The 144,179-nt window shown below is 38.0% G+C and overlaps 5 protein-coding genes across 6 annotated transcripts in view; 2 read left to right on the top strand and 3 right to left on the bottom strand.

Moving 5' to 3' along the window:
- The window catches only part of gabbr2 (gamma-aminobutyric acid (GABA) B receptor, 2), a 160,082-nt gene extending 123,880 nt beyond the window's left edge, over positions 1-36,202 (bottom strand). The window contains exon 1 of the mRNA XM_043218350.1: positions 35,303-36,202. Coding sequence (XP_043074285.1) covers positions 35,303-35,614 — 312 coding nt within the window. The 5' untranslated portion in view covers positions 35,615-36,202. The remainder of the gene's footprint in view (positions 1-35,302) is intronic.
- A 16,988-nt stretch (positions 36,203-53,190) lies between these two features.
- On the bottom strand, positions 53,191-66,873 carry galnt12 (UDP-N-acetyl-alpha-D-galactosamine:polypeptide N-acetylgalactosaminyltransferase 12). The gene is made up of 10 exons (XM_043217631.1): positions 66,194-66,873; positions 65,274-65,443; positions 63,893-64,082; positions 63,374-63,559; positions 62,697-62,814; positions 61,257-61,433; positions 59,148-59,279; positions 58,313-58,426; positions 57,393-57,548; positions 53,191-56,338 (listed from the first exon to the last, which is right to left on the bottom strand). The coding sequence occupies exons 1-10, from the start codon at positions 66,550-66,552 to the stop codon at positions 56,201-56,203; spliced, it is 1,740 nt and encodes a 579-aa protein (XP_043073566.1). The 5' UTR covers positions 66,553-66,873; the 3' UTR covers positions 53,191-56,200.
- Positions 66,874-70,100: 3,227 nt separating this feature from the next.
- poc1bl (POC1 centriolar protein homolog B (Chlamydomonas), like) lies at positions 70,101-104,121 on the bottom strand. 2 transcript variants are annotated; one of them, XM_043217838.1, is made up of 12 exons: positions 103,930-104,121; positions 99,266-99,455; positions 83,693-84,133; positions 80,086-80,255; positions 79,122-79,311; positions 78,839-79,024; positions 77,855-77,972; positions 76,497-76,673; positions 75,596-75,727; positions 75,387-75,497; positions 71,647-71,799; positions 70,101-71,485 (listed from the first exon to the last, which is right to left on the bottom strand). In XM_043217838.1, the coding sequence occupies exons 2-12, from the start codon at positions 99,388-99,390 to the stop codon at positions 71,357-71,359; spliced, it is 1,932 nt and encodes a 643-aa protein (XP_043073773.1). In that variant the 5' UTR covers positions 99,391-99,455; positions 103,930-104,121; the 3' UTR covers positions 70,101-71,356. The 2 variants fall into 2 exon arrangements, with proteins under 2 accessions (XP_043073773.1, XP_043073774.1); XM_043217839.1 differs by lacking the exons at positions 99,266-99,455; positions 103,930-104,121 and adding an exon at positions 87,736-88,012.
- Positions 104,122-105,707: 1,586 nt separating this feature from the next.
- Positions 105,708-118,951, top strand: c19h18orf21 (chromosome 19 C18orf21 homolog). Its single transcript, XM_043218058.1, has 5 exons — positions 105,708-105,962; positions 109,437-109,456; positions 109,823-110,022; positions 117,896-118,077; positions 118,179-118,951. The coding sequence occupies exons 1-5, from the start codon at positions 105,889-105,891 to the stop codon at positions 118,324-118,326; spliced, it is 624 nt and encodes a 207-aa protein (XP_043073993.1). The 5' UTR covers positions 105,708-105,888; the 3' UTR covers positions 118,327-118,951.
- Positions 118,952-119,599: 648 nt separating this feature from the next.
- rp9 (RP9 pre-mRNA splicing factor) lies at positions 119,600-124,318 on the top strand. The gene is made up of 6 exons (XM_043218512.1): positions 119,600-119,873; positions 119,998-120,028; positions 120,166-120,295; positions 120,451-120,542; positions 120,953-121,014; positions 123,268-124,318. Exons 1-6 carry the CDS (start codon positions 119,725-119,727, stop codon positions 123,464-123,466), a joined length of 663 nt encoding a protein of 220 aa, XP_043074447.1. The 5' UTR covers positions 119,600-119,724; the 3' UTR covers positions 123,467-124,318.
- The last annotated feature ends 19,861 nt before the right edge of the window (positions 124,319-144,179 follow it).

Raw genomic sequence — 144,179 nt, 5'->3', positions numbered from 1 at the left:
GTATTTCTGCATTTCCTTAAGATTGAAAAGTCTGAAGGTAATAACGTTTAGAGCCAGCTGTAATTATCATCAAATAAACCACCTAAAATTCATACCATCCCACCCTGCTCCATGTTCAGAGCCAAATCACCTTGTCTAGGATTACTTTACAAAAAAACAGAGTATCTGTACATTATGCTTGATGGACCTGCGTTGTCCCCTTTGCTTTTATTACAAGTGCAGTTTTCTGTGCATTCCACAAATGCTGCAGACTGAACCTAGCAGATTCCTTTAACTGTCTGGGTCAATTTTGGACCCAGAATCAAACAATCCTCCAGGGCCGGCTGCTCAACGAGAGTTTGGCAGAGGGCAAGTCTGTGTTTATAGGACTGAGCCCCAAAGTCCTGTCAGTCGAGCCATTAGCATGGTAAGTCAGCCCAGCACAGTGACCACAAGACTTACTGCTGTTGACACACCATCTCTCCTGTGACCGGACTCTAGACCTCCAGTAGACAAGCAAAAAAAAATATATAAAGCCAAATCTCAAGCTCTGAAGTACAGATTATGTGTAGATTCAGAGGATGTTTATTGAAAACACTAAATATGTTCTTCTAGAAGGAAGCAGTTCCCTCAGGAAATGCTTAACTATAACAAACTGGTTATTTATGGAAACATTAGTAATTAGGACAACTGGTAGGATTTACATATTACGTCTTTAACTGCATCTCTATGAACAAAACTGTAAACAAACATGTTTTAGTCAGATCATTCACTAGCTTGATTCGCTCATTAATCTGCATGTATCTGATGGAAAATGAAATAGAAGGGGACACCGAAATTTGCAATTGCAGAAGCAAATGACTCGGAAAGGACAGTAGGCTAAGGATTATTAATGAAACTATTTCCTCTGACATCTTCAGCACCATAAAATGGCCACCCGTGGTATTGTGGCAACAACAAGGGATAATCATGGCAAGCTAACCATGATGAAACGGCTTGTTAACAGTGGCAACGGCAGCAGCTGCACCTGTCGCCAGTCAATGGCAAATTACTGCACCCAAGTATGCAACCTGAAGACTTCAGTACTGGGAAAGACAGAGAGAGAGAGAGAGAGAGAGTGTGTGTGTGTGTGTGTGTGTGAAAGAGAGAGCAAGAGAGAGAGAGCAAGAGCAAATCAGGAGCAGAATGTATGTTAGTGTCTGCTTCTTATGAAGAGGCTTAATGACACACACAAAATGACCAAAGTGCATGCACGTACAACTGAAAGAATATGATATTAATTTAACATTTATTTTGTCACCTGCAGCCTGCACATCAATTTTTCTCCTTCAATCACTAACCCTTTCTTCCTCTTCATATTCCTCTATATTTATCTGCCTGTTTTTTAATCAATGGTCACTGAATATTTATCCAAAACTTTTATTTATGAAGTTCAATTTGAGCTCAAGTTTTAGGTTTCGGAGTTCCATTTGAGCATTCTTTCTGCTCTTAGCTTTTCTAATGTTAATAAAAACCAGTTCCTGGCAAAGACAAAACAAAAGTCTACAGTCTGACGTTCATTGGTTAATATTTATGGCACAATGGCACAAATGAGTCCTTTGGTGAGGACGCTGCTGAAGGAGGTTCGTAGAAATTATAACATTTTAGTCCACATTAAATTTGACACACTTATTAATAAATGGTTAGCTTTTTATATGGCCATTTTACACCAAAGGCGTTGTGGAAAGCACAAACGCTCTGAATCATTCAGGTAATTGTTGTAAATATTGTATTTTGAGTTAAGTGAGTGATTTACATATTTATGTATATGACAGATAATAATGAACAATATGAACAATAAATGGCATTTATTGCACCATAAAATATTTTTTATTTCTATAACACTGCATGAAACTGGTGGGCAGACATTTATTGTGTATAAAACCACTCACCTGTTATTTCTCTCTCTCTCTCAATAAATAAATATATATATCACGATAATAAAATTGTTTAGAAAAAAGTGTTGTCATAATACAGTATAACAGATTTAATAACTGTTATATAACAAAAATATATGAACATTTAAATACAATAAAGCAATGCACAAAAAACGATAATGTTTATAAAACAATTTTTTTACACGGATTAACTTTACAGTAAGATATCAGTAGTTAACCTTAGTTAATGAATTAACATTATCAATGAACAGAAGCTACATTTGCTACAGAAGTTATTTATCTTTGTTAAAAAATACTGCACCTTAGCTTGAGTTCACTTTAAAAAAAAAAACCTTTTATAACACACAGTTTATAAAAACTTTCCTAAATATTTGAATTAGCTCAGATTAATGAATGTTTAAAAATCAGAACAGAAAGTCGCACAGCTGCTTTGTTGACATGGTTTCCAGGGTAACTGCCATTGGGCTGCTCAGCGCCGTCTGCTGTCAGAGAGTGAGTAATAACGTGTGCTTTCATCCGGCTCGTCTCTCGTGTCTTCTGCCATGCGCTTCTCATCCATGCTTGTTTACATCTGAGTGCAAGCATGTCTTTCACGCAGCTTACAGCGGAGTTGGGAATTTACTCATTTAATGGGAAACATGTTCTTAAAACTCATTTAAAATTCTGAATAAATAAAAAAAATAATAATTCAGTATTTTGAAATGCCCCCAATAACTATATCGTGCATATTCATTATTGTGATATATCGCACTACCGAATACCCAGCACACGTCTAATTATAAATGAATATGTTTACTTAATACTATAAAAGGTTATGCTTGCCACTAAAAGTGATTACCCAAAAACCCAAAGCCTTTAAAATGTTTCCCCTTCGTGTTTGTCCTTAAGAAAAAGGATCAATTTTGGCTCCCTCCAAAGCAGGAACTGGCCTAATCCTACCGGCCACCAGGGTCATCACCCAAATCAAGCTACTGCCAAGATGTCTGGCATAAAAAGACTTCTAAACTGGAAACATGGTTCAAATGGATGCAATTTCAAAATAAGGCTATTATTCATACCACTGCTATTACAGATTCTTTGTTCTTAGATATTGTGCAATCTGATGGTTATCGTAAAATAAGGCCCCAAATTACCTTATGTCTAGGTGCAGCAAGTACAGTAGGAGCATCAAAGTGCTGACAATTAGGGTCACGTACGGTGTTCCTGTCCAAAAGCCAAGGGCTGAATTTCTCGTTGCATCTAGAGCACACAGGCATGAGGGCAAAAGCAGCCCTGTGCATTTGTTCCCCTTCACTAGGCTCAGGGATCCATCCAGCTCCACTCACGCGCATAAATCCACCTCGATTTTTAAGACCCCAAGACAAGTGGCTTGGGCTTTTGGACATTTGTGACTGCAAACCAGTACCATGCTTGCTGTGGGAATTTTTTCTTGAGATGTTCACACCTTTGTGTTGCGTGAAACTGAACCAAGTACTGTGGCTTTGTAAGGTAATACGGTGGAGTAGCTGAGAGGGTGCATTGACTGACTAATGCCAAGCACACGACACAAGACCACAGCCATTCTCCCTGCTATCATTGAAAATGTTTTGTCTTGTTTGTCTGTAAATCGAATTTTCCACCCTGACTACAGCTATGATCCAGAAATTGGATCAATGGCAAATTAGAACATCCAAAGAACATTTTTAACAAGTGCCAGGATTACTCATGTTGGTATCATATTTTTTGTTTGTACGAAAAAAATAATGCAATTTTCAGGGGGGAAAAAAATCGTTAATGACCCAATTATTCAAGATGTCATGTGGTGTTACCATTAGTTCAACAATTTATAACACATTTCTTTACACTTTGAATAAACTGATTGTAATTTTTTGTATAAATAAATAACATATACTTTTTAAGGTAAAATGTTTTTTATACATATGAGGAATTATTTATTAATAAACACATTAAATTTGGGGGGAGCTGCACAATTTGATATCTTACAACTTTAACTTTGCCTTATAAATAGTTCATATATATACTCAAATTTTAAAAAGATTTTGACCTTTGTACACATGTCAGGAAATATTAATTAATACATTACATTTTGGGGAAGTTGCACCATTTGACATTTTACAACTTTATATTCCTATTCCTTATAAATAGTTCATATACCTTCTGATATTTTAAAAAGAGTTTGACCTTTTTATATTTGTATATGACCTTTGGATATATTCATTAATTATTACATCACACTTTGCACCATTTGACACTTCACAATTTTAACTTTGCCTTCACATATATTCTGATTCTGTGATTTTTTTTCTCTGCACATTGGCAAAAACCTGGCACTACCGAGTGAATCAACCACCGCACATGTAATGTAGCAGCTAAAGCATGAACATGACACACTCGTGAACTTTTGTGGTAGTGCTTTAGGGGGCTATGCCAAGACTAGTGTTGAATTACTGCCATCTTTTCCAGAAGACTGAAAACAAAACATCCCTGAAACAGCCCATGTTGGTTGTGAACTGTAAAAGCCATATTGTTTTGAGTGCATTGAACCATTATTAGTGGTTTGGGGTTGTCAGAAGGTCTCAGTACAAAGCGGCGTGTTTGAGGGATGAAAAATGACAAAACGTATTAAAAATTCCCCCAATCTATCACCTCCAGAGGAAGCTGTGCTTGAGGCTCTGTTAAGCAAGAACGGAGCATCAAGCAAGTTACATCACTGTGACATCAATGTATTTTCAGACTCTGAGATTATCAAAGGTTCCCACCTGAAGATGAACGACACTGTATACAAACACGCAAAGGAGAGCTATTAGTATACTGCTCCAAAGAAGGTTTAAAACAATATATCTTTGTAATTGGTGGAAATGTGAAAAGAGACAGAGCTAGAAGGATGGCTGTGGAAAGGAAGGCCATTATCAAGTTAATTATTTCTTGGCCTGAGGTCCTCCATTCTCCCCAGGATGTCTCCTCTGGAGAGCCAGGGAGGGGAGGCGGGGGTAATTACTGCCATTTTGGATAATTGTGGTGATGTGGTGCTTGGTACAGCATCAGGCCGGGATAAAAGGCAGAACATAGTGAGGGATGAACACGGGCCAGCTCAGAGCCTGTGTTCAGGCCCTCTAGAGTTACTTTAAGTGGAACGCCATCTAGGTCCCTTTCCCAAAAGCCATTTCTTTGCAGTGCTTTCCTAAAGCAGTCCCATGCCCTGAAAAACCGCTCTTCAGATGGAAATCTCTTCCTCTTAAGTGGCAATTTAAACAAACGTGATAAAATGAAATTAAGTCAGCGGATAACTCCATGATTAATACAGTACGTTCATACATTAATTTCTTCCAGCGAAGACGATTTCCAGAGCACTTTTACTGCTGAAGTTGCCAAGAGTTGAACACAACTGAATTATCTTCCCAGCTGCCACAAAGAGATGCATTGCAGAGACCCTGAGTAACCCAGAACTTGTAGGTTCCTGCTTCTCGTTGACAGCTAACGTGCCGCTGATCCATGGCTCTGCTGGCGACATGTTATTACTTAGACTACCACTCCCTGTCTGCGCAGAAATCCCATTTCAAGAGCAAGCCTCGCCCTAAACGCTCATACCGCTTCCATTTATTTGTCATTACGCCTGGTGCCATGGCTGAGGCCATTAAACATCCCGAACAAGAAGAGAAAAATGTTTTGTGAGCAACGATATACATACAGCGGATCCTCATGCATGAAATCAGCGAGATGTCTGATGGAGCCTTGTTTCTCCGGCGGGACTTAATGATGCTGCGGCTTCTGATAGGGAAATGGCGACTATGAAGCATGTTCTGGTCATTTTGTGAGACAAGAGATCTCATTGCTATGTTTGGGGTAAAATACTGCTCTCGCTCAAGGCCCAAATACTCACCCATCTGCTTCAGCCCATAATGCTCAGAGTAATGGGAGCCATTCATCAACCTGACTGCTCTTGGACACGGAGCAGAGCAAAGGGTGGACGGCTGACTGACATGGTCATATTAAAGTCTGCTCTGAGACTTACATTATTTGGAATCTTGTGACAACAATGTCCTGCCTCTGTCCAACATAACTCCATTTAATCAGCTGCACGATCACTCTACGTCTAGACACTTGTTGTACTCATACTGTTAATATCCTCATGACAATCCTCAGATGTAAAGCACTGTAAAAGCACAGACATATGAACGATTTGAAGAGAGAGTGACACACAAAGGAATGGGTCAGTGTTTTGCCACAGCAAAAGGCATCGCATTTACAGTACCTGAATTGTGAATGACTTTGAATTGAACGTGATGCCATAAAGAGACAGTGTACAGCAAAATACTGGAAAGACAACATCTTGGTAATGAATGATTCTCACAAGCTGCAGGCAAAAAAAAAGCTAAAGCAAGACCAGGTCAACCAGGTCAACAAGGTCAACAAAGTTACGGGTTTGAATCCTTAACTGAATTTACTGAGTCACTGTTTCACAACTGATATAATATAATATAATAGTACCTTTCTACATATTTTAATACTAACTAAAAAGTACAGATGGTACTAACTTGACTAAATGCAACTACATAAGAAGTTGGGAATTCTCCCTAACAATTTATGGTGTATTATAACAAAATGTACTTTTTTAATGCAAATTCAGTTAAATCATTATTATATTCATGTATTTTGAAATGGCAATTTTAACAGATAACGACTTCAGTTGATGATGTGTAGAATCCTTTTTCACAAACATGTATAACATCTATTAATTATATAAAAGATTTATCAACATAAAATACAAGCATATGTTCAATAATACTGAAGCAAATTAATGAGCCATTTACTGATTATATATAATCTGGATTATATAATCAGATACTAGTAGATGCATTATTACATATTATTCACAAGCAATACATTTGTTGTTGTTGTTATCATTATTATTATTATTCAATTAAAATCACAAACCCCAGTTTTACTCTGATGTATGGTTATGTTTAATGCATTTTATATTGTTAATAACAACAAATGGAATATATTTTCTATCTCTTTTTATTAGCATATCAATATGAAAGTATGTTTTTTAAATCAATTTGATAAACAAGTTAGGTCAAACGTAATCTAAAAGTAATTAGAAAGAAGTCTATTATACTACGAATTATGGATTATGCTACTATAATTTGGAATTACAATTTGTAAGCAATCTATCCAGCTCTGATATTACAGTTACAGCTAAATAAGCCACTAGCAAGTGGTTCAGTTTACTGCTGTAATTAGTTTAATTATCATCATGACCATTTGTTTTTTCATCTTTTTTTTGTTGAGGAAAATCTCAAAAAGAAGAAGTAAAATTGACCGACACTGGCCTCAATCCTGCATCAATGGACCTGCATTAATGCTATGTTGCATGCAATGCACTATTTTTAGTAAAAAAAGACTCATGTTTCATGACAGCAGCCACACCGTGTGTGTGCCCATGACAGACGAGAAAGGAAATGGCTTCTCCTCCACACTGTGTTGGTAAGAAGTGTTCCTGGTGGCGTGCCTTCAGTCAGAGGGCAGGGAAATGAAGCGCAGCCTGCTGATGCTCTGAAGGAGAATTATGCAGCAGCATTGTGATGCGCAGTGCTGGAGTGCCTGTTCAAATGGAGAGCTTTTGAGAGCTGCAGCCCAGCTCTGATTGTGTGGCACAAAGCCGACACCACGAACACAGATGCATTAACCTGCGTGTTTACAGACAGCCAACAATGACCCTCGGCAATCACCAATCGGTTAACAAAGGAGCACAGCTTTATCCACAGACCAGGTGGCTAGCTAATATGAGATGGTAACCGTAAATGAAACAACGAGCCGGATCAAGTGTGAAATGCAAAAGAAAAAGAAGCTTGCTGTCTCAATATGACATTATCGTAAAGAAAACATCTCAGCACCCTTAATAATTAGTGTCCTTAGGGCTGCAAAAGCATGCTTGCGCAACACTAGTATGAAGCCTAATTTAAAGTTAACAAAATAAATATCTAATCTTTTAAACGAATTTAAGGAGAAAAATCATTGTGGCATTTTTTCCTCAGTAGGTCAAAGAAAGTTAATTGCTCTTCATTGTAGCCTGTAGCTGACAAACTTGCAGGAAAAGACTGATTCGTCTCTCCAAAGGAAATAATAAGCAAAAGCGTTTGACCTCATAAGCACCGTAGGCTGAACTGCGAAGCAAAATGGATAAACAGGAAAGCATTAAACCCTCTTGTGTTTGAAACCATTCAAACAGTAGGGCTTACTCCTTTTTTGGTGGCGCATTTAATCAAGGTGACTGTACAAATGAGGCCATTGTACACCAAACAAGTGACCACACAAATGCTGTGGCAGGAGCAGGTAGAAAATACTCATTTGAAGAGCTGATGTCAGACAAAGCGTTGCCATGACTACAGGGAATGAGCAGGGAGCCTCAGTCTTTAGAGAAATTATAGGGAAGGTTAGTCAGTTTTAACATTTTACTTCTCTTACGCTACCAGTCAGCTTCTCATTTAGGCCACAGTCTTTTATAAATGCAGCCTTGCTGAGCATTATAATATATAATTCTTTGAATACATTTAAACAACATTACAGATCCCAATTTGAACATCATGTGTGAGTGTAATAATAAAGGCTGTTGTAATTATTATTATTATTATTATTACTATTGTCTTCTATTTTATTTTAAAAATGCATGAAAATGTTACAGAGCAGCTTACTGTTTTAGGGCAGATTTGAACTATGAACCCTGGCTACATACAAGCTTGTATAGCTCTGCTTGAAAAAGTTACATGCAACTTGTGAGCATTTTAGAAAAACATAATGGTTTGCAGTTTATTTACTAATAATTTTTCACCATTTCATGAATTCAGTCATCAACCAGCAACAGCCACCCTTCTTCTTCTCCTTTTAATTGAACTGAGACGCGGTGCTAAACTGACACGTTTGTTGCATTACTGCATGACTATATTTTATCACATCATGTCATTGTTCAGCATAATTTATTTGTTCTTTTCGTTATTCGGTTTTTGGCCAGACAATTTACATCCGGTGCATCCCTAAAATAAAGGGCAAGGTTTACTATATCGATTGTATATTGTTATTTATGGATCATGGATCCTCTCTCAGTCACCTCTGAGTTCTCCACCATTACAAAAGGCCAGAACAATTAAAACAGAGTCAGTACAATTACAATAAAACTAAAAAAAGGACTACAAAACCAATACAGGAAACAGGAAAGTAAGAAACAACAACTGTGGCATAAAAGAGGAAATATTTATAGGCTATCACATATCTTGCAATGTGCTGAGTTGTTTGTGTATGTGTGTGTATAAACATGAATGAGATCTTACAGCATTTTTCAGTAGGCTAAAAAACATAAAACCTGTTCTGTTATCAAATGTCATATTATCCTTTGTGTTCCAGAGGATACTCTGAATTTGGAGTGACAAAGTTAACTATTCCTATAAATTCAGGTTACGCCTCAGAAACAGCACACAAAACAGAATAGGGAAATGTACAATGGCGTGCAGCGAGACCATGTGGTCTGTTTCCTACCTCCTGGAATGAACAAACTTTGCAAGTTAAAAAAAGAATCGCCTTGAAAATAGAAACACCTCATTATATGAGACCTTCTGAGCAGTCTAGGTCAGCTGTTAAGACAGTGAGACGAAAGAGAGATGATTAGTAAGAAATCTTCACAGGAACACCCTTCAGAGCCAAAATGGCTGACTGCTGCTTGAATCCCCAACTCATTCTTTGTGGTTCTGAGGCATGTCAAGAAGCATGCGTGAAAATCAACAACCTAAGTAGGTCACAAAGCCTTTCAGCAACTCTCTTCCGTATTTCATCAAACATGTATCAGTCTACAGCACACATATGCTTGACTACTGACTTTTTGATGGCTTAATTGTTCATGCGCTGTTTTTCTCGCATAGGCTACGCTGAATAAACACAGCAAAGCTATGCAGGCAGAAAAACAGCTATGGCTTTAACTCAAATACAAAATTAATGCGGGTATCTAATTGCTTCGTCCTGTTTTGCTGTTGTTTCGAAGTGTTTCCGCCACCTTCTCAGGGTCACCTTCCAAATTAGATTAATATCTCTGTTCCATACACTCCAAACACAGAGCTCTCAAGCGTACTGTATATAACAGCTGCAACCACTGACTCTCCTCTTTCAGATTAATATTTGACGAAGTGAGCCGCTTGAGTCTTGATTACACCAGAAGCCAAACCTGGAGAGAACGGGGCCTTGTATATACTGGAGCAGGTCAGATTTCATCATGTTATTCTACCCAGAATCCTCTCATCTCACTGGAGAAATTTCATAGAACCACTTCCTCATTTCCTGCTATACCGATCTCTTCCTGAGTAATGCAAAACTACATGCCGTTGTCCGAGACTCAGCTTGTGGGAACAACAGAGGTTACGTGCACGGCACATGGAGACAACAGCCTTAATTTCTGGAAATATTCTGACAGCAGGCCTTGGAAACTGACCTCTCGGTGTTATAGTCCTGCTGCCCAGCGAGGGATCAGGGATTTAATCAGAGGGTTCTGACGACATATGGTGACATGATATGATGCCACACAACACATTACTGTCGGATTACATCGCTGTCAGACACAGTTCATGCCAACTCAGTTTACAGATTTACATTTATTCTGTCAGTTCTATACTTATCAGCTTTAGACTACATTACCTGGAGAAATATGTTAGCATTTCCATTCGGGCCAGTCACTTCTGAGAGTCATACAATAACTAAAAGGCAGAGTTCATCCAGAAATGAAAATTCTGTCATAATTTAGTCACCCTCATATCATTTTAAACCTGAATGAATTTATATATTGCAGGGAACACAAAAGGAAAAGCTCTGAATAATGATCGCGCTGCTTTTTAAAGCAACAAGCCTATTAATCTAAAGAAAGAGGGTAAAATAAAATACTAAAAAAAACACTATTAAGTCTTTTAAAGCCATACAACATGCAGTTTTGAGTGAAAAATAGGCTGAAAATACATTTGCTGATAATCTCATTTTCACAAGCACTAGTTTTTACATGCACTAGTGTACCAGTTGAATAAGCATTTGGAACAACATGAGGGGAGGTGAACGATGACAGAACTTTCGTTTTTTGCTGAATCATTTAAATGACTTCAGCGTAAGCTGTTAGTATATTTGACATATTTTTAATAATAACATATGACACAGTCATCTACGCAGGCAATGCCTAACTTTGCAGGCCTTTATGCTGTTCTCAGTTCTCAGCTTTGCGAGTCGCAAATATGTCCTTCCTGGTTGTCAAAACCCAACTCCTATTACTCTGAGCTTCAGCATAACCACAGGGAAGCTAGTCTCTTCTATTTGATGAGAAAGAGCACCTTTTAACCCAAACAGTGAAATCTTAAGTGAAAGTGAAGTGATGCCTGACCCCACGTTGGGCGTCGGGCCACCACCCACAAAGGAACACAACTGATCCCACACCTGCTAGATTGACAGGTTTGGGAGAAAAAAAACAAGGCTGGTCTCTCTCAGGAGCATCTGACAAGGGAAACGCTCCACTCTACCCAAGCTCTATGCACTATACGCTGTAGCTACATATCAGTCCCTCACTGGATTACATAATCACTCTTTGATGCTGTATGTGAAGGTGATCTAACTAGAGCACTAAGATGACATACTTTAGGAAGTAGACAGCCATAACCAAAATAGAGTATAATACATGACTTTGGAGCTAGAAGTATGTACTATAACTCTTGAGGGCTCATATAAGCAGGAGAGAGACGTTCCACTTCCTCTGACTGAACCCGCTGGTCATCCAGCCAACGTTTTCAAACACACACCACATATACACAAAAACGGTGACGTTGTCCTATACTCCTGCTCTCTCTACACACAACCTACACACTACATGAGTACTGAAATAGAACGGCCGTCCGTATGAGCCTCCGCATTTTGAGTCCAAACAAGCCCAGGTTTTGCGCAGCTCTGCAGCCCAGGGGGGAGATGTGCAGATGTATAATTCACACAGTTTGCAGTTGGATTAAGTAGACGGGATATAAAATGCACAAGTCTAAAATGTTCTCTTTGCTCCAAGAAGTATAACGGCACCGAAGACACGGTGTAATCGTTATTAGTAACACTATATAACTACCGTCTTCTGCAACAATTAGGTAATGCACATTAAATTCTTTATACGCTACTGTTTATACAGCAGGTAAGTATTGAACGTGAACATTTTTAAAGTAAATACATGAAGTTTTCAACAGATGCATAAAAAGCATGTTAATAATCAATTAATTGTAATCTATGTATTTTCACATATATGCTTTTCATCAGCCTTATCTCAGGTGTTGCCGCTGGTTTGCTAGATGCACAGAGTTCCCTGGTTTTGACAGTTTGAGCGTTAGAGAGTTAGGCTGGGTTAGACAGGTGAAGCCTGCTGTGCACAGAACAGACCAGTGGAGTCTGAGAACATTTGGAAATGAAGCAAAGAACTCTGGGACATGTCAACCACTCTCCTCGTTTAACCTCACATCGGCACACACCGCAAACCGCAAAGGCTTTCCCTGTGCAACATGGGACGGGGGTGAGGGGGCGTGAATACACCCGAAACAGCCGGCTGTCTGTAATTGTGTGTTGCTAGAAAAAAAAATTATACAGTGAGAAACAAAGAAATTAGTTAAAAAAAAAGTGAGAGAGAGACAGAAAGGGGGAGGGGGTGGGGGTGCAGAAAGTGTCTGGCCTTTAGATGAAGATTTGCTGTGACAGTATGGGAACAGGATCTTGTGTCTCTTCCATCATTCTGTACTGAGTCTCACAATTTCTTTTTCACTCTCTACTTTTTTCCCCCCTCTGTTCACTCTCTCTCTCCTGCCCTTCTGTCTCCCCCTGGGGATCTGATGAGGATATTCCTTATATTTGATTTCTTTTTTTAAACAGCTCCGCAATACACCTACACTGCAAAGCACACGTGCATGTATTCAACCCTATTATTTTAATAATTCCCATACAGTACAACAAAATGCATAACAGATTTGTAGAAATTCTTGACACCCAACACAACTAAACAACTGAGCTGAAGTATATAAATACCAAACAAGATGAAATCCATTTAAGAACTTTGAAATTTGCTGGTGATGTACTTTGATGAAAAACAAGCACGTTTTAGTCCCACTTTACATTAGGTGTCCTTGATTACTACTGTATGTACTCACTTTTAAATTAATCATTTCATAAAATGCACTTATTTTCAAAAATACCTGCATGTAATTACATTTTTAATTAATTTCTGCAATTACATTCATAATTACACTTTTGACCCATTAATGCACCCTTAAATCTAGCAATAACTAAATTATTAGAATAGCAATTAAATAAATTAGCATGCATTAAAATAAATAAAAAACAAACGCCATGATACATAGATAACAATCTTAATAATATATAAGTATATTTTATTCAATTATGCTAATTAGTGTTTGAATGGAAACATTTTCTGATTTATTGTGAGAACAGTCAAAAAATATATATATTTTTTCTTTTGATTTAACGTTAAATAATGAGCCAGACATGTTCTTGACAGCTCTGATGAGATTTTCCCTTGCAGTACCAACAAAACATCATAGTCATGAACCCTTAATGGTTCCTGTGAAGGAATATAAGCGCATTTGTACATTTCAGTAATGGCGGGCACCCAGCACGCTGTAGTGAAGGATCTGTGAGGAGGAGAGGAGCGAGAGATAAGGAGAGAGAGCGAGAGGGTGATTGAGAGAGTGAGAGAAATCGCAGGGAGAGGTTAGAACTGCATGCGCATGATGTGGGAGGAAGAGCGTGGGCACAGGAGAAAGCGGGCGCCCGGAGAACCAATGCATCTCTGTGTTTCTCTTTCTTTCTTTCTCTCCTTTTGAATGACTTCCTCCTTCTCTTCCACTTCTACACTGCCTCGTCTCAGGGATTCGGGCTGTCAGTCTTTCATCCGTCTTTCTCTCTCCCTCCATCATCCACCTCATTTCAATAAAGACGGTAATCATTAAAGCACTCCTGCATGAGCCACGCATGGATGTAAAAAGAGCGAGCAAGAGGAAAAAGTAGTTGTCTATCTCGCAGAAGAACAAAGTGCGCAAAAAGATCGGAAGAACCCCTGCCAACTTACAGCTCGTTTCATCATCGATAGGGGAGGAAAGGGTCACGCATGTAGTGTGCGCTACTTGATGTTTGGCATATTTGTGGAATCTGAGAATTAGCCGGCATCCCATTTCGAGCTGTTGCCATAGCAACAGTATACCTGTTGTGGGGTTAAACGATTCAACTGTTTTAAAAAAAGAGAAGGGCTACGCATCAGCGAAACACAATTTTGTTGCCAAAACAAATAAGACAACAAAAGAAAGCTCGACGGTTGTATGCAGGAATGTAAACATGCCAGTATGTTTGAGTGTGTGTCAGTGTTTTTAAACACAATCCTGCTGTTTCTGCTCAAGTCTGAGTTGTTTCCATGGTTACGCCGCAGCTGAAAGTCATAAACGGTGCGCTTTTCTTAAATGACAATGTTTTAAATTGAAGGCAAGTGCTTGCAGTAGTTGTGTTTCTCCCACGGGAGATTCTCCCTCTGGCCTCTCGGTGTCAGACAGTGGGAAACCTCGGGAAGCCAAAACACACTCCGCCGTAAGCGGCCAATTCTCACATTCGAAATACTGTTACGATGCTGTTTCTCACAATCAGGTACCTCAATGAAACGCTCCAAACGCTGACAGACGAGAACAGACAGGGGAAAGACTAAACAAGAGATGCGTACACAAAACACTTTTGTACACAGCTGTGGAGATGCTGAAGTTTGCTAAGGTACGGAAGCCCTAAGAGGCTATGCGTTATTGTTTTGTTGTGTTCTTTACAGAGCAAAAGTTGCTTTCTCAAGATGCTATCCGTTTTCTTAGTTTTCTCTAGATCTTTAGCTATTTTTAATGATCTTGACAAACATTTTTCTTTAATGTATATTTTGCAATAAAACTGCAATTTTGTCATCAGTTACTCACCCTTGTGTCATTCCAAGACCTTTGGCCACCTTCAGAGCACAAATTATGACATTTTTAATGAAATCTGAGAGGTTTCTGTTCCTTTCTGGACATTGTTAAAATAGTCCATGTGATATCAGTGGTTTTCAGTGTGTGAAAAGAATACTAAAATAACAACTTTATTCAACAATTTCTTCTCTTCTGTGTCAGAATCTGACTTTATGACAGAACTTTAAATTTTCTTGTGATTCACAAAAAAAGATTCCCAAGATCATTATTAAAAGTGAAATATCTGTATTTGTGTCCCACAGAAAAAAATCATACAGGTTTGATATGAAGACAGAATTTTTCATGATCTTGATATAAAAAAAGATGTTTTCTTGTAATTATACCCTGTGTTGAGATCTCTTTCCGCTGTTTTTCTTTTCTTTTTTCTTACTGCAATATTTCAATGCTGTGGCTTGGATGAATGAATTTATTTATTTTTTTACATTGACCAGGTCCTGAATGACTAGCCCTAGTAATGCCCATGGTTAAATTATTATTTTCATGCAAAGTTGAGAAAACATAGGGCAAAGGTTCCCCACTAGTGTTTCCCTTCTGTATGAGCTGTGCTTTATACATCTACATTTAAAATACTAAACTCTGGCACGTATCTCCAATCAACAACAATGTGCTACGTCATCAGCGATGCCTCAAATAATGCCTCTTATTGAGAAGAAATTTGGTATTTCGGGACATGGGTAAACATTATTCAATTGTTTTTGTTTTGTTTTTTGCTTTAATTCCCATCTCTGTGTGTCCATAAAGTGTGCGTGGTCTTTAGTTGCATGTTGTTAAAAGTCCTAAGCACAACAGAGTTCTGCATTTCAATGTGAAGCTTTTCACAAACACAGCAACCACAATTGCCTGCATTTGTGTCTGTCATAATGGAAATGGTTGCAGGCAAGACTCCAGACGCACAAAACATCAAATGCACAACCTCACTGGGCTCCATTCATCTGGAGTTCCTGAATACAAAGGTCGAACAGAGGACAAAAAAAGAAAACATCTCTCTTGTCCAGGAGTCACTCTTTTACTCAAGAAATGAGTCAGCCTTCAGTGGAAGACCCCACCTTCAGGTCACACTGACTGATATTTATCAGTTGCTGGATTCGGTTTAAGGCATATCCTTAATTAGACAGGACCTCATTTGTTTTAGGACATGGTGCCAAAGAGCCATTTCGGAAAATAAAAAGGAGTCTTTTAATCTTTCAATCCGACTTCCTACCAGAGGTGCTAGTTCATTCTTACGGATCGAGATTTTAACTGAGCCCTAATCCCATAGGTCTCATTTGTGCTACAGACATGACTGATACATTAAATCATGAGGCTTGTTAAGGAAAGGTGTTTTGGTACTTCACAAAGCCATGAGAATTTCTTTCACCTGTTGGATGATAAAAAAACAGGCAAATTAAATCATCCTAGAATAAATCGCAAAAACATGCTGAACTGGGCCTGTAAGCAACCACCCTGAACAACTACTGACCGGTAAAGGGATAGTTAACCCAAAAATGAAAATTGTGTCATTAATTAATCACATTTACCGCATGTCGTTCAGAGTATGTGCGCTACGGAGTGAGAGAAGAGCGGATTTAAAAAAAAAAAAAAAAAAGAGCTCAAAGAGCACTCCACCACCGCTCCATCATAAGTACAATTCATGCCAACGACCCATAATATAACTGCATATTCACATTGTTAAACATATTTAGCTCGCTTGATAGACAAGGATCACCCAAATGTGAAGGATATGATGGCATGAGCGAGAAGTAATAGTGCGCTTTAAGGAATTTGTTTGCCCTTCTGAAAGCATATGATTTAAACAGGAACAACCCCAGATATCACAGGTACGTCTGCAAGATGTCTGTTAAAGATATTTAGTTTTCACTTCACAGACAGTTTGAAAACGCTTCTGTTATTTTATCTTAGTAAGTTATGAATGCAATTTTGATATTTCAAACATATTAAAATACTTCAGCTGCGGAGCGGTGTTTCTGGTCAGCTGAGCGTGGAGTGGAGCAGGAGCAGAAATACTGAACCCGGAGCGATTATTAAATGTTTGGAATGCAGAGAGGAAATTGTTGCCGCTCCACTCCGCTCGCAAACTCGTGTCATTTCAATCTCGTAAGACCGTTGTTCATCTTCAGAACCCAAGTATTAAGATGTTTTTGAAGAAATCTAAAAGATGTCTGACCCTGACAACTGACAAGTTCAAGGTCCAGAAAGGCGGTAAAACATTGTTAAAATTGTCCATGTGACATTAGCGGTTCAACCGCATTTTTATGAAGCTACGAGAGTAGTTTGTGTTTACAAACAGAGGAATGCACACTTTTGCGTCGTGGTACTCTCGTGTACGGTGGTGGAGACTGACCTGGAAGAGAAGCAATTGGTAAATTAAGTATTTTTGTTTTCTCTGTGCTCAAAAAGTACAAAAATAAAATTAAGGTTGAACCACTGATGTCACATGAACTATTTTAACCATGTTCTTACTACCTTTCTGGACCTTGAACTTGCTAGTTGCATTGCTGTATATGGAGAATAAAGGTCTTATGGGTTTGGAACGACAATAAGGGGGAGTATTTAATGACTATCCTATTAACAGTTTAAATGTCCTGGTAGAAAATTACCAGCACCTTTTCCATTTTAATTAAAGAAGAATAATAAGAAATGAATGATCAAATTCAGAACTAATATTTAATTTAAAAAAATTAAATAGCCGATAACTACTCATTTTTAATACAGTATGTCCATTTACTTGTTAATTAACATTTTTGTTTTTGAGCGAATACATTGATAATTGATTTCTTCACAGGCCTGCTGCTGCTCTAATGGACATTTGTATGAGTGTCATACCCATCCTCAAAACTCTCTCTGCATAATAAAAACAATTCCCCAGATGAGCCGAGCCACACAGAGCTGCAGTATCACTAATCACCAGACCTCATGGAATCTGCTCCTGTGGAATTCTGAAACATGCTGCACCTCTTGAATGTTCTTTTATTAGATGTTGCGCTGTACTGAACACGTCTTCATCTAATATATATGCACACGCCTTTGCTTTATTTAACACAAATTCTCTAAATCCAGTCGGCAGAATTATACTTCTACCCCTAAAATCTGCACAACAATGCCAAAAATCTGCAGGTGCAAGAGAGAGAGAGTGAAAATAGATTTAAAAAACAGAAATAGGGTGAAAAGAGTTTCTGCTTTCAATACTCCCTCAAGATTTCTTGAAATATTTGCTGCCTCACTTTATATTAGCCTCAGCTCATATGGACAAATACCACTTGGTCAGCAGAGCCGCACAACTCCTCTGTGTGCAAAACCCAATCGGAAAGTGAAAGAAAAGTTTTCACTTGAGCTTTGAAGAAGTCACTAGTTTCCAAAAAGAGAACTCCCCAGTGCCTGTGTTGGTTATCCGTAATGAATAAGTCAGTGAGAAAGACACTCGGGCCTTCAGCATTAACAGCTTACTATGAAATCTTAACGTCCTGCAGCAAGCTTCAGATCTAAAAGCTGCTCCAGACGCAGAGCCCTCTCTTTTCCGCGCAAGTGTCAGCAGAGTTTCCTGTCTCATGACGCACTCGTGTGGAACCGCTCTGCCCTGCATGCTGCCGTATGATCAGGTGGGTCTCTGTGTCCTACTTTCCGCTGCAGGGGTCAGGGGTCCCAAGCTGGGGAACTGAAAACGTAGGTTAACATCATTCTAACTCCTTCCTGTCATTTATGACTGGATTCAGCTCGCTGTGATAATAATTAACCTCAAAGTTATTCACGGCAAATCTGACACGGCTTTACACAGAAAGACACAAAGTGTCTATTAAAGTGCAAAAATTGCATTGCATGTATTTCTTGTTTTTGTCAGTTTTTTTCACTCACTAAAATATTTGAGTCACCGTATTTAATACTAATAAAAATTTATATCTGTATGATTAGCAATAGTAAATGTGCAGTTTGATATAAAGACCATATATCATATATATGGTAATATATATTATATATGGTAATACACATGGTACATATAATAGCAAAAAAGGTTGAAAATGATTCCTTTATGTATCAACTACACATATTCGCTTTTTACGGGGTAGTTTACTAATTGTATTATACTTTTATGCCGAAGAATGTCCAAGTGCTGAGTACACATTCTGGAAATAAAGTCCACCAAGAATAATACTCTGACAAAAGGACTGTAAGATCACATTAGCTAATATGAAACTGGAACTGGAGGTCCTGTCATAGAGCGGGGTTATTTAGAAAAGAGAGGGCTTTACTGAGAAAGAAAAGTGCTGCAGGCAGTAGAAGGGTGCTGTATTTGTACTATAAAGCACATGCGAGCAGCGGAACTAAGGCAGACGATTTGTGCAAATTGGACTAAAAATAAATATACAGTACGGTGAGTGAATAGGGCTCCAAATGAATGGAGCTCTCCGATCAAGACCGCACGATAACAGCCTGGTACTGCTCCCCATCTCCCTTTCCCCATTCTCCTGCGCCATTAATCACTCGCCCTTTGGGGAAGACCCAGGAGCACGATATTTAGCTCAACAGAACAAACAGACTTAACCACATCACAGCGAATTAGATCGGAGGAGATACAATACGTTGTACCTTCAACCTCTCGTGGTGTTGTTGCTTTCTGGCTTTTCGGGGCTGGCGATTGCAATGGCTGGTATCTGTGAGGGGGTCACCATCTGCAGAGGAACTTGGGATCAATGGTAATTTCTAAGGGAATGCGTCTGAGAGACAGAAGCCGTAAAGCTTTTAAGAGAGTGTAAATGAATGCTTCAAGGTCACAACTTCATTGCAGTTCCCGTTTGGGTGACGACCAGATATCTCCTGCTGTAAGCCAGCATATGTTGTGTTTGGGATGCTGGTGTGCAGCAAGGGGAGGATCTATCCATTGCCTTCAATGGCAGTTGCTAGGCTGGAGCATCTACATTAAAGGCAGCAGACAAGAAGCAGACAGTAATTAACAAGCATATTTTATATTTTAAAAAATAATGTATTATTAATAATAATATTACTAATAATAATAAAAAGGATTTTTAAATCATCAGATGGTGCAGTTATGGGGCCAGACCTAACCAACCAAACCATTTTGTTTTTGAACCCTTGCACTGCTCAGCATGGACATTCATCTTGTGGGTCCAAGCTGGTATTTGAAGCATGAACAGCTCGCATGAAACCGATCGTTTTGAGCTACTCTAGTATAAATTCTTGTCCTTCAGAAAGCAGCAAATCAAAAATTCCTCTAAGTTTTACCACTTGAGATCGAAGGAACGTACTAGTATTAAAAGGTCACTGGCAGAGTTCTGTTCAGAAGGCATTTGACCTTCAGAATTCAAGTATTCTTATTAACATAGTGCTGCTCTGAAATGTCTATAGTCGATAACTTGCTGCCTGTCTCATGTTTTCTTAATCCCGTTCTCCCTTATTTTTCACATTTACATCAGTGAGAAAGCTTCTGCGGTGCAACAAATAATAAATAAATTCACTAAGGCTCACCAGCTCTAAAATTAAATCATATAATGAAATCAGACTCATGACTACTGTATATGTGCTGTTCAGTGATGTCTTTGATCACTGGGTTGTTGTTGTTTATACAGTTTGACAGTTTCTGTCAACTTTAACTTTGAAGCAATAAGAGATGCACTGCCTTAAGCATTACCTAACAACACAAACCTCCTGCATTGGGTGTACATTCACCTTGTTTTGCCGATGTGAAAAGGGCATGCTGAATAATTGCCTGGTCTTTGCAGGCTCCTGTGGCGTCTTTAATTCTCTCTAACCTTTACCAGAGATACACTCAGCGACAATGAAGATCCCAGCCTGTATATGCCATAAGACTCTTTACACTCCCCATTTACTTTCAACATTCATAAACAGGAGACAGTTTGAGAAATAATAATATTATATAATAATATTTTTACTGTGATTCTCTTTAGTTATATTTCAAAATAAAACAAACCCAGGGTAAAAAAAATTATAAATCTGGTGGTGGGGATAAAATCTTATGAAAAAATATTTTTTAAAAAGTCAAAGGTGATTATTAAACAAAAAAGAGTAAAATAACAACAATCATAATTTCTGTTACTGAATAATTCTGTTTCTCCTTCTCCATTTGTATTTGTCAGCTAAATGAATACGAAAAACACAAAAATAAACAAAAATGCAAAAACAAACCAATCAAAAATTATTTTATTTTTTTTATGAATAAAATGACACCAGAAACAACAGCAATAATAATCTTTAGCTCTACTATTCTAGACGTCTTTTTTTCTCAATTTGTAATTATCAGCTAAATTAATAAGAGAAAAACTGAATGAGAATGCAAAAAATTAATGATGAAAAAGTGTTTTTTACAACAGCCTTTTAAAAAATATATATTATTTAAAATATTATATGCAATAAAAAAAATTAATAGGTTTCTCTTTCGTTTCCTCAATTTGTAATTATCAGGTGAATAAAATAAATATAAAATACCTGCTATAACACCCCTTGCATCAGGAAAATTTGAAATGCAAAAATGCATAAAATCAAGCTTGCCCAGATAGAAGCATTTGCTTTTACATACTGTCAAACAGCAGGCCTGAGACTCATATAAAACATTTCTACAGTCTGAATTGACTATAAATCTTGAATACTGACTATAAATCTTGAAATGAATTCCGCTTTAAATCAATACCAACGTACTAAAAACCGGGCAACGGACAGAAGCCGCCCATGTCAACAGAAGTCGAAGAGCACACGCAGCGTAAAACACATGGTTACGGACACGCACGCAGAGCCGTGATGCTCTGTGGGGGAGGGAGGCAGGAAAACAGTGAGAAGTGTGAACCGTGACTCCTGCAGGAACATGTCCACAGGCCCTATGGATTCTACCAGACCTAAAGAGTCACATGGGCCACGGTGATGCATTACACACTAAACTTACACACGCACACATCCCCTCCCATACACAAAAGCCAGTTTTCCTGCAGACATTTATGCAGTCTCTCTTTTTAATGTGGCACGGCTGCGACTCTGATGGTTAGTGGCAGCTCCATCTCCCTGTGTTTCAGTATTTCCCTTTGATAAAGCCCGAGGAGAGAGAAAGAGTGCCAGCCCGACGCCTCGGCGCAGGCCTCGCGTCCCAGTGGGTGGTGTTTTCCTCGCTGCTGCTGTGGCAACGACATGTGACAGCAGGAGCACATGGCAAGAGAGAGAGTCTTGGTAAACTCCCCCTGTGCATCTCCATTTGATCCTAGCCTCATTCCCAACATCTACACATCCACGTTCACCAAAGACCCAAGACAGTCGTTCACGTATGGAAAAAAAAACTTGGCTGCCGCGTCTGTTTTTTACCGAAAGCCTCACGCAAACTTGGGTAAAATTAGCTGAATGTGTGGGCACGCACACTGCAAAGAGCTTGCTCATAATACATCACCCAAAAAATCCCTTCCAACCAAAAGCCCTCCTACTCTGTATTCAGAAGATTAATCGTTTAGCTTCAACGAGAGTTTTTTTTTCCCCCCTATCGTTATTAGGGAGGGGAAATGAGTCTTCTTTGCAATTAGACGCAAAACAAGGAGGAAAATGTAAATTTCGGAGAAGTCGTTTCTTGTATTGCGCTAATAAGTATCATTATTAGACATCTTGTGTGGGACTTTAATGACGGCAGTACAAGGGTCCCATGCGTGTCGGAACAATGAATAGATTAACCTGTGCTGTGAAGCCACGAGTGGAGCATCTAAATAAAATATTCAGAGCAGAGTGTCGTGCGAACCGGTTCGGGTCCCAGCGCCAAGCCTTTGCCGTCTGCCGCCGGTGTTAATATTTCAATTATGCTCATGAATAAATGAATTAAATAGGTCCTAACATTGTCCCTGTTCCTTTTCTGCAGGAATTACTGCATTGTAGTAGATAAGTCTGGCGGCGGTGATAGCATAGTTTTTTTTGGGGGGCCTCAAAGTTCTGTTAGAAAGCAGCATGTTAAACATCTTTCTCTCAGGCACACTCCCACGCTGGCGGAAAAATAGCGCACATATGGCACCTCAGGTGCAGCAGTCGAGGTGTTTAATGACACGTCCGATGACCATATGATATGATAAGCTGAGCTTTACATATTCCCATTAAATATAACAGACGATTACTAAATAAGATAAATATCGCAAAGTTATTTACAGTAGGTGTGCGATCTTGACGAAGGACTAGAATCCCTCCTAGAGCACTTCAGTCATTCATTCAATTTAATTGAGTAATTAGTCTAACCAAGTCTAATTAGCTTAGTCAAAACTGTCGACTGCGTCTCTATGAGCTACGTATTTGTTCATAATATGCTTAATGACTAAAATAAAGGAATATCCATTTGTTAAATCTGTTACTCCTTTGCTTATTTCAATGATAATTGTTGTGTATTATGAAAATCCAGAAATAAGTGGTGCTCTTCACATTGACTGACACATGGAGTACGCTATAAATCACATCTCATGCCACTCAATATGGCAGCTGTAGGCAAGGACGTCTTGCTTTTGAGTTAAAAGAGCCAATCACTAACTAATCACCAGCTAATTCCATGATTTGAGTGGAATAAGCAACATTTATGGCACAATTAGTTTTTTTGAAATATACTGCTATTCAAAAGTTTTGGGTATGTTTGATTTTTTTATCTTACGCTCAACAAAGCTACATTTATTTGCATTAATACAGAAATACTGTGAAGCATTATTACAGGTTAAAAGAACTGTGAATATATTTTTTGAAATATAATTTATTTTTGTAAAAGCAAAAGTTAAATTAGCAGCAGCCATTACTCCAGTTTTCAGTGTCACGACGTGCCTTCAGAAATCACTCTAAAATGCTACTTTCATGCTTGTTAATGTTGTGCGGCTTATTATTTTTGTGGAAATCAAAAGAACAAAAATACTACGGGCCCCAAACTTTTGAATGCTTGTGTATATTGTCTTAAATGTCAACAACTAGATGTTGAAACAGTACTAATAACTGAGCATAGGCTCTCACCCAGAGAACACTTTTGGGGTGCACATGATATTTCGTGTATTTGAGTTCCTTGGCTGGATTTTCATGCCCTCCTCTGCTGTCAGAACTCATTTAGCAGTTTCTCCCAGGCTTCTAGACCTTTCCGCTGCCTGACATAACTGACATTTACATTTGCCCTCTATCAAAGAAAGAGAAACAAGGGTTTAGATCTCTCCACTCCCATAACAATCTCTCTGGAAAGGGCAGCAGAAAAATGACCATCCTCACAGCAATCTTATCAACCGCTATTTAATCACGGCGGTAAGAGCGAAAGAATCCATTTTCCAGGTTGTCAGCGTCACAATGGGCCAAACTGTCCATTTTGGCACTGGTTTGAACGCACTCTACAGTTCACTCGTCGCATCTTTCCCTTCGTTCGTTGTTATTGCGTAATTGTTTTCTATGTGCGCAACTTGACGGAAAAACACAAAACCTGACCACTTACTGATGTCGCGTTTATTGGTGCTTCACCTGCTTGGGGTATTTCCACTTCAAAGCGGTGTGTGCAGATAAAACAGAGAGCGGAGGAGAAATGCTAATTCATACAGTTCAAAATACAAGCATAAAGGACAGGCAGAAATCAATAGAAGCTCCCCTGCGTGAGGGAGAGTCAACAGAGCAGAAGAGTCCAGTGCCCGAGCACATAAATAATATTTATGTAGACGGCAGATGCAAACAACCACAGGGGAGCATGTATAATTCTGATTCATACATCTGAGAAGCAATGATCTGGTAAATGTGAGACTCGCTCATTTATTTTACACGAAGAGGCTCAGGGGCAACAGGTCGTCACCGCTGATTGTTAAGCCTTATCTGTGTGATAACCGTGGTTAAACGTAAAAGCAGTGTTGTGATGTTTGCGGGAAAAACGGTTTGGGGCTCTGAAAGCAGTTTGTTTGTGTCTGTGGGACAAGAGCAGAATGCATAATAACGCTGAGGTGAAAGTGAGCTCGTTTGTTAGACGCTCAGCGTTATGCTAGCTGACTAATTGCTGCTCTCTCACCTATTGTCTTCAGTCTACCTGATAGGACACAGAGTACATTTTGGAAACTGAGAGAGAAGGTACAGAGCCCCACTAACTGCTGTGGTTTCTGAAGAAAAGGATTTATGGACGTACCATAGTAATCTTGTAATCTTATTGGTGATTTTAAATCGAGAACATAATATTTCTAGTTCAATACAGCTTTATTTCAAGCCACATCTATTGTCCGTCTAACAAGAAGCTTTTCTTCGCCCAACAACCTCAAAGCTTAGTTCACCCAAAAATGAAAATTGTGTCATCCTTTACTCACCCTCATGTCATTCCAAATAAGTTTTTTATATAAGATATGCATTTTTTTTCTGTGGATTGTAAAAAGAAAACATTCTGAGAAATGTGTACTGTATGGTCAAAAAATATAATGCGACACAATCTGAATCAAAACTTTTTGCCTGTAGGTGCTCCATTAGACAATTAGGCCGCATGTCCACCAAAGTGTTTTTTGTCAGGCGCTGTGGTTGCTATGATGAATATACACTGAAGTAATGGAAGAGGCATCGCGAATGGAATGTTTCTCCAAACAATATTGTTATTTTTCATAACAATATTATGGCATTCCAGAAAATTGATCTAGTAAAGACATAAATGCTCAGAGACAAGCAATATTAACTTTTCCATTTTTGTTCAGCCGTAGAACAGTCCGTAGTCCTGCATGTCCTCTACTCTGATTGGTTAGCTGACTAGAAAGTGACAGTGATGAGCGCAGCATTTTATCCAAAGATGAGCATTCTTCAACTCCCAGCGAGTAAAAGGCGCTAAAAGCTTGGCACGTTCCTGCCGTTTTAAAAAATGCACCACTCCCATTGAGAACAATTGAAAACACTTTGGTAGACACGTGTCCTTACTCTTACTCTGTTGCACACCAAGATAGGATCTAAAACCTTCCCAACCATTTTTTTTTACAATCCTGTGCAGTCTTGCATTCAGATCTGTCTCCAACCAATTAACAATAGACAAACAGAAAAAAATGTAAACATATGTTTCTATTTTCATTTCTTTAACACGTAAAGTGAATTATCCAACTAATACTTTGTTTCTTTGGTCAGATGAAGATGATCTATACTAAATAGCTAAATATACTCTACAATAGGTCGCTAATGGCGCCAGGAAACAGCCATTACTAAAGTGTTGTGATGAAGAAAACAAGGCAAACCAGGACACCATATAATTGTCATGCAGGCATCTGGTATATGAAAATAATTAATATTGAAGAATGAACCCAATCTCTTTGTGAAGCATCTTATGTTCTGGAATGATCCTGAACACATAGAGTAATGAAATAACAATCACTTCTATTAGATTACAGAAACAGACAACCTTCATCTTCAATCTACCAGCAGAACCACAGCCTGTTTCATTTCAGATATCAATCATGCTTAACTGAAGAAAATCTGTTCATTTGGGCCACAATCTGGCCAAAAACTTGATCTGTGCCAGTGATAATAAAGGCTAAGAGGTTCTCAGCCTCAAACGCACCCTCAGGACTTCACTCCTCCGTTTAATACACCCTGTTCACATAAGAACTACACTGAACCAGCCTGTCCGCCTTTTCAGGACTTTGTTAAACGTTGTCAGAAGCCCATCTATACGGCGTCTCTGCAATTATTCATCCCACCATTTTGTGTAATTATAGACTGCGAGACAGGCGATATGTTTAGCTTATGGTTCAGTGCTTGTGCTCAGAACTTCTCCCTCCCAGTTGTGCGACGCAGTATGCCAAGAGCTTTGTGATGATGAACTTGCCAAAACTGTTGGTGTTCTGTGTCCTTGGCCAAAGCCCAAGAAACTGCAGGCATTCTGCCATTACTTTATCTGTAGTCATCAAATCAATATGAGCAGAGGGGGCATTTGAATGGCAGACCATTTCCCCAGGCAGACGTTAAGAGTAACATCAGAATTCACCTGACTCCAATAGCAAAGGTCTCGAAGCCCAGTTGTATTGTGAGGGTGTTTCCTACAGAATTCTGTTCAGATACAACAACAACAAAAAAAAAAACTTACTACGTGTCCCTGAAAATAACTTGCAGTTCAAGAAGTGAGACAGTTGTTGATTGAGTGAGTTCATTCAGTGAAAAATTATGCAACTTCTAAGTCTTTTTGATCGAGTTATTAAAAGATCCAATACTTAAGAGACAGTTTAGATTATATTTCACAAAAATTACCTGGCTAAAGAGTCAGCTGTTCATAAATTATGCTAAATTAGTCACGCAGTATGTTTCTGATTAACTAAACAGATCTACCTCAAAACAATCATTTCTTTATGAATCTGACTCTGACGCTGGTTACACTGTACTATTTTATTCAGAAAAAAATATCAGATTTGAATTGCACTGACCGAAAAAAGTATTACAGCTTAGGCTACACTTTCCATGCACGCTTGGATATACATGCAGGACTATGTTTTCTTGTCATTATCTATCTTACACTGACTCTCTGTCCCATTGCATACAGTCTATTGCAGTCTACGTGCTCAGTAAAACCATTTATATCTTGCTGTGCTGCTATAGATTCAGCAGCAGAGGAGCACCACTAACTGAAGTGCATGAAACACTGAGGACCTAAACTGCAGAGGATCTAATTTTGTATTCAAGTTGCCCTTAGACTGTACGTAAACCATCACCACGTACGATTCAATCTCAAAATTTTAGAGACACGAATAAAAATCACGTGCTTCTCTACCACTTGAGTTTGCCCTGTAACTGAACGGTGCAAGTTACTAAATCAGTTCAACCATCCTCTAAAGCCAAACCTGGGTACAAAGGGTAGAAGTGTGAAGCCCTTGAGTCATTTTAGGAAAGGGAGTTTTCGGGTTTAATAAATGAGCGAACTACATCGCTAACACTAGGCAGTCTGAGGCCTGTGGATAACAGCTTTCCAGTAATACTTCATTAGATAGAGACTGGCCTTCTTTCTCTCTACAAGCCACCCCCATCCATCAGCCACCACATAGCACTCTGTGCTCAATGGCCTATGAGATTGTCCATTTAAGGATGAACCCACTAAAGACATACTATGGCTGAAGATGGGACTGGAATGACTAACACTGAAGCTTTGCATTTCTTTGCAGTAACAGAACAAATGGACATGATAATGAAAATGTGTCAATTAAGGAGATTTCGTTTATAAACCTTTAACATGCATTCAAATGCATCTAACAGTGTGAGTAATCGGATCTTAAAGGGATAGTTCACCCAAAAAAATGAACATTTTGTTATTAATTACTTAACATCATGTCATTCCAAACCTGTAAGAGCTTAAATCTGAGAGCTTTTAGACCCTGCATAGACAACATTGCAACAACACATTCATGGCCCAGAAAGGTAGCAAGAATATCACTAAAATAGTCCATGTGACATCAGTGGTTTAGGCTGGATTTTATAAAGCTACAAGAAATCTTATAATAATGATAACGACATTATTCAACGATTCTTGTCTTCTGTGTCAGTCTCCACTGACATAGTAATTGATGAGTAATTCATGACAGACTTTTTTGGGGTGAACTGACCCTATAAGTACAGTAAAGAAGATTTGGGGTTCACATAAGACACATTCTTGACAAAGGAAGTTATATTAACTGTAGAATGTCTCGAGATTTGGACTATATAAGGTCGGACTAAGACTGAAAGCAGTTGGTTCTGCTGTGCTTTAAAGGGACTTTAATTAAAGACATTTTTTTCTGAGGGAGTACAGTTAAAGCACACTGCCAACATGCTACTTACAGCATCACAGCTTACTGGATTAAAATAGTGCTATCAAACAATTAATCGCATCCAGAATAAAACTTTTTGTTTTCATAATATATGTACGTGTGCTGTATATATCTCTTATATGAATACACACACGTGCATGCATATATTTAAGAAAAATATGTTATGTTTTATTCACATGAATATAAATATAAACATGTACACAAGTGTAAATAAGTGTAAATGTTTTCAAAATGTATGCTGCATGTGTGTGTTTTTATGTATACATAATAAATATACACAGCACACACACAAATATCACGTAATGGTTGAGATCAATCTTTTGACAGCACTAGTTTAAAATCATTTTATTTTGTTGATTTTAATTTAAATCTAAAAATAAATAACTAAATGACATTATATTTGCTTGTTTAATAAATTACAAAAGATGGTGTGAGCAGTGGATTTTCAGTGGTACTTGCCAGCATCTGCCTGTGGACCACCACGCTTGCACAGCTGTGACCAGACCGTCCGTCCATCCCCAGAGAGACATATCCCATGGGCTTGCTTACACCATTTATGCACACACACATTTTGTCTATGCATCAGTGGCTCCTTCTTTGCTGTCCAGGAATTACACAGGATTTAATGTAATTAGAGGACTGACAAGGGCAAACTTTACGCTTATTACTCAGCGCTTGCCCCTGGAGAAAGACAGCACTCACATGGCATTTGGCCAATCTCTAAAGACAAAACCCAAATCCTCTCATTTCAATTAACTTTCAGTTTGTTTACCGTTACAAAAGAAATGCACTAAGAGTCAAATTATTACAAAGGTGCGTCATACTGTCCATTTACTTGCATAAATCCACCCATATCAGTGCTCATATCTATCTCTGAAACTCAGAAATACGCAATCACTAGTATACGGTTTATAGTCTACAAAGACAAAAATGTGGTAAGCACACCTATCAGGTTTCCTTAGACGAGTCTCATGCATTCAGACACACTCTTCGAAAAAACAACACTCAAAATAACCGTGTGGGAGGGTCGAGGTTTGACGTTCATCAGTTCAGTTTCAACCAGAAGCCAGACTCAAGCTGTGTCCATTTTTTCCCACAGCGCTTTTGGAGGGCAGTGAGAGAAATCAGCTTGGAAACATCCCCACCCCCATTTCTCCTTTTCTGGCATCCAATCAGTCCCTTTTGCCACTGCCCTCAGCAGCAGAAACAATCGCTGGACGTTTGTTTTACATTTATGGTACAACCAGAAGTGCCAAACCTGCACTTTTTGGAACATTTACAAATATTGCCTGCCGGATAATTAAAGAAACGAATGCCACCTCTAAAAACAGCTGAGGAATGTGTCTGAAGAGCGTGTCCATGTGAACCCTTACTAAAATTAAGGAGCTGGTGCATTTTGTACTTTTCGAACCAAAAATAAACCGATCTGTCAAATAAAACACGACTCGAGTAATCTTCATCACTAAAACACTGTCAATAATTCTAGGATTACAGCTCTAAAATAATACCATAATACCTGCCAACATGCTACAGTTAGAGAAACCATAAACTATGCTGGGGAACCCAGTTCATAATTAAACACACTACAGAGTGAACATTGGTAAAGCAGAGATTTGCATTAGATATATATTACAGTCAATTAAAGTTGGCTAATATGTATAATAAGTCACAAGCTATTTACTTTCACATTATGACACATCTGAATGAAACAGGTTATCCAGTGAGGAAAAAAAGTAGGTTGGGACTTGATTCTATCCATCAGAGGTTGACTAGAAAACTCCACCAAGGCTTTTTGACTGGGACATGGAAACTGAAAGACAAGTTCACTCACACAAGTATCTTGATGCATCTTAATAGTAACGTTCCTTTCTACATTTTAAATAAAAGAGCGGTTTTCGAGCTTGAAACGAACCTGGCTGCCTGACCTGCCAACTTACCATGTTACTGTGCTTAAAAACCTGTTCAGCATCATGCTGCATAGTGACCTCAGTCCTTGAGATGTGACCGTCTATGTCAACGAGCAGCAGAACAGAATAAGACTAGAATAACTGCTGGCTATGAGTGTGACTCACTAAAAGGTCAGCAATTAGAGCCCTGTTTCACAATCCAACAACAAACATCAACTATTAGTTAAACAACAAAAAGTGATGTTTTAGTAAAGTAATACATCAGCCAAAATACATTAAATTATACAGCAGGTCAACCCACATGACTCACAGACCATTGACCTCCTGACCTCTGTGAAGGCCGAGGTCTCTGTTTATCAGCATGCAGAACAAAAAAGCACAGGGTGGCAGCTGTTTGAACCCACTGAATCACAACATGAGCTTGACATAATGCTGAATTTAGGCTCCAGCGTCTCTGTTATTCTCCCTCACTGTGTGATAAATGAAGGCCTCTGTAGAGATATTACTTTACACTTTAAACCTGTTAGTGCTCATTTTCCCCACTATATTTCAGAAAGGACAGAAGAACCGTTACAGGAACATAGCTGATCCTGTTCTCACGTGATGTAAAGTTATAAAATGCACACAGTGACAGTACTACAGAGCTCATAAATGTTGTATTGTGTCAATGGGCAGCGTAAAATATCAGCAGGATCCAACTGGAGTCTGTTAAGAGTAAAAAAAAAAATAAATCAATAAATAATAAATATTATAATAACTGGACACGGACATATAATACGTATATCATGTATAATATACTTATATAATGTATTCAATTATTAGAATTTATTAATAATAATATAATATATTTAGAATAAAATATACACACACACACACACACACATATATATGGGTAACTGTTTCCATCAATTAGAAAAATGGTAACTAATTTATTGATTCTTGCCATACAAATATTGTTACAGTTTTAAGAGGTAAAATATCATAGGAGCTTGAAACACCAACACATAATTTAAAAAAAATTCTATCAAATCCTTCCTGTGACCAATTTTATTTTACTTGAAAACCAAGGCATAGATGTTCAAACACACAATAAGCTGTCATTTTAAGACACATTACAGTTTCATTTAATGTGAGCTATTATGGCAAAGCTTTTTTAGAAAAAAACGTAACTCATTGCGACAACACGACACGATGCTTTACATAAGCTTGGGGCTTTTGGTCTTTTGAGAATAACAGAAATGTATGGCAAGGGCTCAGAGCTCTGCAAGGGTCCCTGCACTCTGTGTGCAAATCTGACAAGATGCATTTGCTCCTCTGTGAGGCGTAAGCTCCAGTGATATCTGTACGCATGACACAAGGGTGGTAGCATGAGATGGCCAGAAGAGGTCAAGAGTATCACTACAGCGGAGTCAAACCCCAACATGAATGGAACGAGCTTTCTGCTATTTTATCTGAATTTTAAAAAGACATACAGCACCAGATCTATAGTCACAAAGCTTTTAAACTGAGCATTAAGTGGCTGATCTTGGGCATTTTTTTTCACTTTCCTTTTGCTGAAACTCTATGAGGGGCAATTGTTGAAGTCACAGGCTTCTCATTCAACTAAAAGAGCAATAAGGAAGATGGCGATTTACTCCGAAGCGAATTAAATTCTCTAAATGTGAAGTATTGAATCCACGTTATCAATTATGTATCACAAAGAAGAAAAAAAACACTTCCATAAATGAGAAACTGAATCTACAGACCAGCGAGATATATCAGTATGCAGGTAAATAAGCACTACAACAGACAAGCATCGAGGCCTTTTCAAGATAATTGCGCAATAAAAGTACATCAATTCTTTTTCCATTTCTATTTGTGCCTCGCTCACTATTTTACCGGATGAAAACTACTCAAGGCAAACAATATCATTTACCGCAGATGAAAGTGGACCCCTACAAAAACGATGGGCATCCCTGCTGTCGGAATGATCTAAGACCAAACCGTGACCTTTTAGCACAGCTAATGATCTCCAGTCCACTGAAGATACTGAGGGGGTCCTTCGCAGTGCAAATGTTACGTGGGCTCCTCTCTTTAATTTCTCTCCAGATCTTTCAAGTGGATCTGTGAAAGGCTAAGCGCTGTGGGCACGGCCGGCAGCACCCAGGCGCAGGCAAGCGGATGGGTTCTGCCTGCCTGGGGATGCGTTGAGAGGGGATAAAGGGATAAAGAGCCTCTGCTCTGGGACTGATTACTTACATCTGCCCTGTTAAATCCTTGCATGCATACGCACAGCTACTACTGTTTGCTTTGTTTACTGTTTGCGAGTATCGTGTCAGTTTGCGTGTGGATAAATAGGTTTGGCGATGCTTGCGGTGGCTGAATGTTTGAAGAGAAAGCTGTAGAGCCAATGAAACGTCGTAAACTCTTAGGAGGACATCTGAAGAGCTCCTGAGTATTTGAGATGGTCGTAAATCTAACAGTTTAACAGCAAATCCAACAGTCATTCTATGTATCTATCTATCAATCTATATCTCCTTATATATATATATATATATATATATATATATATATATATATATATATATATATATATATATATATTAGGGCTAAATAAAATATTTTGTTTATTATATTTATTATGTATATATAAAGACACACACATGCATGTATATATTTAAGAATATTTAAGAATGTTTATATATTCAATATATTTATAATATAATATATAATAACATAAATATATGAATATATATATACACTAAGATTTTGAAGATATATACTGCATGTGTGTATATTTATGTATACATAATGAATATACACAAAACAAAAACTTTCATTCTGGATGTGATTAATGGTGATTAATCATTTGACAGAACTAATATATATATATATATATATATATATATATATATATATATATATATATATATATATATATCTGAAGTCTGAAACTTCAAGAAACTTATGCCGCCTGATTTTACAAAAGTTAAAATCAGGATCACACAAAAGCATGATTTTTTTTTTTTTTTTTTTTTATGCATGAGGCCATACATCATTGCTTATTGCTTTAAATGTTAGCTCTACAGATGTCTGACTGTTCATCTTCAAATCTGTTCATCTTGCTGCTGTAAAAATTAGCTGCCAAGTGCCAACTATTGACATATTCAGCTCATTATGACTGTGACAGAGAGTGTAGAGGAATATTATTCAAAAGTCAGACACATGAACGTATCATGGCCAAATCAAAGCAGAGACAGCAACAATGAGTGTTCGTAAGAGGAAACAGTTTTGTTTAACAAAACACTGGTAAATCAATATGGCAATCAATGCACAATAGATTGCCAAGGCACCACCAGACATCAGGGGTCATGGATCTTCATGCTCATCTCGAACGATTCAGCTTAAAGCATGTGCAGAACACGTACACGACAGTCTGTTTTAAATCTAGCTTCCAAAGATATTTTAGCGCCTTGGTAATTTACACTTTGGTAATTACACAAACATCCAGCTACCCGTTTTCCCGCGCTTTCTCATTTCCCTCTTGTCACACGTATGAAAGTATGGTGATAAATACCAATTGATTAGCTCCTCGCCTCCCCAGGTTATCACACCACCACAAATAGCACACGGTGAGGGGCCAAAAAGGGCCTTCAAGCACGATGGAGTAATTTTCACATTTTTCTCAGTCGTTACTGTTTAAAACAAACCATAGGAGCATGAAATTGAATATACACTTCATTAAAAGAATTACCTGTGGGTCTGCCCTTTGCCTACAGTGTTATTTAACAGGTTGTACCTTTGTAAGTCAATTAACGAGTTAGTCACTTGATTTATTGAGTTTCTCATTAACTAAGGGTAAATTTCAATATATGTTATCAATGACGCAGCGCTATGAACATCATATTAAAAGATCTGTGCTGCAGGTCGCACACCGATATGATATGCACAAAATCAAATTGAACAGATTCATCCCATTTAGAAATACAGAGATGTACAATTAGTATGAAGCGCTCAAAATTTGCATTCATCTTCGAAGACCTTGGGTCATACGGAGGAAAAAAAAAAGACAGGTAAATTAATTACTGCCACCTTCAGGTGTACAGGAAACCAACACTACACTGCTGGAGGGGGGAAAAAACATCTTAAACCAGCCTGATATACACTGCTGGTCTTAGCTGGTCTCTCCAGGCCACACTACTCACTCCTGGGCACTTTTCAATTGGTCAGATCGGGACTTGTAAACCATTTTAGGCTGGTTCAAGCTGTTTTTTGCGTCAGCGGGGCTTTAACGGGGGGCCCCCAATACAGTCCCATATGCCTGTTTACGCGAATCAACATCCTTGTGTACCAGTTTACAGCAATACAAAACTGGCAGCACTCCACGAGCTCCGATCCACTGACAAAACGAGGATTAATAGCGACCCGTTTATGCAAATGAGCACGACAACCGATTTTCCGTAAGAAAACGCGCAGCACTCCGCACGAGCCACCGTCACGTGCGCCGAGACTGCGCGCCACCTGTGTACACTTCACGAGCTCAAACTTGCTCGGTTTTTGCCTCCCCAAAACATCCGACGGGAAACAACCGCTCGGCGCCGCGCAGACCGCGGAAAATCGCGTTTTCCACACGAGCGCGCGCTGACCGCACGCTGCCCGCAGTTTAGCCCCGCGACACGCGAGCAGACGCCAACGCGCGCATTTACCTCCGTGTCGTAGATTTTGGTGATGAGCGAGAAGGAGTACTGCCTGGACTCGCGGATGTGCTGGATGGCCAGCTGAACGGCCGGCTCGATGCCTTGACTGATGCTGCTCATCAGCGCCGATTCATTCATCGGCATCAGGACCATGATGGGCAACTTCTCGCCATCCCTCGCGTACCAGTTGTTGTCCAGGCCGTGCCTTGTGTAATCGTTGCAGACCTTCGCCAATGCAGGATGAAATCCCAAGACGGACAGGAGTAGGCATCCCGACAGAAAGATCATGTCACATCTGCAGTCCCTCCGGGACGGAGCCATGCTACCGAACAACTGAGATCCACCTTCTCACTGTCCTGGCATCGCAATCTTTAGGTTCCTCTTGGACGGACGCTGCGATCAGTCAAAGAGAAATTACATGATATTCAATAGCGCGGGCTCTCGCGTACTCGATCTCTTGAGCAGAAATGACGCGTAAAACCAGAAGGTGTCCAGTCGCAGGGGTTATAAACTAAGCCGCTTCCCCTGTTACGGGTCCTTATCAAATCCTGCCCGATCCAATCCTTCCGTTCACCTCCAATACACCACCGAATGCGCACATCACAATCCACCGCCTGTGCGTTACGCAGAGGTGCGCGCTCTCCGATTTGAGTCGACACGCTATTGCGAATGCAAACGTAAGAGCCGAATATATTCCGAGCAGTTGAGGAGTCGCGTCCCCATGTGAAAAGGCGCATAGGTGAGCGCGAGCCCCGGGCACGTAAAAGCAATCCGAGTGAGGATATCCGTGCGACTCCGACGCTGCTGCCTCGGCGGATGCGCTTCACTTCTTTCGCGCGCTGGCCGAGCCGTGCATGTATGCGTGCGCGCGTGTGTGAGCGCGCGCGACACGGGCAGAAAACATTCTTCACTGCGAGCGATGCTCTCTCTCAAAAAAAGGAAAAAAAAAAACAGTCCGACAGACCGACAAGGGAGCTGTTTGCGCGTTCAATAACCTACATACTGTATCCTCTGAGGTGAAATGTGAAGTAAATTGCCCACCTGAGCCAAACAGAGCGCTTTTTAAAATATGTCAGAACGTAAACATAACCATAGTGGCATAAAAGCTAGTTAGGTTCGCTGAAAGATTCATAAGGACTTGACATTCTGCAGTTAATTTTTAAGTTATCATCACGCATATTGTTATTATTATTTTTTTTGTGGGTTGGGGGGTACAACGTTACAGCGTTACAGCAAAATAAACACTGCCACCTAGCTATAATAGCCCTGCATGTGAATAAAGTTCACTTTTCTCTCAACTTACTGCACGGCATTTCTAATGAAGCTGAACCTCGCCTTTCAGACATCTAGAGTTTAATTAGGTTTGTTTGGCTATGAAAATGATGACGGGCAACAAATTTCACAAGAGTTCAACAGAAATGATACGCTTCTCACCGGAAGTTACCTCTGACCGAAGATTAAACAAGGTGGCTTTATTAACATATTATAATTTTCAACAGTATCTGAACGTGTTTTTCACATACTTTTGACAATTATTTAAGCAGGAAACAACATACTACTTACATTAAAATAACTCTTTTTGTACTGTATTCATTGAAAACGTAATTTCTTATTTTTTTTTTTTTATTAAAAAGGTTCACATATTTAGATGTGCCATGCATGACATGCTGTACTTAATAGTTGCTGCTTTAAACAAAATGTTTTCCAATTTTTATAAATGATTATGCATGCAGTATTTCGTGAATAAAGATTAAGTGAGAGGCTACAAGGAATATTAATAATGCTAAAATTTTACGTGTCACACCATCAGGACTATTGAAGTGAACTGCAAAAATGTGTTGATTATTGTATGGATGGATGGATGGAGAGATAAATTCATGATGGTGGAAGCCTGACACCATTAACCAAGTATGATACCAATGATAAGAGCCCTATAAATGAGTACCATGCAGCCGTAATACAGTAAATCATAAAAGGAGCCCAGCAGAGGAGTGTGCTATCGGTGTATTGGTAAACTGAGGGCTCTTATCTTACGGCTTCGATCACTATACAGAGACTCTATACGTAGCTTTGCTGGCGTCTTTCACCACTGTCTGTGTAGCTTTCGGTTGTGTGATTTCCAGATGAAGAAATAGGTCAAGTTGTTGTCCCATCTGTTTGCTTTATACAAGACACCTCCCTCCTTTCTGCTAGAGAATATGATAAGAATCAGGCACAAATGTGGTGGATTAAAATACAGGGATGCTCAGTAAAGAAAGTGGGAAGATCAGGCCAGACAGTTAGAAATGTAGCCTTGTATTGGCATTCATATATACACTATGTGTGTGTGTGTGTGTGTGTGTGTGATTTTATAACAATTTAAATAGCATTATAATACTTAATCGCCAAAATAAATGTATTCAAGGTATAATAATGTCAAATAAACTTAAATACAAAGTAAAATGTTGAAAAATGTGTGAAATATTATTGCAGTTGTAAATGTTATATTGACTAATTTTTTGTTTACAATTCCTATGTAAATCAGTTTTAAAATGTAATTTATTCCTGTGATCAGCAGCATAGAGAATTTTTATAGAATTAAATTTCATTCTAATATGCTGAATTGCTTCTCAGAAAACAGTAATGCATTTGAATGACAATGAAAACAGTTGTGCTGCTTGAGATGTTTGGGAAAATATATTGCAATACATTTTTCACAGGTCTTAAAGTATAAATTTAAAGTATATAAAAGTAAAAGTAAAAAAAAAAAATATATATATATATATATATATATATATATATATATATATATATATATATATATATATATATATATATATATATATATATATATGTAGTGTATTTTATTGTGTAAATGGACAACATCATTACACAATTATCCTTGATCATATCAACTTACACACTATATTAGATAATAAGTACAACTGGAGATGTATATTTGTTGTGAAATGTGTCAAAGAACCTGGGTGCATTAATGCCCTGAAGATCCTGTGAAGTCCACACTTGATGCAGGTGAACACACAGCTATCTGCCAACTTGCCACACACACTCACGGTCCTGTCTGACATGTCTCCACTTAATAGAGATTAATGGGACAGCCCGAGGACATTCTTCAGTGCAGCACTGACAATGCATTCCTGCTGGATGCATCCTGAATTTTGAATGTCATATATTCAAAAAAGCGTAAATGAAAAATGAAGCCTTATGAAGTAGCTATGCCAAGATCTGGCCATTTAATAAGGAAATGGTGTCATAAAATATTTTCAAATGTAGGGGATAATAATTTCAACAAATATTCATCAAAACATTTTTTTCATGAAAATGTAAAGTTTGTAATAAAAAATTATAGTATAGTATATTATAACTTATATAACAGAATTTACACTATTGGTGAAAAGCTTAAAGCCAGTGTTTTTAATTAATGATTCTATTCAGCAACTATTAAGTAAATAAAAGCAACAGAAAACGCAAATAAATCAATTATGTTTTCTTGAACTTGTCATCATTAAACAATTCTGAAAAAAAAAAAAAAATATATATATATATATATATATATATATATATATATATATATATATATATATATATATATATATATTTATATATATATATTGTTGCTTTGCAATTTAGCCTATTAGAATGATCTCTGAAGGATCATGTGACATTCATTTTAAAATATTCAAATACAAACTGACATTCTACAAATATTAATTCTAAACTATTTTACAGCATTTTTTTAATTTAATGCATTTAAACCAGCACTGACAGAATTCTTGAAGCTTGCGTATGAAATCAAAGTGAACAATATGCCCCTTCATAGCACGGTAGTTATGGCCAAGTAGCGCACAACGCAATGAAATCTCGACAACGCAAAGAGAACCTGCAACACAATGACATTATACGTTGAGTTGTGTTGATTTTGTGGCGTTGTGCACTACTAAGCCAGCATTGTTTCTGACACACACTCAAGCGTCACCTGGGCATTGTCATTCTGGGTGAAAAACAGAAATTTTGCTCATAAGAGCAGAACTGGCAAAGTAAGCGCAGCTGAGCACAGGCTCAAATTTCAGTGGTTGTGCTCTGGTGAATTCTCTATGAGCTGCTGAAGTCATTCTGAAGGCCTCATACCTTTTTCTCTGCGATTCCACCGCTAAGGCAGCTTCCGTCTCAGGGGAAAGTCCCTCAAGTCTCTCACCAAAATTGAAAATGAAATCGCAGTGATTAACTTCTCCGGTCTCAGAGCTTTCAAACCTTTTTGAGCTCTGAGACTGCAGCTTTGGCACTTCCACGGCAGACCCGTGCTCAAAAGAGAAGGTGCTTTCAGGAGAACAAATAACGCACACTTTTAGGAACACTTCATTAGAGAGCAGAATATGAATGACGTTGACCTTGAAGAATACCAGCACAGGCCTAATCACAGTACAAACAGCTTCCTGAGACTTAGAGTGCTCTACTGAAAAAAAGGAGCCTTGCGCTGTGATGTATTTCCATGGGCAAAAAGGTGCAATTGTTCTTATTTGTTTCTGGCACGCATATGCAGTTGGGAAGGTTTCAGGGCTGTTGAAGAATTGCTTCTGCTTTGTGAGTCAGAAGTTCCGTTTTTGTGAATTCAATGCATATCAACTAGATTCTGTGTGATTGATTCTCAGCCCGTTTACAGCGGGCTGTGTAAAACACATACTCCGTGCAAAGCTAAACTGAATAGATTTTGCCAATAGATTTAGGATGTGTATTATAGATCCAGTGCACATCCACAGAACAGCTCTTTACTATAAAAAATAAAGAAGTCTTGTACACTATCAGAAATAAAGGTACTAAAGCTATCACTGGGGCGGCACCTTTTTAAAAGGTACATGCTTGTGTCTAAGGTGTGCATTTTGGCACCATAAAGGTACAAATCAGTACTTAAAGTGTACAAAATAGGTACAAAAGTGTGCCTTTTGCAAAGGTACCATCGCAGTGACAGCTTTTGTATCTTTATTTCTAAGAGTGTAGGGTGGTGCATAGACTTTTCTGCAAATCTCTTTCCATCAACAATGATATGAAGGACTAACCCTGAATAATGACACTTCCTGACCTTCTTTGTGGTTTCATTTATCCTGCTTCCAGACTCTTCTCCTACTGTTCTCTAGATTATATACAGATTAAGGATTAAATTGTTGGAAAGACAAGAGAGTGTCCTACATCTCAGCGTTGAGATTTAGAAGAATTCTTTTACATTCTCCATTTCTAGCCATAATTTCAAAAATTCCTGCTGAAATGTTTTGTGCTGTATATAAGTTAAGTTTTTCACCAAGTTAAGCTTTTATGTAGTTTTCGCGTATGCTTGTGACAAAATACATTTTGTAAATCATGTACATTTATTTATTTACTTATTATTAAATAAATTAAAAAAGTGATATTGCAAAAATATAGCATTTCTGTTCTATTGGAAAATGTATTTTTCCCCTTTTCAGCAGCCATTCAGTCTTTAATAATGATCCTTAATAAATTTACATGCAGATTAAGCTTTTTTTGATAAAAACAAATTTTAAAAGAATAGCATTTATTTGAAACTATTTTACTTTTTAACTCAGAATTGTATAGTTTTTTTAATTTGTACACACACAGTCAATGATATCTTAAAACACGACGATGCATGTGTCACTACAGTCTCTACACTCAAAAATTATAGTGCTTAAAAATTTCTTCACAACAATGCCACAGAAGAACCATTTCTGGTTCCACAAAGAACCAATCAAAGGTCAGCTTCAGATGTTAAAGATTCTTTATGGAACCGTTCAGACTAAAAAAGGTTCTTCTATGGCATCGTGAATCACCTTTATTTTCAAGAGTGTATATCATCCTCTTTGGCTCTTCTGTCAAGCAAAATAAAAGCTCTCAAATTTCTGGCCCCACCTTCGTCTTGTCGGAGGGAGATTGACTACCTCCTGAGGCCTGCTTCCCCACTGACTGTACAGCAACAACCCCCAACAAACACCGTGATCAATATGGTTAAGTGTCTGTGGAGAGTTCCAGTAGAGTCCAGCTCACTGTCACATCCATCACCTGCAAGGTTCAACATCAGTAAGAGACTTCCACTCTTCCACTGCGCTCAGACAGATGCTTGGCTGTCTTTAATGTGAGTGATATCCTGTCCAAACTTAAGACTTCAGTTTGAGGCTGATGAATTTGCAGACAACTCATTTTCCGAGCAACTCGTGCACAGAGGGAGCCAGAGGAGGTTGTAAATGTGTCTCGGTGCTGTTTCAGCATACTGAGCCTTCGACCTGTATGTGTTTGAGCAAACAGATGCTCTGTTCATTAGTGAATGTGCTGAAGGCTAGCCCTGTTTCATGCTGCTTAAAATAGAAGAGAACAACACTTGTTTCTTAGCCAACACTGTCCTTTCTGCTGTACTGTCTCACTTGTTCTGACCAGAGGCATAACTTTATATATATATATATATATATATATATATATATATATATATATATATATATATATATATATATATATATATATATATATATTCACACTTGACGGAGATGTTCACCTGCTCCTTCTGCTGTTTATGGAAGTTGGCAAACCAACAATAAAAGGTGCTTTTTTGCCACCTACTGGATTGGAGTGTGTAGTGCTACCTGGTGTGCAGGAGAGCAATCCTCCTTTTTCCAAAGCCCCATGATGCTTTGCACAAATTATGGGAACAATTTCCATTTTTAAACAATCATCAAAATGTTCGCTCTATGAACACAAATAACGTTGTTGATCTTTTTGCTCTAATAGTAGGCACAGCTTTGTGATCGTTTGTTTGCAGTTTGACTGACCGAGCCGTACCGTTTGAGTCAGGTTTTGTTTCTATTATTCATGCAAGTGGCCAGAGACTGCGTGAGGCTGTGAAAGCAGATAAGAGAGTAAATGAGTTTACTTGTTTAGAGTAATTATCTGTAATGTTCCTCCGTAGTCCCATTTAACCGCTTGTTAGCAGCCGCCTTTTTAAAGAGAAGTAAAAGCTTTTAAAAAAATATCACAAGGGCCATTGCTGATATATTTTATGTTGTAGAATAAAGTGTGGAAATATCTTGAGCCAATGACCTTATTTCAGGCATTTAACTAAAACACCATTTAAAAACCCATTGACTTTTGGATGGAGACACCAGAAGTGTTAAAATGCTTGCTTGGGGGTTTTGGCCAACCAAACTACATCATGCTAAATTTTAAAATGATTAGCAAACTGCATGTATTCATTGCTAATCATCTGGACAGCTTTAAAGTTGTCCTGCCATTATATTAAATTGGAGTTAAAATTAAGTGTTCAACTCAGTGGTAAAAGAATTTAAACCAAACCTGCAACACGAGAGTACTGTAAGACGCCTGCTATTAAGTGTAAACGGGATTTGAAAACTTTTTAGCAATTACCAAACTTTTTTTAAATTACAGCCTTTGTCTTGCGCGAAATGTTTGCATGGCTTCAAGAGGATAAGCAAACAATGAACCAGTAAAAAAGATCCAGGGAAAGAAATCGGAATATGTCTCACCCTTCGGTTTCAAGACTTTTCCAGCCAGCTGAATGATGACAGGTCTGAGCTGGTTGGGTGGGATTCAGATCCAGCTATGATGTGACTGACTTGAAGGCTCCTGAAATACCCCACGGATGTCACAAGACTCACAAGCTTCACATGGCATGTCGGAGTGAGTCGTGTGGTCTTCAGTCACTCAAGGTGGCTGTCGGTTCTGGACAATTAACCCTGCATCCATCCAGCCCACGCCACATATCTGTCTGTCAGCCCACCAGGCATTCGGGTCATCCTCCTTAAATCTCCCTGCTCTAACTACAAACTCCAAAAAACCCACTGCAAATCATGGGATCTGTCTCCAGATCTACTGTTTTCTCTTTGTATTCAGAATCAGTCAGGCTGGGGCTGAGAAAAAAAAACTAGGGTGGCTTGAAACAAAGGAGCTGAGATCCCCTCAGGGCCATGGTCACACCAGCATAGATGCCAGATTCATATTGCATGAGCATGAAATTATTATACTGTAGAATACTGTTCTGTGCACTGCCTTCATTGCGACTTGGATCATATCTGCTAATCATATCTGTCACTTTTACAGCACGTGAATAAAATGCTAACTTTTGATCCTTTTTTAAGGCACAACCTTGACCTTCAACTAAATACTTTGTTTACTATACAGCTCCTCAATTTGAGCAGATTTATTTTCTGCCATCTCTGCAAACAAGGTGCTGTTGAAGCAAGCCACGTGTGGAATTAACAAAGGCTGAAACACAAGGAAGAGATGCAGCGAGGGAAAGCAGGTAAATAACTCTTAGACCTTTGCTAAATCACTGCTTGTTCGAACCAATTCTGAACCAACTTCTGGAAAGTGAGCAGCACTACCACGATTTGCATAGTTCTATCTCCAAGGAAGCCTTTCACACCTGCACCATGAATGTCCTTCAATTTACACTTTGCTTCACGACCAGAACCATTAATTATGGAATGAGCTGAATCTAAGGAGAAGGAGTGTTTGTTCCAGAAAGGGCATCTGACTTAAATGGCTGGAATGAAATTTCATAGACAGACAGGGCTAATGACAATTTGAAACACTTAGCAGTATGGATTGGTGATGGAGTGCTGATGTTTTTGCTCTCTGAGGAGAGTGGAGCAGACCCAGACAGAAAGTGCATTAAGATCTCCTTTTCTGCTGTACATTAATAGAAATACTGGAATACCCCTAATGGCATGCATTATAGATGGAGTAATCAAAAGTGATTTAGCAATGACAAAATGAAAACGTTAATAATGATAATAATAATATACTAAGGAAAACATATAATAGAAATATAGTTAAAACTTATATTGTTAATTATTTATATACTTATATGTGCACTGCTACAAATCAAAATTAGCATTCATTGTAAGAGGCCTGTAATATATTCAAATAAATACACAAACAAATAGAAAAAATAAATAACAAGACTAAAGTTTCATTTAATTCTGGGATTTAAGAGTGCAAAAAAATCTAAATATTGAAGTTGTCCAAATTCCTTAGTAATGCATATTTAGTTTCTGATATATTTATCATATGACATTTACTAAATGTATTCATATAACATGATCATTATTTAATAATGATTTTTGGATTAAAAGAAAAATTGATAAATTTGACCAATACACTGGCTGTTGCTACAAATATACCCTTGCAACTTATGACTGGTTTTGTGGTCCGGGGTCACAAAATGTCAAAATGTACAATGCTACATATGCTACATACAATGTACAGTGCTACATACGTATTGCCTTCATAGTAAGAAGCATTTCTGCTAGGTGGTAAGTAAACAAATAAGACTAAAGTCATGCCAGATGAAAACAAAAATTGGTCTTTTCGTTCTTATTTAATGATCTGCCTAGAAAAGCAATATCCAACAAAAGCAAACAACCAAAATTGCAAGAGGATTAATTAGCCTGTGATATTTTATCTGAAACCAGATTTGTAGAGAAAATCTTTTAGAAACCCTGACCCATCCACATAATTTCACTCACTTGCACTCTCTTGTTGCCCACACAAAATTCAGCATTTGCCCGCTGCTGGAGCATTCTTCCTTCTCTCAGCACGCCACCCCATCATCCCATTAAGAGTCTGAGACACGCATCCAGTGACCAGGTCAATCGATAATGATGCAGACTTCTCTCATTAGGAGAAGAAGCCCAACTGCCAGGCAACCTGCCACTATCCTTCTCACCTCATCACAGATACAGTAATAGAGACTCCACGATGCACAAGCCCAGAAGCCTATGGTGATATGGAAAAACTTGACAGATGGAGTCTAGTATTCACATGGCTTAGATCTGTGAATCACAGAAGTATGTGGCGGTTGGCACTCCGAGTTATTCAGGAAAGGTAAATTATGTAGCCATTTCAAAGCAAGGATATTGCATGTTAAAAAAAAATTATAATAAAATGAATTATGTTTTGGCCCAAGGGAAGCCAGCAGTATAGCTGAAAATGCATATATAACAAATTTTTAGTTCATTCTCGTTAGAAGCATGGTATATACTTGTTATAGAAAATGGCTGCATTGATTCCAGAGACTCCCTCAAATGGAGACTCCGCATTACCACTTAGAGCTCGAATGAAGAAAGCCGCAGAAGATTCATTTACATACCAAAGAGGACCAGGGCACAAGAGCAACAGTACGGCGTTTGATCCAAGAGCATCGACCACTGACACAGAAAAAAGTCACTTTTCATCTTAAAAAACATTTTTTATAATACATTTGCAGACTTACGCTATTTATTTATTTATTTTTGCAAAGGAAAATCTATATATTTTCCTGGAAGGAATGAAAGTTTGTCATAAATAATAACTACACTACAGTTTAATCTAGTTAGCGGTGCTTTCTAAACTTAACTATTCTCATTCTGAAGAGCAGTAAAGAGCCCCTAATGTCATGTGTTAATTCAGTTTGCGATAAAGACAAATTGTATTGTTGAAGAAAAACGTGCTGTAGCAGAACTTTGCTAAGACGGGTGGATATACTGATGAATGATAAACTGAATGTGAGAGGAAAATTGTATTTGCTATCTTGCAATCTTATTGTTTGGCCAATTGTCTTCTTTGTAATGCAGCGGGGGGAAAAAGATTTAAAAACACCTTGCGTAAACCAAATAATCCATTCTATTGATGCAGTGCTAATGTTTGTGTTGATCTGAACAGACGCATTCATTCAAATCCAAAATTCAAACAACCGTTCATGCAAATTAAAATATATATCACACTGAATATTTGTCTTGGTGTGAACAGGCTTTTCACTGGACGACAAATTCAAGCCATTTCTAGAGACCAGAATATCATAGACCCTGTGTCCAAACACGCTTACTTCCTTTTTATATAGTAAGCAAAAAACAGTATGTGATGCGAGTAGTATGTCAGAAAATGATGACCCACTACTTCCAGCAAGACACTGAAGTGTGCATCTGATGGACACTTTACTATCCCCTGAGGCCACGGGAAAGGATTTGTGATGCTGATGCCGGGTAGTTACATGGCAGTGGCAATACGGTGGATGTAGAACATGCACATTTCCATATTCGCACTTAAACTACTTTCTGAACAGTGAAGTAAGGTTTTATCCAAGAGTGTTTCCTATGAGACAGTATGTGCTTTGGGTTGCAGCTTTTTCAGACTTGAGCTAGTAAGTTATCCGATTAGCAGCCAGCCATCAACCACCCACGACACTCCAGCACAGCAGCTTTTGTACAGAAACCTTACTCAATCTACAGTTTAAGCATCCGTTCTTGTAGTGGCACACGGCTACGTTGCTAATAGAGTGTCGGTTGTAGGTGTGGTCTCGTATGGAGATAAGCATGCTTTGGCAAGACTTCAGTGTGAAATTGTAGCCCCCCTAAGGCAGGTGTGGACACCACAGGGACACAGACCCTCACCACCTGCACCAAAACAGTGGGGGCGCCAGCAACCCCGAGCAATTAGCACGCCACCGCTGTCTGTATGAACTTCCTCCCACCCTCCTGACAAGCGTGAATGTTCCGGAGCCCCGGTGCTGGGCCTCATCGATTGCCTCTTTGAAAAGGTCGGTGTCTTGGCAAGACACCGGCACCCCCTGCACACAATCTCTTCACAGCCCACTCGCCTACTGCAGAGACAGCCGACCAATCTATTGTGGCAGGAAACAGCAGCCGTCCTGTCAGAGAAAGACAGGATGCCCTGTAGCAGCGATACCTAAACATTGGGTTTAGCGCACATGCAAATGTCTCAGCAGCGTCTCCCCTGGAATTTGAGGAATCCTTGACATTTTCAAAAGAGGGAATATGTAATCTATGCTATCCGACAACAAAGAGATTGTACTCCTGATGGAAAAATAGATGAGGGCTTTACAGTGATGCCACCATGCCTGTCAGCAGTGGATCTCTTCAAATCTTTGAGGTGGCTGTCATGCGCAAGTTATGAGTGACACATGAATTCTTTGTAAAACAGCTTTCAAAGCACTTGCGCTTCAGTCTCCCACCACAAAATAAAAACTGTCAGAGGATACTCCTCTTTCTTTGCCTGACACATCACAAATATCTTTTATCTCCCGTGTCTTGTTTGCTGCAAGCAACTGTCTCCCTTACAAAACACCTCTAAAGACATTAAGTGTGTCAATCTAGATAAAGCTTGACGGATGAACGGATGGATGGATGGATGGACGGGTCGATGCACGGATGGATGGATGGATGGATGGGAAAAATAAAATATAATAATGGATGGAAAGACTGATGGATGAAAAAAAATTGATATAATGATTGATGAACAAATGGATGAAAAATCAGCTGTAATGATGGGAAAATCAATAGATAAATGATATACAAATAGTTTGGACATGATGACGGACAGAGAGACAGAAAGACGAATAGATAAGATAGACAGATGGATAGATCGATGACTGTCATGAACAGACATGAGCTATTTCATATGTGTTGACTGGGTTTTTTTCCCCCTCTCGGAATGAAAGATTCTTGACAGGAAATGCCATGAACATTGGTTTTGGAACGGCAAGACGAGCAATTTCCATCCTTTGCCATGCAAGTGTGATATGTGTTCTGACTCTCCTCATCACACTGTCACCACGGACAGATCCTCCTCTTCTCAGACTCATCCTAAACAGGAAACTGTAATATTGTTTACACCGCAAGTAATCGTCTCTGAATAATTTTACATTTTGATGCAGCATCACAAAAAAAGCGGTGGTGCAATTTTTGGGGTTTTGATGCAACCTTGTAACTTTCATTCAGCAACCTAAACCGCATCTTCATTGTTATTCTATAATTCCTATTATTAATAAAAGGAACAATTCACCCCCTTCTTTTTGGAGCTTCACGGCCACTGTCCCTCATTGTCACTGTATTTCAAAAAGTCAAGACATTCAGCTATATTTCTTCTGAAAATGCAAACTGCAACAGATGCAGCCATAAACGTTTTAATGAAATCATTGCCAGCAACTTGACGTGCAGTCCTCCAGCCACCTGAACACCATGTCCAGCTTCTCCTCTCTACTGCGAGTCGAGGAGGCACTGAGCTGAGGAGCACTTTCAGAAGCCGCAGCTTCTTCTTCTTCTTCATACGTGGCCGGTAACTCCCTGCAGTCCTTCATGTCCTTCAGCTTCCGGTAGAACGCTCTACAGCTGTAGCCTTCTCTCCAGCCCTGCTCTATGTGCGTCATCAGCCGCTCGAGCTCATTGTAGTAGCACAGACAGCCTGAGCACCTGTACCTTTTAATCCCATAAACCGAGTTCGTCGCCGTCACACTTTGGATAAAACAAGAGTTTAGTCCCAGACTTTGAAGGTCTCTGGAAAGGTGGTTGATTCCAGTGCAGAACCTCAGGCTGGCGGCGCTTAGACTTGGGAGGATCTTTGAGCAGCTGGGCTTAATATCAGGTCTCTCCATGGTTTTGGTTTGCAAAGCTCTTCTGACAACAACCGTTATCAGATAAACTTTATGGTTTATTGCCGTGTTTGAACACTAACAGACGTTGACAAATAATCTGCAGCAAAAGAAAAAAACTGCATTTAAACCGAAAGGTCAAACATTTTTGAAAGAACACAAAAAAGGTGAAAAATAGGTTTAGTTCGCTTTGACCTTTAACAAGTCTGTAAATACATCTAAGATGTATGCTTTTCCCAAGACTGATTGCCCCTCAGTCACTGTGATTACATGCCATAGACAATTTCCTTTCTTCAAGTTGAAATGGTATGAAAGGATATGAGTTGCACTGTAAATCAATAAATCTGATGAAATACAAAGAAAGACTCCAACAACAACACAAAGCTTCACCCTAACAAACCTATTTTTTTTTCCTCCTTAAAGAGGTCAAACTGTGAGAAATTGAATTTTTCCTCAACTTTGGAAATAAAACCGCAGCTTCAAGAACTGAACACTTTCTTCCCGGTCCGAAAAGAGCATTTACTAACACTAGACCGTAAAAAAACAGCTCTTTCTGAATCTGTGAGATAATAAGGATGGAGTGAGATGGATATTGATTCTAAACACAACAATAATTAACAAAAGCGGCTGCAAAGAGGCTGTCATTGAACACTCAGAAAAAAGGTAAAAAAGCCATCACTGGCTGTGTCTCATGTAGAAGGCTGCGCCGTCCGGAGGTCGAATCCTCTGTAGGACGCCTATATGAAGTGTCCTTAACCTAGAATTAAAGAAGACGGCCTTCGTAGGATGGGCGGAAAATGAAACAAGAAGTATCGCGTTGCTATGCCAACAGAAGTTGCGCTCTCACACTATTTAAATGAAGAAAAACAATTTAGAAATTTGCTTTTACTCGTTTTATTCTGTGCAGTGTTTGAGGACAAGCAGCGTAGGTACAACAGGCATTTGTTAGAGAAAAAAGGAGGAGGATATTAAGAAAAAAGTTTGTTTTACTGAAGGCGATGTAAAATAACCAGCACGTTTTTATATTAATTTGTAAACACCTGCGCATCTGCGCTTGTGTTTACATCAGCCATCAACGGCATTATTAAAATTAACAACGGCTGTTTACGGTGATGCAAAGATTTGTGGGTTATCTCTAGCTGTACAGCCAGTGCATCCTTCGAATAAAAAGGAATCGAAAGGAAACTTGCTTTTCTGAAATGAGACATCCTCGATGACATATGCAACCTCCGTAGGGCGCAGCCTTCTAATTGAGACACAGCTAAGGTTTTACCTTTCCAAAAAGATCACTTTTTGTACATTTTGAGGTAATAATATGTACCTTAAAGGCAATATGGACCCTTTAAGTTTCAAAGATGTGACTTGCAGTGACCACTTTTCTAGGCTACTATTTTTTCTGACAGATATAAGACAGCACACGCCATATTGGGCCCAAGGCTGCATTTATCAGATTAAAAACATACAGTAAAGGATGAATGTTGTAAAATAAAATTAAAATGTAATTTATTCCTGCTTAATGTAAATTAAGCTTCATTTTCAGCAGCTGTTCCTCTAGTCTAGTCGTAGTTTATTTACTTCCTTCCAAGTATCAAAAATATGGTATTAAATGGATACATTTTTTGGCATAATTCAACCTTAGTACTTTTATGAATACCTCAATGACAAATAATAAATAAAGGACAAATCAAAAAGTGCAATTTCAATCCGCTTGATTCTCAGTCGTGCTTCTGTGACTTTGTGAGGAACAGCAGGCAGCTTCCATACAGATGTACCCAAGGCTTTAGTGCAAATAATTAAATCAATTCACTCCAAGAGCCTGTGTGTCTAGAATAGGCAACAATGTCTGTCACCTTAAAGTTACCTTCCGTTGTAGATCGCCCGGCCTCAGTGTCAGTAATGGCAGCGTTTCCAATGAAATGCTATGAATCCTGTGGTAGGGATCATATGAAAGATGACTAGTTTGAGATGAGAAACAAAGACCCGAGACAGGTAAAGGCAGCTGTCCATAAATAAATCAAATTAAACAAAGCTGCCAGTGAGGTAATTGTTTGAGGCATCCGGGTGTTTAAGAAAAAAAAAAAAAATTGCAAATGGAGAATACGAAAACATTGGTTTATTAGGTGAAAAATGAAAAAAATAAGTCATCCATTTACTGAAGCGACAGGAGAAAGGCAGAAAAAGAAGAAAAATAGGGAGCGAGTGTATGGGATGCAACTCCATCGGGAGATGAATTATACATAATAGTCCCAATAGTCATTTTCAAAAAGCTCGGAGGCATAACCTCTTACTGCAGGTCATTACAAAGCAAAGCTGGATCTAAATACATAATAGCTGCAATACAGCTACTCTCTTACCTTCAACATCCTTCACAAACATCTTCATCACATTTGCCATATTAGACAAAAGCAACAATATTAATTTCTGTTACTTTTTAAATGATTGTTTAGCGTTACCAAGGAAACCAGAAGAAGGTTCTAACTATCAGACATTTATAATTGATTTTTAATGAAACAGCACTCAAAAATATTCCTATTGATCGGCAGAGTTCCCTGAATTTTGCATTCTGAAATATATCAAGTGTCTCCAGTACTGCAAAAACAAAACAGAACAGCAGATTTGTACAGTGAATGAAAATGGTTTGAGGATGGTGTAGCAGGATGCAGGGAGCTTGGATATTCAATATAATTAGCAGTAGTCGGAGAGTTTCTCAATGGATAATTGGCTGCTCGGAGGTGGCATGAATGCATTTACACCACTAAAGGTTAATTTGCTAAATATTTTTAAAGCTTATGAATGATAATAATAACAACAGTACTAGGGATAATAATTAAATAATTTGATGTGTAATTTGAAAAGTGCAAAAACCGGCATAGTAAAAATCCCATTTGATTTCTCCGTAGGGAAACTGATTTTTAACAATACGTTATAATCTTATTGTCCTATACAGTCCTATTGTCAGCCATAAGGAACGTTAAATCAACGGTATATGCTTTTGTTGAAGCCACTAGCCCATATTATATTAAGTTAAAATAATAAACTTAAAATGATAGTCAATTTCCCTACACTCTGAAAGCTTTTAAACAGTGCAAAATGATCAAATATATTGCTTCTACATACAATCAACATCTTTAAATCAATAGTTTTACATTTATTCATTTTTTATTTTAAAATTCACAATTCTTCGTGGGATTGCGGATGTTTCCCTTAAATTACAAGCCTCTTTTGTCAGTTAAAATACTAAAGTCAGTTTGTAATGGTGTGATATATACTTTCACCTCATTTGGTTTGGTCCATGGATTCTCTCTCTTTAACAAAGACCTTTTTCATACCAGATATAAGTCGTACCAGAATAGATCTGTCAATACATTCATCGTGACTTTAAAAAACACTACACGCTACACTTGACCCTGGGCTAAGGTCACTTTCTGAACGTTCAGCTTTAACACGTGACTTCACAACATGCATGCGTCCGGGGGTCTTTCTGAAACGATCCACCCAACCTCCCTGAAAACCTGAAGAAACGAGAACGGGGCGAAATCTTCCGTTCACAGGCTGTGCGGTCATGTTCCTGACAACACGAGCCAGTCGAACAGACAGTGCGGAGAACGATAGCGTGTATCTGTCAGTGTCCCTCTCATCTCGCTTTGCCAAATCAAGCTTATTTTCATCTCTGAAAAGAGAAGCTCGGCATACAGAGAGACCCTGTCAAGCAACACATGGGATGTAGGCGAGCAAGCTGCCTTCATATCTAAGATCCCGAACGCATCCCAAGGAGGTGAGAGCCGTTTTCACCACAGACATCGTTTCAATATTTAATGCCCTTTTCTGAAGCTAAAAAGTGACGTGGTCGTAATCCCATTTGCCGATGACTACACCGCGGCTCGAGAAAGAGAAAGAAGTTGCAGCAAGACGAAAATAAGGTTCTCCACAGCGATTCACGCAGAAGGCACATCTAACGCCTCTCTGGCAGCGGAGCCGGCGTGATCTGACGGCTTCCAGAGCTTCGTTCCATGACCCTGTTTTCCTAAAGCCTGCCGGAGTGTTCCAAACTAATCCCATCCTGCACCCGGAGAGCGAGGCAGATGACACCACACAAAAGCAGCCCACAAACAGTACGAAATATCAAACAGACGCACATCATGAATGAGTAATTGAGAATGACTGCGGGGCAGAGCGCATAGTGAGGAGCATCTTGGCATGAGCGCTTCCTCATACTCAGCTGCACATCTTCAAGCCAATCAGATCGGCTGCCAACGACACCTCCATCGTCTCGCTGCGACTGGAAAGAACAAACGCGTTCGGAGGGCGAGCGAGATTAGCGCTTTATAAATGGGAAAAGTTTGCCATTCATTATTTTCCGCAGTTAAAAACCCCAGTGAAGCGGCGGGAGCGTGTAATACGGCGGAAAAAAAAAAAAAAAAAGATCGCCGGGGGTTGTCAGCTGTTGGGGAAGAAAGACCGGCACACATTGGGATGTTATTCAATGGCTTTAATGTGTAAAAAGTCAAACATGAAATCAGTTATAAGTTAAAGGAACTTTTTAGATCTAGAAAAAAAAATCATTACAATTTAAAAAAGGTGCACTCAATACATTTTTGTTTTTTAGCTCAATGATATGAAAAAGCAAAGCGTGCTGACATGAGATGAAGCCTGCAATCCTATCAGCAGTATTATTATTATTATTCTGTAGCATAACGAAAAAACACTGAGTGCATCTTTAAAGTTGGATATTAGACGACATTAACCATAATTAATGCAGAAAAAGAATAACTTCATTTCTGATGTTAAGGTCACTTACATAAGTATAAAGTTACCTGAATTTTCTTCCAGCTTCGATACCATTTCAAAACATCGTTTCAACATTCTACCATCAGCAAGATTAAACGTAAAATAAAATAAATTAATAAATCCATTCATTATTCCCAGAAAAGTGCATGTTGACTGCTGCTGTATCCAAACCAACAACATTTTGGCCATTCATTTTTTGATTTACAAACTTGAACCACATTTATATAGAGAATGTATCATTTTTGTGTGTTTTATATTTTCCAGGATAGAATGACCGTATAGTCACACTTGTCTATGTAGAACTTATGGCCATCCATACAGAATATCCTCTTTTTTTGACCTCTTCAAGAAAACCCACTGTCACTTCTGTGGCTTTGCCAGACAGGAAAAGCCCTACCATAGGAAACATAATGGGTTGTCATATTTTATCATCACGTAATCAATCTCTCAATCCTCTTCTTATCTATGGAGGCCCTGGACACATGTGTCTAGTATTGAGCTCAACATGCTCTCATAAGTAAACCAATATCCCCCATGACTATATTCAATTGGCCCATCATTTTATATATTAATGCAAAAAATATGTTCCATAAACCATACAAGAAAATGTCCCTTTCACCTATATTTTAGAGAATTTTTTTTTTTTTCTTTGAACACTGTGTAAGGCACATTAAAAACTCCTCATTTACTCACCTTTTAAAACATTGCTCTTTGCGAGACACAAAAACACAGAATTGAACAGAATGAAAGTGAATTGGTTGGTTTTGATATCGACTTATAAAAACACATTTCTACATAGAATATAGCTCATTGGCTTTTATGGACTGCTTTTATATTTTTTTAAGTGCCTTTTTGGAAAATATAAGCATAAGCGTTCTTCAAATAGTCTTTTTTGTGCTTCACAGAAGAAAGTCCTACAGTCTTGGAACAACATGAGGGTGAGTAAACGATGACGGAAAAAGTAAAAATCTACATCTTGTTTTTCAACATTTCATAAATTTTAAAGGACACCAGCAATTCCTGTAGTAATAAATAACCGAGAAGGCTAAGTTAATCAAATAAATCCATTATAATATATTCAGCATAGGAAACGCACCCCACAGATAATCAGAATTCAAAGAGGTTTTTATCCACGTATTGCAAATTAACGAACCCTATTCCTCGACAACTTTAGTAAAATATGAAGCAAATCACAGTAATTTGGCCGCTACAACCTAGTATTTGCTGTGACATCCAGCTCTGTTTCATCCCACAATCTATTCTCTACAGCAGGTAACTGACTAGAGGTAGGCTGCCATGCGCTTTCAAACGCAAGTGATGATCACTGCACATTTTATAACTGTATTAAAAGAGTAGCCCAGCACCTGCATAGCGGGCTACTGAATTTACACACGCTTAATAAGAGCTGATATTATAACGAGGAGCACAAAGCGAGGGAGGTGGAATAAAACGGAGAATTTGGCACCATCTAGTGGTTGGAAGGAGAACTGCAGGAGCGCCATCGCCAGCCCTGCTGCTTATCTGAGCCTAACCTCAACACTCAGCCGAAAACACACACACACACACACACACACACACACACACACACACACACAGAGCCAGTCTGCCTGACTTGCATCAGGTACCACAATACAGAGGACTTTTTAAAACCTGCTGGTCGTTAAATATACGTCGAGAATTTGAAGAAATAGAAGCTGCTTTGCAGAATAGCAGGGGAGGATGAGACACCAGCAGATGGAGCTGGCAGCACCGACCGACTAAAATAACTCAAATTACCATCTTGTAAAATGGTAATGATTGTAGATTGCGACAGAGAGACCCAGAGGTTATGATGAGCGCTTAAATACGGTGTTTATATCTCGCAGGGAAACTGAGGTGTTCAGCAATGACGTGTATGCGCGGGCCAACCAGGAAGACTAAACTCACCACGGCTTCCCTCAGGAACTGCCAGTTTTGGATTCACGATTAAAACAAGGTCTGCGGTCTGGAGACTTTCACATTTCACTACACAACATAAACTAGCGTTTAAGCACTCGGAGCGGGCGAGACATTTTTGTAAGTCTTTTTACGCTCACCGCATAAAACGGTAATATTGTGAAATATCACAATTTGAAATAACCGCGTTCCGTTTCAGTGTTTTAGAATGCAATTTGGAAAAGCTGAATATTCAATATCCAGTCTAATATTCTAAATGCGATGAATGAGGTTCGGCATTCAAAAGAACGGAATCTATTTGAAATGGTAATCTTGCGTAACATTACAAACGTCTTAACTGTCACTTATGATCAATTTAATGCACCCTTGCTCGGTAAAAAGTGTCTTGTTTAATAATAAAATCTTACTGACTATTGAACGGCGGACTCACACGTACAAAAATCTCAAAAATCCAAATCTCATTGCACGAAAATGGTAATTCTACTCAGCGTTTTAGGATTACAAAATAAACGACTCTATTATGAATGAGAATTTTTAATAAACTATCCAAAAATGTTCAAATCTAAGATGTTTTATCACTAAAATATAGTATAATTTCCTTGAATGTATCTGTACTGTGTATGTCGTGTAACAGGAAGGCACTATCAATCCTTAATCCTAAAGGAACCGGAATGCTCAGTAAGCTGGTGTGAAATCAGAGCGGCTAATATGAAATGCCCTTTGAACTGTAGTGCAGGTGAAGGGTGTCGAGAGAACCTCCGCTATGTTCTCTCTTCAAACAACCACTTCTGGGAGGCTGAGTCAGAGCAGGGCTGGAGAGCGGGGCCAGGGTTCCCCGTGTCGGTCCGGGCTACCGCCTCAACGCACTTCCGTGTCTGAACGTGGTAGAGAGAGCCGTCCTGCCAATGCAAAGATTGCGGATGTGTTACACGTCCAAGTTTAATACTCAAGGTCAGGGGTTTGTTCAAATACTAGAAAGGCCTTAGGTGGACCAGAACAGCAAGCTCAGTCAAGCCCAGCACCTCCTCCCCACTTTAATACCCCACAGAATCACGCTGACGTCACGCTGTACTGCCAAAGAGTTCACAGTAAGGCTTGCTTCTGAAATTTCATTGCAAGCCACACCGAAGCCTCTTGCCATGCTGTGTGACTTTCTCAAGTAACGCTTTAAACGGTGACATTCTCTTGGACCTTCCTTTGCTTCCAAGAACTGAAGTGTTCTGAAGTGTGTGTTTTAGTGCGTACAATTCTTGTTCTAACTGCCAAACTGTATGACGATCAATTTAAAGCCAATTGAAAATTCTAAATAGAAAATGAACTTTGAATTTGACTTTTCAAATTCAATCACATTTTTCGATTTAATTCAAATGCCACAAAAATATCTTAAAATGTATGTTAATATGCAAATACTCTTCAGTTTGGGGTCACTAAGAAGTGTCTTTGTTTCTTTTATTAGAGCAACAATGCAGTAATATTGTAAAACATCTATATTTATCTGTATTTAATATATATTTCAATATTTAATGTATTCATGTGATGTTTTTCATGTAATTTGTTCATGAAGTTTCAGCAGTCATTACTCCAGTACTTCAGTGTAATATGAAACATCTCTTATTATCATCAATGTTGTAAAACGGTTGGGCTCCTTAACATTTTTGTGGAAACGCATATTATGCACATTTTAGTATTCTTTCACGAATACGAAATTCAAAAGAACTGCCTTTATTTCAAATAGAAATCATTTGTAAAATTCGAAATATATTTACTGTTACTTTTGTTCAATTTAATGTGCCCTTGATAAACGAAGCTATTCATTTCTTTAAACCAAAATCGTATTCAATTTTTGAACAGTAGCGTGCAATTAATTAATTGCGGTTAATTAATAAAATTAATTTGAAACAATTCTATTTGCATTAAATCATACACCTGCAGTGACATGATTAGCGATCTCACCTCTCTGAACAGAAACTTCTGGTCTTCAGGCACAGCTTCTCTGGGTTTACTGCAGTGATGCATGGTAAGGAAAGTGGAGACAGGATCAGCCACGACGCAGCCTGCGGGCTCCCTCGTGTTATAACGGATCTCTTGGAGTGTGGAGTACTCAAAGAACTGTCACAAAAAGAGAAAAAAAAAGTTAAATACACATAAGGAGCTCAAAACATCATATTGAATATTACCGTACTCTCATTATGGCTAGAATAGTTTAGTAATAAATGGGTAAAAAAAAAAAACAATACAACCATACAGATTCCTATCGCAATGATTGTTTTTCGACGGTAACATTTCAACGCACACGTCTAAAATTCTTGCATTGCAAAAAAAAACGAATCGCAAATAATCTCACTATTTCCAAATGATGTATGTCATCACTACGTATCATTTAAATGACCAAGCTACAGTTGGATAAAGTTGCCTGATCTCACCCAGAACGTCTGCTATAAGCATTTATAGAAATACTTTCTTAAATGACAACATAAGCATCTCAAACCAGAGAGAAACGAGAGTATTTCTAGCATTCACAGAGAGAATCCATTAGCAGCGTGTTGTTGTGCTGCACGTATGACTGATATCGTGCGCTGATGAGTCTCCGGGGCTCATATGCCTCCCCACAGAGAGGGAGGAGACGAATAAAGTCACGCTGCTGTGCCAGGCGGGCTGGAGACGCTTTAAAAACAAGCGTGCTGTGGAGTACACAACACACTATTTACTGTGGCGTATTAGGATGCGCAGTCTTAATAATACATTAGAAGTGTGAGACACACTTTGATCTATATTCCTGAGGATGCATTACAATCTCTGTGTATCGTGCGGCCGCGGACGCTAATTGGAGCATTGTGGCTGTCTGGTGCTGCAGTTGAGAAAATTAAAGTTACCTGGTTTTGTCCCATGCCGTGACAGGGGTAAAGAATGACCCGGTGACCGGCCATATTATGATCATCAGGTGGGTTGTAGTCAAAGCAGTAGTTGGCCATTCCTTTGTTCTTTAGCTACAATTGAAAAAGGAAAAAGAAATATTAAAATGGGGTCCAAAAGCCTATTTTTAGTTTAATTTAAAGGGACCGTCTGCTCCAAAATAAAAGCACTATATTATAGTATAGTATATTATACCCTCAAGTTAAGAAATACGTTCATCTTAATTCACATTCCACTACATCGAGATGATGAAATGACAGAGTAAACCATTTAACCTTTAATAAAACATTTTTCACCATTTTTAACCACGAGTGAGAAAATTAGGTTGCACTTTAAGCGTCCTTGGTACAGTGTAATTATACATTTAAGTACTGGGTAATACCAATTAACTACATGAACTTACTAAATGGCTAGGGTTAGGATAAGGGTTCGGCTTAGTGTTACTTGCATGTAATTATGCATCATTTATTGGTATTACAATAACAAGTGCATTACGTGTAATAAAGACATCTGAAAATATAGTGTCACCAAAAATTACATGGACATTAATAACATGGTCTTTTAAGTATTTCCTTTTCATTTTAAATCATAATATGTTTGTTCAGAACTCTAGTTTTTTTCCACACTGTGGCACTCACTTGCCGGCTAGCTTTGTCGGCTACAAAGGAACTGACCTCATTTCATCGAGTCACACTATGCTTGCAGTGCTAAACCTGCACCGAAACAACCTGCCGCTGTGGAAAATAGCATTTTTACTTCCGCTTCTCTGCTGCTATGAAGTTGTGCTCTTCTTACCATGCCAAACATTCCAGGCCTGTCCTCCGGGACTTGAATGTCAGGGTAGATATTCTCCAAGAACCACTTAAAATCCTTACAGTCGAGACGCATTCTGAGTTTTCGTCTGTCCGTCACGTCACCATATGCCTCCTGAAACGAGAGTTTAAAAATATGGATCCTGTTGGGAGATATTTTACTACATTCGGTTGTTTTTTTTTTTTTTATTACTCACAAATACTTTGTAAGTGTTGGTAAAACTGAGCATACGTTAATGATTGTTCCAAAATAGCATAAGGTATTGAGATGCGTTAACATGCATTCAACCGTATGCATACAGTATACATTATATTTACAAAAAATGATACCAGATATAAATAAATGAATGAATAAATCGGTTTAAATCCTTAAAGTGTAAGTTATTAAATTATTAATACACTGCAGATTTGCATTTCCTAAGTGCTTTTGATGAAGTTATATGTAAGCACATTTATCATGTATGCACAAATAGCTTATTATTTGCACATTTTTAAAAGAGAATATTTATTTTTATAAACCGCAAATTTTTTATTTCTAGCATTTTTGTAAACACAGCAGCAGCGTTCGAGTCACAAAACATAAAATTGCTGGTTGGTCACACTTGTCTAAGACCGCTGAGGTTCTGCACTGAAATTTGAGTTATTTCTGAGAGGCAATACTTGCTTAATAAACAACCATACGTTCTAAAACTGAACTTTACAAAAAAATCATTTGCACACAGGCACAGCTGGCTGTTTCAATCACATGCATTCAGAGTTTATGTTTTTGATTCGTTTTTGTGTGCGAGATGCACAAGTATTCGGGCCCCAACGTGAATAGAAAGGGAATCCATCAAGAACAGGCAATAATAATTCCCGCCTTAGTAAACGCCACATGAACAGGCCGTTTACAATACTCTGTCTTCATACTAAATCAACAGTTTTTACAAAAAACCAAACATCTAATCAGATTTTGTAATGTCGTTTTATAAGCATTCTGGTGCAACTGCTCTACAGCGGTACACCACAAATTGTTACATGCTGCAACATCCTGTCGCAAAGTAATATTGTAACCCCATCTCGACAAACAAGACTGATAAAGGCCAAGTTCCTGTGTGTATGTTTACGACTGTGGTATCTCCTCATAATCACCCATCAGACAAGAATTACTAGTGAGTGATGGGCCACACTTATGAGGAACATCTGTTGGAGGTAAAGCTCTGGCAAAGCGTTTCATCAGATCTGCAGTAAGATGAACAACAAGAAGTGCACTTCTAATTAACTAACTCGATGGCGAATCATCAATAACGTACGGCCCCCGCTGCGAATGCCAGTCGGGTGGCACAACATCACACCCACTGATGATCGGTCTGTGATCAGGCTTCAGTCTCAACACGGTCCCGAGGCGGCACGTACCGTCCAGCTACGCGCTCGATCAGGCGCCTGTCAAATTAAGCTTTCTGATCATCGAGATCCATCACAGAGCCTCGTTTCGGACTCTCTGGCACAATCGACAGAGATTTTGGTCATAAATAAAATATGCGGTGAGACTCGGAGGCTGAAAGAGAGAGCGATCCTCTTACGAATTTGCGTGGAAGAGGAGTATGAAGGTTGTCAAACCTGATCCACGTTGGCAAGGCCAGTGTTTGCCTGTGGTTTATACCCAAAGAGAGAGAGAGCCTTATCTGCTGGCATCACATCAGATAGATTTCGAGTTAGTGGTGCCAACCTGGCAGCATCTCAAGGTTCAGAGAGAAAAGAGTTACCCGATCTGTCACCAAGAGCACCTCTCCCTTTAACTACAGGGCTTGGTGGGGAGCTGCCACAAGGGCGGCTAAATGACAAACACGACTGAAAGAGGTGCCACTTCTCGCTGTAGTAACTTCACACCGAGCACAGAGGGGACCAGCTCACCTGCTAAATGTCATTCATTTAGAGCATATCAGCGGATTCTGTCAAAGTGGGTGAGGATATATCTAGATTCGTGCGAAGAAAATGTGCGTCTCTCATGAGGGCCGTGTAAGATAGACAGTGCGATAAAACGTATTCTTTGAAAACATCAGACAAGCAAACAAAGGCAGAGTTATGTAACAGACCGCACAAGTAGGCGTACCAGACGAGCATGAGGGCTGCGATGGTAATACACTTCTTTGTATTCGTCCATCCAGACTTCTGCCGCCCGCACGCTGTTGGCCAAGGCCTTGTTTCTTGAGTATGGCGCTTTCTTCGGGAAGACGTGACCCACGTGAGAACAAGGATGGATTTCCAGACTCCCTCCACACTGCCAGATCTGAGAAACACCAAGTCCGGAAACAGATTAGCCATTCATATTAATACTTAATATAATTCCACCGGTGCATATTTTGTACTACAGACCCATTTATACTCTGTGATATTATAATTAAATTAAATAATTACATAAAATGTTTGGTTTTGCCATTAAACTAAAGCTAAAGCTAATTATTCTTAAAATATAATCCGGTAAATATTTACTTTGTCTTAATATTTCTGTGAAGCTTTTGCCCAATTATTATAGATAGCTATGTCATGCTGAAGATAAACATTTTTCATTTTTAATTTAACTGGAAATTTATTTGGATAGCACTTACATAAAAGAGTAAATATTGCTTCAAAGCCACTTTAAAAGCAAAACTGAGCCAAAATATTCTCAGGAAGCAAGCTAAAGGTCATTACTGACCTCTGTAGATTTGACCTGTGCAGATTTGGTTTAGATTTTTTTACTGTTTAAAACTATGAAACGTCACGATTAATTCAGTCAGAACGAGAACATTTTAGTTCCCCTGAAAATCTACATCTATTCAAAACCTATATACATTTCTTTCTTATGTTAAAAACAAGACATTTTGAAGAATTCTGAAGAACCAAAGAGTTATTGGTCCCCATTGACTTCCAAAGCAGGGAAAGAAATACTATAGACTTCAATAGAGACCATCAACTGTTTGATTACCAGCATTCTTCAAAATGTCTTATTTTATCTCCAACATAAAGAAACTTATACAGGTTTAGAACAACGCGAGGGTGACAAAATGATGACAATTTCAACTTTTGGCTGAACTATTCTTTTACTTTGCAAAATTTCACGGCTGTAAAATTAATTTCCTTCCTATAGACAGACGCAGAGCTACGAATCGGGCCGATCTGTCATATTGAATTGACAGAGCAGCTGTCTGGTCCTTGTGACGTTCCTTGCTGAAATCTGGTTAAAAACACAGCTCTAGACACTAAAAACACAAGCGAACCATTTCTGTCTTTCTGACAGTGCTGGAAACCTTCAGGGGATGAGCTGAGTAATCAGAGGAATAATGAGTAAGTAAATGCTGCATAAACACTGAAGGTCGCTTTAGTCATCATGCTAGCTGGCAGACACTTATAAAGCCGCCGACTGACCTCTTAACCTTGTATGACTCATCACACTGTTTTCAAACTAGGATTTTGACCATCTGTCCAAAGGCTTTCTCCCCTCAGGAAAGCTAAACTTGGGAGAGAAACTAGAGGAACATTTTTACAGAAAAGTTCAACAAAATGCACTTACTCTGAAAGAGAACTCCAGGTTCTCTCCACCCCACACCTCCATCCCCGTGTCATATGTGCCCAGATAATGGAAGTACTTCTTATTGACTGCGAACAAACCCCCAGCCATTGTAGGAGACCTGGATCAAAACAACAGACAGGAATATTTATGTGTTTCCAACTTTTGGTAAAAACAAACTTTGTTCTGGCCTTACCACATATTTGCATTGCTATGACCATTCCCTATAGATCTTCTTGCATGCGATTGGTCAATGATGTGCAATGCTCGCACAGTAGGGCTGGGAACATTTGACCGATTCTCAATTTTTTTAAAACTTTGAATTTAACTAGAAATAACTCAACTCTTTCTTCATTAATCCTCTAGTTAAAGAAAATTCTATGTGCCACACATGGTCATACTGCCATCCTACATAAATGCATGGTTCACTGTTGTTTTATTACGCTTATTTGCAAGAACGTTTTTCATTTGGAGGAAAAACATTAAAATATCATCTAAATGGTCCGGCTTCCTGAAACAGGGCTATAAAATGGTTTGCTCTGCTGAGTGCTTTTTAGTTCTTTTAGATGATAAAAAAAATCGCCTGACATGTCAACCAAATCAATGGAACGAGACCAAAATGTTCATTTCCCTTTGTATTACAAATTGTTTTCCAATCGGTGCATCCGTGCAGCACAGACCTGATGACATCGGTGGCAGAACTTCTGCGTTTCTGCTCATGTTCTGGGACCGTGTGCCACGTGAACACCAATCGCCAATCGAACCCTCCGATCTGAGGTTCTCCAGGGTTGCCCAGGTACTGGAAGGTGTTCCAGTCGATAACATCGATCACCGGACACACCACAGCCGAAGGCTCGTCCTTTATTCTACAGGATTTAGAGATTTTTTAAAGGGGGAGATAAGCATTAATTCCTTACAAAAGGAAAACAAACGCCATTCCAGCTTCTGTGGCTATTTTCATGGCAAGAAACATTCTGACCGAATTATATCATGTTTTTATAATTTACTTTTTCTTTTTAAATTCCAAAACTCTGTTGCAAAAGACTTAAAAGCGTAATACAATTTCCAAACACCGGTGTAGCATATAGCTTAGGTGTGAACTGAAAAAGGATGCACATTTTGTAATCCCAAGAAAAATGCAAATTTATATACAAATTTATGAAAATGGTGCACGTTTTAGGTCGCTAGATCGGTCTCACCTCTGGAGCAAAGGCTCCAGCCAGCCTTCGTGACTCTCACAGTGGCAATCGAGGAAGGTCAGCACTTCACCTGTGGCGATGGAGGCCCCCAGGAGCCGCGCTCGCACCAAACCCTCTCTCTTCCTTGCACGGATCAGACGCACCTTTCTGAGACTGGCGATGTAGTTCTCTAGAGGCTCCTTTAAATGATCTGTGGGTCAGATTCATGAGAAGTGCTCAGTGACAGCTACAGCTACAAGAATTTAGGACGGAAGTAAAGCATGCTAATTGGCTTTTGCGCTAAGGAACAACTTGCCGTTTCACCACAGGGTGGAGCTGAGAATATGTTATTGCTGTGGTATTTCACTGATAAGAATCTCTTTTCAAACCTTGATTAACAGTTAAATTGATTATTTTTGTGATCAGGGATGTGCGTTTACACAGGAAAAATAAATCTAATACAGGATTCCTGCTTTTATATACTTTAAAATACAAATTAATTCTATAACAAAGTGCTGAATTTTCATCAGCCATTTCTGCAGTCTTTTGGGTCACATGATTAATCAGAAATCATTCTTTCCGATGTGCTCATTTATTATGGTTGTTAAAATCACTGTACTGCTTAATATTGTTTGAAACTTGCGATTTTTTTGATGAATAAAAAGTTAAAAAAAAACTGCATTTATTCAAAAAATAAATCTTTTTTAACAGCATAAGTCTTTACTATCACTTTTGATCCATTTAAGACGCCCTAGCTGAATAAAAGTAATAATTAATTTAAAACAAAAGGATAAAAAGAAAGAAAAATTTACTGACCCCAAACTCTGAATAGCATATACTGTAACTCAAAATTTATATTTTAAATGAACACTAATTCTTTTTACTGTTTTTATTTAGCAAAGAATCCTTAAATAAGTATGACAGGTCCCAAAACACTATGCTTATCTAAAAAAATGTGTAAAAACTATTTTTTAAACGGATGTACTGTATGTACCAGTGTATATATAATCATTTAATGTTTAAAGAAAAACCCCATCTATTTACATTCGTCTGTCATTGTTTGGTTAGAAATTAGCAAACATTTGACTAAGCAAACAACAGTACTTTTACATTTTTCTGAAGAAAATGAGTTTTGCAGGTTTATACAAGCAAAACTTTATGGTAGCGATGTCGCCCGTGAATATGGTATCTATATTTATTTGCTCAAGTGCTTGTTTCATGTGGTTCCTAGGTGTCTCAAATCAAAAAGCACCGAGCTTAACCTAATGTTAATTACGTTTCAATGCATATGATCTTTCCTCCTTGCTTTATTTTGTCTTTCTCCACAGTTATCTGTATCATATAATTACAGATCGGCCATATCTTTAGTATGTCAATGCACGAGCATGAGTAGTTTTGATACCTCGGTCACTGTAGTCGTCCACCAGTATGATTTCGGTCAGCAGCAGGTCAGGCGAGGTCTCCAGGACACTGTGCACTGTCCTCAGTAGTGTGGACCAGGCCTCATTGTAAAAGGCTATCACTACCGATGTCGACGGCAGGCTCAGGTAGTCATATTTCAGGTTTCTACATCTGAATAGACAGATCTCGTTAGATAACGCCTTGCTGGCTGTATTGTCACACTGCATTCTTGTCTACAGTGGCACTGCACTAATCGAAACGCGCTCAGTGTTTATGCAAGATCACCTGATCTTAATAAGTATAAATGAAATAAACCTCATGGGCTGTGATGGTCGTTATATAAAGAACAATAAAGGCAACACATTAGAACAATTTAAGAAAATAGCAAACAGTAAACAATAAAATAGTCAAGTCAAGTCGTTATTTTTTTAACCAATCAGAATTAAACACAAAGGCAAATATTTCTCTAGGTAACTATAACAATGCACACCCTTTGGATAAGGGATGGGCCATCTGTATTTTAGTTGCAATGTGTTCACAAAGAACAATTTCAGTTTCGAATATAACCAGTTAAACGAACACAAAAGGTTTTGTTTAATTCATTGTAATTTATTATTATTATTATTATTTATTATTATTATTATTATTATTATTGTGTACAACCGTGTTCACCTCTGTGACAGAACCAAACTCTACGTTTTTTCTCACCACTATGTTACTTTTTCAGACGATCCCTGGGGCACTATAGGGACTGTTTACAAAGCCTTCCCAACTTCTGCGCTCTTAAAACGGGTTAAAACTGACTAAATGTCACCCCTATCTTCCGTCGCACGACCATACATCCGTATCACCGTTGCACCGCACGGCTGACGATCCGTTAAAGCGCCAAACAAACTTCGCACGTCTCTCCCGGGCACTTACAGTGGATTCCATCTTTCAGGCAGCCTGCGATGCAATGATATCCTATCACTCACATAAGTGTTTATCTGGTGTTTTTTCACGCTCTCCTCCTCCTCTCGCTTCTCTTCCTCGGTCAGGTCCAGTTTAACGGCTCTACCCATCTCCCCCAACGCATTCACGTCTAGAGGAGGCTTGTCGTAAACGGGCTTCTTGAGAAACTCCTCGTCCACGTTTCCGCGCTCCTCCGCGGGGGCTTCCCTTCGGCTCGCCGGCCCGACGTCGCCGCGCGCGTTCCTATGAAACACTAAATATCCCACCACAAACGCCCCGAGGACGTACAGCACGAACTTGGGCCGACCCCGTCTGCCACACACTGCCATAGCGCGTCCCTCTCGGCTTCCTCGATCTGTTTGTCATCCAAAGTTCAAACTCGCGGAAAGTTGGCGAAAAGTTGAGAGGGTCGCGTCCTCGCGGCGCCGGATTTCATTTTAAAGGTCGACCGCGGCGGAGGGGAAGCAAACGGAAAGTTGCTCGTTTAATCTGTGGCAGAAACCAACTGTTGAGGCGCGAGCGGAGCCGGTGGCAGGCGGGGGAGGAGTCGGAGCACATCCGTTAAACGCGGACGCGTTCCGTGCGCTCGACGTTAAACGCGAGGCGCTTTTGCCGATCGGATGCGATAGTCGGCTGCAATCGGGGAGGAGTTGAAAAGAGGCGTAAAGCGAACTCTTTCTGCTTCCGTGTGTCTACACGAACCATATCGTCCGGAAGATACGCGATCCGGAAAGTGTATATATTTGCAGACAGCTTACGCAAAACAGGAAAGCAGCGTTTAGGCGGTTAGCTCGCTTTTTAATTCAAATCGGATTTACTGCATTTAACTCGATATGAGTTCTGATTGTGGAAGAAAAACAAAAAAACACGTGGTGGCCAAAATGATAACGACGCTAGTGCTTTCGCGAGCTAATTCTATCATTAAATTAAATGTATCGTAGCATAAAATCATTAATTGTATGAATCCAGTGAGATTTTTTTCAAGATTTTTTAGTTTGCACGTGGAGTCTGACAACAGCCAGTGACCCACACAGAACAAATCGAGACGGACACAATACAGAAAAACTAATATACTTAAAGAAACCTACCTGCAAAGTTACTGTACTTAATACTAAAATACTTTAAAATGAGGATACTGGTAAAATAATGCCATTAATAGATTTTCTTTGTCAATTAACTAAATAAAATCGGCGTGCATTTAAAACTGATTTTGCCCTGCAAGGTCTTCCAGGTGGGCTTCTTGAAGCATCTTTGAGACGTTGTCCTTCTGGATTCAATGAGCCTCAGTTTGTTTTGTTTCTTCATGTCACTACATACAGACTGGATGACGGTCGGATCAGATCTCTGTGTAGGGCACTGGCTGCTATTAGACACCTTGTGCAAACGCAAATCTCACTGGATCGTTGCGATTAATGGCAACATGCATGTTTGGAAATTGATAGGCCACAGAAAGACAGAAATAAGTGACTTAAAAGCATTTTGAGCTGGTGGAAAACGGAAGACACTGTTTTTCTTTGGTCAGTGCCGTTTGTGTCGTAAAATGTTTTATCCCTGGAATAGAACGATTCAGTGAATGTGCATAAATATTCTTTTTGTTGAATACGCTGGGCCCCGCATGTCCTGGTTTTGAGCCACGGCCATAGAGCGGCACGTCCTGCGGGTCTGAGCACCGAGCAGGGCTGTAGATTGATGTAGAGAAGGATTTGCGTGATCAGATTAGCAGGCTTGTTTGTCAGATAAGGCCAGCAGAACTGGAAGAGGCATAAAGAAAGAAATCCAGGTCAAATCACAGAGAGTCTTAGGGGTCACACACTGTGACAGAGCGCTAATCCAAATCCATTTAGTGCATGTCCGTTTTATAAACACTGTTATGCCAAGATAAACGAGCCTGTGAAAGTTTGTACACGCCGTTATATGTGAAAATCAGCGCTAATGGGTGAAATCTGTAAAAATGCGAATTGTACAGTTTAAATAAAACAACCACAACCGGCCTAATTTCATGATAAAACACCTTTGACAAAAAGCATCACACTTTTTTTTGGCTATTTGAAATGTATTAATAGATAGATACAGTTCTGCAAAGCTAATATTTGTTGTGTACACAACTTCAGTTGTGTAGATGCATCATATAACACGGTCATACTGTATATTTGTTATCTCACATCACGTTTCTCACAGAGTCTGCCATATTAAACTATTTAGTTTCTTTAAAGTGGATTTAAGTGTTTGTATTAAACTATTGAATGTTTTATTGAAATAAAATCGAACCCATATAATCACTTGGATGCGGCTCGTGTTCAATTTTTTCAATTGTTTTTGTGAAATGAAGCATGCATTTTGTGCATTACATTTTGCAAACATTTTGTGTCTCTGAAACATAACTTGGGCCTGGAAGAGTTTATGTCATGCTACAATTATACATTTTCTATAGTGACCTGATGGATACTATCTAAAGAAATACTACTAAATTACACAAAAAAATACTATAGCAGTGATATTTTGAAAGAGCTTATATGGGATCTCTATGTTAAATTAAAAGTGGAGTGCTGTATTAAGATACATCAGTCATATTTGGACACATTCTGCTGAAAAAACAGGTTTTGAATAAAATTTAGTTTAGTTTTCAGCATTCTTGTGGGTTATTTAAAATTTAAATTATAGGAAAATACAATTATGCCAAAGTTTCTGTTTTGAAAAGCTGATTTAGAAAGTTGTTTTAATTGGACTACTCCCTTTAAGTTCATAAAAAAAAAAAAGGATTAAAAAAAATATATGAACTAAGAAAAATCTATTAAAAATCTGATTCCAATAAAGCTTTATTTCAAACAATATAAAAATAATTGCATTTTTTTAAAAAACTTTATGAATTAAAACACAATACTATAATTTAATCAGTAGTTTCTTTTTTAACATCAATACTTAAATCTACATCCGCAAAACTATAGTAAATTTTTTCCTCATCCATTCGCTTCTTACCAGCAATATTTCATAATAAATATGTAAGATGATCCATGCAGAAAGCAAAATGTATGTTTATCCAAATTAATGTGTTTAATTATTGATTAGGCCGTCAGAGATGCGAGATGGTAACTTGAGTGCCACGGTTTTTTGATTGTAAAAGATCCAAAGAGTGTTGTAATAATCTATGGTACACTGAGCACGGTGTTGCACAGTCATTTACCAAATACAGTAAGAACACACAACCGCACAAAACGGCTTCTCTATGTTTAATCAGACATCTGTCTAATATATAGGACGATACGTCGCATTTTTATGAGATTAATGATGAGGGTCGTGTCCCTTTTATAGCAAACTGCCACCTACAGTAAATAAACCGAGCAGGAAATCAAGTTGTTTGGACTATCACTGCATGACCTCAAGGGAAATGGGACGAGTCCTTCATGTCTAATTGCCATCTTACTCATTGCTGTGATATTAGCAGAGGAACAACAGAAACAAACATAATTGGTATCTGTTTAAGGGGATTTATCACGCACCTATTGCCCACAATCCAATCATAAATCATAGGAGAAAACGCAGCCTTATTCACGGATGCAGCATGACAATGCTCGGCGACCTCCAGCTTTATTTATGCAGTTGCGTGGCACACCCGGAAAGTGTGCCCTTAAACATTTGAGCCCGACTCGGCAGAACCTCGTGCGATTCCTCGTGATCTAGTTTATATAAGAGGCTCAGGTCACAAACTGTGCAGGGAACACTTTATTTTAAGGAGATGAGGAACGTTACCCGATCAGATCTCAACTGAATGCATTTAACACGGAAATGAAACCGTTTAAAACATCATACTTTACCACCACTAGATGGCACAGCATCGGAGAGGTCACACGGTCGAGGTAAACAAACCAGCAAAACAATGTAACATTTAGAGTTTTAATTTAATTCGTTGACAAAAATACTTTGTACTTTTTCCATGTTCCAAAAATACTTCATTACAGTCGATCAGCAAAACACACGATCACCACAAACTGTGCTTTATCAGTAGTAATTCAAATTTCATGTTCACTTTCCCACAATCCCTTTAATTCCCACGAAACCATTTAATTACAAAGAATGAGACCTAGAACAATTATGTTGCCATTTTGAATTCATTTTAGTGCAAAAATAAGGTGTTATTCATGTTCGGTTATTTACGATATAGTATTTTCAATGTTTAGCAAACGCATCGATATTCAGCTGGAAGACCCGTGATAAAAGCACTTAGTTGATTTTCTGATTTTTACTTTGGCCAACAACATGATAAAGTACAGTAATACTCTGATTTGTGAAGGAAAATGCCCATTTTTGAAAAAAAAAAAAAAAAAAAAAAAAAAAAAAAAAAAAAAAAAAAAAAAAAAGAATTAGGCTGAAGAGGCACTTTATGGTGAGTTCAGAAACGATTCGCTTGTAAAGTGGATCATTCCCAAATGTGAGAAAGACCACTAAAACGGTTCAGGATTTGAAAAATTTGGTCCACAATTGCTGTACATTTTATACCAATTCTGAAGTATCTCCTTCGAATTGAAAAGGTACACACGTCATTACCAAAAGCTACTTGAACACTGCTGTTAGTGCGAGACCTAAATTGCTGGTACAGTTCCATCGACACCAGTGTGCCAAAACGGTCCGTGCAGCTTGCACGAAATCAGGTGAAAAGACCCTAAATACCCTAGTAATACAAAAAAACAGCCTCAAAATGACAAAAGAAGAAAGACAGCTGACAATCAAGGCAAACCCACTCACAACATCCTCAAATCAATCACTTCTGGTACAATTAAATAAAATCGCTGTGCAGTAGATCTACAGATTAGTTACTGCTGAGTCTAAAAATGATTCACTAAAAGCGTATAGTGCACCAATGTAAACACAAGAATGCTGCTCCAACATGTTGGATTGTTGAATTTGCTACAGTTTGTTATTAATATGCACTTCGGACTTGTAATAGCACACTGAACGTCTCTAACAAGGAAACGCAAGAATTGGCACCACATGTCCACTTTGGTTTGCAAAGGCACTATATGGAGGGATGGGTCCCATTTTTTTTGCCTGTTCTTCGCTCCTTTTTTTAATGCCAAGTCGGACGTGGCGTTCTGTTTGATAATTGCACTTACATCCAAGTTAACATGGGGTTTAAAGTCACTCGAAGCTCCAGCGCTGGTGTTTGTCTCCAGGAGAGCAACTTCTCATCACGATATCTGCACGGCCGTCTTCGGTGCGGTACGAGGTGAGGCACATGTTTGAATGAGGGTGATATATGCTGCCATCCTGAAAAGACACAATGGAAAATCAAAGGAGTTTTTGGCATGGAAATGCAAAGCCGGAGCAGATCTGATATAACCCGGACAATAACGGTGTTTGTTTCTCATCTCGTCGTGTTTGCTGATGGCACGTCAGTGATAATGTGAGCTGTGGGCGAGCAGACTCACGTCTCTGAACTCCCAGATGATGCCGGGGGGTCTGGGAGCACCGTCTCGCGGGCAGTGCTTCATCCCTATGTGTGTCATTCCATCCTGAACCTCGGCACACAGCTCAGTCACCGAGTTAAACCGAATCTCCTTTTGAGATGTGTACTCGAAGTACTGAGAGACAGAGAGAAAGAAAAAGAACATTTCGTTTGAAAAGTAATTTGGTTCTCACGTATTGTTGATGGTGAACAGCCATATTGCAGTTAATCAAATCATAATTTTTCAACTATTTGTTTACTTCCCCACTCAAAAATGTTCACTGGCACATCAAAATTGTGTGTGTGGATAAAAATGTATATATATATATATATATATATATATATACAGACGTGGACAAATTTGTTGGTACCCTTTGGTCAATGAAAGAAAAAGTCACAATGGTCACAGAAATAACTGTTATCTGACAAAAGTAATAATAAATAAAAATTCTATAAATGTTAACCAATGAAAGTCAGACATTGTTTTTCAACCATGCTTCAACAGAATTATTTAAAAAAATAAACTCACGAAACAGGCATGGACAAAAATGATGGTACCCCTAGAAAACACTGAAAATAATGTGACCAAAGGGACATGTTAATTCAAGGTGTGTCCACTAATTAGCATCACAGGTGTCTACAACCTTGTAATCAGCCATTGGGCCTATATATATGGCTCCAGGTAATCACTGTGTTGTTTGGTGATATGGTGTGTACCACACTCGACATGGACCAGAGGAAGCAAAGGAAAGAGTTGTCTCAAGAGATCAGAAAGAAAATTATAGACAAGCATGTTAAAGGTAAAGGCTATAAGACCATCTCCAAGCAACTAGATGTTCCTGTGACTACAGTTGCACATATTATTCAGAAGTTTAAGATCCATGGGACTGTAGCCAACCTCCTGGACGTGGCCGCAGGAGGAAAATTGATGACAAATCTAAGAGACGGATAATCCGAATGGTAACAAAAAGAGCCTAGAAAGACTTCTAAAGAGATTCAAGGTGAACTTCATGCTCAAGGAACATCAGTGTCAGATCGCACCATCCGTCGTTGTTTGAGCCAAAGTGGACTACATGGGAGACGACCAAGGAGGACACCATTGTTGAAAACGAATCATAAAAAGCAAGACTGGAATATGCCAAACTACATGTTGACAAGCCACAAAGCTTCTGGGAGAATGTCCTGTGGACAGATGAGACAAAAATCGAAGTTTTTGCCAAGGCACATCAGCTGTATGTTCACAGACGAAAAAATGAAGCATATCAAGAAAAGAACACTGTCCCTACTGTGAAACATGGAGGAGGCTCTGTTATGTTCTGGGGCTGCTTTGCTGCGTCTGGCACAGGGTGTCTTGAATCTGTGCAGGGTACAATGAAATCTCAAGACTATCAAGGAATTCTAGAGAGAAATGTACTAGCCAGTGTCAGAAAGCTTGGTCTCAGTCGCAGGTCATGGGTCTTGCAACAGGACAATGACCCAAAACACACCGCTAAAAACACCCAAGAATGGCTAAGAGGAAAAAATTGGACTATTGTAAAGTGGCCTTCTATGAGCCCTGACCTCAATCCTATTGAGCATCTTTGGAAGGAGCTGAAACATGCAGTCTGGAAAAGGCACCCTTCAAACCGGACACAACTGGAGCAGTTTGCTCATGAGGAGTGGGCCAAAATACCTGCTGAGAGGTGCAGAAGTCTCATTGACAGTTACAGGAAGCGTTTGATTGCAGTGATTGCCTCAAAGGTTGCGCAACAAATATTAAGTTAGGGGTACCATCATTTTTGTCCAGGTCTGTTTCATGAGTTTATTTTTTTAATAATTCTGTTGAAGCATGGTTGAAAAACAATGTCTGACTTTCATTGGTTAACATTTATAGAATTTTATTTATTATTACTTTTGTCAGATTAAAGTTATTTCTGTGACCATTGTGAGTTTTTCTTTCATTGACCAAAGGGTACCAACAATTTTGTCCACGTCTGTATATATATATATATATAAATTATTCATAAAAAACACTTTCTGGATCAAATGATATGTCAGATTGGAGCACTTTGGATCATTTTGGGACATGGTTTAACTGACTCAACAGCTTTTTGAAACTATACTAACATACCAACCATAACATTAACATTAGGTTAGGCTATAATTAACCTTACCCCAGAGAAAAAAAAAAAAAAAAAAGTTTTCAAAAGTATCCACACCCCTCTTTTATTCCCCCAAAAAAAAAAATTCGCACTCTGCATATAACTCATTAAATACAGGCCTCTAGAAAAACAGCCTCTGTGGAAAATGTCACTTAAGCAACAGATAAAGATGTTTGCATGGATTTTGCTAACAATCAAAGTTGGGTTAATAATTCATAAGCAAATTTCTCCAGGCGGAAGATCAGAAGTAGATCCTTCGAGGTTCGAAGCTCAGCTGGAATAAAAACGAGGATGGAGGAAAAAAAAAAAGTGTAGCTATTTAGAGAAATGACTCCTCTCCAGCAAGTTTCAGATGGACAGATGTGACCTCAGTGAAGAGAAGGCTCCTATGCGAAGGTTCATACTGCAGTCACCGTCACTGGCCACATGTATATTTCATACAGACGTCTCTCTTTGAGCAGAAGTGGCTAAGGTTTCCTTTTCAGCCTTGGTTGTGGAAACATTGATTTTCACTCACACATGGTGCTACTTCAGAAGCCCTTAATGCACAGCGGTGACATAAGCCACCGGACACATGTGCAGGCTTCCCTTTCCATTAAATATACATCCTCTGCAACTCATTCATTTCTCCAACCGTGACACTAGATAAATAACAAACCTCAGAAGGGCAGCACATCGCGGGATGGATTATATTTCAGCACAAATAAAGCTCGCTTTGTTTCACTGCAAACGCAAAACAAACGGGGTCTGAAGGATCTCCTGCGTCTGCTGTCGTAGGGGTTACATAACTGGAAGTGAAATGCACCTCATGCTCATTTTTAAAGTTACTCGATAGCTCTGGCATTAATAGAAAGCCCCCTTTAATCCATTTTAGGGACGTCAGGCTGAGGGGTAACAGCAGCTTCCAAAGTGTGAAGTGAAGTCCCTGTGGGAGGCTTTTCTCAAATCGCATTCACTTTCTCATATTCAAATTTGCCATATTAATGATACGCGTGAGAACCAATTAACTTCAATTAAATTCTGCTCCACTACATTCAGCTCATACGGATTGCACTTACATAAGCATGTACCACAATGTCCTATTGGATCGAATTTTCACTCTATTAATCAAATAAAGCTATGCCTATCATAAGACTACAAATATATCATGAGTCATGAGAAACATGCTGCTGTTACAGTATATGCTAGTAAGCAACTAGATAATAGTTACTAATAGTTAATAATATATTAAAATGTTATCATGTAAACAATTGGAAACATTGTTAAGTGTTCATTACTCAGTACAAAGTGCTCAGAACATTCTGATCAAATTATGGCTAGAATTGCAAAAAATGGTAATAATTATTTTAAAGGAGTCCTTGTTACAAGTTACATGTACTCACTATTTATAATAACAATAAATTATGCTTAATTACATGCAAGTAGCCTATTAGTAAGATCCTAAACGTAACCATATAGTATGTAGTTAATTAATATTACTCAGTACATTAAATCTATAATAAAGTGTAACCCAAAAAGGTTCGCAAAAGGAGAGAAACTGAAAACCACTGAGGTAAGAGAACTTAATATTGATGATAGCTACCTGGTTACCACCTTGACCATGGCAGCCAAACAGGGACAGGTGAGCTCCTGTGGGGTTGTGGTCCGGGGCGTTATAGTCCAGACATTCAGAGTGGACTCCGGCACTACGTACCTACAACAGACACCAGAACATATAAAACCAGTAGCGCCAATGATAATAAAAGCACTGCGGAGGCAATTAGGTTCGATTTGATTACATTGGTCACTTACCGCTCCATGCCAGCCAGCCCTGTCCTCTGGGACATGCAGGCCAGGATAGACGTTCTGCAGGTACCATTCAAAACTTTTACACTGAAGCCGATTTCGCAGCACAATCCTTTCAGATATATCCCCATACGATTCCTACAGGAGCAAAGAAAAATCAGGCCTCGAGGCAAAGCTGACAGAATATTTAAAGGGGAACATATGTAGCACGTCTGTGAATGCTATCAAAGCACGGCACGATTAACTTTATTGAGCTTTGTTACACTTTAGTTGTTAGGCTGCATTTCTATCAAACAGAACGCCACGTAGGTACTTCCTGTTAGCTGTCCTGTAATGTTGACACAACAACTGCCATGAAACACTTCCAACTAGTCAAGTGTCAACTCCATCAGGTAAACACAATAATATTAATTTAGGCTTTTATAGGGCATGTTTGTATTCAGACTATATGTACACTGCAGTCAAACACAGAGGACCAGTATTCTTACTCGGGTGTCACGGCTATAGAGAGTGATTTATTATTTGATCACAGCTCTGCGTCATTAATAATGTAAATTGTCTACAAAGTAATATGGAGTTACATGCCAGATTCATGTCAGCCAGGGTGATATAATATATGTCTGGCCTAGTTTTATTATCTTTGTCAGCTAATAAGCTTTTCAAAGACAGCCAAAGGAAGGACAAACACTGTAAACCGATAGAACAGGAAGCGCTCAAGCAAAACCTGAACTTCATTTATCTCTTTCACAGTTTTTCCCCTTTAGGAGTACGCAAGCAATTTTAAGAACAGCAACCGAAGCAGTTAAATGAGGAAATAACACAACGGCTGTACACCTTAGATTACGCAACGGCACAGAATATGAAAGAGGTGCCGCCCAATCAGGCGCCGTGGAGGATGGAGGCGTACCTTGCGTGCTGGAGGGTTTCGGTTGTAGAAGTGCTGCTTGTAAGAGTCCATCCAAACCTCCGCAGCACGGACGGTGTTCTGAAGGAAGTTGGATCGGGCGTAGGGCGCTTTCTTGGGGAACACGTGGCCCACGTGGGAGCATGGGTGAATTTCTAAAGACCCACCGCACTGCCACACCTGCAAGAAATTAAATATTTTTTTAAATGTATAAAAAGGAACAAGATTTAGCCAATAAAACTATTTTCAAATAGCCAATCAAAAGTTCAAAGACAATATAGGTACTTTTCTCTCAATAAATTCATAAATTTCTGCTAATTAATAGTAAGTAAGGTAGTTTTTATTAGGTAGGATTAGGAATGCAGAATAAGATAATGCAGAATAAGGCAATAATATGTGCTTAATTAGTACTAATAAATTGGTAATATGCTAGTAATATGCATGCTAATAAGCAACTAATACGTGTAACCGTAAAATAAAGTGTTACTGGTGTTTTAATTAAGGAAGTACTGAACAAATATTCTTATTAAAAAGTAATAAATAGCAATAGAAAATGATTTTGTATTACATGTATTGCATATAGTTTTATTCATATAATAATTTATTCTAAAAAGTTGATCATTTCTACTGTATATGACTAGTGTCACAAAAATAATAATAATAATGTAATGTATAATGTATATTAAAATACATTTATGAATAAAAACAAGTAATTTTCAAACATGCAAACAAAAGACAATTTTTTGGAAAAAAAAAAATCAACCTATGACTGATTTATATTTCTGAATATTAAAATAGACAAAAAAAAGTATTTTAACATTGAAAAAAAAAAAAAGTCATTTAAAAATAAAAGCTAACCCCACAGCATTTTTCTAGAACATAATTTATTTATTGAGATTTAACTCAAAAATATCCTGCGTAACTTTTTTTGCTCAAAAAACCCAACATTTTTAGTTCACAAATGTAAATTGTCTGATTTGCACCTACTGTCAAAAATAAAACACGACTTACAACAATGCTTTACATCTATTGAGACGCCAACAAAATTCCTTTTTTATCTATTTTCCAGCTTTATTTCCCAGATGCGCCTGTACACCAATTCACAGCACATCAATTATACATGAGCGTCATACGGCTCTGGAAGACACAGCATTGTATTCCGTTTCCATGTGCATAAAAGATTACTCCATGGTATACACTATCAACCTTCGTTTCTAGGTATAGGCTAAAAAAAAAAAGAAGAAATCCAATATGAGAGATGCGTCTAATTATAAATAGCAGCTCTCAGTCTCTCAGGCAACCGAGCCTATGCAAATGAGCAGTACAAAAAGTAATAGAATACAGTATACAGGGAGCCTTACCCGGAAAGACAGCTCCAGATTCTCTCCTCCCCAGACCTCCATGCCCATGTCGTAAGTGCCCAGATACTCAAAGTAGGCCTTGCTGACGGCAAATAGGCCTCCTGCCATAGTGGGAGACCTGTGAAATGAAAAGCAGCAGAGCATTGGCAATTCATCAGAGATATTCCCTAGCACCAATTTTCTAGCAGGTAAGTGCTTCTTAGTTTTCGGTGAGCGCCTCTGGGTCTGCCTTCGGACGAGCCTTGAGAGAAATCTAGTGCAGTATTTGAAAGAACCCCTGGGTCGGAGCATTAAAATATAGTCTCTTCAATGCACTCCAAGTGAATTTAATCAACACGATATCACTGCAATCCTATTTTAGTCCATTTCCTTCTTGAAATAACTTCCTGAAAGTTTTTACTGGAAGAATGGCAGACTCAAATTTATTTAAGGGATAGTTAAATCATTCCAAACCCTTAGAATACAACTCAGGATTGCTCCAAAATTGATAACTGTTTTATGATTACGTTATGGATGGCATAACAAAAAAAAAGCTTTTTTGTATAGAATAAAACCCACTAAAATACTAAATTCAATGAATTAAAGGTGCTGTATGTAGGACTGACGCCGAGTGGTTGAACTAGGCATTGCAGCCCATATTCAAAATATCGGAGACACACACAGGTTGCCAGATCCGTACAGTAAGATTTCATAATATTACATTTACCAGTGTTATTAAGTTTTAAAATGAACAGCATATTAAATGTTAACATTCAGATGTGGATTAATACATTTACAAAATATAAATTTTATATCACTCTAAACAGTCGTAACATGCAACAGTCTGATTTCTGCTTTTGTGTTCCTCAGAATAAATAACAGGATTGAAACAACTTACTGGTGGGCATGACTATCCCTTTAAACATATCTAATCTGTTTCTTTAAACCGGCCAAGAAAACCACACACAGCAAAGCTGGATTTGGGCAAGTTGCGCAGAAACCAACCTAATGGGGTCAATTCTGGATTTGCGTATCTTGCGATCGATTTCAGGCACGGCGTGCCACTGGAATGTCAGCCTCCAGTCAAAGCCGCCCACCATCGGCTCGTCTGTCTGCATGTAGAACTCAAATGTGTTCCAGTCAATGGTGTCAATCACCGGACATATGATGGTGCTCTCATTCTCAGCAATTCTGAGGGAGAAGACCATTTTAAAACAATGATTAAGGTCACAAGTGTTTCTATGATGCATTCGAATTCAACTGAATTAAAAAACAACAACAGGCGCACCTTTCCAGCAGTGGCTCCATCCAGCCAGGCACACACTCACAGTGGCAGTCAAGGAAGGTGAGAACATGTCCCGTAGCGTAGGTGGCGCCAATGAGCCGGGCCCTTACCAGACCTTCTCTTTTTTTGGTGCGAATGAGACGAACGCGCTCCAGGTTACTGACATACTGAGCCAGCTGCGTCTTCAGATAGCCTGTAATTCACACAGAAGCTAATCTGAAACTTTTCATCCAACACACAATAGATGACAGGAAAACAAATGATTCACTTGAGACATTTGGATTGAGTTTTAATTTCAGCAAATATAAAAGTGACATGGAATAATATATATATATATATATATATATATATATATATATATATATATATATATATATATATATATATATATATATATATATACTAACTTACTATCCAGAGCTTAGTAGAGAAAGCGTTAAATACGCAAACGTGTGAGCATACGTCAATGCAAATACTGTTCGTAGCTGGTTGTATTTAAATGAATTCAATATTTACATATCAGCTTCCTGGACTATTAGTTATTACTGCCGTTAGAGAGTCAATATTTAACGAAAAATAAAAAGTAATTCAAAAGAGAAGAACTACTTAGAAACACTTTTACATATAAAAACGAAGAAAAAAAAAGTAAAAAAAATAAAATGAGTCATTTAGGTTTGTTTACCATTAAAATTGTTAGTCTTTTAAAATGTAAACCAACATTATATAAAAGTAAAATTAGACACATTTTTGTTTTTTGTTATCCGTCAATATTCATTAATCAGTGTAGCACCTACAAAACTCAATATCTCTCCCTTGCTTCCAAAAAGATGATTTGGATGTTAATTGGTTTTGGCAATGCTGACCAATCAGGATAAGACAAACACTCTAGGATGGAGAAGGCTTTATGTGAGTCTGGTGGAGCTACACATTCACAGGTGTGCAAGCCGCCTAGAAAGCGTCCCATCACCTCTGTCGCTGAAGTCATCCACAAGTATGACCTCCTTCAGTAGGATGGCTGGGGTCGTCTCCAGCACACTGTGGATGGTTCGGAGTAAAGTGGACCAGGCCTCGTTGTAAAATGCTATTACCACTGACGTCGTAGGCAGGTGACGGATGTTGTACTTCTTAGCTTTGCATCTGACATTGAAAAAAAGAAAAAGAACTAATCAAATGGTTAAACAAATTATTATTCAAAACATGCGGCTCAGAACAGTTTCCTGAAAGTTACAGACTGCTCATGATAAAACAGAGGAGTCTGACAACACTGTGAAACTCACACCATATGCTCATTCTGCAGTATGACTTATGAATGCTTAGAAATGTTCCCAGTGACGATTATTAATTATTATGAAGACGGAATCTGGCTCAAAAACAATGCATGTGGAGCCTATTAATAAAAGTCACATTCAATTCATAAAACCCGTTTTATCCTCTTTTCTTTGACCTTCATTCTTCAAACCCAGAATGTGTAATGACAATTTCTGGTTGAGAGACAGATTCTCTGTAAACAAACATTGAATGGGAGGTGGGAGATGAACAGAAATGACAGAGATGTCTTTACAGCATTCTGAGAAACAGCTTTAGACCTTTTAGGACAGGGGTGGAAGGACAGTGAACTGTACTGGACATTCAAAACAGAAAGACATTAATACTTTTATTCAGCAATGATGCATGAAATTGATCAAACGTGACAGTAGGGCTGGACGGTATGGCTAAAATTTATAAATCACAATGTTTCTTAATTTTGGCCAATACAATATAATTCATTTTCAATGTAAAAATATTAAAAATGTTACTGTTTTTTGCTGTACTTTGTATCAAATGCAGCCTTGGAGAGCGGAAAATAATACAATAATTTAAAAAAACAAAACAATTGAACTGTTAGCGTAGACTGATTATTCTAATAGTGCTTCAAGTCGCTGCAAGAAAGTGCTTCAAGTCGCTGCAAGAGAAAAGAAATTGAACAACAAAAACGTAAAATTGTGGCTGCAGACGGGCTTATTGAAAATGCAAACTCATTCTCTGGCAGCAGGAGGCGCTAAGTGTTAAAACTAGTGGCTTCTCCAGTAATAACTGTAATCAAATCAGCTCCACTCAATGAACACTGCTTTATCAGACGAAAATAAAAAAAAGTCTGCAAAACTTTTCTGAAGACAGTTGGTGCCCCTCAGAGATGCATTCGCATAAACACTCCAGCCCACATTTGATTTTGAAACATGCAATGCTCATGCTTATTCAACAAAGGCAAACGCCACAAATAAAGCAATGTATGGAAAACACTGATAATGTATATCGAAATATCTGAAATGTGTTACCATATATCACAATACATACTGATAATTGCCTACCCCTACGTGACAGTAAAAACACTTCTAATGTTTTTTAAAAAAAGTTTAACAAAACTACCACCATTAAACGCTGGTCTTTTGAACTTTCTGTTCACAGAACAATTACTGAAGGTTGGCGTGACACCAAAGACTAGAATAGTAGCTACTGACATTCAGCTTGCAATAATACATTACTCTCCAAACAACGATTATTTTAAATTGCAATTATTTCACAAAATTACTTTTTCAAATATTTCTGATCACATAAATGCAGCCTTGAGAGCATTAGAGAATTTAGCTATAAGCTTTAAGCTATTTTACCAACATACCAGCCAAAGCAAATACACATTTAACTTCTTAAAAAATAATGCTGATGAGAAAATTTAACAATGTTTTGCTACCAAAAAGACAACCTAGTGACTAAAAAAAAAAAAAAAAAGTAAATGATTGTTAACGGTTCAACAGTTAAAATGTTCAATTATCAATCCCTTTTTTGGAGCTTGCTATATCAGAAAAGCTACAGCATTTTAAAATCAGCCAAACTACTAAAAACTATAAAAAATACAGTCATATGTTGGTAACGTTGCTGCTTGTAGTTTAAAGGAGACCGTATGAGGATGGGGTGTTGAAAACTAGATTCAGCAGGGATTCTGTATAAAGTGAGTCATGATGTTCCACAGAAGGATCGTGAACTCTCTTCAAACTCACCGCAAATATTTACAGACAGCAACTACATTTAAGCAAATATTCAATAATTATCCCTACAAAGAGAGAAGGAAGAAAAAATTGAGCATAACATATCTGGCAGTAATGCTTAAGTCTTCGACAAGAACCGACTTGCCTGAAAGTTATTTCAGAAAAAGCAAGCAAAAGAACTTCACATCAACAGATAAAAATCCCCGCCGATGCCAAGAAATGCTCCACTGCCGTGTGTGATCTCCAGAAGAGCCTGTGATGTGGCAACCGGAGCGCGGTTGAAAGACTGCGGGGGGAAAAAAAACGCATCCAATTTGCTTCACTTCTCATCTTCCAAGGGGACACTTTCTCTTTTCTGAGAAGCAGCTCGAGCCCTGCTCGTTATTATGTGACAAGAGCCATGAAACAATTATTCTCATACAAAAGCGCTGCTGTTTGGAGGATCACTCCCAGCTCTGTTTTCTATTGTTGTTGGTTTTTTAATCATGTTGTCTAGCTGCGGGCAATAAGTTCATTTCAGACAACATTTGTAAACAGGTGAAGTGTAGAAATCGCCTGAGGGGAATCGCCATTCAGAACATCGTTTCAATTATTGGGGAAGTGGAAAAGTGCCTTCTCTATTTATTTTTATGCTTATTTGTAATGCAGTAGAAAAGCATTTATTTGCCTTGATAAACATCATTGCGACGGCATAAAAAAAAAATGAAGGATTTGCTCAGGAAAATATGGGTTGGTATCGTTCGTGGTTGCAAGGGCTTTGCTATGCAGTTGCTAGGGCGCTCTGGGTGGTTGCTATGGCATTGCTAGGCAGCTGCTATACAGTTATGAATGTTGTGCAGCTGTTTTTGCTAGAGATCTCCAGAATGGAACAACCTTGGCAGTATATGCAGTATAGTTGTTCAGCGCGCTATCAAAATGTTGCTGAGCAGTTGCTAAGTGTTCTAGTTGGTTGCTAAGTAGGGTTGTGACGGTGAAGAAATGAACCTCACCGGTTAATCGACGTGTGGCAACCGTGGTACGGGCTCGTTTGACTTCTCCATCTTTTCCTTGCTTTACTACAGTTTTAAGTAGCCTGTAAGGCTAGCCGTTGGGGTGTTTCAGATGATCGCCAAGTGGTTTCCAGGGCTTTTCTATGCAATTACTAAGGTGCATGCTGCGTTGAAGTTGCTTAGATGTTCTGGATGGTCCTAAATTGCTATGTGGTTCAAGCTCAGGATCATTGCTAAGACATTGCTAGGTATTTGTTAGGGCTTTGCTATACAATTACAGTTTCTATTGTTGTGGCATCACTACTTTGCTATAGTTATTAAGATTATCTAGAAGTTATTCTGAGTGATGTTGCTAAGCTGTTTCTAGGGTGCTCTGAAATATCAACATGACATCGCCACAGCATTCTGGATGGTTGCCAGTGCTTTTAACATGTTTCTCTGTGTTTACTAGGGTGTTAACCACAGTTGCTATAGCGTTTTTACTAGGTGATGCATGTTACTATGATCTGTACTGTGTTGCTAGGTGGTAGGGTGTGCAAGCTCCTCGGTGCGGCAGACATACTCATGCATCCTGTTGTCTTGAATATGGCGATGAAGAGAGATCTTGTCGCTGGTGAAGATGTTGATGGCGTAGCGCTCAATGCTGGCCTCCTCCTCTTTCTTCTCCTCAGTGCTGAGGGTCAGTCGAGTGGCTCGGCCATATTCTCCAGGAGTGTTGGGGTCTGGCGGGAGCTTCTCATAAACGGGTCGCCGGAGGCTCTCGGGGTTCTCCTCCTCCTCCTCAACGGATGGAAGATCACGGGCCAGGATGTCGTGTTGGCCATCTTTATCGGGAAGAGAAGAGGGGGACGAACGGACTATGAGAAGGTAGAAGAGCCACAGCAGAGAGAAGAGGAAGCAGACCTTGGCCAGGAGAGCCAACTTCCTCGACCAGCGGATCTTCATGACCTGGCAGCCAGCACCAACAACAGGACCAGTCAAAGAGCCCCAGACTCCCAACTTACTGAAGGAGGAGAGAGGAAAGACGAGCGCAAGTTAGTGACAGACTCATACTTAGGCCAGAATCATGCGTTCACAAAAATAAACCACCTCTGTTACTATGCTTATTTATTGCCTTATTTATGAATATAAAAGTAATTTCTTGACTGTACTATCTCATTATACGTAACTTGTATAACAACATTATTTTTATACAGAAAGGTTGCATTAATTAAAAAAATTTATAAAAAAATTCAATGTTACAAATTATTTTGTTTCAAATAATTCGTCAAAATATGAAGAAATCTTTTTTAAGCAAACTAGAATATTAGAATGACTTCTGAAAAATGATGTGACACTAAAGACAGGAGCACCATAGGATCTAAAATACATGTAAATTAAAATGTAAATGTAAAGAAAGCAGAAATTATTAATTGTAATATTTCACAATATTCCTGCGTTTACTTTTGATGAAATAAATGCAGCTGTGGTGAGCAGAAAAGCCACCTTTACCTATAGTATAAATACATATATACGTTGGTATTGCTTTATTTATTTAAACAACCTCATATTTTACTTATTATTTTTTAGTTATAGTTATTATTTAGTTTTAGTAATGCTCAGGTCTCAGGCTTTAGTTCTAAGATTTCCACACAGTAATCTTAATAAAAACAAGGTATCGTTTTTACAGCACTGCATGTCACTAAGTAAAAGTCCAGAATTAGAAAAGTGAGTAAAACAACAAATTACAATTATTTCATACGCACTCAAATAATAACAACAACAAAAAAACCTGTCAGAATTATTAAGCTGGACCATTTCTACTTTTTTTATTATTATAAATCGCAGGCCGTTTAGACCAAAGCCTCACGCTAGCCGCCACCTCCAATCACTGAAGCTGAATTTGAGGGGTTGAATACAGAATACAGACGATCCATCATCAGCTGAGGGTAACGGAGTAATCACATAATTGAGCTGCATTAATATTTCAGCGGGCAGGGATTTAGCTGAACAGTGGTCTTGACAGACAGACAGTCTGAGACAGTAATCCCATTCCTCAATCACAACACTTCAACCTTTTAACCCTATTGAATGATGAATGTCGCTTATGCACACAAATATATGCAACAAAACCGTACGCTAAATAATGGACCGTCGATGCACTTCAAATATTTGTGAGACTGTGGTTAAAATGTTTGGCAGCAGACAGCTACTGGATTAACTGCTCTATGAACGGGGGCAAGAGCAGGCAAAAAGAGGGGAAGACATCCATGAAAACAAACTCAGAACGTTCTGAGAAGATCCAACTAGATGCTATAAATATCTATTGGCTTGTTTTAAATTGCTTTCACTGCTCTATAAAAATAGCATCACGCGTATAGGTTTAACTGTACACCTTATGTTGAAACCATATGCCCGGTATTGAATATACGCTCATTAAAAAATAAATAAATAAATAATAAATGTCAGGTGCATAACTTTTCTGTGCATGCCATCATTGCAACACAAATGAATATATTTTATATATATATATATATATATATATATATATATATATATTATTTTTTTTTTTGTGATGGATACAACACTAATAAAACAGCCCCAAAAAGTGTTTCAACACACAAAATTGTACTGATTTTAACAAAGTTTTATTTATTTCCTTACAATTAATTTTCGATATTTATATATTTATATATTAAAGACTCATTTTTTTCCCCCATCATTTATGACAGCTATAAGAGTTATGAAAAAGTCTTTTCTTCTGCTGCTCAGACCAGATCTTTGGGAGATGTATAGCTGCCCTTTCCAAAAGACTGGTCACAAGCCAAGGGACAAAAGCTTTCCGGGCTCACAAAACGGAGAGCTCTTTGAAAGCAACCCTTGACTGGGCAGCCGTAAAAACCTCCGTATTAAACCCGATAGGCTGGAAGGATGCGGGAAAGCCGAGGAACTTCGGCTCTTCGGGGGTTGAGAAGCCCGAATATCACCTTTGTGGCATTATTAGCTTAGAATTATACGGTTCAGAAAGTGGTTTAGTGCACAAAGGGTTCGAAAAACAACAGCGCTGCTTCTTCTGAAACTCGTTTTACCTTCTTACACGAAAGGGTAAATTCACAGAATTGACGTGAGCTGTCGAGAGCAAACCGTCAGAGAATAACGGTTTACATGTCACACGTAAATTTCACTGCGTGGAAGAGAGAAGCTAGGCATTTGCTGAACAGCGTTCACGCCGGTTTTGAGCATCACGAGGAGGAGCAAACGATGAAAGAGTGGTTATTTTTGCGCTGTATTAATAAGCAGGCGAAAATGAGACAGCCGGGGCGTACAGTCATCCAGGAAGAGTTTAGTCATAACGCTGTTTACAGTAAGGTGGATGTTGCTGTTACACGTGGATCAGCAGTAAGAACATCTGTGGATTAGTCTGCAGCTGCGATACGGCTCCCGCCGAAAGCAGTGGTGGCTCACCAGGAACGTTTCCTACAGGACTTGAATGATTTGATGCAGGCCAGAGTCCTCCACAGATTCTGCTGTACTATTACTGTTACAGAAACATCCTGATTTACTTGTCTGACAAGCGTTCTCCGTTCGAGGCCTGTCCTCTTTCGTTTGTCTGAATTTTTTCAAAACATACCTCCACGTCCACTTTCAACTGAATTTGTGACAATCACCAGCTCGCAAATGCTGCATTTCCTTCTTATAATTTTGACAGAGACGCATGCGTTAACGCGCTAATTATAACACTAGTATTTTTATATATACATACTACACATACACATGTATTTATTTATTAATTAATTAAACAAAACCTATTTTGGATGCGATTAATCGTTAGACGGCACTAGTTTATCTAACCCAAAAATGTAAATTCAACTGCAAATATTTTAATTTATCATTAATTTTTTTTTAACCAGTTTACTCTTGGCCATTTAAGCCGTCCACCCAGCCAGGCTGGACTAGTCCTCTACTGGTTTAGCTGGTTCACGCAAGAAAAAAAAATGGGAGAAGCAGAAGATTGATATTGGAATTTTCCTAAATAATAAGCAGCTGCGCCAAACAACTTACTGGATCTCTCAACATCCTTCATGTAATCAGACCAGACGCGCGCAACACACACACACACACACACAAGCACCCAGAAGTATCGCGGTAGGACTGAAAACATGGTGGTACCGTGATGCATGAACCACGATAGCACAATGCCATTATTCAGAAGATTAAATGACTATTTGTACGCAGGCACCGTGGTATCACTATCACCCCATCATGGTACCACCGCAGTGCTTTATTTAAGGAGAAGACAGACACGCTGCAATCTGAGATCTAGATCTTTTCGTGAAGATGCGGTAGACATCGTCAAACTATCAATACTAGCGGGCTCGTAACTCGTAACCCACGGACTGCACGGAACTTATGAACGCCTGCGATCCAAAACACACCCGAGCAGTGGCTTTCTGGGTAAAAGCGCGCGCGTGGATGGACCACGAGCCTCCAAAACAACGATCATCGAGTGTATCGGTGTTGTGACTGACGACTCGTTGACATGCAAAACAACTTTCTATCGCGCGCGCGCGCGCACACACACGCACGCACAGGACACTGGAGTAACTAAATACCTGATGATCTTACCTGATCTCTACATGCCGTGCTCTTCCACAGATATAAGGAGCTGCTGGTCTGCCGCTCGTGCCGCTGTCAGCACACACACATCCTCCTCAAACAACAAACCCTCTTTACTCCACACACACACACACACACACAGCACTGCCCACGCTAATCGCTTTAAGTAGCTTGACTCCTTACGAACGCGCGATCCTTTGACGAGTTACATGGCTGAGGTAAATGTCACGGTCTGGCATGCGCTGCATCGCAGCCCAGGAAGTTTCAGATTTGACAGTCTGGCTTCATAAAGTGGGCCACGTGACTGGAGCATTATGGGAAGTCGGGGAGTTCAATGCGCGTGCATTACAGCTGAACACTCGAGAGCCTCTGTGCGTCATTTAATACTCGCTTCAGTGGTTTGAAATGATTTTACAAGTACAAATTATGTTTTAGGAGCCAATATTGTTTTATTTAATTCTTTGTTTTATTTAGGCTATATAAATTACGCAAGTGTTTATTTGCGTCATAGATTGTTTTTTAACTTGTCCAATCATGCCAGGGTTTTTGTTTGTTTGTTTGTTTGTGTGACTGTTGATCAGTCTTATTATTTGTTTGTATTATTTATTTGTTGTTTTTGTTGTTGTTTTGGAATAAGTCGTCACTTGTTTCTGTTTGGCTGGTATAATCGTGTGGGTTTGTTGCTATGGATGTAAGTTTAAAAAAAATAGTTTATGCAATATTAGAGAGAAATAAACTATTGTAAATCAGAAATCCAACCGCTGTGTGCACCAGCGGGGTTTTGCTGTCATCTAACGGGCGAAAATTGGTACTGCGCCCAAACAAAATTTTACCAAAAGCTAATTTTTCGGGGGGATATCGTTCTCAAATTTGGAACAGAACTGATTCAGATTTATGTCTTTCGTTTTCTAGCGGGTTTAGAGTTCAACATGTTTCAGATAATACCACATTTTATATAAAATGCTGTTCATAAATCGTTGTCATAAACTTAAGACGTTAATCTTTTTTAAAATGAACCAAACTTAAGTCTGCGCTATCCAGCTTCGAATTTTTATGACAATTTTTTGTCATTTTTTTCCCGCTATGGGTCTATGTGCAACTTTTTTAAATGGATATAAATATAAGTATTTGTCAGAGAAGGGCCCGTCGTGGCCTAATGGCCAGCGCGCTTATAACCCGGTCGTGTTTATAACTCTGATGTTGTGGGTTCGAGTCTCACAGACTGTCCCTGCTGTGCTCTCAAAATGCAGAAATGCACAAATTCCCAGTATGGCTCGGCCACAAGTCACTTCCTTCCTTCCTGTCCTTCCAAAATACGTTCAGACATCATCATATAGCAAACTCTAACATCTCGTCGGTTTCATTTGAAAGTCACAGACCAAAGTAAATAATATAAAAAGCCTCAAAAAGCCATTTAAAAACAAAATATACGAAGAGAGCTTAGCAAATAAGACAAACGGTGCTCGCCGAAGCAATACTGCAGGTTTTTAGGGTTTAAAAAAAGTCAGCATCGCGCACGATTATAACCAATCACCATACCGTAAGTATGCTGTAATTCTTCAGATGTTGACTCAACAACGCCCTGAACGCGAAGACGCCTCCCATCTGCAACGTGGCGAGGCTTTTATGTTCAAGGTTAGACTGCGAACGACCCTCTGGATCTGGAGACAATAGGGTTAAGTGTGCTTAACTATTACCTTTCGGCCGTACAGGTGAAACAGGTATATCTGGGCCCTGGTATAAGTCACTCCCGGCTCTGCACACAAACCACAATCCTGCTGCTTCTGTTCAGCGTGACTCGACTAAATGCAACGCGTTAAACAGCTCAAGCCCAAAGCGGACTTTTCGTGCAGTCTTTTATTTGACTGCGATGTCTTGCTCTGCACGTGATCGCCGCCGTTACTGTAACGTCTAGATCAAGAGTAATTACTGACGAGGACGGAACATGGCCGGTGTAGAGCCGCATGTTGAACAGAAAGCTGAGCTGCTCTGCCCTGCCAGTGCACTGCGTGACTCTTGTCTGAAACATTTATGCTCATTCTCATCTGTCCCAAGGCTGCCATCAAACTAAGAACCACGTCTCAGATAGTTTTATACGCTGCATAATTCAAACGGACGCCGAGACGCTACCTTTATAGCCAGGATGTTGCCGCTTCGTTCATTTAAACGGCCACATACGGGGTTTTTAATGTAAAAATCATCTTAATTCTCCAGTAAAATTTCTCATAAAAAAAAAAGGTTTTCAATTCAATTTCAATTTTCAGAATTCACTTGTAAACAACCAAAAATTGAAAAAATGTTTTTTTTTTTTTTTTTTTTTTTTTACAAATTAATTAACTACTCTCTTATAAATGCATGCATATTGGAATATTTTGAGAGATCCGTGAAGCCGGTGGGGAATGGCATTTCAAATGACATGAAATAAATTTGCATAAAATTTACAAAGAGCAATTTTGATTTCGATACTTTTGCAGAAAAGCTAGAAATTTATTTAATTCAAAATTTTAATCTATTGTAAATAGCAGTCGCTTGTTTTGTTCATTTGTTCGTCTATCTGAAGCAGAACAGTTACCGAATTACTAACATTTTGATCATTAGTCATTAACAATCGGATCATTAGTCAGAAAACGTAGATAAAACTTAAAAACAGCATTGCATTTTATTTCAGTTCTGTATGTTTTACGGGTGACCTTCGGGATATTTATTTACCTTTATTTAGCCATGTAAGAGTTTATAGCTGTGTGTAAAGAATATATATATATATATATATATATATATATATATATATATATATATATATATATATATATATATATATATATATATATGTGTGTGTGTGTGTGTGTGTGTGTGTGTTACAGAAAAAGTTAATTTTGTAATTAAAAAGCATTTAATTTATGTGTACCTTTCTTTTTTTTACTGCGGTGCATGATAAAGAGCTCTTTGGTTCATGTAGGACTATGGCCTCACAGCTACAAGGGCAATCGCAAGATCCTTATCTTATGAACCGTGACATTTCTGTACACGTTCCGCACCCAGTTTGTTTTCTTTGGAAAGGATTGGCGTGTCCTCCCCATCATGTCCTGCTAGAGCCGGACTCCATCTGGTACTTGTGAAGCGTGACAGCTTTTAAAGACACAGCCCTTCGTTTCATTTTTTTTTTTTACAGAGCACCAAAGAAAACACCGCTCGATCTCTAATCATGTGATTTTGACATCTAATATCTACATATGTAATTATTGGTGTGGCGTTAACGCCGTAACGCGCGCCGCCAGCCGTTTTCATTCTGGGGTTTTGGATTGCACCTTGAGGTTTTAACGCTTGCCAAGAACCTGTGGAGCTTGATATTTTGCCGGTTGCGTTGCAGTCTTTTCCACGCCAAAACCAATCGATTTTTCTTTCTGGTCTCGTTGCAAGAGAAGGAGCTCTATTTCCACGATAAGATCTCCGGCAACCTTTGCTAGATAGGCGCACACATTGTACAGTGTGTGTCTTACATTACCGCTTTTCTTCAGTGCGCGCACTTAGTAAGCCTGCGGAGTCGAGCTAGGCCTTGAGGTGTGCTGTTTGCTGAATATAGGGGGCAACATCATTGTACTAAAACCTGTAATCATCTATATCAAATGTTGTGCGTGCGTTTACGTGCTTCGTAAATTTGTTCTCAAACTAACACACACGGGACACACACACACACACACACATTTTTCTATTCATTTAGAGCACTGTGTAAACCTGCATAAAGGCCTACAGCATGAAATCATTTATTTGTTCAATATTTGTATCTTGTTTTATAGCGCAAATGTCTAAAATTCGATGTATTTGAGAATCAAAACAACACAAGATATAAAATCTTATTTTCAGGGGGTAAATTTAAATAAATATATATTGTTTTAAGCATTAAATGGTACATTTTAAGTAATTTTGCTTAAATTTGTCTTGATTTTACAATGTTTAGATATTTAAACAAGACAAAAATGCTAAGTGAGAAATATTTTTGCAGTGTAAATAAACTTTATTGCAGTAAAGCTCCAGCAAATGTAAACGATCAATTTGTATGGTCTCTCCTCTCCTGTCTTGATGAAGTGAAGGCTGTCACCTAGTGGTTATTGTACGAAACTCATGGCATTTAACAGATTTATCATATAGTAGACCAGATCCGTTCACCTCTCACTACAAATGCAATTAGCATAATGTGAGAATTTGGCATCAAGTATAAGGTAAAAGCGAAAAACTTTATTCCTCAAAAACCTTACCGACGTAGCAATAACTCCATAGCTCTGCAAAATCGACCATCAAGTTTTATAGTATGCGCATGAGAATATTCCACTTTTTTTTCGGACGTGTTATCGGACATGCTGGGAAATGTAAGGCCGCAGGCGTTTTAAAAGCATAATAAATCGTAGTCAGACTTCAAAACGGTGTCTCCGGCTGACGAACTCGTTGAAGATTTACTCGTACGGACTTTGGCTCGTTCTCACGAAGAATAACAGCATTGAGTTGAGGCTGCGGCGGGTCTGAAAAGACTCGTGGTTATCAGGTGAAGGACACAGTCCGGGTGAACGACTCCGATATGGATTTCCCAGAGGAGCGCACATTCACACATTAATGCATATTAATGGTCAGGCCTCATTGTACAATATTTCCCGTTTTTTTTTTTTTAGAGAAAAGCGTTTCGTAGGCGCTGGTTCTGCTTCTAAAGAAAGGGTCACTGGGGTGGCTGTGGTGCTCTTCAGCTCCAGGGTTACAGAAAGCAGCGCGCCATGCAGTCGCTCTCCGAGCAGGCTTGTGTAGAGCTGTCTGCACCGATTATTGTGTGTCATTGTGTAGATTCTATGTAGGACCAGCGTAGTTTACCCCTTTTCTTACTTTATTCTTGTTAAAGAAAGCCTATAATGGCTAGTAGATGGGAACAAATAGAGAGGCTGCGACAAAAGCAGTCCTCTCAGGGTGTTGGGCTCAGGCATCGACCCCCTCCCCAAACCCTATCAAATACCCTAGAAACCTGAACTCGGCATCCTGGCAACGGCCACAACTGTTTGTTTGTGCTGAATTATAGACAAAGGGTGAAAATGTAGATGGAAGGAGGCATGACGCTAAGAGGAAGCCTTGCTAGGTGGTGAATGAAGGAGGCCGTCTTGTTCAGCTGTCCCTTTCATTTCATAAAAAAATGTTGTGAGGTGAAAAAACTGGTGCAAATAACAGGAGTTGAAACAGGTGGATGATTCAAATTAGAAGCAGTATTACAAAAAAAGAAACTTTTTATAAACACACACACACTTTATTATATATTATATATTGCATATATATATATCCATGCAGTAACTAAACATTTTTTAAGTGTATACCTTTCTAAAACTATATATAAACATATAAACATTATATATATATATATATATATATATATATATATATATATATATATATATATATATATATATTTATAGAGAGAGAGAGGAGTTAAATTTATTATTATATACATTATGTATAATAATAATTTTTGTTATTATATTGTGAATTAGGATACTTTGCTGTTGAGTTAACTGGGAAAACATATCCCAATTAACATGTATTCCCTTGCGTATTTGTACAATTACATTATATTCATAAATACACATCTAAAATATTTATACATTTGTATTCATATCTACGCGTGATAACATACATCTATATATAAATGGGCATACACGTTGGTTATATTTGTGGGGGGGATAATGGGAAAAGATGATGTCGCTGATTAAATAGTGTCACTTGTCTTTATCAATAAATAAGTAGGCAGTGTAGAGATGCTCTGAGAATGGCCTTCCCTCTGCCAGCCGAATGAGTCACGGCCCGTCGACGCTCGCGCAGGAAGGCGATCAACACGGCCGCGATCTCGTTCCTGCAGATGGGGCCCCATGACTCTGCCTGTTTGCTCCTGATAACACTGCTGGAATTGTTCCTTGCTTCACTCCCCCTCACATTTATCAAAAGCGAGTACAATGACATCCTTCAGTGCTGCTGCACGCTGAGGTGCTTTCATGGCTGTTGGCCATCAAACCAACATCTCCAGCACTCGCACAAATATCAGTCTGGAAAATGCTCCGAGTTTACGTGCGACGACGACATTCAGACGAAAGCGCTTGTTTCACCAGCAAAATGATTGCGAGGCATTTGTATCCGCCTCGGCTTCGCTGTGTGGTTGCTAAGGTGTTCTGAGCGGTAGCTAGGGTGTTGCTAGGTCCGGATGCTGTCTAGCGTGCTTCTCTAGAAAGCATTTCTGGACCCTACTGGCGTTTTTTTGTTAATAAACTAGTTTTTGTGAAATCGTGCAACGTCAATTGTAGACATTTTTGCACAGTGACAGTTAAGGCAAGTAAAAAAAGAGACTTTTTTTTGAGAACCTTAAATAAAAGTATGCATGAAGGACTACCCCTAAACTTTAATTAGAGAATACAAATTCACACAGTTTTCCCAAATCAAAAACTGATATGAATCGCCACGATACTGTGTTGGTTTATAAGTGTTAGGGCTGGATCTTTTACGCTCAGTTTTTTTTGTTTTTTTTTTCCGAATGATATCCCAATTATTTACATGATATAAAAATCATACAAAAACACCACCAAATGATAATAAAAAAGAAAATTCTTGACATCTGGTTGGTCTAAACTAAGCCGCGGCTTTACTGAAGAAGATACAAACAACGAACAAGATTCTGGATTGCTGTACACAATTACACACGCAATGAAAACTTTATTTAATGCATTTGTTGTCTGTTTCGGTAGCAGATCGATTTAAGCAAAACATGCGATTCATTTCATCTGTAGCACAAGCTATAGAAGAACAGAACACTCCATATTGCTTCGTCGGCTCAATTAACAGATAACTTTTGGCACTAAGCATATTTAGGCTACTTCTTGACACGTCTGCAGCAGAAGTTGTCCCTGCCCTGGGGTGAGGAATGAATAAACCATGATGGAGAAAAGATAGAGAGAGAGAGAGAGAGAGACTGGCACAGATAGTCACCTTGTCTGGTTTCCCTGTCCTCCATTTCACCTCCCCGTGTTTCCTCTACGCCTCCCGCCACCGTCTTTCCACTCCGAGTGTTTAATGTTTTAAGATGACAACCGGGACGATCGTTTGATATGAAAGCCTCTTCGCTGCCTTTAGGACAACGGAGTCACTTCATTACACGTCACATAAACGGCACATCCTTTATCGCCCTTTCCTCACAGAGAAACTGCCTTTAGTTCTTTGTATCGGCGACCATGTTAATGGCTTCGCTGTTATGACCTAGACGTAGTCATTGTCTGTCCTTTATAAGCTCACAGCATCTGGCTTTTCTAAGAGAATTTGTGTGCCAAAATGATACCGTACAATAGCGGGTTGTTCGGCTAAATCAATGGCCATTATTTCTCCCATTACTGGCATAAGCCCCTGCGAGGCGGCCGTGGGGCGATGTTTGTGTTATCAAAGGCTGACTCAAGCGCTCGGCTTCGGCGTGCAGAGGTAGCAATAAAACTCTCTCAGTCTGTGCGATGTGTCACAGCTGAATGCTTTAACAGAGACTCACCCACACATCTGAAATGCTCAGCGCTTTGTCAAGGACATCCAGTCATTCTTCTCATTTTCTCTCATGCTTTAGTCTTTTTTACTGCACCAGAAGGTCTTAGCACTCTGACAAGAGACAGCTATTATAGAAACAAATGGAGTAGAGATCTCTTTTTAATAACCCACATCACTCTCTCTCGCTGTTATTTGAAACTATTATTTTTTCCAGGCTGTTTAACTCCTAAAAACATGCAGTCATTGCCTTAAAGAAAAATGGTTCAACTAAAAATGAAAATCCTGTCAGTCGTCTGCTAACTTTTCACTTAAATTCATTATGACTGTATGGAAAATAGCGGTTATGATAGTCTTCGAAATGTCTTCTTTGAGCTTGGAAGAGCACGAGTACGAGTAAATGATACCAGAATTTTCATTTTTTGGTGAACCGTCCCTTTAAGAAGAATTTTCTACCCTTAAAAGGATATAGTAGCCTGATATGAAAGCCAGTTCCAACCATAGAACAAAAATAGAGTCCCTAATTTAAAAAAATGTCAGTATTGTGAGATTTAAACTCAAAACTGTGAGGGATATATGCTTTAAATTTGGAGTAATACAGAAAGAAATGGTTGATAAAAAGTCTAAATGACCTTTTTTTAATTCCATGGTGGAAACTGCAAAAAAAACATTTAAAATTTTCATTTATTTTTGTTGATAACCAAACGCTATTATTGACTTTTATTGAGAAAGAAAAAACAGACTTTTTAAAAAATATAATCTATAATGTAAATTATATAGATTTGGATATGTAAACCTAAAATCAAAAGAAGAGTTCATTAACAAAAACAAAGTTTTTAAATCTTTTCAATAATCATGTTTTTTCATTGTGTCTTCCAATTAATCTCAATCAAACTGCATTTGGGTTATTTTGATTAATTAAGTAAAAATAACAAAAAACACAGCAAACGCAATAAAAATATGATAGCAAAATCCATGATAAAAAAAAAACTGTTATCTGTTTTTGCATATAAACTCTTCAAATGGTGATGATTTCAATTTTGGGTGAACTATCCCTTTGAAAATGTATTTCAGTAAGGTTGCCAAGTAGATTCGGCCATCGTGAATATTTTTGTCTTGAATGAACCAGCTCAGATGTTAACACCAAATATTTAACAAAGCTGAGATAAACTGATAAAGCAGGGCTCCTTCTGAAGGTCACTAACTTAAAATGCAATATTGACCTTGAATGTGTAAATAGATACGGACGAATATCGCTGATAAAGAGCTTGATTTATAGATCTGCTGAGCGGAGACTTGGTTTTGTGCATTCACACCAGCACCTGGACGCGGTTTGATGAAATGCAGCTAGAGGCTCAGGTTAAGTACAAATCTAAAGGGCATGGCGGAGAGCCAGCTACCTGACTCTACCAATGAGAGCGATGCGCTTTCTAGTCCATGCTGCAAGGGTAATCAAAAGAACGGGCATGACAAAACCAACCGGTGTGCCCATTACTTACACGGTCTGTCACAGTAAAGCATTCTGACTGGATGTACTGTCAACTGCCAGGTGCAAAGACGCACATTCACTCTCCATTCACACCGAGCAGAAAACTCTTTGATATGCAGATCACTGCTTGTCACATGTGGCCTTTGTCTCGTCTCTGGCTGATGGCTTGTGCTCAATATCCGATGTTCTACAAACTGTGTGCCTCATACAGACATATTTTCTTTTGTAGTTGTTTTTGTTGTATCGACCATTACAATACTCATAAAAGGAACTATTGCTGGAACTACCTTGTGACGGAAAGAATCTGCTGGGACATTAAAAATGATGATGGACTGGCCTCTTCAAAGTCCAGACCTCGACCCTATTGAGGGCTGCATTTTTCATGAACATTATGAAATTAAATAATGTTTTGGAGAAAAAAAGGTGAATATTTTCTGGTCTGTCAACCATATATATCTATATCTATATATATCTATATCTATCTATCTATCTATCTATATATATATATATATATATATATATATATATATATATATATATATATATATATATATATATATATATATATATATTTATTACTTATATAATATATATTAAAGTACATGTTTAATATACAACTCATTTCATATCCATTTATTTATGACATAATAAGATACTATGTATTAAGTACGTAAATGCACTAACTGACTCTAATAATGATAAATTGAGTATACATTAACTCAAGATTGATCACATAAAAATAAAAAATGTTGTTTATATGATATACGTTATGCGTACTGTGTACATTTATTATGCATATATAAATACACACATATTATATATATTTAGACAATATTTCCATGTATTTGTATATATATATATATATATATATATATATATATATATATATATATATATATATATATATATATATATATAGAGTTCATAATTTATATATATTGTTCATAATGTTATATATAAACATATATATTTTTAATATTTATTTATATATGCATACTAAATATACACAGTACACACCCATGTATTGTGTAAACAAAATCACGATTTAGCGTTTGACAGCGCTAGAAAAAACGCATCGTTTCTGTCAGTGTTGGCTTTTATATCATGTTAGATGATGTAGCTCACTGAGAGCATTGTTTGTTGTAATGCAGTTTTGTCCTATTCCAGATAAAAGCACAGTCAGTCCTGTCACGCTGCATTCAGAATTCAGCCCATCACAATGTGTTTGACACAAACAATTCTCTTTGAGCTACTGCTGGATTTAAATTCCAATCAAATGACATCCCTGACAGAAAACTACTTCATTTCACAAGTTTAAATGGGCAGCGCCGCTCGCCTTTCTTCAGCTCTGGCAGGTCTCAGTTTGCATGAGCCGAATATTTATACATTATTCTTTCTCTATGAGCGTTTCTATCTGTATATAAGACTGAGAGTGAAGCCAATCTGTGTTATTCGTGCATAACCTTGAGGAAGATGAAAAAAACCATTAATAAAGAAACAGACAGCAGATAGAGTGTTTTTTCTAAACTAATCACATGTGCATCAGTGTTAACATGCTGCATTTACTAAAGGGGATAAAACTGATAGTTCAGTTTAGGAGTGCCTAAGATGATAAAAAGGAATTTGTTAGTTGAATACATCATTAAAAAGTTATTCGTTTGTTGTACAAACAATATTTGACATGATTTTTCTTGTAACACTGAAAACTGGAGTAACAGCTGCTGAAATGTCAGCTGCTGTACATTTTAAATACATAAATACACACATACATACATAAATGTGTGTGTGCACCAGATATAGGGACCGAATGTCCCCACAAGGATAGGAAAACCAGTGAATTTTGAACTTGTGGGGACATTTTTGTAGGTGCCCATGAGGAAACGAGCTGATAAAACATAGAGAATTAAATGTTTTGAAAATCTAAAAATCTCAGTAGTTTTCTTTAAGGGGTAGGTTTAGGCGTAGGACGATAACACATACAGTCTGTACAGTAGGAAAACCATTACGCCTATGGAATGTCCCCATAAAACATGGAAACGCAACATACTTTGTGTGTGTGTGTGTATAGCCTTATACTTATCCATTGTTATTTCAGTCTTCAGTGTCACATGATCCTTCCGAAAGTATTTTAATATACCGATTTGCTATTCAAGAAACATTTCTGATTATTATTAATGTTGAAAACATGTGTGTTGCTTAATATCTTTTGGAAAACTCGGTACATGCCTCGAGTGCATAATACTATAATATTAAATGCAATGTAAAATATTAAATAAAACGAAATAAATGAATACAAAATGTCATTACTATTTTATACTTTTTGCACCAAAAGGTGTTTTCCAAAAGAATGTTGGCCTAATAAAACAACCGTTTTGAGTTCCACTTTGAATGTTTCTTTAAATAAATGAGTGTTAGATCTTTTACCCTACTACAAAGAAGTACTTGCCGCTTTTCCTCTGCACTTTTAAAAGCGGTTTTAAAAGCTATTATGTCTTTTATTCAGAAACTTACACACTGCGCTTTCTCTTCAGCCCCTGTAAGATGGTGCAGCGCTCCTTCCGTCTCTGATGTGGACAGTGCAGCAGTTCCACTGGCTGCAACACAAGACACGAGCGGGAGTGAGAGGCAGCTCCCATGTCCTGTGTTGCAGCCCCCGGCCCGGCCACAGGTCACCTTCAGCTCTCCCGCTTCTGCTGCCTTGCTGCGCAAAAAAAGACACGAGAGCGTAAAGGAGAGAAAGAACGCTTCCATGCCTCGAACGCCACATCCATCACAAACACTGAAAATAGCCTCCCTTGTTTCATCTGGCGTCGGAGTAGCCCTGCCCCTCTCAGGCGTGTGACCACGCCGGGGGAACGCAGCCACTCTGGCCCAAATTGCTTAAAGTGAGGTTAATGACATCGTAAGGCACCTTCCAGCAAAGACGGAGAATCTCTCGAGAGTCTTCCTCAGATATCGAACAAAGTCAGAGCAAGGCATTTCCATTTTTATCACAGGTATGTAAATCCCACAGGCAAGAGGCAGACGGGTCGGTGACAAATTTGTAATTTAGAACGTACAGATATTCAAAATGCTTTTAGAAATGCATGATAAAAGGTGCCGTGCCGATACCCCATTTTTAGATGTACCATGAAAGTCTCTTAAAGTACAATAAACCTTGTCAAATGAATAAAACATCAGCTTCTTAAATGAACAGTTGACCCTGAAAAATGTCATTCCTGTCATATCAGTTGGGTGAACATTCTTTGACGGAAAATAAAATCTTTTGTGAAGTTATTAACATCTTACTGATCCCAAACTTTTGGAAATAGTGCAAATGACATAAAATGCTATTTTTAAAATACAAAATATATGTAAAATGTAATAATAATGCATTTATTTTATAAAGCGCCTTTTCAACAAAACAATTAAATCAAAGGAAGTCTATTCGATATTATTCCATATTATTTTTGTATGTGTATATGTTGTACTGATATACATATATATAGTTAGATAGATAGATAGCTAGATGTGTTTTTTTGTGTTAGTTAGCTGTATTTTTCAGTTGTTTTTTTAATCTAATCAAAATAACTAAACTGCTGTTTGATTGGAATGCACAATGAAAAAATGCATTTATGTAATTATATATATATATATATATATATATATATATATATATATATATATATATATATATATATATATATATATACACACACATTTTTGGGTGAACAATCCTTTTAATTTCCTTGCTTTTAAATTTTACATTACAACCTCATATATCTCCCCCCCATTAAGGTGAGAGACGGCAATCAGTGAAATCTCGCAGCTCCTCGTGTGAAAATGGGTCCAACCTACTTCTGAAACTGCAGGGAGACGCACTACATGGCGCTTCAGCAGTCAGTCCAAGGACGACCCAGCAAGGTGAAACCGAAAGAAGAGCTGGCAGGAAAAACCTACGTGCTGACAAAATGGTGAAATTCAGTCTGGACCCGATCAGATAAAACGGACCTGAGAGAGTCCGGATGTGTTCTGTGGAGCACGGTCTGGCACTGTAAGATGAAAAACGAATACCCTATCTAACGCAAAAACAAAACTAAAAATAATAATAAGAGATAGTTCTTCAGTTGATCTGAGTGTGGATTACGGCACCCGGGGGAAAAGGAAATGTCAAAAAGTAGAGATTGAATTGAAATCATACTTTTGTCTCACAATAAAGCAGAGTTATTTTTAAGAAAAAAGTAGGCCATCTATTTAGGCTTTTATTCCTTTGCTTACCTGAATTGCTTTTTATCGGCGCCTCAATGAAATGGATTCAAACGAGTCTTCATGGTTTGCTGAAGGAGCTGAGGGCGATTAATGAAATTTGTAATTAAAGAATTGATGTAAGCTAATGAGAACCACTTACACAGTAAAGAATGAAACACATACGTGTTCTGCCTACTAAGTACCTATTGCCTCCATCGAAGACCACAATGGTGTACTGTACACACCGAAACAATAGCCAGACCCCACAGAGGAGGGTTTAGGACGATATCAATGTGAAAGACGCGCTTTAAACACCCTTTCCTGCATTATAAAGCCGACACGGAGCAGTGGGCAGTGACCTCGGGGTCAGTTTGAGGGTCCATTGTGCTCGGTCCCACAACAAATGCTTACAGTCCTTCCTGTGTGCAAAACAATGGATGTCCAGTTTTCAATAAGCCCACTGCAATCCGCAGGCCAACAAACATCCTTCTTCTGTGCCAGGCTCGGCCATCCCGCAATGTCAAGTGACAGGAACTGTACTTCAATCGGATCCATGAACAATCGGCCAGGAGAAGAGCAGAGCCGCCTGGTGAGAACTAATTCACAGGGCGGCCAAACTGAACACATTCGCTTTTAATCAGAGCAAACAGAGCCTTATTAAATCAATTTGGAGGCTCAACGCGACGGTGTCAAGTAGCACACCGCAATTTATCAGGACCTGCTTCAACTGGGATCGTGAATTAAAAGTTTCACTCGGAAAGCGAGCGCGTTTGAAGGGCGGGTTGCGGTTGTAGTGCTATCTCTGTAGAGGCGACCCTCAACGCCTTTTTGAAAAAGAACAAACTGATTACGCTGGGCGACCTGTGACAAGGCGTCTCATGGTTCGAGACCGGTTGAAACGGTTCTCGATGAGCTTCAATAGGTTTGCTAGCTGCGGCGTATGCCGTACAATTAATTACCCTGCTCAGAAATGTTCTAGTGGTTTTGAAGAGTCTACTTGAGTAAGAGGAGAATAAGCGAGTATCGTGAAACCCACAAAGAGCCGCTAGACTGTTACCCGCTGCAGTTTTCTCTTGGCTGTCACGGCAGCAGCGTTGTCCCTTGAGATGCGCGCTAGACATCTGAAGAAGAAGAACTTCTAGTCCTCTTTGTAAACCATTCGGTTCAGAGGTCAGGGCAATATCAACATTCTGGTGAACAGCAGCGTGCACAGTTCCCTTTGAGGCAAAAACCTGATAAAATCGATGTTCAGTTGAAAAAACGGATAAAAATAAAGAATGAATCGTCTCATGTTTTTTTAAAAAAAAAATCACTGTTTGTTGGGGAAGAAATAAAAGCAATGTAGGCAGAGCTCAGACCTGGCGTTCCTGAGACCGAGTCCGGCTCGTGGTCGTTTTCTGACCTCACCTCACCTTCTCTCCCACGTCCCATCTGAAAAATGTTCATTGTTTTACTGAGAAAAAATATTACGTTATAGTAAAAAATGCTTAATTGCATACGTGTAAGTTACCTCATAAAGCGAAGAAGTTTACTGTACAAAAAAAAGTAAGATTTAAATGTTCAATATTATTCAAAAGTATATAAATAAAAATAAAAACTCCTAAGAGTACATTATCATTGCTATGCATCATATTTAGTTATATTAAATATTAATGCTTCTATTTACCTTCTGATATTTTTTGTTACGTTTTATATTTAACTCTTTATTGCATAATTTTCACGTCTTAACCAGTTGCTTTTGGTTTGTCCTTTGCGCCGTCAGGACTGTAATCTATTTCCTCAGAAATTCATCTCGAAAGGCAACCATGTTTTGTTTTTTTTTGCTTGTTCGCTTACGTAGTTTGCACCGAAACTATTCGATGAACGACATGTCATTTCCAAACCTAGCTTTAATGCTGACTTCAGTTCTCGTTGAGCGATCGCAGGATTGAACAGAGCAAGGGATTTCAATGCGTACGAAAAGTCAGGGTTTCAATCAAATCATTTCTTCATCGTCAAAAGTAAACGAGGAAGCAAAATCACCATAGGGGGAAAAAAAAAATCAACTACCTAGAGGCTTTTTAAATTGTTTCTGCATGATATGACAAGTAAAACAGGGACAGGTATTATGGTGCCAACTCTCTCCTTGCTCTCGTATCCATCTGTCGTCTTGCCAGCGAATGTGAGCACTTTAGGTGCAGCGACAGAACTATAAGAGGACTTGCGAGTTTTAACAGAGTGGCTCACACAGACCTCTGCACCTCCTAAGCCCTGGTTCGCAGGTCTCAGCAGAATCAGAGTTGGTGTTGCATTACATATTCGTTGAGAGACTCACTCAGCTCTCTGCCTCCTACAAGCCGGTTTAGCGTTTCCAGTGTGCTGACAGCACACTTCATCCCCCTCAAGATTTTCGACCTGCGAGAGGGGAAAGGCTTTACTCGCCACTGCAAGCGGGTTTCTTCACTTAAAAAGGCACGGCTGACCGAGCCAGAGCAACATTAGGGGGGGCACAAGCCCTCCTGCATGTAGTTTCGCAGTCGGTGACATCCAAGGCTTTGAGCTCCAATAAGCAAAGTCAAGCAAGTCCCTGCCAAATGTCTGCATCGCATGCAAATAACACATGTTCAAGGACAGCAGAGTTAGAAATTCGTGAGCTAAAATATATATATATATATATATATATATATATATATATATATATATATATATATATATATATATATATATATATATTATGCATTGCGGTGATATCTGCTTAACTTACTTACAAATTGAGAAACGAGTGGAAAACAAACGTTGCAGACAAAACGCACGTAAATAACAGCCGTCGCCTGGTTCCAACACACGCAAAGAAACGGTGGCGGGGGATAACAATGACAAACGCAATTCACAAACGAAAGACAAGCGGTCGCAGCGGGACAATTAAACGTTTAGTAACGAGAAGAAGCGCGAGCGCGGTCTTCACCTACCTGCAGCTGGAGTTCGGTGGCACGCGCTCCTCTGAAGCGCGCGCTCGCGGTCGTCCGCCGCGCTCCGCGTTCGGCGAGCGCTCGCGGAGTCCGCGCCTCGTTCTCCTCCCGGTCACGTTATGCGAAGCGTTGGCAAGACCGGAGCCTTATATTGCTCGCCGGGGCGGCCGCAGAGCGCCTCTCTGGCCGAGCGCCGCTGAGAGTGAACGTGAACCGCTTTCCGCGCTGCCTTAAATATCCAATTTCATCGACGCAGCGCCGCGGGCCATCTGAGTCCGCGCGACGACGATGATGATGGTGATGATGAAGATGATGATTTCCTCTCTGCGATCTGGGGAAGAGACGCCGCAAACGGTCCAGGGGCAGTCCGCTCTCGTGTAACGTTAAATGGGTTATTTGAGTCCCTCGACAGTAAAACAATCAATCTTGCGTCACTATGCACAGATAGCTGAATCTTTCGCAGGTTATTATTATTATTTTTTTGTGAATTCTTTTTTCTTTTGACAAATATTAATCAATACACTTAGCCTACATTTCAATGCAATTAATTACATTTACATTACAATAATGACTATTACTTTATTATATATATATATATATATATATATATATATATATATATATATATATATATATATATATATGTGTGTGTGTGTGTGTGTGTGTATATATATATATATATATATATATATATATATATATATATATATATATATATATATACTTGTTATATTACAAAATAATTATTCATTATGTAATTAATAAGTAATATCATTATTATTCATAATATATATCATAATACAATTTTATATAATTTTAATATATCACATATATAATAGGCATAGTCTATATTTTGCATTTCTAGATATATTATATCATAATAATTAGCCTAATTTACCTTATTATCATTAGTATCATACAATGCTTATTATTGTCATTATCAATATTATTCTTTGTCAAAAATGGGATCTTTAATAAAATGTTACAAAAATAATTAATTCTATAATTCATAATTAATATAAATAATATAATAATTCTAATATAACAACAATTCTAATATATGTAATATAATAATTCTAATATAATTCTAATAATTATTTATTATGAGATAATATAATGTACCTTGTAGGTATAGCCTATATTTTGCATATTTATTGTATTGTTTATACATAAAAAGACACAGAAAATAATAATAAATACAATGATATATCTGTATATATTATATTATTATAATAATTAGCCTTATGTACATTATTAGTATTAGTATTATTGTACAATGATAATTATTGTCAATATTAATATTCGTTTGGATATTTTTATAAATGTTAAAATCAATTGTTAAAATATATTAATTCATCATTGTATAATTAATCATTAACATAACATAATAATTATTATAAGTTACTATTATAAGATAATCTATCTATCTATCTATCTATATATATATATATATATATATATATATATATATATATATATATATATATATATATATATATATATATATATATATATATTGGATGACGTAATAGTATTGTAACGCTTTATTATGATTTTGATTATTATTATTTAAGATTTTGCTCTTGATATGTTACTGTTACAATAGTGCAGTGTAGCACTGGATAAAATAATCTTCCTCAGCAATAGATATAGTGTAAATGAAGTCCATTGGATGCCGTTATTGGGGCTTTATTGGAGCAGTCAACCGCTGGTGACCACGCGTACAGTGCGAGTTGTTCAAAAAAACTCACACTCCCATAATTCCTCGCCCGCATCGATGCATTATGGGTAATATCGAAGTAAAGACGCTGGTCTGGTACTATTTCCTGTAGTCGCGCTGGACTAAGAAAATAGGTTCCTTGCGCTCTTTTATTACTGACCGCAGTTATCTTCTAAGGCCGGTTTTGTAGTAAGTTGAAAGCTTTTTATCGCGAAGGTTTGGCTGTTAAAGTAGACGCGATGACGCAGATGTTCTTGTTCAAAGCTTCTTTACTTTACAAAGACCTTTGCCCCGAGCAGTCGCGCTTTCTCATGTAAGTACCTTTCAATCGACCCTCAACTGTACACACAATGCGGCTCGCGATCGGTGTGGTTTTTTAACACGCTGCTGTGCACGTGCTCCTCGCCATGCTTTCTGCTGCAGTGCCGCGAAGTTACCAGTAGATGGCAGGCTACTCCTCTTTAATACTTCATACGCGCTCGTCTTACACTTCTAGTCGTTTAGAGATAGAGTGGTATTATAAGAAGTTATTTTAGATCAGATAATTGATATGCAGAACAATTTTTGTGTGATTTTGGGCTAAATAAATTCAGGCTGTTAGCTACAAATGGAAAAAAACAGCAATAAAAATCTTTTTTTTTTTAACAAGTAGAGGTTTGTTTTTATAATGAATTTTAAACAGCAACAACAACAATAATCATAATGATGATAGTGATTTTGTTATTAATGTATTTAATGATTATTTGTTAATATTGCTACTATTGTTGTTGATTGCAATATCTGTAATAACATTTCCTTTTAAATAGTTGCATTAATGGTATTGTTGGGTGCTGTTCTTTAACCGAGTTCTGGTTCCTTTCTACGTTGTTCCTTAGTAAGTATGCTCTTCCTGTTATCTCAGATAGTGTCAAATACTTTAGGGATGTTTTCAAGTGCAGTAATCATATTTACGCATTTGTGGACACAATAGCATCATTTGTTAGCATCAAGGTAATGTAATAATGTAATGTAATAAACACGTGCACTCAAATCTCATCAGCTAAATAGCGTGTTGGTCAGTTGTTGTTTACTGCGTTTAATCATCATTAAACATTTGTGCCTTTCATTTTGAAAGTGGATGAAAAATGTCTCATCTTTGGTGAAAAACCAATAGTGATTAACCGCCACATATTAATGATGCCTTTTAAAAGGCTTGTACCAGGGTTTTACTTTAACAACAGGATTACAGCTTTAGTTAAAAATTATAAAAATATGATAATTATCAGTCGTACTATCTAGAAAGTACTGTAAGTGTCCATATATATATATATATATATATATATATATATATATATATATATATCTACTGCATCACACAGAATAGTAAAGTAATGAGTCTAATATGATTGTAGTAAAGATTTGTCAAGGTCTCTTGCTTTGTGTAATGTTTCTGAAGCTATGAATCATGATGTTTTGGGTAGTGCTGGCGGCAGAGTGAGTGAAGATACATGACGCTTGTCTTTGGGGCTGCGGCATGTTTTTCTTGGATTAAATGTTTCCCAGCTCCATGTTGAGGGTCAGCGTGCTGCATGCTTTAAGCGTTAGTTGAGGTTGAGCTCAGCGAGCGCAGAGGACATCTGCACTGACTCATGACATACATGTACGCAAGTTACTGGAATCCTTTGTCTGAAAGTATGTGCGCCATGAGATCCCTTCTGGATGAAGTGCACAGAGGTTGTGGTCTTATTTATGAAGCGCTTGTGTTAAGCTCCCTCTCAATTTCTCCCACAGGTGTCAGCGTAAGTCACGTTTATGTGCCTGGCACGTCGATAGGGATAGGGATAAGCTGTTGCTTCCCCTGGAGTGTTCAGTGGACTGTAATGGGGGCCTTCTTCTCTTTCTTGATTTTTATCTCAAGTGATTTAGCAAGAGTTTAGTCTTTGTTGATATTGTCGTGCTGAGGCAGCGCATTGTAAAGTGAATTTAAAGGTTCTTTATCTTTGCTCTGAGAGCACTTAAAAGGAGCTGCATTATTAATAAGCAAACGATTTGAATTAGAGTACCACAGTGAAGAAGTCATGTGAAGTCTGAGCCTCTATAGGCAGTGTATATATATATATATATATATATATATATATATATATATATATATATATATATATGTATGTATGTATGTATGTATGTATGTATGTATGTATGTATGTGTGTATTTATATGTATGTGTATATGTGTATATATATGTGTGTATATATATGTATATGTGTGTTTATTAGTAACGTCAAACAATAAGTAAATAAAAGCTTTTTTTTTGGGTTTATTTTTTTTTTGCAAATAGTTCAGATTAAACAAAACATAATTTGGAATGAAACAAGCTTTATACACACAAATAAACACTCTCTCAGAAACCTAACCAAACTAATAAAATCAAATAAATAAATGAAACAAATTATGAAATTAACAAACAAACAAAATAAAAGAGGTGCCTTTTTCTTATTTCAAAAGGCAAATTACTATCTATATTACAATTAACAAAAGGGCAAAAATAAACAAATATATAATCATGAGAGCTTTCATATTATTATTATTAATAATAATAATAATAATAAAATCAGATCGGTGAAATAAACAAATAAATAAAAGTAATGTGTATTTGACCCTGTAACTCTTCTAATTCTATTCTTTTAAAAATCTAACCCTAGCCTCTCTTCTTTTTCTATCTATTCCTTTTTTCTTATACCAGTAACAAAGACAACACGTGTCTCTATAGCTTGCTCGATTCTTTTTTCTATTTATTATATAATATTAAAAAGTGCTTGCTATGTGCTACGGTAAGCTAAGACTTGTTTTAGCACTTGCGTGTCATTGCTCTTTTCTCAATTTTATTAACTACCAAGCTGCTTTAGATTAAATCTGCTAAATGTGCTGGGCGATTGTTTCCTATTCTGCACGTGTACAGCTAACAGCAAATAAAAAAAAATAATACAGTTAAACAAAGCCATGAAACACACTCAAAACCGAAGAATTTCAGTCAGTTAAAAAAAAAAAGATGAATACAAATGAATGAAGGGAAGAATTGTGAACTCTACAGAGAGAATGTCTGTGACACAGACGCATTCGTTTATTGTTCGGTTGACATTTATCAGACTTTATAGCAGGCAGGAATGAATTCATTCGCACTTCATCACTTCTCTGGTTTGGCTCCTCGTCTTCTCTTTGGGAGCAAGTGGTGTGCCTCAGCTCTTTGGCATGCTGGGAAACATCCGCTGTGGCATCGCAAACGCTCGCATATGACGGGACGGTGGACGATTAGAATTAAAAACCCCGCCCCCCTTAAAACTCACGTGCCGCATAATAACAACACGCAGCTTTTAGCAATGTGATCTAATTTTAGACAGGATTATGAGGCTTAGATAAAGGAGGTAGGCAGAACAGCACCATCTCCAAAAATAGGGGGCACACACACAAAGTCTCTCGGGAAATTAAAGCCCCTGAGAAGGCCACCGACCTGCTCTGTGTGCCACACTTTGACCTCAGTATCTTTGTATGTTGTAATTCTTACCTAGGCTTCCTGAGAGTGCTTTTCCTTTTAGTGTAGAAAAATACCTTTTTATTCATAGTCTGCCGCACAGTTTCCACCCAGCGTCTAGGAATCTTTAAGACATAAACAAACAGCAGCGTTGCTTCATCAGATTGGGCGCAGGACCTCTTGCAAGCTCATAAATGATTCATAAGCTGCGATATTCGAGCCTAACTCCTATAACGGCCGAGATTTTAAAGACTAACTCTTTTACTGCTTTTTTCATTGCAGGCAAAGGCGTCAGCTCAATGGTAAGTTTCAGCATTGTTATTTATATTAATAGACCCGTGTGGGATTTTACAGTGCTCATTTTAATATAGTCCCAAGTCTATATAAGTCCTTGTAGGCGACAGAACAGACAGTTGGTTTTGAAAAGGACCAGTAAACCAAGTTAAACCCATTAAGTCCGACCACATTTCCTGATGTGAAACCGGAATCCTTTTCTGCAGCCTTCACAAACCTCAAAGACGGCCCCCCGACAGAGGGGTAGGATGACCACATATCGGAAAAGCTGTACAAAATGCCAAACCGGCCTCAGAATAGGGCATAGCATCACCTGTTTTATTTTAACCGGTCGCCATGCCAAAAACCTCCACTACTTTTCTCTTTCGTTCCAGCGCCCGCCCTGCCGGGGGCTATGATTTGCCCCTTCTGCTTTCAGTGGCGACAACTGGGCAATCATCACGTTCGTCTGCGGCCCAAGCGGAAGCCCACGGCGGCGATCACAAGACTTTTGATGAGAGAGGCGGCAGGGAAGAGACTGAGCACAGAACAGACCCTGGTCCTTCAAAGGTTTAAAAGGGCCTCCAATGCTCTGGTGAGGGCGAGACCACCTGTTTTATGTCCTCTTGATTTGAATGCTGTCACTATATCGACCCATTCCTGAGTCATGTGAGATTAGATTAGATTAGATTAGGTGGATGAATTTAAACCAGAAGAACAAACACCGTGTTGCCATATATGTACATGGTGCTCAAAAGCTTGGGTTGGCCGCCACCATTTAAAATAATCAAAAGAGACAGTAAAGACATTTGTTTTGGAAACCTTCTTGGTTTACACAGAAACCAAGGCACAGAATCATTATATTAGACTGATTTCTGAAGGGTCGTGTGACACTAAAGTCTGGAGTAATGATGCTGAAAAAAAAAAAAAAAAAAATAATATATATATATATATAATGACTGACTAACTGACCCCAGACAGTCTGAATAATACTGTACAAATGATGAGCAAAATATTGAATCTAATAACAGCACACAATTTAATAAGTAATGTGCAATAATGGGCAAAAAACTGTACCATAAATACCATTTAAATATTTAGTCATAACAATCAGTTCTGAATTAATAACCTTAAAACTAAATATAGACCATTTTAATTCAACTAGCGTCACATTTTTGTTTTTTTATTTTATCCTGCATTGTATATAGTTTTAATGCATTAGCTATACCATGCCCCTTATAATGCACAATTAATATAACACTTATCAATTCATGCATTTCTTTAAATTGGTTATACTTGTACCCTTTATAATGCATTGCACACAAAGGTATAAAGTGTTACCCTATAGTAAAATCATGGGTGAAAGAGGGGGAATGGGATCGGGACATGGCCCAGGTCAAACTCCAAAATGGGGTCTTTGTAAAACAGCTGCTCTTATGTATCTTATCTCATTTCGCTTTTAAACCCTTTAGCCATCTTGCTTGCTAGACTTTCATTGTGAGGGCAAACTAAAGCACAAGATAAAACTAAGGTCTGGCAGTCGAACGTTCGTTTGAAAATAAACCAGTATATCTCTTTGTCTGCTGCTCTTTTCAGTAAACACAGACGGGATCATCGATGTGGCCTTAAAAGCTTTTCCCATTGACTGCACTTAAGTTGTTATATGGCCTATATGAAGGCACTTTATTACTGATGCACTCTTAGAAGACTGTAGGGCACAACTAAACACTTAAAAGTGTTTGAACGCTTAGCCAGGAGTACGATATTTATGTTTAGAGATATGGTTATGGACTATCACATGTTAATTATCATTCATCTGACAGAAAGACGTTAATCAGACACAGAAACACTCCTTTTATAGTGATTCGTTTAACGTCAGATGACTTTGATCTGAAAGCCAGGAAGATCCGCTTAAGATGATTTAGAGCAGAAAAGTTCTCATTTTCTGAGGCTGTGCTGAAGTGTGACTGGATCAGTTGAATGATTGGGGTGTTTAGTGAAATGTGGTTATTTGTAGAAGCATTTAACCCTCAAAAGCCCGGTCACGGAGGTCTACGTGCTGGCGCACAGGGAAGCATAGCTGCGTGAGACTCGTGGTTCGGGGGGTGGAGTGGTAGGCGTTAGATTGCTAGATTCTGAGCACATTGTTGGTGTGTGTTTCTTCGCGGGAGAGCAAGATTTTGGCAAGACCAGTAATGAACTTGACAGACAGCCAATGTCGGGAGAGTTCATATCTTTTAACCGTGTCTTATGTTCCCATGATATGGTAAATGGGACAGTGTTAGCTGTGAGGGAAACAGCGTTTAGGAAATAACTTCTTTTGTGGAGGTCATGGAGGATCATTTTCTGTTTGTCAGGTTGAATTGAATATAAATAGCCTCATATCCATTTTAAGATGAAGAACAATTTGTCGCTCTAGATTTAATCAGATATTTTAAGCATTTTAAAAACTTGCCTTTTGGAGAAAGCATTACGACTAATCATGTAACCTCAATTGTTACTTGTTAACCCTCGTTAACCTCAGATGGTTTCCACAAAAATATTAATAGCATTCATAGTAAAAATAATAATTTGGCACTTGAGTGTCAAATCAGCATGTTAGATTGATTTCTGAAGAATCGTATGACACTGAAGACTGGAGTAATGATGCTGAAAATTCAGCTTTGCTGTCAAAGGAATAAAAACATTTAAACATATTTAAATAGAAAAGAGTTGTAATGAAGTTAAGTTAAAATTTGCAAATATAAATCTCAATATTGCTATTTTTTTCAGCATTTTTGCTGAAATTAAATGCATTGAAATGTGTAATAACACTAGTGGATTTTCAATACATTTCTAATGCATTGTTCTTTTTAACCTGTATCTATTAGTTCTCATCCATCTTCTTTCATTTGCCCATCGTGTTTTGTATTTGGCGACAAATTAAAGAAATAGTTCACCCAAGAATTTAAATTCTGTCATCATTTACTTACGATAGTAAGTGAGTAGTTCCAAATGTGTATGAATTTCTGTGTGAACACAAAGAAAGATGTTTTGAAGAAAGTTTGTAACCAGACTTTTTCTGGGCCACCATTTTCTTCTAAAAAAAATACTATTACCCAAAACAGCCTGGTTACAAACTTTCTTTAAAATATCTTTCTTTGTAAATGATGACAGAATTAGAATTTTTGGGTAAACTATTCTTTTAAGATGCGAAGAGTAGTGTTCTTTTAGTATTATTTAATTTTACATCCCTAAACATTTTTTTTTCATTGTGCTTGCATAGTGATATATTTAATTTGTCATTAATAGGTTTACTCTACAAATCAAACTGCTTGCGTCTCATTTAATATCAGCTGCTTTCTAGCTTCACGTGGATGGAGCATCATCAAACGTCATAGAAAATTCTAAGTGAAATGCTTGAAGCATGATTAATAAGTTCATTTGTTTTAAAATGCTAACTGTGTGAATCACCGTGGTGGGTGTAAATGAGTTGATTCCAGGTGGTAGAGCCTGTTGAATTGTGGTATTTGTCGTTGAGTGGAAGCTGTTGGCCTTGAACTTTGAAATCAGTCAGAGCCACCCAGTCTCTAGCAGCGAAATGCTTGACATGCTGGGGCTTGTGACAGCTCTGCCAGGTCTTTAGCAAGTTATTTTAAGTATCTTTTTACATACTTGTTAGCCTGAGTGAGATTAATGCACGTTTTATCTTCCCAAGTACATGTAGTATATGGATTTGGGTAAAAGTCGAGTTCACCTGGGTATTTTAGAGGTTTGCTTTTAGCTTGGATGGCAAGGTGATTCAACAATTTTTTTAAATTCAGGTGCTCTCAATAGACTGCTCTTAGCTGAATCTGGCCTGATTCCCAGTTTGCTTGCTTATGTTGTGCACAAATGTATACTGTGTGTACTGCCAATAGGTGAGAACGTACTTGTAAGTAGACATATTTTGTCACATACTACCCTTTGAAACTGTACTCTATTCATCAACTTCCAATTCATTATTTCTTTACAATCACCCAAAAATAAAAGTTCTATTGTCTTATACTCTCATGTCAATACAGACTTAAAAGACTGGTCAATCTTTGAAAACACGAATTAAGAGGTTTCTGACCGTCTATTGAAAATCAATGATACTAAACCTTAGATTAACCAAATTCTTATGAGTTTGGAATGACATGGGTGAGTTTTACTTAATTGTTTTCTATGCTTTTGTTTGGAACAGAATGCTCTGAAACTCCTTTTCTGATGCACTTTAAAAATCCAATGGAAATGGGGCACCATCTGACAATGTTTGCCAAGAGATTGTTTGGCTTGGTGTTTTCACCATTCTATGGTGTGTGTGGTGAACTAATCACATTTCATGTCCTATTTAGGATAGAAAGTATGCAAATTTCATGCAGTGCTGGCTCTGCTCCTGCAGTTTCTTTGTGATCGTCACTTTTGGATCGGAACGGTCTCATACCTCCAATAGAAAGCTCAGATGTTGCATGTGCATCTTTCAACATTTTGGGAAGCATCTGTGCCAGCAGCCTTGGCTTTTTCCAGCATGCGTTTGATGCAGGTTATGCTTGATGTGTGTGACATCCTGTTTTCCCCTCAGGGAGAGAATAAGTGATGCAGCTTTTCCATGTTTGGTCAAGGGGGATGGGCGTATCACAGATCGATCAGCCCTGGAAAGCAGATGGGTCTCCACATATCAATATAGCTGACCACACACACACACATTTATTACTTGGTCAGGCTTGCATATCAAGGGCAGCTGTGGCATCTAGAATCTCAGCAGCAAGGTCAGAGACGACAGTCTAGCCCTGGTTGCTGGGTTGAGGGTATTTCAGGATCCTGGACTATTAATAGAACACAAAAAGCCCATCTGGTGGACTGATATGTGTGTGAGGGAAAGGCAAAGTGTCAGTAAATGTTTAGAAATTGGTGAAAAGCTCATTTAAACTTGTTGTCTGTGGCATTTGCAAAAGTCAGCATGTAGATGTGCAGTAAAGGCTTGTGTCATATGTCATACAACTTTAATATTATGAAAACGTTTACTATCTGTTATAGATAAACCTGGAAATAAACGTATGTAAAGTTATGTTTTAAAAAATAAATACGTTTTAGTATTCAAAGCAAAGAATTATTATGTTTAACTATTTACATTATTGTAGTATGTACATTATTGTAATATTATTTCGGAAAATTAAGTTTGAAGTGTGTGTGTTTGTTTGTGTGTCTATATATGCGCACGTGTGTGTATGTGTGCAATCAGTGTATCTTGATTTGTGTGACTGTTTTTGTTTAAAGCATTTTAATATAGCTGAATTTTTTTATGTTGTCCTGCAGCCCTATGCCCCGCCTCCCTCTGCTCTCACTAATTAAATAAGAAAATTACTTGGCATTGATTATGCGACTCATTCTAAATACATTATAACAAATCATGTTGGAGAACATAGGCTTTTACAAAAACTGTGACGGATGGAGAGAGACAAACCCAATAGAATTTAACAGTGTATATGAATTTAATAGAAACGCTTTAGGTCCCCACTGTGAATCCATTTTGGTACATTGGAAGGATAAAACGAAACCGCCAACCGTATTATTCCATTCATGACCCTTCACCTTGCATTGGATTCATCTATATACAGTTGTTCCAGCTTCGTTTTGCTTTCCCTATTTGTTTCCGTTCTGTTGACAGCTGCTGTGAACTGATTGCATGAATCTCTCACGAGGGAGCCATGGGGACATCGCCAGCATAAACATGCCTGATAATGGCTTGTGAATTCTCACTGCCTTCCATGTATTGATAGAACTCTTGTTTACCAACATTCTTAAACAGTATCTATTTTAGTGTTCCACAGAAGAAAGGAAGTCATTGGCACTTTATTTATAGACTGAGCCATTATGGCATACGTTTCCTCATAGAATTCAACACAAATGTCAAATGTTCACAGACAAGCTGATAACTTTCTTCTGTAAAACACAGAAAGAGACATTTTCAAAAATGCTGGTAAAGTTCCATTTTTGGTTATTTTTATTAACCGAGGCATGAGTCAAAATGATTTCCGTAGTCTTGCCTCTATTGGAACTAATTATTTCCAAAAGAATTAATTGTTTTTGGTTTGTTGGTGTCCCCATCGGGCTTCTTAACTAGCTTAACCAGCACGAATTTCTTAAACGGGCTTCGCAAGAAAGAACGTATGGGTTGACCAGCATGATTTGCTGGAGAACGACACCACTGTGTGAATCCACCAACATAAACCCAGCATGGAAGTCCACTTGAGTTGGCCTAACCTGACCTTTTCAATAGAGTCATTTAACCCAGGAACAAAGAGAGAGAAACTATTCAGTGACATCTCTATCATCTCTCTCGGCTCCCTCGGAATCTGTCCTTATCTTTCACAGTGTTTATCCCAAGGATTCATTTTCAGCTTGGACCTGTCAGACATCTCTGTTTTGAGTATTGTGTTTATGACCCTGTTTAATGGGCAGATCTTGATCGTGGGGAATGATCTATTTTGGGATTGAGCTGTATGATGGAGATTAAAGGATATGACAGAGTCAGAGTCTTTATATGGACAATCGCTCAACTTTTTAAAGCAGCGGTTAACTACTACGGCCTGTTTCCCAATTTAGCTTAATCTTGATACCGTGTTCTCCTAAAGCTCTTTGGTTATTGTGGTCAGCTTTGTAGTGAGATGCCAAAGCTTTGAGAGGTTTATTTAGCCAAGCAAGATGAAAATAGACGACTTTAGGGTTATATTTGATTTGTTCATGTTAAATATTCACACCAGATCAGCAGTGATTTTCACGAATAACTCTTGTACGAGAAAAAAAAAACCTATGCATGCCTATTACTAACATATTAGCTGTTTATTAGTACTTATAAAGTGCATATTCTGTATGACCATGTTCTACATTCTTCATTCTACACAATACCTAAAATTAACAACTACCTTACTAACTATTAAAGGAACACTTTTTTGGAAATAGGCTTATGCTATGCTATCGCCAGACCTGGACGTCGACTGAAAAGATTCATAAACGGTAAATCTTATCAACTCTGGGGGAGTTAGAGAATGAGCCTATTTCCAAAAAAAGTAGAGTGTTCCTTTAATAAACAGCACATTGGGAGTTTGAGGCGGAAGTCTTGGTTAACAGTTTGCTAATAGGAAGAATTGGACCTTAAAATAAAATGGCCAAAAATGTAATTTATTCTCACACAAGCTATCTTTACTTGGTCCACGTTTATCATGTGAGGTATAACACGTGTTGTAGTGTTATTTATTTTCTTCAAAGACTTGGTTTATGTTTCTGAGGAATTCCGTAAAGGTTTGGTCTGATATTACGGACCATCCTTTCAGTCGAGAGTCAGTCAGACAGGCTCCGCCCCCCGCTGCAGCTCATTGGCTGTTGCTGCTCTTTATATCTCCAGACATGAAGGATGCTGTAGTAAACATAGCTGCTCTCACACACATGACTGGATCATTATAACTTCTCTACATTTCAGCTTAGCTACCTGTTACCTCAACAAGCAATGGCTGCCTTCGTGTCGGTGAGTTCAATTCCACACCGAAGGGTGTAGATTAAGTAGTTTTATCATTCGTGCAGTACCCTGTGAATAACTAATAAACATTAGAGTAATGCAACATAAAAATGTTTAGGACATTTTTTAGGAAATTTGCTGCTAAAGGATCTTTATTGTTGTTTGCAACTACTACTCGGAAAAAGTTTGGGGGTTGATCAAATTTGAATGTTTATAAAAGTCTCTCTTGCTCACCAAAGCTGTGTTTATTTGATGATGAAATATTGTAATAATGTAAAATATAATTACAATTGAATATAACTTTAATATATTTCAATTTGAATAATTCAATTACTGATTTGATTCGAATTAGAAAGTTTTGTAACATAAATGTCTTGACTATCACTTTTAATACGTTCTTGCTGAACACTCGTTTTCGTTACTTGAAGCTAAAATAGTTTGAAAGAGTGAAAAGAAGTGGATTATAAGTGTATGTAAAGCACAGAGTACGTAGTGATGTGTCTGAGTGGAAGTGTGGGAGCGCCAGTGGTTGGTCAGCTTAATTTAGTGCTAGTCTCTGGCAGTTTCTGGCATGTGTCTAGAGAACTTAATGTGCCTTGCTGTATATAGAGCTCACGTTCATGTACAATGTGTGGAATACTTGAGATGAGTGTCAGCAACACCTGGCTATTAAGGTAGAAAACAACACAAAAATCTAGACATTTGTTTATATGTGTATTTTACTTGTGTTGAACAATGAATGTTTGTGTTATTGCCTTTGATTTTTGCTATTTTGCCAGTGATTTAAGGCGATTGCGCAATCGTTTTGACTGTTTTAGTAAACTGAGAGACTGAAAGACGTGGCTGTCAACACCGTTCATTTCCAGAGACTGTCCTTACCAGTATGATTTGCAATGTGAAGATCCAGAGTACATCTAACGTCAACATTGAACATAATGCTTTCTTCTTTTAGATGGCAACGTGTCACACCTGTAATAAGATGTCCAGACAACCTGGAATGAATCGGGAGCTTCTGACTTCACTGTCAAACTGCCGAAGTACCCCAGGAAGCGCAGGCAAACGCAGAACTCCACAGTCAGCCAACAGGTCTACTCCAAAATCTCTGAAAGACAGAACACCAAATGGCACACCTAGGTAAGACACTCTTAACGGACGTATATATGACACAGGTCCTCGTAGAAATACCCTTTAACTCTGCTGTTAAAACTACGTATGCAATTCTTTCTTTCCTGCAGGTCAGTATCTTTAGACGCCGGCTCGTCATCTTCAAAGCCCGGCAGTGCGAAGTCATCGCCTTTCGCCCGCCTCAAAAAGATCCTGATGCTGGAAAGCAAACAGCAGAGCAAGAAAGGTGGTCTGAAGGACTTGCTTTCATATCTCTGAAGATCTCAGGGTCATTAAAATGAAAGACTTTGGCCCACTTTAAGTGGAGCTGATAAGTTCAGAGCAGGAACGTGATGGCGGTCCTTGTGTGTTACATTGCCACCTAGTGGAGGAGCCGCTAGGCTGGATTGTACTGAAGGACAGTTAAATAGTGAAGAGAACATCTCCTTTTCATCCATCAAGTGTCTGTTTCTGAATCCATGTGGTGTGTGCTACAGAACCATGCTGTGACTTTTTTTATTTGTGACGTTTTTTATGTTCATGATCCCACATACTGTTCATTTCTGCACAAGGAAGAGTACTTTTATATGTCGTGTGTTTAATGTTCATTTTTGTACACTTTGAATTCACACATTTGTATCACCAGCTCTAAGTTTGGATCACTGATATTAAAAGGTTTTTCTTTACACTTGGCTTACACGCAGATATTAGTATTGTTTTTTTTATTATTATTAAAAATTGTGCTGGCTTGTTTACATCTGATGGCGTATTTGCTGTCAATCTGTGTAGCAAAGACCAAAATATTTCATACTATTTTTTTTTCCTCAGTACATTTAAAAAGAAAGGTGTTTTTGTCGTCTTTGATCTTTGACAGATCATTTTTCAATAAAAACTACAATATTGACGTTTGTGTGGTTATTTATATATTCCCTTTAAAAGATGCTAAAAACTTCTCTTCTAGCTTCAGAATGTATTGTAGATTTTTAAGAAGGAAAACTGATGTAAAGATGCAATTATACATGTTAAAAAAATGGAAAAGCGAAACAAAATCATAGTCCTTTATACATAAGTTTACAAGTAATGAGACGACGTTTCTGTTAATGCAAGTGTTCAAAAACCAGCATACGTATTACGGCATAAACACCACAATAAATATTTTGGTCCATTGGAACATTGAACTGGATAATAGTTAAAAACCACTGTAATGAAGTGATAGCGCTTTATTATTTCAGAGAAAAATAAACATTATACATGTACTTTAATTCAAATGCAAATATTGAACATTATACAATTATGCATACAAAAAGGAAAAAATATTTATTAAAAATATAAGTACATTCATTCAGTAAAGGCATTTTTTTCTCTTTAGAATATTCAGACAGGCCAAAAAGTACGTTTTCCCATAACATTTTAAAAGATCCTAAATAAACACAACAAAATAAATTATTGGTAGATGTCTATATTACCGCAATATAACGCGTTTTGATATCTCTGCACGCTTCTTGCATGCAGACTTTTATTTTGACATCTCTTACTAATCCGCTGATCTCTCTCTTTCACCCGGAAGTGGTCAAACTCTCATGTGCCTTTACAATCATTAGTACCTTAAAATTAGTACCTTTTTGGACGTAATGCGTGGTTAAATATTTAAAGTTAACCGCCCCTGAAGAATGTACGATGTCCAGTCGCAAACGAAGCCGAGAGCACCACGAGGACAGGCACGAACGAAAAAAACACAAGGAATCAAAACAAGATGAAGACAAATACCAGCACCAAACCAGAAAGCTGATTCACGAGGTGCAGAAACTCAAGCATGTGGAGACGTTGTGAGTGTTTGCAGCTTTAGTAACGACTTTCAAGAAAGTCTTCAGAATCTGAACGTTTTTTGTATGGTGTTGCAAAAGTTGTTTGTGCGTTATTTTGTGACTTTCTTTTCCTTTTCCCTTTCAGCTATGAAAATCCTCCCCCTGGCTACATAAAGGTTTGGCCGTAGTTTAACGTGAAATTATTAAATGATTAGCTGGTTGCTTTAGCCTTCTCTTACAGAAATGGTGTGCATGCATTAGAAATAAGCCTTCGAGCGAGCATTTTGCAATACATGCAGAACTGCTTTCGCAGGATGAGGATGACAAACCAGAGGACTGTATCCCTGATACCCCCGGGAATGAGGACGCCAGGAACTTTTTGGCTCATGCTCCCACCAAAGGACTGTGGATGCCTCTGGGCAAAGAGGTGAAGGTCATGCAGTGTAAGCAAGCGCTCAGATGCCTTCGCTGTTTACAAAAAAGAGCTATGCCAGAAGTGGCGTTTTAGTTCTGATGAAGGTCATTGAGAAATCTTACAACTTGTGTGTGTGTGTGTGTGTGTGTGTGTGTGTGTGTGTGTGTGTGTGTGTGTGTGTAGGCTGGAGATGTAAGAGGTACGGCCACAGAACGGGAGACAAAGAATGTCCTTTCTTTATTAAAGGCAATCAGAAACTGGAGCAGTTCAGAGTGGTGAGTAACATGAACGGCCTACTTTTGCGCTGCTGCGGTCAATAAGTCATTTTTTTAAAGCATGTGTAGTACCTAATTACACGTACAGCATTTGGACGTTTTGAGATTAAGCTATGAAGCATAAGTCTGCTGATGAACCAGTTTTGTCATATATAATCAAATCTTGAATGTATTAAGTCAGAATTTTAATAATGCTACTAATAAAAAAAGACTCATGGAGTCTGACATGTATAAGTTATATGATGTGTGTGTGCGTGTGTGTGGCAGTATAATTTCTGGAGGACTGCCACATCAACAGCTCGGCATAAAATATTAACTTCAACTTAAAGACTATAGAGTACTTTACTTCTGTTGCAGGTTTGTTAAAATTGGTTGTTAATGTTTTTACAATGTCTTTGATGCTTTCTTAGGCGCATGAGGATCCAATGTACGATATTATCCGTGAAAACAAACGCAACGAAAAGGAGACTAGGTACGTTGAGCTTCTTCGCGGACAAAGGACCGCGTCGTGCGTTTTAATCACTAAGATTAAATATTTTTGTTATTATGTTGCGTTGAAGTAACATTAATAATTAATAAAGGTGGGTCCGTTCAAAAGTTTGTGGTCAGTAAGATTTTTTTAGTGTCTTTAAAAGAAGTTTCTTACGTTTCCCAGGGCAGTATTTATTTGATTAAAAAAAAAAAAAAAAAATAAATAAATATATATATATATATATATATATATATATATATATATATATATATATATATATATATATATATATATATATATATATATATATATATTTTTTTATTATTATTATTTAATTTATTTTCTGTGATGCAAAGCTGATTTTTTTTTTTAGCATTCTTACTCCAGTCTTCAATGTCACATGATCGACAAACATTTTGTAAATATTATTAATGTTGACACTAAAATTGTATGTATGTTTGTTTTGTTTTCTAATATTTTTTTTGGAAAAAGTTTTTCTGCGATTCTTTGATGCATTAAGAACAGAATAAACTTGAAATATGAATATTTTGCAATACTATACATTTCCCTCCTATTACCTTTGATCAGTGTAATGTGCCTTTGTTGAATCAAACCGTTAATTTCCTTTATAACTTGTTCCGACCCCAGACCTTTGCACGGTTGTCTCTGTAAGTGAGATGAAGAGCTTTTAATGATGCTCAGTCTGCTAGATCTGCTTATTTAATAAAATATTTGACGAGCGGAGGCCTCTTAGAGGCCAGTGTTGATGAATTCAGTCAGTTCAACAAAAGAAGCCTGTTGCAGATGATTACGTAACTCTTTACTCCGCTGCGCTTATCTTCTGCCGTGCGGCGACGAGGGCTCTTGCTACATGGGAGTAATTAGAAAGCGTTACGTGGGATGTAAACCCATTTTGGGCCGTTTTGACAGGTTATTTTGCTCGAGCTCCACGTTTATGCCGCAGAACCGTTAATAAACATTCCCCCGCGAGCTTTGGCGGTTTCAATTTTTCAGCAGGATGTTGGGGAAACAAGGAGTAGCTTGTTTAAAGAACTTGAAAGTCAGCCGCTTTAACACTGATGCAGTCTTCGCAGCACGCAGGGAATGAAAGCAAATCTAAAACGGGATTGTGGGATTGTGAACGGTTCCCAAGGATACGCACCTCCGTTAGAGGATGGGTGGGAACCCTCCGAACAGCGGTGATCTGATGAATTGTTAATAGATTCAGGTCAGTGTGGCAAAAGCTGTCAGAACGTGCTTGTGTTTTCTGCTTCCTCTTCATCGGTGGCAGTTCAATTTGCCTAAAAATGATAAAGCTGGAATTTGAAAGAAGCTGAACGAATCCGATTGCTCAAATAGGAAGTGTGCCATCTCCGTGGCACTAGCGCCGCCAAAAGGAATTGCAAAGATAATGACTGACATTTATGTCATTGGCGTATTATGGACATGTTTTTGTAATGGTACTTGTTTTGTGTGTACAAACACACACATTATTAGTTTATTTAATTTTATTTTACGAAAAAATAGTTAAGCGTCGCTTTTTAGGATTTGGTATAAAAATGATCATTTGTATATTTAATTGTCTCTGCTTATTAATGCTGGAGCAGGACTATTGTAAAGAAAATGGTAATTTCAGCAAATTAAAGTTGTCCTATTGTATTTAAATTTTGTAGTATTTGATATAATATTAGTATCGAATTTTAGTTGTTAAAAATAGTGTTTAGTTGTTAATTCTTGAAATAATAGTGTTTTGTATAAATGCTTTTAACCTTTTAAACACACACACAAAAATATATATATATATATATATATATATATATATATATATATATATATATATATATATATATATATATATATATATATATATATGACCTAACAATGAATGATTGTATTTATAACGTTAACGAAGGAAAATAAGATAATTAAGTAATATTAATACAGTAAAAAATGTATTGTTCACTGTTATTCACTTTAGTTAATATTAAATATTTTTATTAAATATTACATCGCTTTTTGGATTTGCTATAACCCATTAAAAAGCGAAAAAATTATTCTAATATAAAAATCTAATAGAATATAATTATAATAGAAATGCACTTGTTGCAAAATGCAACACAGTTTTGTTTTGTTTTTTTCTTCATGTTCAGTGTTGTTTTTTAGAAAGAGATCCGTTAACTATGGATTAATGTAAACGTATTACAATATTAAGCCTGGAATACTGTTTTACGATGTCTTTTCTCTGCACTGTAGGATCCAGCAGTTGAAACAGCTGCTCCAAGACACCACCTCCGACTCCGACACCACCTCGTCTTCCTCCACCGCCTCCTCCGATCACACCCGGAAGAAGAAGAAGAAGAAAAAGGAGAAGAGGAAGAAAGAAAAGAAGAAACACAAGAAGAAAAAGAAGCAGCACAAGGCCAAGGCTAGCGACGACTCGGATACAGATTAGAACGAGGCCGTCGGTGCGGGGTGTCTCGGTGCTCATCAAAGAGGGTCTGCAGTGGCGCGTCAGCCCTATCAAATATACACAGGAGCCTTCCCATCAGGTCCCCGGGCCGTCTTCAGATCTGCTTAATAATGCATGGATGCATTTAATCCCCTCTGTCGCGTTCGAATGCTTAGGATATGTGCATCTCTATCAGATTTCCTGTAGCTGGTCCTGTTAAGATGTCTGAATGTATGTCCATTCACATTTTGCGAATGTGTCGCTGCGAAAATAACTCATGAGAGGTTATAAGTCATGCCATCTGCCGTCGCCAACGGTGACGTCCGTAAGTGTCGTGTAAATAAAGCGGTGACTATGGCGTTTCGGCCGTTGCAACTTCTTTTTTATGGTAATTTGGTCTTTGGCCGTTTGTAGGTTGATTGCGTGTGTAGATTCATATCCTCCATTTCCATGGAAGTGTTTGGGGCTTCTGCGTCTGCCTATGGAAGGCAAGCACAGCCTATTAGCGCCACTTGAATGGCTGACAGTGTTCTGCTCATCATTCACATGACGAGAGGGGAGAAGATGCTTTGATCTCGTCGCTCAAGCGCTGTCCCGAGGTTGTCGCTGGAGTGCATGTACCGTTTTGCATCAAGATAAATAGCGCATCGCATCATCAAAGGAGCTCTTTATAATGCCGCATCAAATTTGCGACCGTTTAAACGCACGCTTTTTCAAACAAGAAGAAAACAATGATGAATTATTCGCAAATATTCATTTCGGTAATGAGATATTTAATGCGGCCTGTGAAGTCGTTGGCTTGCTCTCTTCTTCAGAATGCGTTCGCACTGGTAATAAAAGCTGGATTCTCATGTTTCCTTTTTAGTTCCTCTCTTTTCTTTGTGTCTCTTTGTTCCGATCTGGCCAGGGCCATTAGAAACGTGTGTGTATGTGACATGTTCCCTTTTTATCTGACAAGCCGTGAATCTCTCAAATGAGTTCCCCACTGTTCAGCTCTATGCTTTGTTAAATCACTGTTTTAAATTTTGATTAGCCAAAGAAGTTTAATCAGTGTAATCTGAAGTTTAATTGAGGCAGAAAATTCCAGCACAGTAGTTTTGCTTGAAAAATATGTATAATACATGGTACAAAACATTATCACACACATATATATATATATAGAGAGAGAGAGAGAGAGAGAGAGAGAGAGAGAGAGATATAGATATGCACACATAATAATGTTTTGTACCACGTTTTATATTTTATATTTTATATATATATATATATATATATATATATATATATATATAGTGCTGTCTAACAATTAATGGCTATATATATATATATATATATATATATATATATATATATATATATATAACAGATAACTATGTGCATGGTTTAGTTAAGTTTGTGTTATTTAGCTGTATTTTTCCTTTTTTTAACCAATCAAAATAACCCGAATGCAGTTTAATTGATTACTTTTTGGTTACTCACTACGTGTCTGTTGTATCAGGATTATCACAATTTTCTTGTGATACAGAGCGTGTTGTTGGTTTCCAGCAGTTTCCTTGCCTGAAGAGCTGGAGTTGTTCATCATTTCGCACAGTTAGAAGAAAAATCCCAAGCATGTCACAGCATTCTGAGAAGAGCTGAAGCAGAGACCGATCCATGATGCGTATTTGCATAATGGTTTTTATAAAGAGACAAACTAAAGGTAGCATCACCTCTGCTGCTGAGGCGCAGTGACATGTAGACTGGGTTTTGGTTTACGTGGTGCTTCACGTCATGTGCTGCGCTTAGCTAAATTCTAGACATTCTCTTTATAGAATTGCGTCCTCTCTAATCATCAAAATGGAGTAAGCAAACAGTGTCAGCATGGGACGGTTAATGCATCTCCTCGTGTGGGACAGATAATCTATTGCTGTGTGTGGGAGGACGTTGTGAGAATGTTGAGGTCTGATGGACAGATATTTACAAAATGCCAAGTATGCCCTTAAGACTAATGGCCAGGCAATGATTTTCTGGTTTAATCCTATTTTCTTCTTCCTCTGTAGACAAAGACTCGCTGGTGGTAGTTCAAGCCCTGTAACGACAAAAATGAACCATTCACGCTCAGTAGATGATAAACATTGCATAAATTATGAAGCTAAATTAATTTGAATCATGATTGAATTAAGAGTGAAAGACACATAGTAAGCAACAATAACTGGATGTTTGATTCACATTTCAATTATGAATTCAATTATAAATTATTTACTGTTTACAGGAATTTACTAGATATTTTATGTTACTCAAGTAAAAATAAAATTGTATATATATATATATATATATATATATATATATATATATATATATATATATATATATATATCTACAACAGATCTTACACACACACACACACACACATATATATATATATATATATATATATATATATATATATGTGTGTGTGTGTGTGTGTGTGTGTGTTTAAGATCTGTTGTAGATCTGTTAAAACCTAAAATGTGACCATATACCACAAAACCAGTCAAAAATGCATTGTGTGAGTGATTTTTCTTTCTTTCTTTATTTTTTATTTTGCTTCATGATCACGATCCAACATGACATTTTGCAAATTTCCTACAGCAAATATATCAAAACTTAATTTTGGATTAGTAATATTATAAGGACCTAATTTGGACAACCTTAAATGTGAATTTGTCAATATTTACAATTGTATTTATTTATTTTGCAGCCCCAAAGAGAAATATTACCCTATCCTAAAAACAATACATCGACGAAAAGCTCATTTGTTCAGCTTTCAGATGATGGAAATGTAAAAAAAAAAAAGTGTCATGTTAGTAAATCCTCTTAATGAAATACATAATTAATTAATACATACATTTAAAATAACAGACTGAGAAAACACCCTGACGCGCTTTTATCTGTTTATATTGAATGATTTACTGCGCTGTGATTGGTGGATTCCTAAAGCGGCGGAGCCAATCACGAGCCGGGAGGAGGAGGAAAGAGGAAGTGAAAACAACATCAGCACTATCTATCTAGTGCGCTAGAGAAAGGGAGGGAGCGCGCGACTGCAACAAACTCCCAAACATCAATCCCTGGAAGGAGGAAAAGTCGCCCCGCCGCTTCAGGTTCGTACGGTTTATTTCGCGTCGCTGCTCCTCGTGGTGTCGGTGCGGTGTCGGTGCGACCCCACGCCGCTTCATCCTCGCGGGGTGAAGTTTAAGCGCTGCAGCGTGCAGTTAGTAGTAAGACGGTCATGAATAGCCCCTCTATTGAGCGCGGCAGACGGATTGCAGCGGGTGGAGAGTTTGACAGAGCTCGGTACGTGACTGCCTGTGCTTCGGTTCACGCGTGTTTTCTTCCACAAACCCACTCAAACTTGTAAAAAAAAAAGACCGTGAGGTCAAAAGGGTGTCACAAACATCAGCGGTTTCATTTTACGACTGCTCCTGTTCCAGCGGTGTAAAATTAGAGAATTAGAGAGTTCTGCACAATGACAGCCACTTCTCCATTGTCTTTGTAGGGAAGACAGTGAAGCAGAATAGCAGTATTTTTTCTGTTGGCTACTTTGAAACTTATTTTGCTCACAATATGATTTTTTTTTATTTAATGGTAGGCTTGACAATAAGACCGTGCGCGCGCGTTTCTTTAAGCAGCTCACCCTAATTCTGTCATCGTTTGCTGTTTTACTGTTACGCGTATCAATCGCGCTCATGCCGCTACAAACACGAATGGCTTCCTTTCTTCAGTTGAACACGAAAGGAGATCCGAGACAGAATGATATCCTCGGTCCCCATTTACTTTCGTTGTAGGCAAAAAAAATACAGTGCAAGTGAATGGTGACTGAATCTGTCAGTCTTTTGCTTTAGTGCCTCACATCGCCTTTTGTGTTTCACGGACGTGAGCAAACGATGACAGAGTTTTTTTTTATTTTTGGATAAACTGTGAATAAAGGATGACAGATGTTTTTTTTGTTTGTTTGTTTGTTTGTTATAAATGTGAGCTATCTCTTTAAATGCTGAGATTAGTGCTGATAATCAATATTATGTTTGATTAACGGAATAAAGAAGGCTACTATTTTTTTTTCCCAAATTGAATGAAACTGTGCAGTTATCTTACTTAAAATACAAAATATGAATTGCATTTATATTATTAATATGACCCATAATAAACAGGCTGTTATAGCCTACAAAGAAAAGACATCAAACAAAAACACAGTAGGACTGCAAGAAAACAGTGTTTAAAAACATTAGCTTTTAGTAACTGTTTATGTATTTGGTATTTTTTTATGTATAGTGCCTTATACTGAAAAGAATGGTCTAGGATTTATTTTGCAACAATTTAATTTAATAATTTCAATGAATTTTTAATTAACATGGGATTTTGAAGGAGAAAGATTAACATAATAATTTTTCTTATATTTATTATATACAATAAAATATTGTCTCGTGTTTTATATACAGCTTTGATACGTCTTTTTTTTTTTAATTCAGCTTTAGTAAAACGTTCACATTTAGCTTACTTAAAAGGATTTATTTTGCTCTGTGTCAAACTTTTTATATACAATTTCATAATTTTTTTCTTTTTCAAATGAAAGCGCTTTTTAGGAAGGTGCTGCTCATGCACTATAGGTTTTCAGCTAAATTGTACTTATTGGTGTCACGGACATGCCCGAACGATTTGTTGCTATTTTTTTTTTTTTTTATCCTTATTTATGCCAATTGGTTGTTGCAGCCTTATTTGAGACTGTTGAAATATCATTGCAATTCTTGATACACCAATACATTGCATGCATGTATTGTGGTTTATTCAAAATAGCTCCGAAAGTGTTTCAAAATTGAGGAAGAAATAACATCTGTAAGCAGAAGAAACTTCCATGCCCTCTGGGAAGGAAATAGTTCTTTCCTTTTCATTCGAAAAACTATAAGAAGCTCAAAGTCTTCATCTTTTTTTATGCATATATTTCCTTGACTTTGTAGTTGAGATGCGTGCTGGTCTTGTGGAGTCCAGATGAGAATGTGTTTTGTTGCAGTGGCAGTCTGTTTCTCTTATCCTCATGTCGTTGAGTCACTTTTGTGTCTGGAGGCAAGTGTGAGCTCAGCGTCTTGCCCAATTGGTCCTTAAGATCGCATGCACGCGCCGTCGGTCTCCAGATATAAGCATGTCCAGCGCATGTTAGCTGCATGTAGAATGTTTTCTAGGTCGGAAATAATAATCCCATCTCTCTGTCGAATGCACTTTTTGCTGTCTGTTGGGTGCCGCTGTTATTTATTTATTTATTTATTTTGCTCTATAGAAAGCGAGAAATGGGTCAGAGTAGAGCATAGAGGGAAAATGTCGCAAGCCAGACTCGAACCCGCGAAGCCCAAAAGAGCGCCGTGACGCAATGTATCAGAGCTTGTGCTGCTAGACCGCTTTCAGTTGCTTTTCCTCTCTTTATAGTATTTGCATCATGCTAAACTCATGAGGGAGGCATTTTTAGTCGAGTAAGAAATGCTTCTGCTTTTCATTGTCTTCAGTGGATGTCAGGGGGTTTATCGTTGTCTGCGTGTGCGGTGGAGGCAGTAACTGAGATCAGATGAGTTGTCTAAGAGAGTCAGAAGTTTAAGAAGTCGCTCATTGAAATTCTGCACATGTGCAGCATGTATATATAAATTACTTTCTGCAGTTTCTCAGTCTCTCACCTCTGAGTGCAACCTTGCCAATTTATGATGAGTTCTTGACTGCAACTGATTTTCTCCCTCTCTGTCTCTCCCTGTCTCTCTCTGTCTCTCTCTCTCTCTGTCTCTCTCTCTCTCTCTCTCTCTCTCTCTCTCTCTCTCTCTCTCTCTCTCTCTCTCTCTCTCTCTCTCTCTCTCTCTCTGTCTCTCTCTCTCTGTCTCTCCCTGTCTCTGTCTCTTTCTCTCCGTCTCTCTCTCTCTCTCTCTCTCCTCTCTCTGTCTCTCTCTCTCTCCGTCTCTCTCTCTCTCTCTGTGTCTCTCTCTCTCTCTCTGTCTCTCTCTCTCTGTCTCTGTCTCTCTCTCTCTCTCTCTCTCTCTCTCTCTCACTTTATATCTTTCTCACCACCCAGCCCCCTTATCTCACATCTAAACTCACTTACTCAAGGGGGGATTCTTAACCATTCCTTGTCTGATTTGTTCATTGCTGTCTTCTCTTATCTTTCTTAACACCAAAATAAGAGTGAGGATCTTTGGCTTTGTCTTCTTCCAGTGCAGCTCCGGTGTGGTCGCATAGAGAAACTATTGCACTCGCTGATGCGTAAACATTATCTGTAAAGCATATGATAAAGATGAATGAAAATATAAAATGGCAGTAGAATCATATAGGGTCAGATTAATTCTACGGATTTTATTTTGTCGAAATGACTCGAAACTGAGGAACAAATCAGGATTCTTGACGTTCTTGTGCTAAATACCAGCTAAAAAGTATTCAATATTTGTGATTTGTGGCATAAAAATTTTACTCCTGTCCTGAAAGTCTTCAGAAATCATTCTAATATGCTGATTTGCTCTACAAATATTTCTAATTATCATCACTGAAATATTCTTAAATGAATACAGTTCAAAAGAGCAAGTTATTTATAAATTTATCCAAATGTAACCTTAAAACCATGACCTTTTTTTTTTTTTTTTTTTTTTTTTTTTTTTTAGTTAGTGAATGCATCCATGCATGTATTAATTTAATACCTTAAAGCAAAATTACCGACCCTAAATGTTTGTGCACATTCAAAATCCACTCGTAATTGAGCATTATCTCCAGTTTGAATGCCAGTCTCATCCAAGAAAAAGCTTTCCAGGATCTCTCTTCCACTGCACGAAACCAGATTGATATGGTTTCTTATGGCTCCAGATATGATCTGATGGGCATCAACACCCCGCCCCTGCAGCGAAGCCTGGCAGGATCAATTTCCTGGTTTAGCGGATAATGTTGCAGCGCATGTAATTACTGCTTCTGGCAATACATTAATTACAGATGCAGACAGGTTTAAATGGAGGTGTTAACGTCGCTTAACAAGTGTCGGTGGAAGCGTAAAAAGAGTCTCTGACGCTGTAGTAGTTTTATTTGGTTGAAACCGATCTATTACTTCCCTGCTTCGGATGATGAATATCATTGAGAGTTTAAAACCAGGTCAGTAGAAAGCTCTAGTTTTTCTTCAGTTGGGTCCAGTGTCTTCTTGTTTGGTTTTACTTTTGTCTAAATGTCCTCTGTGACTGGGTTGGGCTTGTTTTCTGTGCTGTGCCAGCGATGCTAGGCGGGATTTGAAGCTTTTCCTCGCACCTGTGCTCTCGGGAAGCCGGTGATCCTGCGGCGTCGCTTGTATGTACCAACATTTGGTTGAACCGGTCCTGCTGGCACCGATTTGGCACACTCTGTCGTCTCTGAGCGGGCACAGATAGTCTTTGTGAGCCTCGGGTCAGCGCAGCTGCACAGCTGTGCGCTCCAGCTGTGCGCTCGCAGTAAAAACTTTCTCTCTTGGAAGGCGTCACATGTGGCGGCTTGCTCTGTATCCCTCTGGCGAGCGCGTCGGACTGCTTCCTGATGCTGATGCCATCTCGTCACTTAGCCAAGACTCAGGCCATTAAAAGAGCGAGAGGTCTGGGATGGTCGCATTAACTGCGTCGGAGCATGTGTAGGGATCAACACAAATCCAGCTTTGATCCTCTCCACGTGGATCCTGCAGTTTGAAAAGTTGAGCGCTAATGGCCCACATCTTGATCCACTTTTCTGGGACTTTGAGATCGGTCTCGTTCCTGTTGTGAGCCGTTGGATTGGCTGTGTTTGCTGGAGTGCTGATTCACTGGCTCTCTGTAAACACACACAGACCTGCGGCATCATCTGTGGTGTTTTGCTTCGGGTCAGACCGTGAGCTCAGTGTGAGTCAGGGAGGATAGAAGAAGAGAGACGCAGGTCAAGTGCAAAAAAAACAAGAGTTTTAAAATGGGTTATTTTGCTGAAATTGATTAACAACGTGATCAGTGGCTTAAACCTTTTCTATGCTGATGAATGTTTTTAATGTATGTTTTTTAAAATAATTTGAGGGGTTGACAAAAGTCTAAAAGCATCAAGGCTAGTAAAATGTTATGTTCCATTAAAACCCCTAAAACTTGACTTATATTTATGAAAAAAAAGTGTTTAAGAAATATGAGTATTAATTTAAAATATTAATAAATAATAAATGATGTTTGTGTGTGTGTGAAAAGTATTAATGTAGTAAATTAAATATTGACACTAAATGTGTTAATATATAAATCTGTTTCAAATAAATAAATATTAAATATAAATGTAGTTAAAAATGATCAAGATTTGAACCCTGACATATTTTAAATGCTTAGAATTAGAATCCTTAATTTGAAAATCATCATAAGAGTTTTGGAATTATCACAGCATTAATTACGTTTTAATTGAACTGTAATAAAAAATATTTTTCAAATTTTAATATTAATATTTAATTAAACATCATATTTTAATAAGTATTCTTAAAAAAAGAAATGTATTGTGCTTGCAAGTTGCATCTAATTTAAATAGCACAATTAACTTTTTAAGATTAAGATTAAAAACCATAGAGTACGTTTGTATGTGTCATTGACCATCTATACACATGTGGAAGAATCTGAAGATTTGTGCATGTAAATGTAGGACGTAAGGATGAGAGGAAGAGGAAGTGAAAGTCTGGGCAGGATGCTAAGAGCATGCTGTCATGAAAGCTCTAGTTTTCTTTGTCTTTGAGTCTGTCTCAGGTTCAGTGAGGTCTAACGGAGTCACATGCCTTTCCAAGAATGTTTGTTTGCATAAAGAGGAAAACGCAGCACCCCCATTTTGGCTTTCTTCCTGTTGATGAGCATCGTTACGACTAATTACATCAAGCCTCAGCAGAGATGTTTGTGCTGGGTGTGTCAGACATGCGCTATATGAATCTAGCGGATAGACTGTACGTTGCTCTTTCATCCTTCACAAGGTTTCATTTAAAGACGGGTGATTCATCAAAAAGAAGAACCAAATGCAGCCTGATACTGTCACAAAAGACACGGGCTGTGCCTTCTGTGACAGCATCGGGCTGTATTCGGTGGCAGTTTGAGGAGGGTAGATGCGTACAGTGGGGCTGAGTTTGTCATCGCTGGCTGGTTTTGACTTTAAAGGCTTTTGTGGATAAAGATCTATGAGACTGTAATGTGCTATAGCAAGGAGTTTTATTCACTGTTGGAGTGCATATCAGAGATGATGAGCCCCGTTTACAGTGTGATGGTGAATGTGCAGCAGTAAACGCCGGGTGTCTCGCCGTAAACAAATTCAGTATCACACACTACAGTATAAATACAGTTAGATTGAAGGGGTTTACAGACAGGAGAGCTCTTTTTGATTAAAATTTCAGATTTTCCTTCGCTTTGGAGGATGATTTCAGTGGTAATATTCCCGTGTCTGTAATTAAATGAAACAAGAACAATGCAATCTCATTGGACTCACTGCCCATGCTCACCATCTTAATTTAATTTCAATTATGATATCTATTTTTAAATGTAAAATTAAATTAATATTATTTATTATAATGTATAGTTTTATTTATTATTTCAATAATTTTATTATTATTATTTCTGTTTTAATGGAAAAATTAAATGTTATTAATCCAAAAGCATGTTTTAATTCATTAAATTTGAAACACACTTTAATATAATTTTTCTATTTATTTATTTATTAATTAAATTGTGAAATACGATTCATTTTCTTCTCAAATTCAGTTTTATTTTTTACCAAAATTTGTGTAGTCCATTCATTTTCTGGATTCAATTTGAATGGTTTTAATGATATATTAATAATCAAAAGCATAAATTGATTTTATATATAATTTTCCTGCTAAATATGGTGTGTTTGGTTATGGTCGTTTGTGGTAAATAATCCTTAAAAATGTGCTATCATAACAGAGCAATATCTTTATGTCACAGTTAAACCAAACTTTTATTTTGATGGGTGGCTGTGAAGACCTTAAAGGTTTGTATATGACACAACAATAGTTTTCTCAAAGTAAACGATATGTGTACAGTAAACAAAACTTGCTAAATTCCGTAATGTTCGATTGCTGAAATCTGAGTGTTGACCGAAGCGGTGTGTTTTTCTTTCTCTTGAAATGGTCCAGGATTGTTTGGTTAACCCGCATGCATCTGTGAACCTGCTGGTGGGCGTCCAGTGCCGCCCGTATGTGACGCTAATCTTTACTAATCCACCCCGATAACACATCTTGTCTAAATGCACCAGAGCTTATAAAGTTGTGTCTATTGAAATTACAGTCACGCTGTAAAATCTGGGGTTTGTGAAGAAGATATGCATGTTAGCGGAAGTTGGCCATATGTACCTCTCTGCAGGGCCTAAAGCTACAGGGAGGTTGTTTTTTTTGGGGTTTTTTTTTTGAGGTGCCAGAATGCCTCCTCTCAAAACACGGTTGACCTGTGCTACCGTTCTGGTAGGAATGTTCTGCAGGTGGTTTTCTTCGCTGCTGTTCTGTTGTTTCTTTTTTCCTCCCACTGTTCTGTGTCTATCCGTTTGTTTCAGTCTCGGTCAGGCTGCTGTGAACTCTGGCAGACGGTGCATCTGTCTGCTGACCACCTGCTGTAGACATTGTCACAGTGTCTGACCCCTGACAGGCCTGTGTGTGTGTGTGTGTGTGTTAGTGAGCACTGTTGTAGAAATCAGACTCAGTCCGGTGTCGAAATGAAACTAAAACAAAAATAAAAGATTAAGTAATAAACATATGAATATAAAATACACAATACAAATTATATCTTGAATTATTAGCGTATTCTAAAATCTAATCTTAAATCTTTACATAACGTGATCGAACTGGAGTCAAGTTAGAGCCACTGAACAAAAAAAAAAAAAAAACCAGAACAAAAGAAAGTGCGCATCCGTCCTCAGCAGAGAGGAAATCTGAGTAGAGAGTCAGGTGAGCTGCTTCCTGTGCTGCCTACAGCTCGAGCTCATCTATTTCCTGCTATAACGGACGCCTAGAATGTTTTTCCAGAGATGAGTATTATGTTCTTTCCTGTTTGATGTTTGATCGCATCGTAATGACATTCAGGAGGGTTATTACTCTCTCTGTGGCCAGAACAGGATGCCTTTTTAGTGTTGATGTAATGGAATTAATATAAACAATGGTGTAATAGTTTTGAGAATAACGTTGCACATAGAGGAAGGTCATGATGCGTTTGCTAATCTTTCTGGTTCCCCTTAAAAAAAATAAAAGTAAAAAGTGACCTTTCACCTGCAAGATCAGTATCAATAACATGATGCCCCTTTTTGTCTGGATGTTAAATTTGTTCTTATATATAAATAGAATTCATACTTCATCATTCAAATACACCTCTTCTGTGATTTTAACATGTTTGTATTTTCTACATTCAAATTCTTTCTGTTTTACTTTTAGTACTATTTGTTTTGGTTAGTTGCTAAGACAACTGGGTAAGTTAAGATTTTGCTATTTTTAATTTCTGCCTTATTTAAATTTACGGGAAAATGTCACGACTGTCTTGATGGCATGAAGGAAACAAAAGTCTAATTAAAAGCATAAGATTCTTAGAAGAACCTTGCATAGTTTTTTTTTTTTTATATATATATTGTTTTTTTTATTGTCACTTCTCAAAAAATGTATACAAAGTGCTTCTCCACATATTAATATAAAAAAAAAAACATGTGATGCTTAAAATGTCATGTGGTACAACTAACATGCAGAAAACCCAAAACGGATAGCCTATTATTAGTATTTGTGAAGTCACTTCAGATGTTAGATGAATTTAGACAGGGTTAGATCATGTAGTAAAATGTCATGTGGTGCACCTGACCAATAATTGATATTTATCAATTAGTTTATAACATTTGTAAAAAAACAAAAACAAACATTTAAATAGGTTTATAAAAAAGACATATGAACTTTTTTATTGATTGTTGCACCATGTGATAGTATTAACTCGAAGCATGTTTTAAACTAGATTTCATAGTCTTGTCATGGCAAACAACAAGAAAAAAGGTAGCCATTTCCATACTTATAATAGATCTACATCAACTGAAGGATGTCCTGACAGATGTAAACGGTACCACCATGAAGAATAACAGCCTAAAGCAAACCCCAATGAATGGGTAGAGCAGGGCTGAGGCCCAAAGATGAAAGCGTGTGTGGGCATACACACGTAATGAAGGCTGGCATTGCGATGGGCGTTTCCAGGAACGGCGGTTTGACTGAGGAGAAGATCCTGAAAATGGACAGTGGAAAGGGCTGTGTTTGGTCTCGGCCCATGATAATGGGGGGGATGGTTGGTGAAAGACCAGATACAGCTGGGGGTTTGGGAGGAGCAAGGGACAGCTGCTTTTGTGTGTGTGTGTGTGTGTGTGTGTGTGTGTGTTAAGCACAGTGTCTCTTTGTTCCCCTCCCCTCCGCCTGGCACCGACCGGATCATTTAAGACTACAGCCGTTCATTGGCACCTCAGGTTCAGGAACAGCCTGGCGACTCTACAGAACGGCTGCACTCTACAGGGAAGATGCTTTGAAGGTTAGAAGGCCCAGCAGACAATAATCTATGCCAGCACTCCCACAGCGCGCAGTGTTTCCATAGCACGCTATTACTGCCCAAATTACAGTGCTTGGGATAATTATGTATATATATATTATAATGCTTGGTATGGAAGCATAAACTTTACTGCCGCTGAATGATAGCTCTTTAGGCCTGAAATCTTCAGAAAATCCAGTCTGTCAAGGTTCAGTGCAGGTTAAAGCATTGCTTTTGACCCTGAAACGCGTTGTTTGTGCAACTCGGAGAGTTTGTTTTCATTGCTCTCAAGGATGTTTTCCACTAATGGCGGAATAGTAGCGGAAAATTTTTGTCAAATTGTCGGGTTAAGCCTTGTAGTTTTACAGAGCGAGTCTCGTTTCTCGAAGACTTTTTCTGTACTTAAATGGACCGTGCATTTGAACCAGTTCCTTGAAGTGGGACGCGTAAAAATAGCATCAAATCAATCACGGAATGTTCCAGACTCGTGCAGGTCTCGATTCAGGATAAATTAACCCATCAGGGATTGCGGTGACATGTTGCTCTATATTTTCAGTGCTCAAGATCTAGAATTGCTGGCTTAAAATGGGTAGAAACGTAACCCCTTGCAGTGAGCTTAGTGTGTAATTTGCTTTGTCATAGTGGCCTTGTTGGGTTTGCACATTTATCCCTGCTAGGTGTTATTAGCTGTGCTCGCTAAGGCAAGAATCACTGTTATAGGTTTACTGAGGGTTGAAGGTTTGGAACAAACATATGACTCTCTGTATTAGACTTGTAGCTGTGAACTTGTCTTGCAATGTTTGTGCTGCCTGCATGAATAATACCTCAAATGTGTAGCTTGTGGAGAAAAAAGTGTGATGTTTATTTTCTGACTGGACAGCTGGACAGAACCAGTTTACAGTATAGGGACAAGAAGAGAGAAGAGAAAAAGCACAACAACAGAGCACTGTAAAAACTTTAGCAACTATACTGCTAAACACTAAAAACAATGCATTGATTTGAATTGATTTCATTTTAGCATTCATTTAAGTGTGCGATGAACTTAAGTGTTAAAAATCACTCTGAACACCCTGACATACTGGCTGGATCCAAAAGCTAAAAATGCTGCCTTTTTGGGGTGTGCATTCCAGAGTAGGCACGCTCGAATCCAATGTTAGTTTCACTTCCTGTCTACTGCGATGCCTTCATTTGACTGATCTTGAAGACAGCTTAGATGTACCCTTTTTTTGACATCCCACAATGCTGTGCATTCGCTTCTATGACAGTCGAGCTAAAAATAAAAATGGCATCTGAAAGTTGCGGTCGCTGGTCAGTTTGTGTGCAAATGTATGTTTTTGACCAAAATTTGGCATTAATTACATGCCATCACCAAAGCTCTGTCAGATTTGCTCTCATAAAGTCCTTGTTTGAATGGAGGAGCTCTCCCTGCATGATTCCTCTGATGTTGTTTATAATGTTTTAATTGATTCAATAGCTGCAGGAACATGTTTCCATTACCTAAGCTGGAGATGACCAGTGTTGCGTGAATAGAAAACAAAACACTGACAGCTGAATGTAATTTGGCTTCAATCTGTAGACAAAGCCCATGACGGAACTGTATTGGCCCTACACAGACTTCCAACTAAACTGGATCTTCAGGTTTTTAGTTGTTAGCAGACTGTAGAATTACAAAAGGAAAGTAAGTGGCCATGCTCGCTCACGGTACGTTCAGCCTACAGATGTCAAGTATGCATGCTTGCAGACCCCTCCAGCCGAGAGCCTGGGAACTCCCACATCACCATTAGCAAACTGACGGATGCCATTAATCTTTACGTCGCATGACTGATTATTCATGGTATGATCCCGTGTGAAATGGTGCTGGTCCGACTGCTGTTTATTTTGACGTTGTCTGTGACTCCTGCTGTTATGTGTCCTGAAATCACCCCTCGTCTGGCTGTACGTTACGCTGAGTGCTTGAAGCAGAATTCTCATCATCTTCTTAGCAGAGCAATCCAGAGTCGTTTCGAGATGCTTCTCAGGTGTGTATCACTGCGTGCCTTCTCTGATAGGCATATCTGAGCTCAGTGAAGCCTCAGACTAGTGGAGTGCTTTGATGAAATGGGGGTAATGATGATGACAAACCTCAAAACATCAACGCAATGACGGCTCCAGATGATCCATAGGCTGAATTAAAGGCACATTTCACCCAAAAATGAAAATTTTGTCATCAATTACTCGCCCTCATGTCGTTCCAGATCACATACAAAGACGATAAAAAAGAGACAAAGGCGTGTGCTATGCATCTTCCGTAAACGTGCGATATTCGCCTCAACCGCGTTTTCTGGACAAGTTAAATTAGAGGTAGAAAACGTATGACCGACCGTTTCACGCGCAAGCCAATCGGGGAAGAACTTATTGACATGTCTAGTTGATTTAACCGAAACAGCATTGTTGTAGCCATCTGGAGCATAGAAAACAATTAAAATCAATTGTAGAAGTAGTTGTATTTTATTAACATAATTACAAAGATGCTATAAATGATAAAAGTAATATCTGTGTAGATACAGTATAGTTAGATAAAATATAACACGCGTTAATGCAGGATCAATAAACGTTACTCATCCTCTTCTGGATGGGGCTGTGAACCCAGACTTTTCATCATACTTGGGACTTTCACAACAGGTACATTTTTATAACATCATTAGAATAGTCCATGTGAAATCGGGGGGTTCAACCGTAATGCTATGAAGCACATTACTTGTTAAAAAAAAACTAAATAACAACTTTATTCGATAGTTTCTTCTCCTCTTTGCACGTTTACCGGAAACATCAGGAAAAGTCATAGGAACTTGTTGAAGCTGTTTCTTTTTGTATAAGACTGGATTAGTCTGGTTTCTGGTTTCTAATGTGGTTTTCTTGAAAAAGCAAGGAAGGGTGTATCGCTCTAGCTTTTTGTTTGCTCGGACCTCTTCCTAGACCCGGTCCCTCATTGAGACTTTGCAGTTTGTTGTATAGTTGTAGCTCCAGCGTGAATAAATGAATGAAGTTCATGTTGAAACCTGTCCTGATATTATCTTGTCTCCAGTCTATGGATTGGGTTTGTCCTCAACCGTCACTCTCATTGTGCCCATATGAACTCAAGATGATCAAACCCTTTGTAATGTTTCATTCATTCCAAGAGAGCAGAACGGCTGTGTTTATCTTCTGTTGGCCTGATGCATCATTTTCAGGCGTGCTTCTGACAATTTTATTAGTGGGAATTCGGAAAAGGGAATTTATGATTTCAAGCAGATAAGAATAGAGAGGGTTGTCATGACCCTCCTGAACAGACTCGAATAGGGCCTTGACTTATGTTGGATCCATCCTCCCAGTTATTTATATGTCAGGGGAAACAACAAGTTCTTCCACTTCCCTTTTCTTTTAAGTTAACATAAAACCGACTTGGAAAGAGGTCTTTTGTTTTACTTCCACAATCGTTTAATCTCAGATACTGTGTTTTGGATGCCTGTTCTGGGAACTGCCCAAAAGCATTGCGGATGATGAGAAATATGCCTCTCCTGCGATTCCTAATGACTGTTAAATCTTCTTGCTAAATTCTTAATATATTAGCTACATTTTCTGCAGCAATCATCACTATTACTGCTATTAGTTTTGTCTCTATTTGAAAAACTCTGAACCCTGAGGAATAAACTTTAGTTGTGTAATTATCCCACACTGTTTGTGCTGTAGTCGTTAATGATCCCTCGCTTGTATCCTTAAAGACTTTTGTGGGTGAGCGCTGTTGAATAGACCCAGTAAGAAAACTGTTGAATATTTCATTGTTTCTGACACTTTTAATAGTAATTTTCTGTTAGTGTTACATAATTATAAATGCAAGATGTTGTTTGTTTTTTGTTTTTTTCTAATGTAATATACAATGGGGTTTTTAAAATGTTGTGCAAGCATAATTTATGCTACATTTATTTGATTAAAAATAGAGTAAAAAAAAACAGTAATATTGTGAAAATATTATTATTACAACTACAATTACTCTAGTCTTCAGTGTCACACGATCTTTCAGAAATCATTCTAATATGCTCATTAAGTTCAGGAAATATTTATAATTATGACCAAACAGTTGTGCAATATAATGTAATATAACATTACATGATATTGTATTGTATTATATAATATTTAGAATATAATATTATAAATATAATTTTTTTAAATGGTAAATTCTTTGTATGATTTTTTTATTTTACATTTTTTTAATATAAAAAGAACAGCATTTATTTGAAATATAAATATTTTGAAACATTATAAATGTCCAAATAGCGATATATTTGCTAAATACGAAATAAAGCCTTTGAATAATGTATTTAAAAATATTACCACCCTAAACTTTATAACATAACATAACATAATGGTTGTAATATGCTGCCATTTAACTTATTGTTAGTGAAAATGAAATCAATCTTTTTGTTGAACAAGCTCTTCTTTCCTTTGATTATCTAATGCTTGTTTTTCATTGAAGAGCTTGTTTCATAACCCACGTGTTTGTGTGATTCAGTACTTTATATAGCGCTCGCGCTATTTCTGAAAGAAGAGTTTATGAACAATGCTGCCCACTCCATCCCACACTATGGTAAGTGCTCCTGAGGGCAGCGCATCGCATCTCCTGCGTTTAACATTCATCAGTGGTTGTAACACTTCGCCTGTGCCGCAGCCTGCTAAATAAAGGTTTTCGGCCTATCCCTGGAGAGACCTACACCTTTTCCATCTCCTCGGCCTGAGGCCATCTACATCTGAGAGACTATACAAATCAGCACGGTTCCCATGGTTTCTCAAACCATGGTAAGCAGTCAGAAGCTACCATTGTGTGATGCCTACAACAGCCAGAGGTCAGCAGGACATTTCAGCATGGATTCGCCCAGGGGCTGTTCCTCTTTCTGAGAGCAGAACTCATTCATTGATTTGTACTCCATTAGCTCTTCCCCATTAAGTGATCGGTTGAAGGTTTTGCTTCGCTTCCTTGTACTAATGTATTCAAGATTACAAAAGATAAGATGGATTGGATTGCATCATTTTTCAGAAGTTACAGGATAACAACAACAATAATATTAATGTTGTTGTTGTTGTTGTTATTATTATTAAATTAGTTATAAATATATTAACTGACTAGTGTAATTAAGTATAAATTAGTGCTATCAAACACACATGCATGTATACATATATTTAATAACAATAATAATAATAATTAGCAAATTTATCAATAAATGTATTTTTTTTTTATTCATTTTTAGTTAATTGTATTTATTTATTTATCAACAAAATCTGGTTCTGGTTATTTGTGGGCTTTGCTTCACTTTGAGATCTGATGGTGTTGGATGCTGATTTTTGCGCTCCTGACACATAGCTTACTTGTCGATCTTCTCTGACTGCCGGATGCCTCTAGATCGTCTCTCCTGTTAGCTGTCTAGCAGATCCAAGAGCTACACCGGCCAGGATCTTGCGGCGATGTTTGAGGAAATTGCTTGAATTTCTTTCATCCCATCCCTTCATTACTAATTAGTTTTAATTTAGCCAGAGAAACCAGTGCAGTGAGGTGAGGGTTGATTTAAGAGTACTTAAATGTTCCAGTTCACTTTGTGGGATGTGGTGTGGGGCGGTGGGAGCTGGTCAACATGGTGATTTTTAGTGTTTGTGTGCATTGGCATGTGTGCGCAAAGTGACTTACCAGAAGTGGTTCATCTTAATGCTCTAAAGCTATTCTTGAGGAAACTATAATTCACAAAAGAATCAACTCCCTATGGTTTATTTAAATGATAATTATAGATTGTCTAGTTACTTGTGGACTTTTTTTTTTTTTTTTTCCCTCAATGCTGATGTGTAACGTTGTAGTCGTTGGCGTCTGCTGCCTATAAGACGTTTTAGTTCAGTCTAAAATGTTGTTATATTTTCATTAAGTATTGTTAAAAAGTCAGGGGTTAGTAAGAAATAAGTACATTTTATTCAGCATTAATTTAAAGACACTAGAGACTTGTATAATGGAGATTTATAATTATTACAAAATGTTTCTATTTTAAACAAATGCTTTCTATTATTTTTATTAAAGTATCCTGAAAAAAAGAAAATGCATCAGTTTTCACAAAAATATAAAGCAACTCAGCTGTTTTTGATATTGATGATGATGATATTATTAACAACAATAATATTTGGTTCTTGAGCAAAAACTTAACATTGATTTCTAAAGGATTATCTTGAGAAATTCTAAATTAAATATTTATAAATTATAAATATTATTATTTACCATTTCTAAATGGCAAATGCAGCCCTGGTGAGCCAAAGATAATTATTTCAAAAACACTTAAAATCTTACCAGCCCCAATTTTTTTTTAACAGTATTGTATCCATTTAATAATTTGACTTTAAAGCGTTTCTGTTATGGGTTTTTGAAAATGGGCTTTCATGCAGTGTGTAACACAGCTCTAAGTAAATATAAACATCCTGCAAAGTTTGTGCACCATGTACTGTACTGTATGTATGTCTTCATCATTAAATAATTGAAACAAATCATTTTTAACTTTTTTTTTTTTAAATGCTATTTAATGTTGACGTCCACATGAAACATTAGCATATTGGCCGTCCACTTGTTTGTCTTTTTCACATTGGTTTGAATGAAAATGCTAATTCATTCTTGGCCACTAGGTGCTTAGGGAAATCAGCCAATTTTTGGGGGGGATTTGATTAAATAACTCATCGAACAAGTCATTTGGGAGTCCTTGATCAGGTAAGGTAAAAATAATGCATATTATAAATATATTATATATAAATATATTATAAAAAAATTTACCTTTCATAACCAATAATAGGTAAATATTTTTCTTTATTTATTTTTTCTAATAATCAGTTTCTACAGAATACATATCTGGTTGCCCTATTTGTTAGTCATATTCATGCATTGGGTTTTTCAGCGCAAGTGGGTTGCAAGAACAATGTTTGAGTTTGCAGGTAGATTTCTGGGTGTTTCCCTTCTCTCAGTGTGGGGACGTGTTAATAGAGGCTCATGTTTGAAGGATGTCAGGGGTCTGACCTGCTTAGAGTGTTTCCTGCTGGGTTGAGGAGCCTGTGAGCAGAAGGTCACACAGCCAGGGTCTGAACCGTGCTCTCTCTACCTCCATCTCTTGTCTTGCATCCGCAAATGTTTTTGTAACGGTAAAGACACTTTTAGACAGAAGACACTCTTAGACCTGAAAACCAATCACTTCAGCTGCCAAATGCATGTCACTGTGACCAAACCCACGGCTTGCGCTGCATTAAATTTAGCCATTAGTCATTGTCTCAGTGATCAGGTTAGTTACGAGTAATCTTTCCTAGAATATTACAGCTGAGAAATAGCATTTCATCCTTTTCACAGAATACAGTCTCACTGAGCTGTTTGATTTCACTGTGTTAATAGAACCGTGGAATGGAAATGTGAAGTTGTTTATTTAAAGAAAAGCTGCGAAGTGATTCTCCTGATTTAAATCGGGAAAAAACACACAGATCTTATATAATCTTGCTGCAGTGTACATTTATTTTTAAAAGCACTCTTTTTCTATGTAGATAAAAGCTGAATACAATTAGTGTAGTAGTGTTTAGATGGGCTGTATCTTTGGTTTTGTATTGTTTTGTTTGATCTATATGAATGTATTTTAATGTTAACCTGGTGTATATCAAAGTAGATATCAATGGTTTGTTGATTTAATTGAATTCTATGTATTATCATATATAATTATAATATTAATATTATATTTAAATATTAATATATATGTATTAATCACTTAAATGTATATTAAAAATAAATATATATGTACTATGTGTATGTATATATATGTGTGTGTGTGTATATATGTATTATGTATGTATATATATATTATATATGTAATGTATATATATGTATGTATATATGTATATATATGTATGTATGTATATATGTATGTATGTATGTATGTATGTATGTATATATGTATGTATGTATGTATGTATGTATATATGTATGTATGTATGTATATACTTATATTACGTGTATATGTACATGTATGTATGTATATATATATGTGTGTGTGTATATATGTGTGTATATATATATATATATATATATATATATATATACACACACATATACTTTTTACACATATATATACATATACATGCATGTGTGTGTGTGTGTGTGTGTGTATATGTGTATATATGTGTTT

Source organism: Puntigrus tetrazona, chromosome 19 (genome assembly GCF_018831695.1).
Source record: "Puntigrus tetrazona isolate hp1 chromosome 19, ASM1883169v1, whole genome shotgun sequence".
In the NCBI taxonomy this organism is placed as follows: Eukaryota; Metazoa; Chordata; class Actinopteri; order Cypriniformes; family Cyprinidae; genus Puntigrus; species Puntigrus tetrazona.
The sequence above is the reverse complement of the archived record's forward strand: the minus strand, read 5'-3'. Positions and strand labels throughout refer to the sequence as shown.

Bases quoted from the DNA above. Each gene is read 5' to 3' on its own strand.
- galnt12 (XM_043217631.1), bottom strand. From the start codon at position 66,552: ATGGCAGTGTGTGGCAGACGGGGTCGGCCCAAGTTCGTGCTGTACGTC. The intron at 63,560-63,892 runs GTGAGACCGATC...TAAATCCTGTAG, and splicing joins CTGGAGCCTTTGCTCCAGAG to AATAAAGGACGAGCCTTCGG. The intron at 58,427-59,147 runs GTAAGAAGAGCA...TTTCAATTGTAG, and splicing joins GGCCTGGAATGTTTGGCATG to CTAAAGAACAAAGGAATGGC.
- poc1bl (XM_043217838.1), bottom strand. From the start codon at position 99,390: ATGGGAGCTGCCTCTCACTCCCGCTCGTGTCTTGTGTTGCAGCCAGTG. The intron at 80,256-83,692 runs GTATGTCTGCCG...TTTCAATGTCAG, and splicing joins CAAGACAACAGGATGCATGA to ATGCAAAGCTAAGAAGTACA. The intron at 79,025-79,121 runs GTGCGCCTGTTG...CTTCTCCCTCAG, and splicing joins ATGGAGCCACTGCTGGAAAG to AATTGCTGAGAATGAGAGCA.
- c19h18orf21 (XM_043218058.1), top strand. From the start codon at position 105,889: ATGACGCAGATGTTCTTGTTCAAAGCTTCTTTACTTTACAAAGACCTT. The intron at 109,457-109,822 runs GTAAGTTTCAGC...CTTTCGTTCCAG, and splicing joins GCAAAGGCGTCAGCTCAATG to CGCCCGCCCTGCCGGGGGCT. The intron at 110,023-117,895 runs GTGAGGGCGAGA...TTCTTCTTTTAG, and splicing joins AAAGGGCCTCCAATGCTCTG to ATGGCAACGTGTCACACCTG.
- rp9 (XM_043218512.1), top strand. From the start codon at position 119,725: ATGTCCAGTCGCAAACGAAGCCGAGAGCACCACGAGGACAGGCACGAA. The intron at 120,029-120,165 runs GTTTGGCCGTAG...CTGCTTTCGCAG, and splicing joins CTCCCCCTGGCTACATAAAG to GATGAGGATGACAAACCAGA. The intron at 121,015-123,267 runs GTACGTTGAGCT...TCTGCACTGTAG, and splicing joins CGCAACGAAAAGGAGACTAG to GATCCAGCAGTTGAAACAGC.